The following is a 144,179-nucleotide window of genomic DNA, read 5'->3' as shown; positions in this document are numbered from 1 at the left end:
CTTACCCCTCTCGCACAGGCCCTTTCGTGTGAGAAACTTCCGCGAACCCCAGTAATACACGTACCCCACTCGCACAGGGCCAATCGCGTGTGAAACTTCCCGCGAAACCCAGTAATACACATACCCCACTCACACAGGACCAATCGCGTGTGAAACTTCCCGCGAACCCCAGTAATACACGTACCCCATTCGCACAGGGCCAATCGCGTGTAAAACTTCCCGCGAACCCCAGTAATACACATTCCCCACTCGCACAGGGCCAATCGCGTGTGGAACTTCCCACGAACCCCAGTAATACACGTACCCCACTCGCACAGGCCCTTTCGCGTGTGAAACTTCCCGCGAACCCCAGTAATACACTTACCCCACTCGCACAGGCCCTTTCGCGTGTGAAACTTCCCGCGAACCACCCCATTAATACACGTACCCCACTCGCACAGGGCCAATCGCGTGTGAAATTTCCCGCGAACCCCAGTAATACACGTACCCCACTCGCACAGGGCCAATCATGTGTGAAACTTCCCGCGAACCCCAGTAATACATGTACCCCACTCGCACAGGGCCAATCGCGTGTGAAACTTCCCGCGAACCCCAGTAATACTCGTACCCCACTCGCACAGGGCCAATCGGTTGTGAAACTTCCCGTGAACCCCAATAATACACGTACCCCACTTGCACAGGGCCATTCGCGTGTGAAACTTCCCACGCACCCCAGTCATACAAGTACCCCACTCGCACAGGGCCAATCGCGTGTGAAACTTCCCGCGAAGCCCAGTAATAAACATACCCCACTCGCACAGGGCCAATCGCGTGTGAAACTTCCCACAAACCCCAGTAATACACGTACCCCACTCGCACAGGGCCAATCGCGTGTGAAACTTCGCACGAACCCCATTAATACACGTACCCCACTCGCACAGGCCCTATCGCGTGTGAAACTTCCCGCGAACCCCAGTAATACACGTACCCCACTCTCACAGGGCCAATCGCGTGTGGAACTTCCCGCGAACCCCAGTAATACACGTACCCCACTCGCACAGGGCCAATCGCGTGTGAAACTTCCCGCGAAGCCCAGTAATAAACGTACCCCACTCGCACAGGGCCAATCGCGTGTGAAACTTCCCACAAACCCCAGTAATACACGTACCCCACTCGCACAGGGCCAATCGCGTGTGAAACTTCCCGCGAACCCCAGTAATACACGTACCCCACTCTCACAGGGCCAATCGCGTGTGGAACTTCCCGCGAACCCCAGTAATACACGTACCCCACTCACACAGGGCCAATCGCGTGTGAAACTTCCTGTGAACCCCATTAATACACGTACCCCACTCGCACAGGCCCTTTCGCGTGTGAAACTTCACGTGAACCCCAGTAATACACGTACCCCACTCGCACAGGGCCTATCGCGCGTGAAACTGCCCGCAAACCCCAGTAATACACGTACCCCACTCGCACAGGCCCTTTCACATGTGAAACTTCCTGCGAACCCCAGTAATACACGTATCCCACTCGCACAGGCTCTTTCGCATGTGAAACTTCCCGCGAACCCCAGTAATACACGTACCCCACTCGCAAAGGATCAATCGCGTATGAAACTTCCCGCGCACCCCAGTAATACACGTACCCCACTCGCACAGAGCCAATCGCGTGTGAAACTTCCCGCGAAACCCAGTAATACACGTACCCCACTTCCACAGGGCCAATCGCGTGTGAAACTTCCCACGAACCCCAGTAATACACGTACCTCACTCGCACAGAGCCAATCGTTTGTGAAACTTCTCGTGAACCCCAGTAATACACGTACCCCACTCGCACAGGGCCAATCGCGTGTGAAACTTCCCGCGAACCCCAGTAATACTCGTACCCCACTCGCACAGGGCCAATCGGTTGTGAAACTTCCCGTGAACCCCAATAATACACGTACCCCACTCGCACAGGGCCATTCGCGTGTGAAACTTCCCACGCACCCCAGTCATACAAGTACCCCACTCGCACAGGGCCAATCGCGTGTGAAACTTCCCGCGAAGCCCAGTAATAAACGTACCCCACTCGCACAGGGCCAATCGCGTGTGAAACTTCCCACAAACCCCAGTAATACACGTACCCCACTCGCACAGGGCCAATCGCGTGTGAAACTTCGCACGAACCCCATTAATACACGTACCCCACTCGCACAGGCCCTATCGCGTGTGAAACTTCCCGCGAACCCCAGTAATACACGTACCCCACTCACACAGGGCCAATCGCGTGTGGAACTTCCCACGAACCCCAGTAATACACGTACCCCACTCGCACAGGGCCAATCCCATGTAAAACTTCCCGCGAACCCCAGTAATACACATTCCCCACTCGCACAGGGCCAATCGCGTGTGAAACTTCCCGCGAACTCAGTAATACACGTACCCCACTCGCACAGGCCCTTTCGCGTGTGAAACTTCCCGCGAACCCCAGTAATACACTTACCCCACTCGCACAGGCCCTTTCGCGTGTGAAACTTCCCGCGAACCACCCCATTAATACACATACCCCACTCGCACAGGGCCAATCGCGTGTGAAATTTCCCGCGAACCCCAGTAATACACGTACCCCACTCGCACAGGGCCAATCATGTGTGAAACTTCCCGCGAACCCCAGTAATACATGTACCCCACTCGCACAGGGCCAATCGCGTGTGAAACTTCCCGCGAACCTCAGTAATACTCGTACCCCACTCGCACAGGGCCAATCGGTTGTGAAACTTCCCGTGAACCCCAATAATACACGTACCCCACTCGCACAGGGCCATTCCCGTGTGAAACTTCCCACGCACCCCAGTCATACAAGTACCCCACTCGCACAGGGCCAATCGCGTATGAAACTTCCCGCGAAGCCCAGTAATAAACGTACCCCACTCGCACAGGGCCAATCGCGTGTGAAACTTCCCACAAACCCCAGTAATACACGTACCCCACTCGCACAGGGCCAATCGCGTGTGAAACTTCGCACGAACCCCATTAATACACGTACCGCACTCGCACAGGCCCTATCGCGTGTGAAACTTCCCGCGAACCCCAGTAATACACGTACCCCACTCTCACAGGGCCAATCGCGTGTGGAACTTCCCGCGAACCCCAGTAATACACGTACCCCACTCGCACAGGGCCAATCCCATGTAAAACTTCCCGCGAACCCCAGTAATACACATTCCCCACTCGCACAGGGCCAATCGCGTGTGAAACTTCCCACGAACCCCAGTAATACACGTACCCCACTCGCACAGGGCCAATCGGGTGTGAAACTTCCCGCGAACCCCAGTAATACACTTACCCCACTCGCACAGGCCCTTTCGCGTGTGAAACTTCCCGCGAACCACCCCAGTAATAAACGTACCCCACTTGCACAGGGCCAATCGCGTGTGAAACTTCCCGCGAACCCCAGTAATACACGTACCCCACTCGCACAGGGCCAATCATGTGTGAAACTTCCCGCGAACCCCAGTAATACATGTATCCCACTCGCACAGGGCCAATCGCGTGTGAAACTTCCCACGAACCCCAGTAATACACGTACCCCACTTGCACAGGGCCAATCGCGTGTGAAACTTCCCGCAAACCCCAGTAATACACGTATCCCACTCGCAAAGGGCCAATTGCGTGTGAAACTTCCCACGAACCCCATTAATACACGTACCCCACTCGCACAGGCCCTATCGCGTGTGAAACTTCCCGCGAACCCCAGTAATACACGTACCCCACTCGCACAGGGCCAATCGCGTGTGAAACTTCCCGCGAAACCCAGTAATACACATACCCCACTCACACAGGACCAATCGCGTGTGAAACTTCCCGCGAACCCCAGTAATACACGTACCCCACTCGCACAGGGCCAATCGCGTGTAAAACTTCCCGCGAACCCCAGTAATACACATTCCCCACTCGCACAGGGCCAATCGCGTGTGAAACTTCCCACGAACCCCAGTAATACACGTACCCCACTCGCACAGGGCCAATCGGGTGTGAAACTTCCCGCGAACTCCAGTAATACATGTACCCCACTCGCACAGGGCCAATGGCGTGTGAAACTTCCCGCGAACCCCAGTAATACACGTACCCCACTCGCACAGGGCCATTCGCGTGTGAAACTTCCCACGCACCCCAGTCATACAAGTACCCCACTCGCACAGGGCCAATCGTGTGTGAAACTTCCCGCGAAGCCCAGTAATAAACGTACCCCACTCGCACAGGGCCAATCGCGTGTGAAACTTCCCACAAACCCCAGTAATACACGTACCCCACTCGCACAGGGCCAATCGCGTGTGAAACTTCCCGCGAACCCCAGTAATACTTACCCCACTCGCACAGGCCCTTTCGTGTGAGAAACTTCCGCGAACCCCAGTAATACACATTCCCCACTCGCACAGGGCCAATCGCGTGTGAAACTTCCCACGAACCCCAGTAATACACGTACCCCACTCGCACAGGGCCAATCGGGTGTGAAACTTCCCGCGAACCCCAGTAATACACTTACCCCACTCACACAGGCCCTTTCGTGTGAGAAACTTCCCGCGAACCCCAGTAATACACGTACCCCACTCGCACAGGGCCAATCGCGTGTGAAACTTCCCGCGAAACCCAGTAATACACATACCCCACTCACACAGGACCAATCCCATGTAAAACTTCCCGCGAACCCCAGTAATACACATTCCCCACTCGCACAGGACCAATCGCGTCTGAAACTTCCCACGAACCCCAGTAATACACGTACCCCACTCGCACAGGGCCAATCGCGTGTGAAACTTCCCGCGAACCCCAGTAATACACTTACCCCTCTCGCACAGGCCCTTTCGTGTGAGAAACTTCCGCGAACCCCAGTAATACACGTACCCCACTCGCACAGGGCCAATCGCGTGTGAAACTTCCCGCGAAACCCAGTAATACACGTACCCCACTCGCACAGGGCCAATCGCGTGTAAAACTTCCCGCGAACCCCAGTAATACACATTCCCCACTCGCACAGGGCCAATCGCGTGTGGAACTTCCCACAAACCCCAGTAATACACGTACCCCACTCGCACAGGCCCTTTCGCGTGTGAAACTTCCCGCGAACCCCAGTAATACACTTACCCCACTCGCACAGGCCCTTTCGCGTGTGAAACTTCCCGCGAACCACCCCATTAATACACGTACCCCACTCGCACAGGGCCAATCGCGTGTGAAATTTCCCGCGAACCCCAGTAATACACGTACCCCACTCGCACAGGGCCAATCATGTGTGAAACTTCCCGCGAACCCCAGTAATACATGTACCCCACTCGCACAGGGCCAATCGCGTGTGAAACTTCCCGCGAACCCCAGTAATACTCGTACCCCACTCGCACAGGGCCAATCGGTTGTGAAACTTCCCGTGAACCCCAATAATACACGTACCCCACTCGCACAGGGCCATTCGCGTGTGAAACTTCCCACGCACCCCAGTCATACAAGTACCCCACTCGCACAGGGCCAATCGCGTGTGAAACTTCCCGCGAAGCCCAGTAATAAACATACCCCACTCGCACAGGGCCAATCGCGTGTGAAACTTCCCACAAACCCCAGTAATACACGTACCCCACTCGCACAGGGCCAATCGCGTGTGAAACTTCGCACGAACCCCATTAATACACGTACCCCACTCGCACAGGCCCTATCGCGTGTGAAACTTCCCGCGAACCCCAGTAATACACGTACCCCACTCTCACAGGGCCAATCGCGTGTGGAACTTCCCGCGAACCCCAGTAATACACGTACCCCACTCGCACAGGGCCAATCGCGTGTGAAACTTCCCGCGAAGCCCAGTCATAAACGTACCCCACTCGCACAGGGCCAATCGCGTGTGAAACTTCCCACAAACCCCAGTAATACACGTACCCCACTCGCACAGGGCCAATCGCGTGTGAAACTTTGCACGAACCCCATTAATACACGTACCCCACTCGCACAGGCCCTATCGCGTGTGAAACTTCCCGCGAACCCCAGTAATACACGTACCCCACTCTCACAGGGCCAATCGCGTGTGGAACTTCCCGCGAACCCCAGTAATACACGTACCCCACTCACACAGGGCCAATCGCGTGTGAAACTTCCTGTGAACCCCATTAATACACGTACCCCACTCGCACAGGCCCTTTCGCGTGTGAAACTTCACGTGAACCCCAGTAATACACGTACCCCACTCGCACAGGGCCTATCGCGCGTGAAACTGCCCGCAAACCCCAGTAATACACGTACCCCACTCGCACAGGCCCTTTCACATGTGAAACTTCCTGCGAACCCCAGTAATACACGTATCCCACTCGCACAGGCTCTTTCGCATGTGAAACTTCCCGCGAACCCCAGTAATACACGTACCCCACTCGCAAAGGATCAATCGCGTATGAAACTTCCCGCGCACCCCAGTAATACACGTACCCCACTCGCACAGAGCCAATCGCGTGTGAAACTTCCCGCGAAACCCAGTAATACACGTACCCCACTTCCACAGGGCCAATCGCGTGTGAAACTTCCCACGAACCCCAGTAATACACGTACCTCACTCGCACAGAGCCAATCGTTTGTGAAACTTCTCGTGAACCCCAGTAATACACGTACCCCACTCGCACAGGGCCAATCGCGTGTGAAACTTCCCGCGAACCCCAGTAATACTCGTACCCCACTCGCACAGGGCCAATCGGTTGTGAAACTTCCCGTGAACCCCAATAATACACGTACCCCACTCGCACAGGGCCATTCGCGTGTGAAACTTCCCACGCACCCCAGTCATACAAGTACCCCACTCGCACAGGGCCAATCGCGTGTGAAACTTCCCGCGAAGCCCAGTAATAAACGTACCCCACTCGCACAGGGCCAATCGCGTGTGAAACTTCCCACAAACCCCAGTAATACACGTACCCCACTCGCACAGGGCCAATCGCGTGTGAAACTTCGCACGAACCCCATTAATACACGTACCCCACTCGCACAGGCCCTATCGCGTGTGAAACTTCCCGCGAACCCCAGTAATACACGTACCCCACTCACACAGGGCCAATCGCGTGTGGAACTTCCCACGAACCCCAGTAATACACGTACCCCACTCGCACAGGGCCAATCCCATGTAAAACTTCCCGCGAACCCCAGTAATACACATTCCCCACTCGCACAGGGCCAATCGCGTGTGAAACTTCCCGCGAACCCCAGTAATACACGTACCCCACTCGCACAGGCCCTTTCGCGTGTGAAACTTCCCGCGAACCCCAGTAATACACTTACCCCACTCGCACAGGCCCTTTCGCGTGTGAAACTTCCCGCGAACCACCCCATTAATACACATACCCCACTCGCACAGGGCCAATCGCGTGTGAAATTTCCCGCGAACCCCAGTAATACACGTACCCCACTCGCACAGGGCCAATCATGTGTGAAACTTCCCGCGAACCCCAGTAATACATGTACCCCACTCGCACAGGGCCAATCGCGTGTGAAACTTCCCGCGAACCTCAGTAATACTCGTACCCCACTCGCACAGGGCCAATCGGTTGTGAAACTTCCCGTGAACCCCAATAATACACGTACCCCACTCGCACAGGGCCATTCCCGTGTGAAACTTCCCACGCACCCCAGTCATACAAGTACCCCACTCGCACAGGGCCAATCGCGTATGAAACTTCCCGCGAAGCCCAGTAATAAACGTACCCCACTCGCACAGGGCCAATCGCGTGTGAAACTTCCCACAAACCCCAGTAATACACGTACCCCACTCGCACAGGGCCAATCGCGTGTGAAACTTCGCACGAACCCCATTAATACACGTACCGCACTCGCACAGGCCCTATCGCGTGTGAAACTTCCCGCGAACCCCAGTAATACACGTACCCCACTCTCACAGGGCCAATCGCGTGTGGAACTTCCCGCGAACCCCAGTAATACACGTACCCCACTCGCACAGGGCCAATCCCATGTAAAACTTCCCGCGAACCCCAGTAATACACATTCCCCACTCGCACAGGGCCAATCGCGTGTGAAACTTCCCACGAACCCCAGTAATACACGTACCCCACTCGCACAGGGCCAATCGGGTGTGAAACTTCCCGCGAACCCCAGTAATACACTTACCCCACTCGCACAGGCCCTTTCGCGTGTGAAACTTCCCGCGAACCACCCCAGTAATAAACGTACCCCACTTGCACAGGGCCAATCGCGTGTGAAACTTCCCGCGAACCCCAGTAATACACGTACCCCACTCGCACAGGGCCAATCATGTGTGAAACTTCCCGCGAACCCCAGTAATACATGTATCCCACTCGCACAGGGCCAATCGCGTGTGAAACTTCTCGCAAACCCCAGTAATACACGTACCCCACTCGCACAGGGCCAATCGCGTGTGAAACTTCCCGCGAACCCCAGTAATACACGTACCCCACTCGCACAGGGCCAATCGCGTGTGAAACTTCCCGCGAACCCCAGTAATACTCGTACCCCACTCGCACAGGGCCAATCGGTTGTGAAACTTCCCGTGAACCCCAATAATACACGTACCCCACTCGCACAGGGCCATTCGCGTGTGAAACTTCACGTGAACCCCAGTAATACACGTACCCCACTCGCACAGGGCCTATCGCGCGTGAAACTGCCCGCAAACCCCAGTAATACACGTACCCCACTCGCACAGGCCCTTTCACATGTGAAACTTCCTGCGAACCCCAGTAATACACGTATCCCACTCGCACAGGCTCTTTCGCATGTGAAACTTCCCGCGAACCCCAGTAATACACGTACCCCACTCGCAAAGGATCAATCGCGTATGAAACTTCCCGCGCACCCCAGTAATACACGTACCCCACTCCCACAGAGCCAATCGCGTGTGAAACTTCCCGCGAAACCCAGTAATACACGTACCCCACTTCCACAGGGCCAATCGCGTGTGAAACTTCCCACGAACCCCAGTAATACACGTACCTCACTCGCACAGAGCCAATCGTTTGTGAAACTTCTCGTGAACCCCAGTAATACACATACCCCACTCGCACAGGGCCAATCGCGTGTGAAACTTCCCGCGAACCCCAGTAATACTCGTACCCCACTCGCACAGGGCCAATCGGTTGTGAAACTTCCCGTGAACCCCAATAATACACGTACCCCACTCGCACAGGGCCATTCGCGTGTGAAACTTCCCACGCACCCCAGTCATACAAGTACCCCACTCGCACAGGGCCAATCGCGTGTGAAACTTCCCGCGAAGCCCAGTAATAAACGTACCCCACTCGCACAGGGCCAATCGCGTGTGAAACTTCCCACAAACCCCAGTAATACACGTACCCCACTCGCACAGGGCCAATCGCGTGTGAAACTTCGCACGAACCCCATTAATACACGTACCCCACTCGCACAGGCCCTATCGCGTGTGAAACTTCCCGCGAACCCCAGTAATACACGTACCCCACTCACACAGGGCCAATCGCGTGTGGAACTTCCCACGAACCCCAGTAATACACGTACCCCACTCGCACAGGGCCAATCCCATGTAAAACTTCCCGCGAACCCCAGTAATACACATTCCCCACTCGCACAGGGCCAATCGCGTGTGAAACTTCCCGCGAACCCCAGTAATACACGTACCCCACTCGCACAGGCCCTTTCGCGTGTGAAACTTCCCGCGAACCCCAGTAATACACTTACCCCACTCGCACAGGCCCTTTCGCGTGTGAAACTTCCCGCGAACCACCCCATTAATACACATACCCCACTCGCACAGGGCCAATCGCGTGTGAAATTTCCCGCGAACCCCAGTAATACACGTACCCCACTCGCACAGGGCCAATCATGTGTGAAACTTCCCGCGAACCCCAGTAATACATGTACCCCACTCGCACAGGGCCAATCGCGTGTGAAACTTCCCGCGAACCTCAGTAATACTCGTACCCCACTCGCACAGGGCCAATCGGTTTTGAAACTTCCCGTGAACCCCAATAATACACGTACCCCACTCGCACAGGGCCATTCCCGTGTGAAACTTCCCACGCACCCCAGTCATACAAGTACCCCACTCGCACAGGGCCAATCGCGTATGAAACTTCCCGCGAAGCCCAGTAATAAACGTACCCCACTCGCACAGGGCCAATCGCGTGTGAAACTTCCCACAAACCCCAGTAATACACGTACCCCACTCGCACAGGGCCAATCGCGTGTGAAACTTCGCACGAACCCCATTAATACACGTACCGCACTCGCACAGGCCCTATCGCGTGTGAAACTTCCCGCGAACCCCAGTAATACACGTACCCCACTCTCACAGGGCCAATCGCGTGTGGAACTTCCCGCGAACCCCAGTAATACACGTACCCCACTCGCACAGGGCCAATCCCATGTAAAACTTCCCGCGAACCCCAGTAATACACATTCCCCACTCGCACAGGGCCAATCGCGTGTGAAACTTCCCACGAACCCCAGTAATACACGTACCCCACTCGCACAGGGCCAATCGGGTGTGAAACTTCCCGCGAACCCCAGTAATACACTTACCCCACTCGCACAGGCCCTTTCGCGTGTGAAACTTCCCGCGAACCACCCCAGTAATAAACGTACCCCACTTGCACAGGGCCAATCGCGTGTGAAACTTCCCGCGAACCCCAGTAATACACGTACCCCACTCGCACAGGGCCAATCATGTGTGAAACTTCCCGCGAACCCCAGTAATACATGTATCCCACTCGCACAGGGCCAATCGTGTGTGAAACTTCTCGCAAACCCCAGTAATACACGTACCCCACTCGCACAGGGCCAATCGCGTGTGAAACTTCCCGCGAACCCCAGTAATACACGTACCCCACTCGCACAGGGCCAATCGCGTGTGAAACTTCCCGCGAACCCCAGTAATACTCGTACCCCACTCGCACAGGGCCAATCGGTTGTGAAACTTCCCGTGAACCCCAATAATACACGTACCCCACTCGCACAGGGCCATTCGTGTGTGAAACTTCCCACGCACCCCAGTCATACAAGTGCCCCACTCGCACAGGGCCAATCGCGTGTGAAACTTCCCGCGAAGCCCAGTAATAAACGTACCCCACTCGCACAGGGCCAATCGCGTGTGAAACTTCCCACAAACCCCAGTAATACACGTACCCCACTCGCACAGGGCCAATCGCGTGTGAAACTTCGCACGAACCCCATTAATACACGTACCCCACTCGCACAGGCCCTATCGCGTGTGAAACTTCCCGCGAACCCCAGTAATACACGTACCCCACTCACACAGGGCCAATCGCGTGTGGAACTTCCCGCGAACCCCAGTAATACACGTACCCCACTCGCACAGGGCCAATCCCATGTAAAACTTCCCGCGAACCCCAGTAATACACATTCCCCACTCGCACAGGGCCAATCGCGTGTGAAACTTCCCACGAACCCCAGTAATACACGTACCCCACTCGCACAGGGCCAATCGGGTGTGAAACTTCCCGCGAACCCCAGTAATACACTTACCCCACTCGCACAGGGCCAATCGCGTGTGAAACTTCCCGCGAACCCCAGTAATACTCGTACCCCACTCGCACAGGGCCAATCGGTTGTGAAACTTCCCGTGAACCCCAATAATACACGTACCCCACTCGCACAGGGCCATTCGCGTGTGAAACTTCCCACGCACCCCAGTCATACAAGTACCCCACTCGCACAGGGCCAATCGCGTGTGAAACTTCCCGCGAAGCCCAGTAATAAACGTACCCCACTCGCACAGGGCCAATCGCGTGTGAAACTTCCCACAAACCCCAGTAATACACGTACCCCACTCGCACAGGGCCAATCGCGTGTGAAACTTCGCACGAACCCCATTAATACACGTACCCCACTCGCACAGGCCCTATCGCGTGTGAAACTTCCCGCGAACCCCAGTAATACACGTACCACACTCACACAGGGCCAATCGCGTGTGGAACTTCCCACGAACCCCAGTAATACACGTACCCCACTCGCACAGGGCCAATCCCATGTAAAACTTCCCGCGAACCCCAGTAATACACATTCCCCACTCGCACAGGGCCAATCGCGTGTGAAACTTCCCGCGAACCCCAGTAATACACGTACCCCACTCGCACAGGCCCTTTCGCGTGTGAAACTTCCCGCGAACCCCAGTAATACACTTACCCCACTCGCACAGGCCCTTTCGCGTGTGAAACTTCCCGCGAACCACCCCATTAATACACGTACCCCACTCGCACAGGGCCAATCGCGTGTGAAATTTCCCGCGAACCCCAGTAATACACGTACCCCACTCGCACAGGGCCAATCATGTGTGAAACTTCCCGCGAACCCCAGTAATACATGTACCCCACTCGCACAGGGCCAATCGCGTGTGAAACTTCCCGCGAACCCCAGTAATACTCGTACCCCACTCGCACAGGGCCAATCGGTTGTGAAACTTCCCGTGAACCCCAATAATACACGTACCCCACTCGCACAGGGCCATTCGCGTGTGAAACTTCCCACGCACCCCAGTCATACAAGTACCCCACTCGCACAGGGCCAATCGCGTATGAAACTTCCCGCGAAGCCCAGTAATAAACGTACCCCACTCGCACAGGGCCAATCGCGTGTGAAACTTCGCACGAACCCCATTAATACACGTACCCCACTCGCACAGGCCCTATCGCGTGTGAAACTTCCCGCGAACCCCAGTAATACACGTACCCCACTCGCACAGGGCCAATCCCATGTAAAACTTCCCGCGAACCCCAGTAATACACATTCCCCACTCGCACAGGGCCAATCGCGTGTGAAACTTCCCACGAACCCCAGTAATACACGTACCCCACTCGCACAGGGCCAATCGGGTGTGAAACTTCCCGCGAACCCCAGTAATACACTTACCCCACTCGCACAGGCCCTTTCGCGTGTGAAACTTCCCGCGAACCACCCCAGTAATAAACGTACCCCACTTGCACAGGGCCAATCGCGTGTGAAACTTCTCGCAAACCCCAGTAATACACGTACCCCACTCGCACAGGGCCAATCGCGTGTGAAACTTCCCGCGAACCCCAGTAATACACGTACCCCACTCGCACAGGGCCAATCGCGTGTGAAACTTCCCGCGAACCCCAGTAATACTCGTACCCCACTCGCACAGGGCCAATCGGTTGTGAAACTTCCCGTGAACCCCAATAATACACGTACCCCACTCGCACAGGGCCATTCGTGTGTGAAACTTCCCACGCACCCCAGTCATACAAGTACCCCACTCGCACAGGGCCAATCGCGTGTGAAACTTCCCGCGAAGCCCAGTAATAAACGTACCCCACTCGCACAGGGCCAATCGCGTGTGAAACTTCCCACAAACCCCAGTAATACACGTACCCCACTCGCACAGGGCCAATCGCGTGTGAAACTTCGCACGAACCCCATTAATACACGTACCCCACTCGCACAGGCCCTATCGCGTGTGAAACTTCCCGCGAACCCCAGTAATACACGTACCCCACTCACACAGGGCCAATCGCGTGTGGAACTTCCCGCGAACCCCAGTAATACACGTACCCCACTCGCACAGGGCCAATCCCATGTAAAACTTCCCGCGAACCCCAGTAATACACATTCCCCACTCGCACAGGGCCAATCGCGTGTGAAACTTCCCACGAACCCCAGTAATACACGTACCCCACTCGCACAGGGCCAATCGGGTGTGAAACTTCCCGCGAACCCCAGTAATACACTTACCCCACTCGCACAGGCCCTTTCGCGTGTGAAACTTCCCGCGAACCACCCCAGTAATAAACGTACCCACTCGCACAGGGCCAATCGCGTGTGAAACTTCCCGCGAACCCCAGTAATACACGTACCCCTCTCGCACAGGGCCAATCACGTGTGAAACTTCCCGCGAACCCCAGTAATACACGTACCCCACTCGCACAGGGCCAATCCCGTGTGAAACTTCCTGCGCACCCTAGTAATACAGGTACCCCACTCGCACAGGGCCAATCATGCGTGAAACTTCCCGCGAACCCGAGTAATACACGTACCCCACTCGCACAGGGCCAATCGCGTGTGAAACTTCCCGCGAACCCCAGTAATACTCGTACCCCACTCGCACAGGGCCAATCGGTTGTGAAACTTCCCGTGAACCCCAATAATACACGTACCCCACTCGCACAGGGCCATTCGCGTGTGAAACTTCCCACGCACCCCAGTCATACAAGTACCCCACTCGCACAGGGCCAATCGCGTGTGAAACTTCCCGCGAAGCCCAGTAATAAACGTACCCCACTCGCACAGGGCCAATCGCGTGTGAAACTTCCCACAAACCCCAGTAATACACGTACCCCACTCGCACAGGGCCAATCGCGTGTGAAACTTCGCACGAACCCCATTAATACACGTACCCCACTCGCACAGGCCCTATCGCGTGTGAAACATCCCGCGAACCCCAGTAATACACGTACCCCACTCACACAGGGCCAATCGCGTGTGGAACTTCCCACGAACCCCAGTAATACACGTACCCCACTCGCACAGGGCCAATCCCATGTAAAACTTCCCGCGAACCCCAGTAATACACATTCCCCACTCGCACAGGGCCAATCGCGTGTGAAACTTCCCGCGAACCCCAGTAATACACGTACCCCACTCGCACAGGCCCTTTCGCGTGTGAAACTTCCCGCGAACCCCAGTAATACACTTACCCCACTCGCACAGGCCCTTTCGCGTGTGAAACTTCCCGCGAACCACCCCATTAATACACGTACCCCACTCGCACAGGGCCAATCGCGTGTGAAATTTCCCACGAACCCCAGTAATACACGTACCCCACTCGCACAGGGCCAATCATGTGTGAAACTTCCCGCGAACCCCAGTAATACATGTACCCCACTCGCACAGGGCCAATCGCGTGTGAAACTTCCCGCGAACCCCAGTAATACTCGTACCCCACTCGCACAGGGCCAATCGGTTGTGAAACTTCCCGTGAACCCCAATAATACACGTACCCCACTCGCACAGGGCCATTCGCGTGTGAAACTTCCCACGCACCCCAGTCATACAAGTACCCCACTCGCACAGGGCCAATCGCGTATGAAACTTCCCGCGAAGCCCAGTAATAAACGTACCCCACTCGCACAGGGCCAATCGCGTGTGAAACTTCCCACAAACCCCAGTAATACACGTACCCCACTCGCACAGGGCCAATCGCGTGTGAAACTTCGCACGAACCCCATTAATACACGTACCCCACTCGCACAGGCCCTATCGCGTGTGAAACTTCCCGCGAACCCCAGTAATACACGTACCCCACTCTCACAGGGCCAATCGCGTGTGGAACTTCCCGCGAACCCCAGTAATACACGTACCCCACTCGCACAGGGCCAATCGCGTGTGAAATTTCCCGCGAACCCCAGTAATACACGTACCCCACTCGCACAGGGCCAATCATGTGTGAAACTTCCCGCGAACCCCAGTAATACATGTACCCCACTCGCACAGGGCCAATCGCGTGTGAAACTTCCCGCGAACCCCAGTAATACTCGTACCCCACTCGCACAGGGCCAATCGGTTGTGAAACTTCCCGTGAACCCCAATAATACACGTACCCCACTCGCACAGGGCCATTCGCGTGTGAAACTTCCCACGCACCCCAGTCATACAAGTACCCCACTCGCACAGGGCCAATCGCGTATGAAACTTCCCGCGAAGCCCAGTAATAAACGTACCCCACTCGCACAGGGCCAATCGCGTGTGAAACTTCCCACAAACCCCAGTAATACACGTACCCCACTCGCACAGGGCCAATCGCGTGTGGAACTTCGCACGAACCCCATTAATACACGTACCCCACTCGCACAGGCCCTATCGCGTGTGAAACTTCCCGCGAACCCCAGTAATACACGTACCCCACTCTCACAGGGCCAATCGCGTGTGGAACTTCCCGCGAACCCCAGTAATACACGTACCCCACTCGCACAGGGCCAATCCCATGTAAAACTTCCCGCGAACCCCAGTAATACACATTCCCCACTCGCACAGGGCCAATCGCGTGAAACTTCCCACGAACCCCAGTAATACACGTACCCCACTCGCACAGGGCCAATCGGGTGTGAAACTTCCCGCGAACCCCAGTAATACACTTACCCCACTCGCACAGGCCCTTTCGCGTGTGAAACTTCCCGCGAACCACCCCAGTAATAAACGTACCCCACTTGCACAGGGCCAATCGCGTGTGAAACTTCTCGCAAACCCCAGTAATACACGTACCCCACTCGCACAGGGCCAATCGCGTGTGAAACTTCCCGCGAACCCCAGTAATACACGTACCCCACTCGCACAGGGCCAATCGCGTGTGAAACTTCCCGCGAACCCCAGTAATACTCGTACCCCACTCGCACAGGGCCAATCGGTTGTGAAACTTCCCGTGAACCCCAATAATACACGTACCCCACTCGCACAGGGCCATTCGTGTGTGAAACTTCCCACGCACCCCAGTCATACAAGTACCCCACTCGCACAGGGCCAATCGCGTGTGAAACTTCCCGCGAAGCCCAGTAATAAACGTACCCCACTCGCACAGGGCCAATCGCGTGTGAAACTTCCCACAAACCCCAGTAATACACGTACCCCACTCGCACAGGGCCAATCGCGTGTGAAACTTCGCACGAACCCCATTAATACACGTACCCCACTCGCACAGGCCCTATCGCGTGTGAAACTTCCCGCGAACCCCAGTAATACACGTACCCCACTCACACAGGGCCAATCGCGTGTGGAACTTCCCGCGAACCCCAGTAATACACGTACCCCACTCGCACAGGGCCAATCCCATGTAAAACTTCCCGCGAACCCCAGTAATACACATTCCCCACTCGCACAGGGCCAATCGCGTGTGAAACTTCCCACGAACCCCAGTAATACACGTACCCCACTCGCACAGGGCCAATCGGGTGTGAAACTTCCCGCGAACCCCAGTAATACACTTACCCCACTCGCACAGGCCCTTTCGCGTGTGAAACTTCCCGCGAACCACCCCAGTAATAAACGTACCCACTCGCACAGGGCCAATCGCGTGTGAAACTTCCCGCGAACCCCAGTAATACACGTACCCCTCTCGCACAGGGCCAATCACGTGTGAAACTTCCCGCGAACCCCAGTAATACACGTACCCCACTCGCACAGGGCCAATCCCGTGTGAAACTTCCTGCGCACCCTAGTAATACAGGTACCCCACTCGCACAGGGCCAATCATGCGTGAAACTTCCCGCGAACCCGAGTAATACACGTACCCCACTCGCACAGGCCCTTTCGCGTGTAAAACTTCCCGCAAACCCCAGTAATACACGTACCCCACTCGCACAGGCCCTTTCGCGTGTGAAACTTCCTGCGAACCCCAGTAATACACGTAACCCACTCGCACAGGGCCAATCGCGTGTGAAACTTCCCGCGAACCCCAGTAATACACGTTCCCCACTCGCACAGGGCCAATCGCGTGTGAAACTTCCCGCGAACCCCAGTAATACTCGTACCCCACTCGCACAGGGCCAATCGGTTGTGAAACTTCCCGTGAACCCCAATAATACACGTACCCCACTCGCACAGGGCCATTCGCGTGTGAAACTTCACACGCACCCCAGTCATACAAGTACCCCACTCGCACAGGGCCAATCGCGTGTGAAACTTCCCTCGAAGCCCAGTAATACACGTACCCCACTCGCACAGGGCCTATCGCGCCTGAAATTTCCCGCGAACCCCAGTAATACACGTACCCCACTCGCACAGGCCCTTTCACGTGTGAAACTTCCTGCGAACCCCAGTAATACACGTATCCCACTTGCACAGGCCCTTTCGCGTGTGAAACTTCCCGCGAACCCCAGTAATACATGTACCCCACTCGCACAGGGCCAATCGCGTGTAAAACTTCCCGCGAACCCCAGTAATACACATTCCCCACTCGCACAGGGCCAATCGCGTGTGAAACTTCCCACGAACCCCAGTAATACACGTACCCCACTCGCACAGGGCCAATCGGGTGTGAAACTTCCCGCGAACCCCAGTAATACACATACCCCACTCGCACAGGCCCTTTCGCGTGTGAAACTTCCCGCGAACCACCCCAGTAATAAACGTACCCCACTTGCACAGGGCCAATCGCGTGTGAAACTTCCCGCGAACCCCAGTAATACACGTACCCCACTCGCACAGGGCCAATCATGTGTGAAACTTCCCGCGAACCCCAGTAATACATGTATCCCACTCGCACAGGGCCAATCGCGTGTGAAACTTCTCGCAAACCCCAGTAATACACGTACCCCACTCGCACAGGGCCAATCGCGTGTGAAACTTCCGGCGAACCCCAGTAATACACGTACCCCACTCGCACAGGGCCAATCGCGTGTGAAACTTCCCGCGAACCCCAGTAATACTCGTACCCCACTCGCACAGGGCCAATCGGTTGTGAAACTTCCCGTGAACCCCAATAATACACGTACCCCACTCGCACAGGGCCATTCGCGTGTGAAACTTCACGTGAACCCCAGTAATACACGTACCCCACTCGCACAGGGCCTATCGCGCGTGAAACTGCCCGCAAACCCCAGTAATACACGTACCCCACTCGCACAGGCCCTTTCACATGTGAAACTTCCTGCGAACCCCAGTAATACACGGATCCCACTCGCACAGGCTCTTTCGCATGTGAAACTTCCCGCGAACCCCAGTAATACACGTACCCCACTCGCAAAGGATCAATCGCGTATGAAACTTCCCGCGCACCCCAGTAATACACGTACCCCACTCGCACAGAGCCAATCGCGTGTGAAACTTCCCGCGAAACCCAGTAATACACGTACCCCACTTCCACAGGGCCAATCGCGTGTGAAACTTCCCACGAACCCCAGTAATACACGTACCTCACTCGCACAGAGCCAATCGTTTGTGAAACTTCTCGTGAACCCCAGTAATACACATACCCCACTCGCACAGGGCCAATCGCGTGTGAAACTTCCCGCGAACCCCAGTAATACTCGTACCCCACTCGCACAGGGCCAATCGGTTGTGAAACTTCCCGTGAACCCCAATAATACACGTACCCCACTCGCACAGGGCCATTCGCGTGTGAAACTTCCCACGCACCCCAGTCATACAAGTACCCCACTCGCACAGGGCCAATCGCGTGTGAAACTTCCCGCGAAGCCCAGTAATAAACGTACCCCACTCGCACAGGGCCAATCGCGTGTGAAACTTCCCGCGAACCCCAGTAATACTCGTACCCCACTCGCACAGGGCCAATCGGGTGTGAAACTTCCCGCGAACCCCAGTAATACACTTACCCCACTCGCACAGGCCCTTTCGCGTGTGAAACTTCCCGCGAACCACCCCAGTAATAAACGTACCCCACTTGCACAGGGCCAATCGCGTGTGAAACTTCCCGCGAACCCCAGTAATACACGTACCCCACTCGCACAGGGCCAATCATGTGTGAAACTTCCCGCGAACCCCAGTAATACATGTATCCCACTCGCACAGGGCCAATCGCGTGTGAAACTTCTCGCAAACCCCAGTAATACACGTACCCCACTCGCACAGGGCCAATCGCGTGTGAAACTTCCCGCGAACCCCAGTAATACACGTACCCCACTCGCACAGGGCCAATCGCGTGTGAAACTTCCCGCGAACCCCAGTAATACTCGTACCCCACTCGCACAGGGCCAATCGGTTGTGAAACTTCCCGTGAACCCCAATAATACACGTACCCCACTCGCACAGGGCCATTCGCGTGTGAAACTTCACGTGAACCCCAGTAATACACGTACCCCACTCGCACAGGGCCTATCGCGCGTGAAACTGCCCGCAAACCCCAGTAATACACGTACCCCACTCGCACAGGCCCTTTCACATGTGAAACTTCCTGCGAACCCCAGTAATACACGGATCCCACTCGCACAGGCTCTTTCGCATGTGAAACTTCCCGCGAACCCCAGTAATACACGTACCCCACTCGCAAAGGATCAATCGCGTATGAAACTTCCCGCGCACCCCAGTAATACACGTACCCCACTCGCACAGAGCCAATCGCGTGTGAAACTTCCCGCGAAACCCAGTAATACACGTACCCCACTTCCACAGGGCCAATCGCGTGTGAAACTTCCCACGAACCCCAGTAATACACGTACCTCACTCGCACAGAGCCAATCGTTTGTGAAACTTCTCGTGAATCCCAGTAATACACATACCCCACTCGCACAGGGCCAATCGCGTGTGAAACTTCCCGCGAACCCCAGTAATACTCGTACACCACTCGCACAGGGCCAATCGGTTGTGAAACTTCCCGTGAACCCCAATAATACACGTACCCCACTCGCACAGGGCCATTCGCGTGTGAAACTTCCCACGCACCCCAGTCATACAAGTACCCCACTCGCACAGGGCCAATCGCGTGTGAAACTTCCCGCGAAGCCCAGTAATAAACGTACCCCACTCGCACAGGGCCAATCGCGTGTGAAACTTCCCACAAACCCCAGTAATACACGTACCCCACTCGCACAGGGCCAATCGCGTGTGAAACTTCGCACGAACCCCATTAATACACGTACCCCACTCGCACAGGCCCTATCGCGTGTGAAACTTCCCGCGAACCCCAGTAATACACGTACCCCACTCACACAGGGCCAATCGCGTGTGGAACTTCCCACGAACCCCAGTAATACACGTACCCCACTCGCACAGGGCCAATCCCATGTAAAACTTCCCGCGAACCCCAGTAATACACATTCCCCACTCGCACAGGGCCAATCGCGTGTGAAACTTCCCACGAACCCCAGTAATACACGTACCCCACTCGCACAGGCCCTTTCGCGTGTGAAACTTCCCGCGAACCCCAGTAATACACTTACCCCACTCGCACAGGCCCTTTCGCGTGTGAAACTTCCCGCGAACCACCCCATTAATACACATACCCCACTCGCACAGGGCCAATCGCGTGTGAAATTTCCCGCGAACCCCAGTAATACACGTACCCCACTCGCACAGGGCCAATCATGTGTGAAACTTCCCGCGAACCCCAGTAATACATGTACCCCACTCGCACAGGGCCAATCGCGTGTGAAACTTCCCGTGAACCTCAGTAATACTCGTACCCCACTCGCACAGGGCCAATCGGTTGTGAAACTTCCCGTGAACCCCAATAATACACGTACCCCACTCGCACAGGGCCATTCCCGTGTGAAACTTCCCACGCACCCCAGTCATACAAGTACCCCACTCGCACAGGGCCAATCGCGTATGAAACTTCCCGCGAAGCCCAGTAATAAACGTACCCCACTCGCACAGGGCCAATCGCGTGTGAAACTTCCCACAAACCCCAGTAATACACGTACCCCACTCGCACAGGGCCAATCGCGTGTGAAACTTCGCACGAACCCCATTAATACACGTACCGCACTCGCACAGGCCCTATCGCGTGTGAAACTTCCCGCGAACCCCAGTAATACACGTACCCCACTCTCACAGGGCCAATCGCGTGTGGAACTTCCCGCGAACCCCAGTAATACACGTACCCCACTCGCACAGGGCCAATCCCATGTAAAACTTCCCGCGAACCCCAGTAATACACATTCCCCACTCGCACAGGGCCAATCGCGTGTGAAACTTCCCACGAACCCCAGTAATACACGTACCCCACTCGCACAGGGCCAATCGGGTGTGAAACTTCCCGCGAACCCCAGTAATACACTTACCCCACTCGCACAGGCCCTTTCGCGTGTGAAACTTCCCGCGAACCACCCCAGTAATAAACGTACCCCACTTGCACAGGGCCAATCGCGTGTGAAACTTCCCGCGAACCCCAGTAATACACGTACCCCACTCGCACAGGGCCAATCATGTGTGAAACTTCCCGCGAACCCCAGTAATACATGTATCCCACTCGCACAGGGCCAATCGTGTGTGAAACTTCTCGCAAACCCCAGTAATACACGTACCCCACTCGCACAGGGCCAATCGCGTGTGAAACTTCCCGCGAACCCCAGTAATACACGTACCCCACTCGCACAGGGCCAATCGCGTGTGAAACTTCCCGCGAACCCCAGTAATACTCGTACCCCACTCGCACAGGGCCAATCGGTTGTGAAACTTCCCGTGAACCCCAATAATACACGTACCCCACTCGCACAGGGCCATTCGTGTGTGAAACTTCCCACGCACCCCAGTCATACAAGTGCCCCACTCGCACAGGGCCAATCGCGTGTGAAACTTCCCGCGAAGCCCAGTAATAAACGTACCCCACTCGCACAGGGCCAATCGCGTGTGAAACTTCCCACAAACCCCAGTAATACACGTACCCCACTCGCACAGGGCCAATCGCGTGTGAAACTTCGCACGAACCCCATTAATACACGTACCCCACTCGCACAGGCCCTATCGCGTGTGAAACTTCCCGCGAACCCCAGTAATACACGTACCCCACTCACACAGGGCCAATCGCGTGTGGAACTTCCCGCGAACCCCAGTAATACACGTACCCCACTCGCACAGGGCCAATCCCATGTAAAACTTCCCGCGAACCCCAGTAATACACATTCCCCACTCGCACAGGGCCAATCGCGTGTGAAACTTCCCACGAACCCCAGTAATACACGTACCCCACTCGCACAGGGCCAATCGGGTGTGAAACTTCCCGCGAACCCCAGTAATACACTTACCCCACTCGCACAGGGCCAATCGCGTGTGAAACTTCCCGCGAACCCCAGTAATACTCGTACCCCACTCGCACAGGGCCAATCGGTTGTGAAACTTCCCGTGAACCCCAATAATACACGTACCCCACTCGCACAGGGCCATTCGCGTGTGAAACTTCCCACGCACCCCAGTCATACAAGTACCCCACTCGCACAGGGCCAATCGCGTGTGAAACTTCCCGCGAAGCCCAGTAATAAACGTACCCCACTCGCACAGGGCCAATCGCGTGTGAAACTTCCCACAAACCCCAGTAATACACGTACCCCACTCGCACAGGGCCAATCGCGTGTGAAACTTCGCACGAACCCCATTAATACACGTACCCCACTCGCACAGGCCCTATCGCGTGTGAAACTTCCCGCGAACCCCAGTAATACACGTACCCCACTCACACAGGGCCAATCGCGTGTGGAACTTCCCACGAACCCCAGTAATACACGTACCCCACTCGCACAGGGCCAATCCCATGTAAAACTTCCCGCGAACCCCAGTAATACACATTCCCCACTCGCACAGGGCCAATCGCGTGTGAAACTTCCCGCGAACCCCAGTAATACACGTACCCCACTCGCACAGGCCCTTTCGCGTGTGAAACTTCCCGCGAACCCCAGTAATACACTTACCCCACTCGCACAGGCCCTTTCGCGTGTGAAACTTCCCGCGAACCACCCCATTAATACACGTACCCCACTCGCACAGGGCCAATCGCGTGTGAAATTTCCACGAACCCCAGTAATACACGTACCCCACTCGCACAGGGCCAATCATGTGTGAAACTTCCCGCGAACCCCAGTAATACATGTACCCCACTTGCACAGGGCCAATCGCGTGTGAAACTTCCCGCGAACCCCAGTAATACTCGTACCCCACTCGCACAGGGCCAATCGGTTGTGAAACTTCCCGTGAACCCCAATAATACACGTACCCCACTCGCACAGGGCCATTCGCGTGTGAAACTTCCCACGCACCCCAGTCATACAAGTACCCCACTCGCACAGGGCCAATCGCGTATGAAACTTCCCGCGAAGCCCAGTAATAAACGTACCCCACTCGCACAGGGCCAATCGCGTGTGAAACTTCCCACAAACCCCAGTAATACACGTACCCCACTCGCACAGGGCCAATCGCGTGTGAAACTTCGCACGAACCCCATTAATACACGTACCCCACTCGCACAGGCCCTATCGCGTGTGAAACTTCCCGCGAACCCCAGTAATACACGTACCCCACTCTCACAGGGCCAATCGCGTGTGGAACTTCCCGCGAACCCCAGTAATACACGTACCCCACTCGCACAGGGCCAATCCCATGTAAAACTTCCCGCGAACCCCAGTAATACACATTCCCCACTCGCACAGGGCCAATCGCGTGTGAAACTTCCCACGAACCCCAGTAATACACGTACCCCACTCGCACAGGGCCAATCGGGTGTGAAACTTCCCGCGAACCCCAGTAATACACTTACCCCACTCGCACAGGCCCTTTCGCGTGTGAAACTTCCCGCGAACCACCCCAGTAATAAACGTACCCCACTTGCACAGGGCCAATCGCGTGTGAAACTTCTCGCAAACCCCAGTAATACACGTACCCCACTCGCACAGGGCCAATCGCGTGTGAAACTTCCCGCGAACCCCAGTAATACACGTACCCCACTCGCACAGGGCCAATCGCGTGTGAAACTTCCCGCGAACCCCAGTAATACTCGTACCCCACTCGCACAGGGCCAATCGGTTGTGAAACTTCCCGTGAACCCCAATAATACACGTACCCCACTCGCACAGGGCCATTCGTGTGTGAAACTTCGAACGCACCCCAGTCATACAAGTACCCCACTCGCACAGGGCCAATCGCGTGTGAAACTTCCCGCGAAGCCCAGTAATAAATGTACCCCACTCGCACAGGGCCAATCGCGTGTGAAACTTCCCACAAACCCCAGTAATACACGTACCCCACTCGCACAGGGCCAATCGCGTGTGAAACTTCGCACGAACCCCATTAATACACGTACCCCACTCGCACAGGCCCTATCGCGTGTGAAACTTCCCGCGAACCCCAGTAATACACGTACCCCACTCACACAGGGCCAATCGCGTGTGGAACTTCCCGCGAACCCCAGTAATACACGTACCCCACTCGCACAGGGCCAATCCCATGTAAAACTTCCCGCGAACCCCAGTAATACACATTCCCCACTCGCACAGGGCCAATCGCGTGTGAAACTTCCCACGAACCCCAGTAATACACGTACCCCACTCGCACAGGGCCAATCGGGTGTGAAACTTCCCGCGAACCCCAGTAATACACTTACCCCACTCGCACAGGCCCTTTCGCGTGTGAAACTTCCCGCGAACCACCCCAGTAATAAACGTACCCACTCGCACAGGGCCAATCGCGTGTGAAACTTCCCGCGAACCCCAGTAATACACGTACCCCTCTCGCACAGGGCCAATCACGTGTGAAACTTCCCGCGAACCCCAGTAATACACGTACCCCACTCGCACAGGGCCAATCCCGTGTGAAACTTCCTGCGCACCCTAGTAATACAGGTACCCCACTCGCACAGGGCCAATCATGCGTGAAACTTCCCGCGAACCCGAGTAATACACGTACCCCACTCGCACAGGCCCTTTCGCGTGTAAAACTTCCCGCAAACCCCAGTAATACACGTACCCCACTCGCACAGGCCCTTTCGCGTGTGAAACTTCCTGCGAACCCCAGTAATACACGTAACCCACTCGCACAGGGCCAATCGCGTGTGAAACTTCCCGCGAACCCCAGTAATACACGTTCCCCACTCGCACAGGGCCAATCGCGTGTGAAACTTCCCGCGAACCCCAGTAATACTCGTACCCCACTCGCACAGGGCCAATCGGTTGTGAAACTTCCCGTGAACCCCAATAATACACGTACCCCACTCGCACAGGGCCATTCGCGTGTGAAACTTCCCACGCACCCCAGTCATACAAGTACCCCACTCGCACAGGGCCAATCGCGTGTGAAACTTCCCTCGAAGCCCAGTAATACACGTACCCCACTCGCACAGGGCCTATCGCGCCTGAAATTTCCCGCGAACCCCAGTAATACACGTACCCCACTCGCACAGGCCCTTTCACGTGTGAAACTTCCTGCGAACCCCAGTAATACACGTATCCCACTTGCACAGGCCCTTTCGCGTGTGAAAGTTCCCGCGAACCCCAGTAATACATGTACCCCACTCGCACAGGGCCAATCGCGTGTGAAACTTCTCGCAAACCCCAGTAATACACGTACCCCACTCGCACAGGGCCAATCGCGTGTGAAACTTCCCGCGAACCCCAGTAATACACGTACCCCACTCGCACAGGGCCAATCGCGTGTGAAACTTCCCGCGAACCCCAGTAATACTCGTACCCCACTCGCACAGGGCCAATCGGTTGTGAAACTTCCCGTGAACCCCAATAATACACGTACCCCACTCGCACAGGGCCATTCGCGTGTGAAACTTCCCACGCACCCCAGTCATACAAGTACCCCACTCGCACAGGGCCAATCGCGTGTGAAACTTCCCGCGAAGCCCAGTAATAAACGTACCCCACTCGCACAGGGCCAATCGCGTGTGAAACTTCCCACAAACCCCAGTAATACACGTACCCCACTCGCACAGGGCCAATCGCGTGTGAAACTTCGCACGAACCCCATTAATACACGTACCCCACTCGCACAGGCCCTATCGCGTGTGAAACTTCCCGCGAACCCCAGTAATACACGTACCCCACTCACACAGGGCCAATCGCGTGTGGAACTTCCCACGAACCCCAGTAATACACGTACCCCACTCGCACAGGGCCAATCCCATGTAAAACTTCCCGCGAACCCCAGTAATACACATTCCCCACTCGCACAGGGCCAATCGCGTGTGAAACTTCCCGCGAACCCCAGTAATACACGTACCCCACTCGCACAGGCCCTTTCGCGTGTGAAACTTCCCGCGAACCCCAGTAATACACTTACCCCACTCGCACAGGCCCTTTCGCGTGTGAAACTTCCCGCGAACCACCCCATTAATACACGTACCCCACTCGCACAGGGCCAATCGCGTGTGAAATTTCCCGCGACCCCCAGTAATACACGTACCCCACTCGCACAGGGCCAATCATGTGTGAAACTTCCCGCGAACCCCAGTAATACATGTACCCCACTCGCACAGGGCCAATCGCGTGTGAAACTTCCCGCGAACCCCAGTAATACTCGTACCCCACTCGCACAGGGCCAATCATGTGTGAAACTTCCCACGAACCCCAGTAATACATGTACCCCACTCGCACAGGGCCATTCGCGTGTGAAACTTCCCACGCACCCCAGTCATACAAGTACCCCACTCGCACAGGGCCAATCGCGTGTGAAACTTCCCTCGAAGCCCAGTAATACACGTACCCCACTCGCACAGGGCCTATCGCGCCTGAAATTTCCCGCGAACCCCAGTAATACACGTACCCCACTCGCACAGGCCCTTTCACGTGTGAAACTTCCTGCGAACCCCAGTAATACACGTATCCCACTTGCACAGGCCCTTTCGCGTGTGAAACTTCCCGCGAACCCCAGTAATACACGTACCCCACTCGCAAAGGGTCAATCGTGTATGAAACTTCCCGCGCACCCCAGTAATACACGTACCCCACTCGCACAGGGCCAATCGCGTGTGAAACTTCCCGCGAACCCCAGTAATACACGACCCCACTTCCACAGGGCCAATCGCGTGTGAAACTTCCCGTGAACCCCAGTAATACACGTACCCCACTCACACAGGGCCAATCGCGTGTGAAACTTCCTGCGAACCCCAGTAATACACGTACCCCACTCGCACAGGGCCAATTGCGTGTGAAACTTCCTGTGAACCCCATTAATACACGTACCCCACTCGCACAGGGCCAATCGCGTGTGAAACTTCCTGCGAACCCCAGTAATACTCGTACCCCACTCGCACAGGGCCAATCGGTTGTGAAACTTCCCGCGAACCCCAATAATACACGTACCCCACTCGCACAGGGCCATTCGCGTGTGAAATTTCCCACGCACCCAAGTCATATACAAGTACCCCACTCGCACAGGGCCAATCGCGTGTGAAACTTCCCGCGAAGCCCAGTAATAAACGTACCCCACTCGCACAGGGCCAATCGCGTGTGAAACTTCCCGCGAAGCCCAGTAATAAACGTACCCCACTCGCACAGGGCCAATCGCGTGTGAAACTTCCCACGAACCCCAGTAATACACGTACCCCACTTGCACAGGGCCAATCGCGTGTGAAACTTCCCGCAAACCCCAGTAATACACGTATCCCACTCGCAAAGGGCCAATTGCGTGTGAAACTTCCCACGAACCCCATTAATACACGTACCCCACTCGCACAGGCCCTATCGCGTGTGAAACTTCCCGCGAACCCCAGTAATACACGTACCCAACTCGCACAGGGCCAATCGCGTGTGAAACTTCCCGCGAAACCCAGTAATACACATACCCCACTCACACAGGACCAATCGCGTGTGAAACTTCCCGCGAACCCCAGTAATACACGTACCCCACTCGCACAGGGCCAATCGCGTGTAAAACTTCCCGCGAACCCCAGTAATACACATTCCCCACTCGCACAGGGCCAATCGCGTGTGAAACTTCCCACGAACCCCAGTAATACACGTACCCCACTCGCACAGGGCCAATCGGGTGTGAAACTTCCCGCGAACTCCAGTAATACACGTACCCCACTCGCACAGGGCCAATGGCGTGTGAAACTTCCCGCGAACCCCAGTAATACACGTACCCCACTCGCACAGGGCCATTCGCGTGTGAAACTTCCCACGCACCCCAGTCATACAAGTACCCCACTCGCACAGGGCCAATCGTGTGTGAAACTTCCCGCGAAGCCCAGTAATAAACGTACCCCACTCGCACAGGGCCAATCGCGTGTGAAACTTCCCACAAACCCCAGTAATACACGTACCCCACTCGCACAGGGCCAATCGCGTGTGAAACTTCCCGCGAACCCCAGTAATACTTACCCCACTCGCACAGGCCCTTTCGTGTGAGAAACTACCGCGAACCCCAGTAATACACATTCCCCACTCGCACAGGGCCAATCGCGTGTGAAACTTCCCACGAACCCCAGTAATACACGTACCCCACTCGCACAGGGCCAATCAGGTGTGAAACTTCCCGCGAACCCCAGTAATACACTTACCCCACTCACACAGGCCCTTTCGTGTGAGAAACTTCCCGCGAACCCCAGTAATACACGTACCCCACTCGCACAGGGCCAATCGCGTATGAAACTTCCCGCGAAACCCAGTAATACACATACCCCACTCACACAGGACCAATCCCATGTAAAACTTCCCGCGAACCCCAGTAATACACATTCCCCACTCGCACAGGACCAATCGCGTCTGAAACTTCCCACGAACCCCAGTAATACACGTACCCCACTCGCACAGGGCCAATCGCGTGTGAAACTTCCCGCGAACCCCAGTAATACACTTACCCCTCTCGCACAGGCCCTTTCGTGTGAGAAACTTCCGCGAACCCCAGTAATACACGTACCCCACTCGCACAGGGCCAATCGCGTGTGAAACTTCCCGCGAAACCCAGTAATACACATACCCCACTCACACAGGACCAATCGCGTGTGAAACTTCCCGCGAACCCCAGTAATACACGTACCCCACTCGCACAGGGCCAATCGCGTGTAAAACTTCCCGCGAACCCCAGTAATACACATTCCCCACTCGCACAGGGCCAATCGCGTGTGAAACTTCTCACGAACCCCAGTAATACACGTACCCCACTCGCACAGGGCCAATCGGGTGTGAAACCTCCCGCGAACTCCAGTAATACACGTACCCCACTCGCACAGGGCCAATCGCGTGTGAAACTTCCCGCGAACCCCAGTAATACACGTACCCCACTCGCACAGGGCCATTCGCGTGTGAAACTTCCCACGCACCCCAGTCATACAAGTACCCCACTCGCACAGGGCCAATCGTGTGTGAAACTTCCCGCGAAGCCCAGTAATAAACGTACCCCACTCGCACAGGGCCAATCGCGTGTGAAACTTCCCACAAACCCCAGTAATACACGTACCCCACTCGCACAGGGCCAATCGCGTGTGAAACTTCCCGCGAACCCCAGTAATACTTACCCCACTCGCACAGGCCCTTTCGTGTGAGAAACTTCCGCGAACCCCAGTAATACACGTACCGTAACTCGCACAGGGCCAATCGCGTGTGAAACTTCCCACGAAACCCAGTAATACACATACCCCACCGAAACAGGGCCAATCGCGTGTGAAACTTTCCGCGAACACCAGTAATACACGTACCCCACTCGCACAGGGCCAATCGCGTGTGAAACTTCCCGCGAACCCCAGTAATACACGTACCCCACTCGCACAGGGCCAATCGCGTGTGGAACTTCCCGCGAACCCCAGTAATACACGTACCCCACTCGCACAGGGCCAATCGGGTGTGAAACTTCCTGCGAACTCCAGTAATACACGTACCCCACTCGCACAGGGCCAATCGCGTGTGAAACTTCCCGCGAACCCCAGTAATACACGTACCCCACTCGCACAGGGCCATTCGCGTGTGAAACTTCCCACGCACCCCAGTCATACAAGTACCCCACTCGCACAGGGCCAATCGTGTGTGAAACTTCCCGCGAAGCCCAGTAATAAACGTACCCCACTCGCACAGGGCCAATCGCGTGTGAAACTTCCCGCGAACCCCAGTAATACACGTACCCCACTCGCACAGGGCCAATCGTGTGCGAAACTTCCCGCGAACCCCAGTAATACACTTACCCCACTCGCACAGGCCCTTTCGTGTGAGAAACTTCCGCGAACCCCAGTAATACACGTACCCCACTCGCACAGGGCCAATCGCGTGTGAAACTTCCCACGAAACCCAGTAATACACATACCCCACTGACACAGGGCCAATCGCGTGTGAAACTTTCCGCGAACACCAGTAATACACGTACCCCACTCGCACAGGGCCAATCGCGTGTGGAACTTCCCGCGAACCCCAGTAATACACGTACCCCACTCGCACAGGGCCAATCCCATGTAAAACTTCCCGCGAACCCCACTAATACACATTCCCCACTCGCACATGGCCAATCGCGTGTGAAACTTCCCACGAACCCCAGTAATACACGTACCCCACTCGCACAGGGCCAATCGGGTGTGAAACTTCCCGCGAACCCCAGTAATACACTTACCCCACTCGCACAGGCCCTTTCGCGTGTGAAACTTCCCGCGAACCACCCCCGTAATACACGTACCCCACTCGCACAGGGCCAATCGCGTGTGAAACTTCCCGCGAACCCCAGTAATACACGTACCCCACTCGCACAGGGCCAATCACGTGTGAAACTTCCCGCGAACCCCAGTAATACACGTACCCCACTCGCACAGGCCCTTTCGTGTGAGAAACTTCCGCGAACCCCAGTAATACACGTACCCCACTCGCACAGGGCCAATCGCGTGTGAAACTTCCCACGAAACCCAGTAATACACATACCCCACCGACACAGGGCCAATCGCGTGTGAAACTTTCCGCGAACACCAGTAATACACGTACCCCACTCGCACAGGGCCAATCGCGTGTGAAACTTCCCGCGAACCCCAGTAATACACGTACCCCACTCGCACAGGGCCAATCGCGTGTGGAACTTCCCGCGAACCCCAGTAATACACGTACCCCACTCGAACAGGGCCAATCCCATGTAAAACTTACCGCGAACCCCACTAATACACATTCCCCACTCGCACAGGGCCAATCGCGTGTGAAACTTCCCACGAACCCCAGTAATACACGTACCCCACTCGCACAGGGCCAATCGGGTGTGAAACTTCCCGCGAACCCCAGTAATACACTTACCCCACTCGCACAGGCCCTTTCGCGTGTGAAACTTCCCGCGAACCACCCCCGTAATACACGTACCCCACTCGCACAGGGCCAATCGCGTGTGAAACTTCCCGCGAACCCCAGTAATACACGTACCCCACTCGCACAGGGCCAATCACGTGTGAAACTTCCCGCGAACCCCAGTAATACACGTACCCCACTCGCACAGGGCCAATCCTGTGTGAAACTTCCTGCGCACCCTAGTAATACACGTACCCCACTCGCACAGGGCCAATCGTGCGTGAAACTTCCCGCGAACCCGAGTAATACACGTACCCCACTCGCACAGGCCCTTTCGCGTGTAAAACTTCCTGCAAACCCCAGTAATACACGTACCCCACTCGCACAGGCCCTTTTGCGTGTGAAACTTCCTGCGAACCCCAGTAATACACGTACCCCACTCGCACAGGGCCAATCGCGTGTGAAACTTCCCGCGAACCCCAGTAATACACGTACCCCACTCGCAAAGGGTCAATCGCGTATGAAACTTCCCGCGCACCCCAGTAATACACGTACCCCACTCGCACAGGGCCAATCGCGTGTTAAACTTCCCGCGAACCCCAGTAATACACGACCCCACTTCCACAGGGCCAATCGCGTGTGTAACTTCCCGTGAACCCCAGTAATACACGTACCCCACTCACACAGGGCCAATCGCGTGTGAAACTTCCTGCGAACCCCAGTAATACACGTACCCCACTCGCACAGGGCCAATCGCGTGTGAAACTTCCCGCGAACCCCAGTAATACTCGTACCCCACTGGCACAGGGCCAATCGGTTGTGAAACTTCCCGCGAACCCCAATAATACACGTACCCCACTCGCACAGGGCCATTCGCGTGTGAAACTTCCCACGCACCCCAGTCATACAAGTACCCCACTCGCACAGGGCCAATCACGTGTGAAACTTCCCGCGAAGCCCAGTAATAAACGTACCCCACTCGCACAGGGCCAATCGCGTGTGAAACTTCCCACGAACCCCAGTAATACACGTACCCCACTTGCACAGGGCCAATCACGTGTGAAACTTCCCGCAAACCCCAGTAATACATGTATCCCACTCGCAAAGGGCCAATTGCGTGTGAAACTTCCCGCGAAACCCAGTAATACACGTACCCCACTCGCACAGGGCCAATCGCGTGTGAAACTTCCCGCGAAACCCAGTAATACACGTACCCCACTCGCACAGGGCCAATCGCGTGTGAAACTTCCCGCGAAACCCAGTAATACACGTACCCCACTCGCACAGGGCCAATCGGGTGTGAAACTTCAAGCGAAACCCAGTAATACACATACCCCACTCGCACAGGGCCAATCGGGTGTGAAACTTCCCGCGAACTCCAGTAATACACGTACCCCACTCGCACAGGGCCAATCGCGTGTGAAACTTCCCGCGAACCCCAGTAATACTCGTACTCCACTCGCACAGGGCCAATCGGTTGTGAAACTTCCCGCGAACCCCAGTAATACACATACCCCACTCGCACAGGGCCAATCGCGTGTGAAACTTCCCGCGAAGCCCAGTAATAAACGTACCCCACTCGCACAGGGCCAATCGCGTGTGAAACTTCCCACAAACCCCAGTAATACACGTACCCCACTCGTACAGGGCCAATCGCGTGTGAAACTTCCCGTAAACCCCAGTAATACACGTATCCCACTCGCAAAGGGCCAATTGCGTGTGAAACTTCGCACGAACCCCATTAATACACGTACCCCACTCGCACAGGCCCTATCGCGTGTGAAACTTCCCGCGAACCCCAGTAATACACTTACCCCACTCGCACAGGCCCTTTCGTGTGAGAAACTTCCGCGAACCCCAGTAATACACGTACCCCACTCGCACAGGGCCAATCGCGTGTGAAACTTCCCACGAAACCCAGTAATACACATACCCCACTCACACAGGGCCAATCGCGTGTGAAACTTTCCGCGAACACCAGTAATACATGCACCCCACTCGCACAGGGCCAATCGCGTGTGAAACTTCCCGCGAACCCCAGTAATACACGTACCCCACTCGCACAGGGCCAATCGCGTGTGGAACTTCCCGCGAATCCCAGTAATACACGTACCCCACTCGCACAGGGCCAATCCCATGTAAAACTTCCCGCGAACCCCAGTAATACACATTCCCTACTCGCACAGGGCCAATCGCGTGTGAAACTTCCCGCGAACCCCAGTAATACACTTACCCCACTCGCACAGGCCCTTTCGCGTGTGAAACTTCCCGCGAACCACCCCAGTAATACACGTACCCCACTCGCACAGGGCCAATCGCGTGTGAAACTTCCCGCGAACCCCAGTAATACACGTACCCCACTCGCACAGGGCCAATCACGTGTGAAACTTCCCGTGAACCCCAGTAATACACGTACCCCACTCGCACAGGGCCAATCCCGTGTGAAACTTCCTGCGCACCCTAGTAATACACGTACCCCACTCGCACAGGGCCAATCGTGCGTGAAACTTCCCGCGAACCCGAGTAATACACGTACCCCACTCGCACAGGCCCTTTCGCGTGTAAAACTTCCCGCAAACCCCAGTAATACACGTACCCCACTCGCACAGGCCCTTTCGCGTGTGAAACTTCCTGCGAACCCCAGTAATACACGTACCCCACTCGCACAGGGCCAATCGCGTGTGAAACTTCCCGCGAACCCCAGTAATACACGTACCCCACTCGCACAGGGCCAATCGCGTGTGAAACTTCCCGTGAACCCCAGTAATACTCGTACCCCACTCGCACAGGGCCAATCGGTTGTGAAACTTCCCGCGAACCCCAATAATACACGTACCCCACTCGCACAGGGCCATTCGCGTGTGAAACTTCCCACGCACCCCAGTCATACAAGTACCCCACTCGCACAGGGCCAATCGCGTGTGAAACTTCCCGCAAAGCCCAGTAATACACGTACCCCACTCGCACAGGGCCTATCGCGCGTGAAACTTCCCGCGGACCCCAGTAATACACGTACCCCACTCGCACAGGCCCTTTCACGTGTGAAACTTCCTGCGAACCCCAGTAATACACGTATCCCACTTGCACAGGCCCTTTCGCGTGTGAAACTTCCCGCAAACCCCAGTAATAAACGTACCCCACTCGCAAAGGGTCAATCGCGTATGAAACTTCCCGCGAACCCCAGTAATACACGACCCCACTTCGACAGGGCCAATCGCGTGTGAAACTTCCCGTGAACCCCAGTAATACACGTACCCCACTCACACAGGGCCAATCGCGTGTGAAACTTCCTGCGAACCCCAGTAATACACGTACCCCACTCGCACAGGGCCAATTGCGTGTGAAACTTCCTTTGAACCCCATTAATACACGTACCCCACTCGCACAGGGCCAATCGCGTGTGAAACTTCCCGCGAACCCCAGTAATACTCGTACCCCACTCGCACCGGGCCAATCGGTTGTGAAACTTCCCGCGAACCCCAATAATACACGTACCCCACTCGCACAGGGCCCTTCGCGTGTGAAACTTCCCACGCACCCCAGTCATACAAGTACCCCACTCGCACAGGGCCAATCGCGTGTGAAACTTCCCGCGAAGCCCAGTAATAAACGTACCCCACTCGCACAGGGCCAATCGCGTGTGAAACTTCCCACGAACCCCAGTAATACACGTACCCCACTTGCACAGAGCCAATCGCGTGTGAAACTTCCCGCAAACCCCAGTAATACACGTATCCCACTCGCAAAGGACCAATTGCGTGTGAAACTTCCCACGAACCCCATTAATACACGTACCCCACTCGCACAGGCCCTATCGCGTGTGAAACTTCCCGCGAACCCCAGTAATACACGTACCCCACTCGCACAGGGCCAATCGCGTGTGAAACTTCCCGCGAAACCCAGTAATACACATACCCCACTCACACAGGGCCAATCGCGTGTGAAACTTCCCGCGAACCCCAGTAATACACGTACCCCACTCGCACAGGGCCAATCGCGTGTAAAACTTCCCGCGAACCCCAGTAATACACATTCCCCACTCGCACAGAGCCAATCGCGTGTGAAACTTCCCACGAACCCCAGTAATACACGTACCCCACTCGCACAGGGCCAATCGGGTGTGAAACTTCCCGCGAACTCCAGTAATACACGTACCCCACTCGCACAGGGCCAATCGCGTGTGAAACTTCCCGCGAACCCCAGTAATACACGTACCCCACTCGCACAGGGCCAATCGCGTGTGAAACTTCCCGCGAAACACAGTAATACACATACCCCACTCACACAGGGCCAATCGCGTGTGAAACTTCCCGCGAACCCCAGTGATACACTTACCCCACTCGCACAGGCCCTTTCGTGTGTGAAACTTCCCGCGAACCCCAGTAATACACGTACCCCACTTGCAAAGGGTCAATCGCGTATGAAACTTCCCGCGCACCCCAGTAATACACGTACCCCACTCGCACAGGGCCAATCGTGTGTGAAACTTCCCGCTAACCCCAGTAATACACGTACCCCACTTCCACAGGGCCAATCGCGTGTGAAACTTCCCGCGAACCCCAGTAATACACGTACCCCACTCACACAGGGCCAATCGCGTGTGAAACTTCCCGCGAACCCCAGTAATACACGTACCCCACTCGCACAGGGCCAATCGCGTGTGAAACATCCCGCTAACCCCAGTAATACACGTACCCCACTCGCACAGGGCCAATCGCCTGTAAAACTTCCTGTGAACCCCATTAATACATGTACCCCACTCGCACAGGCCCTTTCGCGTGTGAAACTTCACGTGAACCCCAGTAATACACGTACCCCACTCGCACAGGGCCAAGCGCATGTGAAACTTCCCGCGAACCCCAGTAATACACGTACCCCACTCGCACAGGGCCAATCGCGTGTGAAACTTCCCGCGAACCCCAGTAATACACGTACCCCACTTGCACAGGGCCAATCCCATGTTAAAGTTCCCACGAACCCTAGTAATACACATACCCCACTCGCACAGGGCCAATCGCGTGTGAAACTTCCCACGAACCCCAGCAATACACGTACCCCACTCGCACAGGGCCAATCGGGCGTGAAACTTCCCGTGAACCCCAGTAATACACGTACCCCATTCGCACAGGGCCTATCTCGCGTGAAACTTCCCGCAAACCCCAGTAATACACGTACCCCACTCGCACAGGCCCTTTCACATGTGAAACTTCCTGCGAACCCCAGTAATACAGGTATCCCACTCGCACAGGCCCTTTCGCATGTGAAACTTCCCGCGAACCCCAGTAATACACGTACCCCACTCGCAAAGGGTCAATCGCGTATGAAACTTCCAGCGCACCCCAGTAATACACGTACCCCACTCGCACAGAGCCAATCGCGTGTGAAACTTCCCGCGAAACCCAGTAATACACGTACCCCACTTCCACAGGGCCAATTGCGTGTGAAACTTCCCGCGAACCCCAGTAATACACGTACCCCACTTGCACAGGGCCAATCGCATGTGAAACTTCTCGCGAACCCCAGTAATACACGTACCCCACTCGCACAGGGCCAATCGCATGTGAAACTTCCTGTGAACCCCATTAATACACGTACCCCACTCGCGCAGGGCCAATCGCGTGTGAAATTTCACGTGAACCCCAGTAATACACGTACCCCACTCGCACAGGGCCTATCGCATGTGAAACTTTCCGCAAACCACAGTAATACATGTACCCCACTCGCACAGGCCCTTTCGTGCGTAAAACTTCCAGCGAACCCCAGTAATACACGTACCCCACTCGCACAGGGCCAATCGTGCGTGAAACTTCCCGCGAACCCGAATAATACACGTACCCCACTCGCACAGGCCCTTTCGCGTGTAAAACTTCCCGCAAACCCCAGTAATACACGTACCCCACTCGCACAGGCCCTTTCGCGTGTGAAACTTCCTGCGAACCCCAGTAATACATGTACCCCACTCGCACAGAGCCAATCGGTTGTGAAACTTCCCGCGAACCCCAATAATACACGTACCCCACTCGCACAGGGCCATTCGCGTGTGAAACTTCCCACGCACCCCAGTCATACAAGTACCCCACTCGCACAGGGCCAATCGCGTGTGAAACTTCCCGCGAAGCCCAGTAATACACGTACCCCACTCGCACAGGGCCTATCGCGCGTGAAACTTCCCGCGGACCCCAGTAATACACGTACCCCACTCGCACAGGCCCTTTCACGTGTGAAACTTCCTGCGAACCCCAGTAATACACGTATCCCACTTGCACAGGCCCTTTCGCGTGTGAAACGTCCCGCAAACCCCAGTAATAAACGTACCCCACTCGCAAAGGGTCAATCGCGTATGAAACTTCCCGCGAACCCCAGTAATACACGACCCCACTTCGACAGGGCCAATCGCGTGTGAAACTTCCCGTGAACCCCAGTAATACACGTACCCCACTCACACAGGGCCAATCGCGTGTGAAACTTCCTGCGAACCCCAGTAATACACGTACCCCACTCGCACAGGGCCAATTGCGTGTGAAACTTCCTTTGAACCCCATTAATACACGTACCCCACTCGCACAGGGCCAATCGGTTGTGAAACTTCCCGCGAACCCCAATAATACACGTACCCCACTCGCACAGGGCCCTTCGCGTGTGAAACTTCCCACGCGCCCCAGTCATACAAGTACCCCACTCGCACAGGGCCAATCGCGTGTGAAACTTCCCGCGAAGCCCAGTAATAAACGTACCCCACTCGCACAGGGCCAATCGCGTGTGAAACTTCCCACGAACCCCAGTAATACACGTACCCCACTTGCACAGAGCCAATCGCGTGTGAAACTTCCCGCAAACCCCAGTAATACACGTATCCCACTCGCAAAGGGCCAATTGCGTGTGAAACTTCCCACGAACCCCATTAATACACGTACCCCACTCGCACAGGCCCTATCGCGTGTGAAACTTCCCGCGAACCCCAGTAATACACGTACCCCACTCGCACAGGGCCAATCGCGTGTGAAACTTCCCGCGAAACCCAGTAATACACATACCCCACTCACACAGGGCCAATCGCGTGTGAAACTTCCCGCGAACCCCAGTAATACACGTACCCCACTCGCACAGGGCCAATCGCGTGTAAAACTTCCCGTGAACCCCAGTAATACACATTCCCCACTCGCACAGGGCCAATCGCGTGTGAAACTTCCCACGAACCCCAGTAATACACGTACCCCACTCGCACAGGGCCAATCGGGTGTGAAACTTCCCGCGAACTCCAGTAATACACGTACCCCACTCGCACAGGGCCAATCGCGTGTGAAACTTCCCGCGAACCCCAGTAATACACGTACCCCACTCGCACAGGGCCAATCGCGTGTGAAACTTCCCGCGAAACACAGTAATACACATACCCCACTCACACAGGGCCAATCGCGTGTGAAACTTCCCGCGAACCCCAGTGATACACTTACCCCACTCGCACAGGCCCTTTCGTGTGTGAAACTTCCCTCGAACCCCAGTAATACACGTACCCCACTTGCAAAGGGTCAATCGCGTATGAAACTTCCCGCGCACCCCAGTAATACACGTACCCCACTCGCACAGGGCCAATCGTGTGTGAAACTTCCCGCTAACCCCAGTAATACACGTACCCCACTTCCACAGGGCCAATCGCGTGTGAAACTTCCCGCGAACCCCAGTAATACACGTACCCCACTCACACAGGGCCAATCGCGTGTGAAACTTCCCGCGAACCCCAGTAATACACGTACCCCACTCGCACAGGGCCAATCGCGTGTGAAACATCCCGCTAACCCCAGTAATACACGTACCCCACTCGCACAGGGCCAATCGCCTGTGAAACTTCCTGTGAACCCCATTAATACATGTACCCCACTCGCACAGGCCCTTTCGCGTGTGAAACTTCACGTGAACCCCAGTAATACACGTACCCCACTCGCACAGGGCCAAGCGCATGTGAAACTTCCCGCGAACCCCAGTAATACACGTACCCCACTCGCACAGGGCCAATCGCGTGTGAAACTTCCCGCGAACCCCAGTAATACACGTACCCCACTCGCACAGGGCCAATCCCATGTTAAAGTTCCCACGAACCCTAGTAATACACATACCCCACTCGCACAGGGCCAATCGCGTGTGAAACTTCCGACGAACCCCAGCAATACACGTACCCCACTCGCACAGGGCCAATCGGGCGTGAAACTTCCCGTGAACCCCAGTAATACACGTACCCCACTCGCACAGGGCCTATCTCGCGTGAAACTTCCCGCAAACCCCAGTAATACACGTACCCCACTCGCACAGGCCCTTTCACATGTGAAACTTCCTGCGAACCCCAGTAATACACGTATCCCACTCGCACAGGCCCTTTCGCATGTGAAACTTCCCGCGAACCCCAGTAATACACGTACCCCACTCGCAAAGGGTCAATCGCGTATGAAACTTCCAGCGCACCCCAGTAATACACGTACCCCACTCGCACAGAGCCAATCGCGTGTGAAACTTCCCACGAAACCCAGTAATACACGTACCCCACTTCCACAGGGCCAATTGCGTGTGAAACTTCCCGCGAACCCCAGTAATACACGTACCCCACTTGCACAGGGCCAATCGCATGTGAAACTTCTCGCGAACCCCAGTAATACACGTACCCCACTCGCACAGGGCCAATCGCATGTGAAACTTCCTGTGAACCCCATTAATACACGTACCCCACTCGCGCAGGGCCAATCGCGTGTGAAATTTCACGTGAACCCCAGTAATACACGTACCCCACTTGCACAGGGCCTATCGCATGTGAAACTTTCCGCAAACCACAGTAATACATGTACCCCACTCGCACAGGCCCTTTCGTGCGTAAAACTTCCAGCGAACCCCAGTAATACACGTACCCCACTCGTACAGTCCCTTTCACGTGTGAAACTTCCCGCGAACCCCAGTAATACACGTACCCCACTCGCACAGGGCCAATCACGTGTGAAACTTCCCGCGCACCCCAGTAATACACGAACCCCACTCGCACAGGGCCAATCGCATGTGAAACTTCCCGCGAACCCCAGTAATACACGTACCCCACTCACACAGGGCCAATCGCGTGTGAAACTTCCTGTGAACCCCATTAATACACGTACCCGACTCGCACAGGCCCTTTCGCGTGTGAAACTTCACGTGAACCCCAGTAATACACGTACCCCACTCGCACAGGGCCTATCGCACGTGAAACTGCCCGCAAACCCCAGTAATACACGTACCCCACTCGCACAGGCCCTTTCACATGTGAAACTTCCTGCGAACCCCAGTAATACACGTATCCCACTCGCACAGGCCCTTTCGCATGTGAAACTTCCCGCGAACCCCAGTAATACACGTACCCCACTCGCAAAGGATCAATCGCGTATGAAACTTCCCGCGCACCCCAGTAATACACGTATCCCACTCGCACAGAGCCAATCGCGTGTGAAACTTCCCGCGAAACCCAGTAATACACGTACCCCACTTCCACAGGGCCAATCGCGTGTGAAACTTCCCACGAACCCCAGTAATACACGTACCTCACTCGCACAGAGCCAATCGTTTGTGAAACTTCTTGTGAACCCCAGTAATACACGTACCCCACTCGCACAGGGCCAATCGCGTGTGAAACTTCCCGTGAACCCCAGTAATACACGTACCTCACTCGCACAGAGCCAATCGTTTGTGAAACTTCTTGTGAACCCCAGTAATACACGTACCCCACTCGCACAGGGCCAATCACGTGTGAAACTTCCCACGCACCCCAGTAATACACGAACCCCACTCGCACATGGCCAATCGCATGTAAAACTTCCCACGAACCCCAGTAATACACGTACCCCACTCACACAGGGCCAATCGCGTGTGAAACTTCCTGTGAACCCCATTAATACACCTACCCCACTCGCACAGGCCCTTTCGCGTGTGAAACTTCACGTGAACCCCAGTAATACACGTACCCCACTCGCACAGGGCCAATCGCATGTGAAACTTCCCGCGAACCCCAGTAATACACGTACCCCACTCGCACAGGCCCTTTCGCATGTGAAACTTCCCGCGAACCCCAGTAATACACGTACCCCACTCGCACAGGGCCTATCACTTGTGAAACTTCCCGCGAACCCCAGTAATACACGTACCCCACTCGCACAGGGCCTATCGCGTGTGAAACTTTCCACAAACCACAGTAATACATGTACCCCACTCGCACAGGCCCTTTCGCGCGTAAAACTTCCAGCGAACCCCAGTAATACACGTACCCCACTCGTACAGTCCCTTTCATGTGTGAAACTTCCTGTGAACCCCATTAATACACGTACCCCACTCGCACAGGCCCTTTCGCGTGTGAAACTTCACGTGAACCCCAGTAATACACGTACCCCACTCGCACAGGGCCAATCGCATGTGAAACTTCCCGCGAACCCCAGTAATATACGTACCCCACTCGCACAGGGCCTATCACTTGTGAAACTTCCCGCGAACCCCAGTAATACACATACCCCACTCGCACAGGCCCTTTCGCGTGTGAAACTTCCCACGAACCTCAGTATTACACGTACTCCACTCGCACAGGCCCTTTCGCGTGTGAAACTTCCCGCGAACACCAGTAATAAACGTACCCCACTCGCACAGGGCCAATCGCGTGTGAAACTTCCCGCGAACCCCAGTAATACACGTACCCCACTCGCACAGGGCCAATCGCGTGTGAAACTTCCCGCGAACCCCAGTAATACACGTACCCCACTCGCACAGGGCCAATCCCGTGTAAAACTTCCCACGAACCCCAGTAATACACATACCCCACTCGCACAGGGCCAATCGCGTGTGAAACTTCCCACGAACCCCAGCAATACACGTACCCCACTCGCACAGGGCCAATTGGGCGTGAAACTTCCCGTGAACCCCAGTAATACACGTACCCACTCGCACAGGGCCTATCGCGCGTGAAACTTCTCGCAAACTCCAGTAATACAAGTACCCCACTCGCACAGGCCCTTTCACATGTGAAACATCCTGCGAACCCCAGTAATACACGTATCCCACTCGCACACGCCCTTTCGCATGTGAAACTTCCCGCGAACCCCAGTAATACACGTACCCCACTCGCAAAGGGTCAATCGCGTATGAAACTTCCCGCGAACCCCAGTAATACAAGTACCCCACTCGCACAGAGCCAATTGCGTGTGAAACTTCCCGCGAAACCCAGTAATACACGTACCCCACTTCCACAGGGCCAATCGCGTGTGAAACTTCCCGCAAACCCCAGTAATACACGTACCCCACTCGCACAGGCCCTTTCACATGTGAAACTTCCTGCGAACCCCAGTAATACACGTATCCTACTCGCACAGGCCCTTTCGCATGTGAAACTTCCCGCGAACCCCAGTAATACACGTACCCCACTCGCAAAGGGTCAATCGCGTATGAAACTTCCAGCGCACCCCAGTAATACACGTACCCCACTCGCACAGAGCCAATCGCGTGTGAAACTTCCCACGAACCCCAGCAATACACGTACCCCACTCGCACAGGGCCAATCGGGCGTGAAACTTCCCGTGAACCCCAGTAATACACGTACCCACTCGCACAGGGCCTATCGCGCGTGAAACTTCCCGCAAACTCCAGTAATACAAGTACCCCACTCGCACAGGCCCTTTCACATGTGAAACATCATGCGAACCCCAGTAATACACGTATCCCACTCGCACACGCCCTTTCGCATGTGAAACTTCCCGCGAACCCCAGTAATACACGTACCCCACTCGCAAAGGGTCAATCGCGTATGAAACTTCCCGCGAACCCCAGTAATACAAGTACCCCACTCGCACAGAGCCAATCGCGTGTGAAACTTCCCGCGAAACCCAGTAATACACGTACCCCACTTCCACAGGGCCAATCGCGTGTGAAACTTCCCGCAAACCCCAGTAATACACGTACCCCACTCGCACAGGCCCTTTCACATGTGAAACTTCCTGCGAACCCCAGTAATACACGTATCCCACTCGCACAGGCCCTTTCGCATGTGAAACTTCCCGCGAACCCCAGTAATACACGTACCCCACTCGCAAAGGGTCAATCGCGTATGAAACTTCCAGCGCACCCCAGTAATACACGTACCCCACTCGCACAGAGCCAATCGCGTGTGAAACTTCCCGCGAAACCCAGTAATACACGTACCCCACTTCCACAGGGCCAATTGCGTGTGAAACTTCCCGCGAACCCCAGTAATACACGTACCCCACTCGCACAGGGCCAATCGCGTGTGAAACTTCCCACAAACCCCAGTAATACACGTACCCCACTCGTACAGGGCCAATCGCGTGTGAAACTTCCCGCGAACCCCAGTAATACTTACCCCACTCGCACAGGCCCTTTCGTGTGAGAAACTTCCGCGAACCCCAGTAATACACGTACCCCACTCGCACAGGGCCAATCGCGTGTGAAACTTCCCACGAAACCCAGTAATACACATACCCCACCGACACAGGGCCAATCGCGTGTGAAACTTTCCGCGAACACCAGTAATACACGTACCCCACTCGCACAGGGCCAATCGCGTGTGAAACTTCCCGCGAACCTCAGTCATACAAGTACCCCACTCGCACAGGGCCAATCGTGTGTGAGACTTCCCGCGAAGCCCAGTAATAAACGTACCCCACTCGCACAGGGCCAATCGCGTGTGAAACTTCCCACAAACCCCAGTAATACACGTACCCCACTCGCACAGGGCCAATCGCGTGTGAAACTTCCCGCGAACCCCAGTAATACTTACCCCACTCGCACAGGCCCTTTCGTGTGAGAAACTTCCGCGAACCCCAGTAATACACGTACCCCACTCGCACAGGGCCAATCGTGTGTGAAACTTCCCACGAAACCCAGTAATACACATACCCCACCGACACAGGGCCAATCGCGTGTGAAACTTTCCGCGAACACCAGTAATACACGTACCCCACTCGCACAGGGCCAATCGCGTGTGAAACTTCCCGCGAACCCCAGTAATACACGTACCCCACTCGCACAGGGCCAATCGCGTGTGGAACTTCCCGCGAACCCCAGTAATACATGTACCCCACTCGCACAGGGCCAATCCCATGTAAAACTTCCCGCGAACCCCACTAATACACATTCCCCACTCGCACAGGGCCAATCGCGTGTGAAACTTCCCACGAACCCCAGTAATACACGTACCCCACTCGCACAGGGCCAATCGTGTGCGAAACTTCCCGCGAACCCCAGTAATACACTTACCCCACTCGCACAGGCCCTTTCGTGTGAGAAACTTCCGCGAACGCCAGTAATACACGTACCCCACTCGCACAGGGCCAATCGCGTGTGAAACTTCCCACGAAACCCAGTAATACACATACCCCACCGACACAGGGCCAATCGCGTGTGAAACTTTCCGCGAACACCAGTAATACACGTACCCCACTCGCACAGGGCCAATCGCGTGTGAAACTTCCCGCGAACCCCAGTAATACACGTACCCCACTCGCACAGGGCCAATCGCGTGTGGAACTTCCCGCGAACCCCAGTAATACACGTACCCCACTCGCACAGGGCCAATCCCATGTAAAACTTCCCGCGAACCCCAGTAATACACATTCCCCACTCGCACAGGGCCAATCGCGTGTGAAACTTCCCACGAACCCCAGTAATACACGTACCCCACTCGCACAGGGCCAATCGGGTGTGAAACTTCCCGCGAACCCCAGTAATACACTTACCCCACTCGCACAGGCCCTTTCGCGTGTGAAACTTCCCGCGAACCACATCCGTAATACACGTACCCCACTCGCACAGGGCCAATCGCGTGTGAAACTTCCCGCGAACCCCAGTAATACACGTACCCCACTCGCACAGGGCCAATCACGTGGGAAACTTCCCGCGAACCCCAGTAATACACGTACCCCACTCGCACAGGGCCAATCCTGTGTGAAACTTCCTGCGCACCCTAGTAATACACGTACCCCACTCGCACAGGGCCAATCGTGCGTGAAACTTCCCGCGAACCCGAGTAATACACGTACCCCACTCGCACAGGCCCTTTCGCGTGTAAAACTTCCTGCAAACCCCAGTAATACACGTACCCCACTCGCACAGGCCCTTTCGCGTGTGAAACTTCCTGCGAACCCCAGTAATACACGTACCCCACTCGCACAGGGCCAATCGCGTGTGAAACTTCCCGCGAACCCCAGTAATACACGTACCCCACTCACAAAGGGTCAATCGCGTATGAAACTTCCCGCGCACCCCAGTAATACACGTACCCCACTCGCACAGGGCCAATCGCGTGTTAAACTTCCCGCGAACCCCAGTAATACACGACCCCACTTCCACAGGGCCAATCGCGTGTGAAACTTCCCGTGAACCCCAGTAATACACGTACCCCACTCACACAGGGCCAATCGCGTGTGAAACTTCCTGCGAACCCCAGTAATACACGTACCCCACTCGCACAGGGCCAATCGCGTGTGAAACTTCCCGCGAACCCCAGTAATACTCGTACCCCACTCGCACAGGGCCAATCGGTTGTGAAACTTCCCACGAACCCCAGTAATACACGTACCCCACTTGCACAGGGCCAATCACGTGTGAAACTTCCCGCAAACCCCAGTAATACATGTATCCCACTCGCAAAGGGCCAATTGCGTGTGAAACTTCCCACGAACCCCATTAATACACGTACCCCACTCGCACAGGCCCTATCGCGTGTGAAACTTCCCGCGAACCCCAGTAATACACGTACCCCACACGCACAGGGCCAATCGCGTGTGAAACTTCCCGCGAAACCCAGTAATACACGTACCCCACTCGCACAGGGCCAATCGCGTGTGAAACTTCCCGCGAAACCCAGTAATACACGTACCCCACTCGCACAGGGCCAATCGGGTGTGAAACTTCACGCGAAACCCAGTAATACACATACCCCACTCGCACAGGGCCAATCGGGTGTGAAACTTCCCGCGAACTCCAGTAATACACGTACCCCACTCGCACAGGGCCGATCGCGTGTGAAACTTCCCGCGAACCCCAGTAATACTCGTACTCCACTCTCACAGGGCCAATCGGTTGTGAAACTTCCCGCGAACTCCAGTAATACACGTACCCCACTCGCACAGGGCCAATCGCGTGTGAAACTTCCCGCGAACCCCAGTAATACACGTACCTCACTCGCACAGGGCCAATCGCGTGTGAAACTTCCCGCGAAGCCCAGTAATAAACGTACCCCACTCGCACAGGGCCAATCGCGTGTGAAACTTCCCACAAACCCCAGTAATACACGTACCCCACTCGTACAGGGCCAATCGCGTGTGAAACTTCCCGCAAACCCCAGTAATACACGTATCCCACTCGCAAAGGGCCAATTGCGTGTGAAACTTCGCACGAACCCCATTAATACACGTACCCCACTCGCACAGGCCCTATCGCGTGTGAAACTTCCCGCGAACCCCAGTAATACACTTACCCCACTCGCACAGGCCCTTTCGTGTGAGAAACTTCCGCGAACCCCAGTAATACACGTACCCCACTCGCACAGGGCCAATCGCGTGTGAAACTTCCCACGAAACCCAGTAATACACATACCCCACTCACACAGGGCCAATCGCGTGTGAAACTTTCCGCGAACACCAGTAATACACGTACCCCACTCGCACAGGGCCAATCGCGTGTGAAACTTCCCGCGAACCCCAGTAATACACGTACCCCACTCGCACAGGGCCAATCGCGTGTGGAACTTCCCGCGAACCCCAGTAATACACGTACCCCACTCGCACAGGGCCAATCCCATGTAAAACTTCCCGCGAACCCCAGTAATACACATTCCCTACTCGCACAGGGCCAATCGCGTGTGAAACTTCCCGCGAACCCCAGTAATACACTTACCCCACTCGCACAGGCCCTTTCGCGTGTGAAACTTCCCGCGAACCACCCCAGTAATACACGTACCCCACTCGCACAGGGCCAATCGCGTGTGAAACTTCCCGCGAACCCCAGTAATACACGTACCCCACTCGCACAGGGCCAATCACGTGTGAAACTTCCCGTGAACCCCAGTAATACACGTACCCCACTCGCACAGGGCCAATCCCGTGTGAAACTTCCTGCGCACCCTAGTAATACACGTACCCCACTCGCACAGGGCCAATCGTGCGTGAAACTTCCAGCGAACCCGAGTAATACACGTACCCCACTCGCACAGGCCCTTTCGCGTGTAAAACTTCCCGCAAACCCCAGTAATACACGTACCCCACTCGCACAGGCCCTTTCGCGTGTGAAACTTCCTGCGAACCCCAGTAATACACGTACCCCACTCGCACAGGGCCAATCGCGTGTGAAACTTCCCGCGAACCCCAGTAATACACGTACCCCACTCGCACAGGGCCAATCGCGTGTGAAACTTCCCGCGAACCCCAGTAATACTCGTACCCCACTCGCACAGGGCCAATCGGTTGTGAAACTTCCCGCGAACCCCAATAATACACGTACCCCACTCGCACAGGGCCATTCGCGTGTGAAACTTCCCACGCACCCCAGTCATACAAGTACCCCACTCGCACAGGGCCAATCGCGTGTGAAACTTCCCGCGAAGCCCAGTAATACACGTACCCCACTCGCACAGGGCCTATCGCGCGTGAAACTTCCCGCGGACCCCAGTAATACACGTACCCCACTCGCACAGGCCCTTTCACGTGTGAAACTTCCTGCGAACCCCAGTAATACACGTATCCCACTTGCACAGGCCCTTTCGCGTGTGAAACTTCCCGCAAACCCCAGTAATAAACGTACCCCACTCGCAAAGGGTCAATCGCGTATGAAACTTCCCGCGCACCCCAGTAATACACGTACCCCACTCGCACAGGGCCAATCGTGTGTGAAACTTCCCGCGAACCCCAGTAATACACGACCCCACTTCGACAGGGCCAATCGCGTGTGAAACTTCCCGTGAACCCCAGTAATACACGTACCCCACTCACACAGGGCCAATCGCGTGTGAAACTTCCTGCGAACCCCAGTAATACACGTACCCCACTCGCACAGGGCCAATTGCGTGTGAAAATTCCTTTGAACCCCATTAATACACGTACCCCACTCGCACAGGGCCAATCGCGTGTGAAACTTCCCGCGAACCCCAGTAATACTCGTACCCCACTCGCACCGGGCCAATCGGTTGTGAAACTTCCCGCGAACCCCAATAATACACGTACCCCACTCGCACAGGGCCATTCGCGTGTGAAACTTCCCACGCACCCCAGTCATACAAGTACCCCACTCGCACAGGGCCAATCGCGTGTGAAACTTCCTGCGAAGCCCAGTAATAAACGTACCCCACTCGCACAGGGCCAATCGCGTGTGAAACTTCCCACGAACCCCAGTAATACACGTACCCCACTTGCACAGAGCCAATCGCGTGTGAAACTTCCCGCAAACCCCAGTAATACACGTATCCCACTCGCAAAGGGCCAATTGCGTGTGAAACTTCCCACGAACCCCATTAATACACGTACCCCACTCGCACAGGGCCAATCGCGTGTGAAACTTCCCGCGAAACCCAGTAATACACGTACCCCACTCACACAGGGCCAATCGCGTGTGAAACTTCCCGCGAACCCCAGTAATACACGTACCCCACTCGCACAGGGCCAATCGCGTGTAAAACTTCCCGCGAACCCCAGTAATACACATTCCCCACTCGCACAGGGCCAATCGCGTGTGAAACTTCCCACGAACCCCAGTAATACACGTACCCCACTCGCACAGGGCCAATCGGGTGTGAAACTTCCCGCGAACTCCAGTAATACACGTACCCCACTCGCACAGGGCCAATCGCGTGTGAAACTTCCCGCGAACCCCAGTAATACACGTACCCCACTCGCACAGGGCCAATCGCGTGTGAAACTTCCCGCGAAACCCAGTAATACACATACCCCACTCACACAGGGCCAATCGCGTGTGAAACTTCCCGCGAACCCCAGTGATACACTTACCCCACTCGCACAGGCCCTTTCGTGTGTGAAACTTCCCGCGAACCCCAGTAATACACGTACCCCACTTGCAAAGGGTCAATCGCGTATGAAACTTCCCGCGCACCCCAGTAATACACGTACCCCACTCGCACAGGGCCAATCGTGTGTGAAACTTCCCGCTAACCCCAGTAATACACGTACCCCACTTCCACAGGGCCAATCGCGTGTGAAACTTCCCGCGAACCCCAGTAATACACGTACCCCACTCACACAGGGCCAATCGCGTGTGAAACTTCCCACGAACCCCAGTAATACACGTACCCCACTCGCACAGGGCCAATCGCGTGTGAAACTTCCCGCTAACCCCAGTAATACACGTACCCCACTCGCACAGGGCCAATCGCCTGTGAAACTTCCTGTGAACCCCATTAATACATGTACCCCACTCGCACAGGCCCTTTCGCGTGTGAAACTTCACGTGAACCCCAGTAATACACGTACCCCACTCGCACAGGGCCAAGCGCATGTGAAACTTCCCGCGAACCCCAGTAATACACGTACCCCACTCGCACAGGGCCAATCGCGTGTGAAACTTCCCGCGAACCCCAGTAATACACGTACCCCACTCGCACAGGGCCAATCCCGTGTTAAAGTTCCCACGAACCCTAGTAATACACATACCCCACTCGCACAGGGCCAATCGCGTGTGAAACTTCCCACGAACCCCAGCAATACACGTACCCCACTCGCACAGGGCCAATCGGGCGTGAAACTTCCCGCAAACCCCAGTAATACACGTACCCCACTCGCACAGGCCCTTTCACATGTGAAACTTCCTGCGAACCCCAGTAATACACGTATCCCACTCGCACAGGCCCTTTCGCATGTGAAACTTCCCGCGAACCCCAGTAATACACGTACCCCACTCGCAAAGGGTCAATCGCGTATGAAACTTCCAGCGCACCCCAGTAATACACGTACCACACTCGCACAGAGCCAATCGCGTGTGAAACTTCCCGCGAAACCCAGTAATACATGTACCCCACTTCCACAGGGCCAATTGCGTGTGAAACTTCCCGCGAACCCCAGTAATACACGTACCCCACTTGCACAGGGCCAATCGCATGTGAAACTTCTCGCGAACCCCAGTAATACACGTACCCCACTCGCACAGGGCCAATCGCATGTGAAACTTCCTGTGAACCCCATTAATACACGTACCCCACTCGCGCAGGGCCAACCGCGTGTGAAATTTCACGTGAACCCCAGTAATACACGTACCCCACTCGCACAGGGCCTATCGCATGTGAAACTTTCCGCAAACCACAGTAATACATGTACCCCACTCGCACAGGCCCTTTCGTGCGTAAAACTTCCAGCGAACCCCAGTAATACACGTACCCCACTCGTACAGTCCCTTTCACGTGTGAAACTTCCCGCGAACCCCAGTAATACACGTACCCCACTCGCACAGGGCCAATCACGTGTGAAACTTCCCGCGCACCCCAGTAATACACGAACCCCACTCGCACAGGGCCAATCGCATGTGAAACTTCCCGCGAACCCCAGTAATACACGTACCCCACTCACACAGGGCCAATCGCGTGTGAAACTTCCTGTGAACCCCATTAATACACGTACCCCACTCGCACAGGCCCTTTCGCGTGTGAAACTTCACGTGAACCCCAGTAATACACGTACCCCACTCGCACAGGGCCTATCGCGCGTGAAACTGCCCGCAAACCCCAGTAATACACGTACCCCACTCGCACAGGCCCTTTCACATGTGAAACTTCCTGCGAACCCCAGTAATACACGTATCCCACTCGCACAGGCCCTTTCACATGTGAAACTTCCCGCGAACCCCAGTAATACACGTACCCCACTCGCAAAGGATCAATCGCGTATGAAACTTCCCGCGCACCCCAGTAATACACGTACCCCACTCGCACAGAGCCAATCGCGTGTGAAACTTCCCGCGAAACCCAGTAATACACGTACCCCACTTCCACAGGGCCAATCGCGTGTGAAACTTCCCACGAACCCCAGTAATACACGTACCTCACTCGCACAGAGCCAATCGTTTGTGAAACTTCTCGTGAACCCCAGTAATACACGTACCCCACTCGCACAGGGCCAATCGCGTGTGAAACTTCCCGCGAACCCCAGTAATACACGTACCTCACTCGCACAGAGCCAATCGTTTGTGAAACTTCTCGTGAACCCCAGTAATACACGTACCCCACTCGCACAGGGCCAATCACGTGTGAAACTTCCCACGCACCCCAGTAATACACGAACCCCACTCGCACAGGGCCAATCGCATGTAAAACTTCCCACGAACCCCAGTAATACACGTACCCCACTCACACAGGGCCAATCGCGTGTGAAACTTCCTGTGAACCCCATTAATACACCTACCCCACTCGCACAGGCCCTTTTGCGTGTGAAACTTCACGTGAACCCCAGTAATACACGTACCCCACTCGCACAGGACCAATCGCATGTGAAACTTCCCGCGAACCCCAGTAATACACGTACCCCACTCGCACAGGCCCTTTCGCATGTGAAACTTCCCGCGAACCCCAGTAATACACGTACCCCACTCGCACAGGGCCTATCACTTGTGAAACTTCCCGCGAACCCCAGTAATACACGTACCCCACTCGCACAGGGCCTATCGCGTGTGAAACTTTCCGCAAACCACAGTAATACATGTACCCCATTCGCACAGGCCCTTTCGCGCGTAAAACTTCCAGCGAACCCCAGTAATACACGTACCCCACTCGTACAGTCCCTTTCATGTGTGAAACTTCCCGCGAACCCCAGTAATACACGTACCCCACTCGCACAGGGCCAATCACGTGTGAAACTTCCCACGCACCCCAGTAATACACGAACCCCACTCGCACAGGGCCAATCGCATGTGAAACTTCCCACGAACCCCAGTAATACACGTACCCCACTCGCACAGGCCCTTTCGCGTGTGAAACTTCACGTGAACCCCAGTAATACACGTACCCCACTCGCACAGGGCCAATCGCATGTGAAACTTCCCGCGAACCCCAGTAATATACGTACCCCACTCGCACAGGGCCTATCACTTGTGAAACATCCCGCGAACCCCAGTAATACACATACCCCACTCGCACAGGCCCTTTCGCGTGTGAAACTTCCCACGAACCTCAGTATTACACGTACTCCACTCGCACAGGCCCTTTCGCGTGTGAAACTTCCCGCGAACACCAGTAATAAACGTACCCCACTCGCACAGGGCCAATCGCGTGTGAAACTTCCCGCGAACCCCAGTAATACACGTACCCCACTCGCACAGGGCCAATCGCGTGTGAAACTTCCCGCGAACCCCAGTAATACACGTACCCCACTCGCACAGGGCCAATCCCGTGTAAAACTTCCCACGAACCCCAGTAATACACATACCCCACTCGCACAGGGCCAATCGCGTGTGAAACTTCCCACGAACCCCAGCAATACACGTACCCCACTCGCACAGGGCCAATCGGGCGTGAAACTTCCCGTGAACCCCAGTAATACACGTACCCACTCGCACAGGGCCTATCGCGCGTGAAACTTCCCGCAAACTCCAGTAATACAAGTACCCCACTCGCACAGGCCCTTTCACATGTGAAACATCCTGCGAACCCCAGTAATACACGTATCCCACTCGCACACGCCCTTTCGCATGTGAAACTTCCCGCGAACCCCAGTAATACACGTACCCTACTCGCAAAGGGTCAATCGCGTATGAAACTTCCCGCGAACCCCAGTAATACAAGTACCCCACTCGCACAGAGCCAATCGCGTGTGAAACTTCCCGCGAAACCCAGTAATACACGTACCCCACTTCCACAGGGCCAATCGCGTGTGAAACTTCCCGCAAACCCCAGTAATACACGTACCCCACTCGCACAGGCCCTTTCACATGTGAAACTTCCTGCGAACCCCAGTAATACACGTATCCCACTCGCACAGGCCCTTTCGCATGTGAAACTTCCCGCGAACCCCAGTAATACACGTACCCCACTCGCAAAGGGTCAATCGCGTATGAAACTTCCAGCGCACCCCAGTAATACACGTACCCCACTCGCACAGAGCCAATCGCGTGTGAAACTTCCCGCGAAACCCAGTAATACACGTACCCCACTTCCACAGGGCCAATTGCGTGTGAAACTTCCCGCGAACCCCAGTAATACACGTACCCCACTTGCACAGGGCCAATCGCATGTGAAACTTCTCGCGAACCCCATTAATACACGTACCCCACTCGCGCAGGGCCAATCGCGTGTGAAATTTCACGTGAACCCCAGTAATACACGTACCCCACTCGCACAGGGCCTATCGCATGTGAAACTTTCCGCAAACCACAGTAATACATGTACCCCACTCGCACAGGCCCTTTCGTGCGTAAAACTTCCAGCGAACCCCAGTAATACACGTACCCCACTCGTACAGTCCCTTTCACGTGTGAAACTTCCCGCGAACCCCAGTAATACACGTACCCCACTCGCACAGGGCCAATCACGTGTGAAACTTCCCGCGCACCCCAGTAATACACGAACCCCACTCGCACAGGGCCAATCGCATGTGAAACTTCCCGCGAACCCCAGTAATACACGTACCCCACTCACACAGGGCCAATCGCGTGTGAAACTTCCTGTGAACCCCATTAATACACGTACCCCACTCGCACAGGCCCTTTCGCGTGTGAAACTTCACGTGAACCCCAGTAATACACGTACCCCACTCGCACAGGGCCTATCGCGCGTGAAACTGCCCGCAAACCCCAGTAATACACGTACCCCACTCGCACAGGCCCTATCACATGTGAAACTTCCTGCGAACCCCAGTAATACACGTATCCCACTCGCACAGGCCCTTTCGCATGTGAAACTTCCCGCGAACCCCAGTAATACACGTACCCCACTCGCAAAGGATCAATCGCGTATGAAACTTCCCGCGCACCCCAGTAATACACGTACCCCACTCGCACAGAGCCAATCGCGTGTGAAACTTCCCGCGAAACCCAGTAATACACGTACCCCACTTCCACAGGGCCAATCGCGTGTGAAACTTCCCACGAACCCCAGTAATACACGTACCTCACTCGCACAGAGCCAATCGTTTGTGAAACTTCTCGTGAACCCCAGTAATACACGTACCCCACTCGCACAGGGCCAATCGCGTGTGAAACTTCCCGCGAACCCCAGTAATACACGTACCTCACTCGCACAGAGCCAATCGTTTGTGAAACTTCTCGTGAACCCCAGTAATACACGTACCCCAATCGCACAGGGCCAATCACGTGTGAAACTTCCCACGCACCCCAGTAATACACGAACCCCACTCGCACAGGGCCAATCGCATGTAAAACTTCCCACGAACCCCAGTAATACACGTACCCCACTCACACAGGGCCAATCGCGTGTGAAACTTCCTGTGAACCCCATTAATACACCTACCCCACTCGCACAGGCCCTTTCGCGTGTGAAACTTCACGTGAACCCCAGTAATACACGTACCCCACTCGCACAGGGCCAATCGCATGTGAAACTTCACGCGAACCCCAGTAATACACGTACCCCACTCGCACAGGCCCTTTCGCATGTGAAACTTCCCGCGAACCCCAGTAATACACATACCCCACTCGCACAGGGCCTATCACTTGTGAAACTTCCCGCGAACCCCAGTAATACACGTACCCCACTCGCACAGGGCCTATCGCATGTGAAACTTTCCGCAAACCACAGTAATACATGTACCCCACTCGCACAGGCCCTTTCGCGCGTAAAACTTCCAGCGAACCCCAGTAATACACGTACCCCACTCGTACAGTCCCTTTCATGTGTGAAACTTCCCGCGAACCCCAGTAATACACGTACCCCACTCGCACAGGGCCAATCACGTGTGAAACTTCCCACGCACCCCAGTAATACACGAACCCCACTCGCACAGGGCCAATCGCATGTGAAACTTCCCACGAACCCCAGTAATACACGTACCCCACTCACACAGGGCCAATCGCGTGCGAAACTTCCTGTGAACCCCATTAATACACGTACCCCACTCGCACAGGCCCTTTCGCGTGTGAAACTTCACGTGAACCCCAGTAATACACGTACCCCGCTCGCACAGGGCCAATCGCATGTGAAACTTCCCGCGAACCCCAGTAATATACGTACCCCACTCGCACAGGGCCTATCACTTGTGAAACTTCCCGCGAACCCCAGTAATACACATACCCCACTCGCACAGGCCCTTTCGCGTGTGAAACTTCCCACGAACCTCAGTATTACACGTACTCCACTCGCACAGGCCCTTTCGCGTGTGAAACTTCCCGCGAACACCAGTAATAAACGTACCCCACTCGCACAGGGCCAATCGCGTGTGAAACTTCCCGCGAACCCCAGTAATACACATACCCCACTCGCACAGGGCCAATCGCGTGTGAAACTTCCCGCGAACCCCAGTAATACACGTACCCCACTCGCACAGGGCCAATCCCGTGTAAAACTTCCCACGAACCCCAGTAATACACATACCCCACTCGCACAGGGCCAATCGCGTGTGAAACTTCCCACGAACCCCAGCAATACACGTACCCCACTCGCACAGTGCCAATCGGGCGTGAAACTTCCCGTGAACCCCAGTAATACACGTACCCACTCGCACAGGGCCTATCGCGCGTGAAACTTCCCGCAAACTCCAGTAATACAAGTACCCCACTCGCACAGGCCCTTTCACATGTGAAACATCCTGCGAACCCCAGTAATACACGTATCCCACTCGCACACGCCCTTTCGCATGTGAAACTTCCCGCGAAGCCCAGTAATACACGTACCCCACTCGCAAAGGGTCAATCGCGTATGAAACTTCCCGCGAACCCCAGTAATACAAGTACCCCACTCGCACAGAGCCAATCGCGTGTGAAACTTCCCGCGAAACCCAGTAATACACGTACCCCACTTCCACAGGGCCAATCGCGTGTGAAACTTCCCGCGAACCCCAGTAATACACGTACCCCACTCGCACAGAGCCAATCGTGTGTGAAACTTCCCGCGAACCCCAGTAATACACATACCCCACTCGCACAGGGCCAATCGCATGTGAAACTTGTCGTGAACCCCAGTAATACACGTACCCCACTCGCACAGGGCCAATCGCGTGTGAAACTTCCTGTCAACCCCATTAATACACGTACCCCACTCGCGCAGGGCCAATCGCATGTGAAACTTCACGTGAACCCCAGTAATACACGTACCCCACTCGCACAGGGGCTATCGCGCATAAAACTTCCAGCGAACCCCAGTAATACACGTACCCCACTCGTACAGTCCCTTTCACGTGTGAAACTTCCCGCGAACCCCAGTAATACACGTACCCCACTCGCACAGGGCCAATCACGTGTGAAACTTCCCGCGCACCCCAGTAATACACGAACCCCACTCGCACAGGGCCAATTGCATGTGAAACTTCCCGCGAAACCCAGTAATACACGTACCCCACTCGCACAGGGCCAATCGCGTGTGAAACTTCCTGCGAACCCCAGTAATACACATACCCCACTCGCACAGGGCCAATCGCGTGTGAAACTTCCCGTGAACCCCAGTAATACACGTACCCCACTCGCACAGGGCCTATCGCGTGTGAAAATTCCCACGAACCCCAGTAATACAAGTACCCCACTCGCACAGGCCCTTTCGCGTGTGAAACTTCCCGCAAACCCCAGTAATACACGTACCCCACTCGCACAGGGCCAATCCCGTGTGAAACTTCCCGTGAACCCCAGTAATACTCGTACCCCACTCGCACAGGGCCCATCGGTTGTGAAACTTCCCGGGAACCCCAATAATACACGTACCCCACTCGCACAGGGCCATTCGCGTGTGAAACTTCCCACGTACCCCAGTCATACAAGTACCCCACTCGCACAGGGCCAATCGCGTGTGAAACTTTCCGCGAAGCCCAGTAATAAATGTACCCCACTCACACAGGGCCAATCGCGTGTGAAACTTCCCACGAACCCCAGTAATATACGTACCCCACTCGCTCAGGGCCAATCGCGTGTGAAACTTCCCGCAAACCCCAGTAATACACGTATCCCACTCGCAAAGGGCCAATTGCGTGTGAAACTTCCCACGAACCCCATTAATACACGTACCCCACTCGCACAGGCCCTATCGCGTGTGAAACTTCCCGCAAACCCCAGTAATACACGTACCCCACTCGCACAGGGCCAATCGCGTGTGAAACTTCCTGCGAAACCCAGTAATACACTACCCCACTCACACAGGGCCAATCGCGTGTGAAACTTCCCGCGAACCCCAGTAATACACGTACCCCACTCGCACAGGGCCAATCGCGTGTGAAACTTCCCGCGAACCCCAGTAATACATGTACCCCACTCGCAAAGGGCCAATCGCGTGTGAAACTTCCCGCGAACCCCAGTAATACACATACCCCATCTCGCACAGGGCCAATCCCATGTAAAATTTCCCGCGAACCCCAGTGATACACATTCCCCACTCGCACAGGGCCAATCGCGTGTGAAACTTCCCACGAACCCCAGTAATACACGTACCCCACTCGCACAGGGCCAATCGGGTGTGAAACTTCCCGCGAACCCCAGTAATACACGTACCCCACTCGCACAGGGCCTATCGCGCGTGAAACTTCCCGCGAACCCCAGTAATACATGTACCCCACTCGCACAGGCCCTTTCACGTGTGAAACTTCCTGCGAACCCCAGTAATACACGTATCCCACTTGCACAGGCCCTTTCGCGTGTGAAACTTCCCGCGAACCCCAGTAATACACGTACCCCACTCGCAAAGGGTCAATCGCGTATGAAACTTCCCGCGCACCCCAGTAATACACGTACCCCACTCGCACAGGGCCAATCGCATGTGAAACTTCCCGCGAACCCCAGTAATACACGACCCCACTTCCACAGGGCTAATCGCGTGTGAAACTTCCCGTGAACCCCAGTAATACACGTACCCCACTCACACAGGGCCAATCGCGTGTGAAACTTCCTGCGAACCCCAGTAATACACGTACCCCACTCGCACAGGGCCAATTGCGTGTGAAACTTCCTGTGAACCCCATTAATACACGTACCCCACTCGCACAGGCCCTTTCGCGTGTGAAACTTCACGTGAACCCCAGTAATACACGTACCCCACTCGCACAGGGCCAATCGCATGTGAAACTTCCCGCGAACCCCAGTAATACACGTACCCCACTCGCACAGGCCCTTTCGCATGTGAAACTTCCCGCGAACCCCAGTAATACACGTAGCCCACTCGCACAGGGCCTATCACTTGTGAAACTTCCCGCGAACCCCAGTAATACACATACCCCACTCGCACAGGCCCTTTCGCGTGTGAAACTTCCCGCGAACCTCAGTAATACACGTACCCCACTCGCACAGGCCCTTTTGCGTGTGAAACTTCCCGCGAACCCCAGTAATACACATACCCCACTCGTACAGTCCCTTTCACGTGTGAAACTTCCCGCGAAACCCAGTAATACACGTACCCCACTCGCACAGGGCCAATCACGTGTGAAACTTCCCGCGCACCCCAGTAATACACGAACCCCACTCGCACAGGGCCAATCGCATGTGAAACTTCCCGCGAAACCCAGTAATACACGTACCCCACTCGCACAGGGCCAATTGCGTGTGAAACTTCCTGTGAACCCCATTAATACACGTACCCCACTCGCACAGGCCCTTTCGCTTGTGAAACTTTACGTGAACCCCAGTAATACACGTACCCCACTCGCACACGGCCAATCGCATGTGAAACTTCCCGCGAAAGGGCCTGTGCGAGTGGGGTACATAAAACCATAAAACGCATAAAACTTCCAGCGAACCCCAGTAATACACGTACCCCACTCGTACAGTCCCTTTCACGTGTGAAACTTCCCGCGAACCCCAGTAATACGCGTACCCCACTCGCACAGGGCCAATCACGTGTGAAACTTCCCGCGCACCCCAGTAATACACGAACCCCACTCGCACAGGGCCAATCGCATGTGAAACTTCCCACGAAACCCAGTAATACACGTACCCCACTCGCACAGGGCCAATTGAGTGTGAAACTTCCTGTGAACCCCATTAATACACGTACCCAACTCGCACAGGCCCTTTTGCGTGTGAAACTTTACGTGAACCCCAGTAATACACGTACCCCACTCGCACACGGCCAATCGCATGTGAAACTTCCCGCGAACCCCAGTAATACACGTACCCCACTCGCACAGGCCCTTTCGCATGTGAAACTTCCCGCGAACCCCAGTAATACACGTAGCCCACTCGCACAGGGCCTATCACTTGTGAAACTTCCCGCGAACCCCAGTAATACACGTACCCCACTCGCACAGGCCCTTTCGCGTGTGAAACTTCCCGCGAACCCCAGTAATACACGTACCCCACTCGCACAGGCCCTATCGCGTGTGAAACTTCCCGCAAACCCCAGTAATACACGTACCCCACTCGCACAGGGCCAATCGCGTGTGAAACTTCCTGCGAAAACCAGTAATACACTACCCCACTCACACAGGGCCAATCGCGTGTGAAACTTCCCTCGAACCCCAGTAATACACGTACCCCACTCGCACAGGGCCAATCGCGTGTGAAACTTCCCGCGAACCCCAGTAATACATGTACCCCACTCGCAAAGGGCCAATCGCGTGTGAAACTTCCCGCGAACCCCAGTAATACACGTACCCCATCTCGCACAGGGCCAATCCCATGTAAAATTTCCCGCGAACCCCAGTGATACACATTCCCCACTCGCACAGGGCCAATCGCGTGTGAAACTTCCCACGAACCCCAGTAATACACGTACCCCACTCGCACAGGGCCAATCGGGTGTGAAACTTCCCGCGAACCCCAGTAATACACGTACCCCACTCGCACAGGGCCTATCGCGCGTGAAACTTCCCGCGAACCCCAGTAATACATGTACCCCACTCGCACAGGCCCTTTCACGTGTGAAACTTCCCGCGAACCCCAGTAATACACGTACCCCACACGCAAAGGGTCAATCGCGTATGAAACTTCCCGCGCACCCCAGTAATACATGTACCCCACTCGCACAGGCCCTTTCACGTGTGAAACTTCCTGCGAACCCCAGTAATACACGTATCCCACTTGCACAGGCCCTTTCGCGTGTGAAACTTCCCGCGAACCCCAGTAATACACGTACCCCACTGGCACAGGGCCAATCACGTGTGAAACTTCCCGCGCACCCCAGTAATACACGAACCCCACTCGCACAGGGCCAATCGCATGTGAAACTTCCCGCGAAACCCGGTAATACACGTACCCCACTCGCACAGGGCCAATCGCGTGTGAAACTTCCTGCGAACCCCAGTAATACACATACCCCACTCGCACAGGGCCAATCGCGTGTGAAACTTCCCGTGAACCCCAGTAATACACGTACCCCACTCGCACAGGGCCTATCGCGTGTGAAAATTCCCACGAACCCCAGTAATACAAGTACCCCACTCGCACAGGCCCTTTCGCGTGTGAAACTTCCCGCAAACCCCAGTAATACACGTACCCCACTCGCACAGGGCCAATCCCGTGTGAAACTTCCCGTGAACCCCAGTAATACTCGTACCCCACTCGCACAGGGCCCATCGGTTGTGAAACTTCCCGGGAACCCCAATAATACACGTACCCCACTCGCACAGGGCCATTCGCGTGTGAAACTTCCCACGTACCCCAGTCATACAAGTACCCCACTCGCACAGGGCCAATCGCGTGTGAAACTTTCCGCGAAGCCCAGTAATAAATGTACCCCACTCACACAGGGCCAATCGCGTGTGAAACTTCCCACGAACCCCAGTAATATACGTACCCCACTCGCTCAGGGCCAATCGCGTGTGAAACTTCCCGCAAACCCCAGTAATACACGTATCCCACTCGCAAAGGGCCAATTGCGTGTGAAACTTCCCACGAACCCCATTAATACACGTACCCCACTCGCACAGGCCCTATCGCGTGTGAAACTTCCCGCAAACCCCAGTAATACAAGTACCCCACTCGCACAGGGCCAATCGCGTGTGAAACTTCCTGCGAAACCCAGTAATACACTACCCCACTCACACAGGGCCAATCGCGTGTGAAACTTCCCGCGAACCCCAGTAATACACGTACCCCACTCGCACAGGGCCAATCGCGTGTGAAACTTCCCGCGAACCCCAGTAATACATGTACCCCACTCGCAAAGGGCCAATCGCGTGTGAAACTTCCCGCGAACCCCAGTAATACACATACCCCATCTCGCACAGGGCCAATCCCATGTAAAATTTCCCGCGAACCCCAGTGATACACATTCCCCACTCGCACAGGGCCAATCGCGTGTGAAACTTCCCACGAACCCCAGTAATACACGTACCCCACTCGCACAGGGCCAATCGGGTGTGAAACTTCCCGCGAACCCCAGTAATACACGTACCCCACTCGCACAGGGCCTATCGCGCGTGAAACTTCCCGCGAACCCCAGTAATACATGTACCCCACTCGCACAGGCCCTTTCACGTGTGAAACTTCCTGCGAACCCCAGTAATACACGTATCCCACTTGCACAGGCCCTTTCGCGTGTGAAACTTCCCGCGAACCCCAGTAATACACGTACCCCACTCGCAAAGGGTCAATCGCGTATGAAACTTCCCGCGCACCCCAGTAATACACGTACCCCACTCGCACAGGGCCAATCGCATGTGAAACTTCCCGCGAACCCCAGTAATACACGACCCCACTTCCACAGGGCTAATCGCGTGTGAAACTTCCCGTGAACCCCAGTAATACACGTACCCCACTCACACAGGGCCAATCGCGTGTGAAACTTCCTGCGAACCCCAGTAATACACGTACCCCACTCGCACAGGGCCAATTGCGTGTGAAACTTCCTGTGAACCCCATTAATACACGTACCCCACTCGCACAGGCCCTTTCGCGTGTGAAACTTCACGTGAACCCCAGTAATACACGTACCCCACTCGCACAGGGCCAATCGCATGTGAAACTTCCCGCGAACCCCAGTAATACACGTACCCCACTCGCACAGGCCCTTTCGCATGTGAAACTTCCCGCGAACCCCAGTAATACACGTAGCCCACTCGCACAGGGCCTATCACTTGTGAAACTTCCCGCGAACCCCAGTAATACACGTACCCCACTCGCACAGGCCCTTTCGCGTGTGAAACTTCCCGCGAACCTCAGTAATACACGTACCCCACTCGCACAGGCCCTTTTGCGTGTGAAACTTCCCGCGAACCCCAGTAATACACATACCCCACTCGTACAGTCCCTTTCACGTGTGAAACTTCCCGCGAAACCCAGTAATACACGTACCCCACTCGCACAGGGCCAATCACGTGTGAAACTTCCCGCGCACCCCAGTAATACACGAACCCCACTCGCACAGGGCCAATCGCATGTGAAACTTCCCGCGAAACCCGGTAATACACGTACCCCACTCGCACAGGGCCCATCGGTTGTGAAACTTCCCGGGAACCCCAATAATACACGTACCCCACTCGCACAGGGCCATTCGCGTGTGAAACTTCCCACGTACCCCAGTCATACAAGTACCCCACTCGCACAGGGCCAATCGCGTGTGAAACTTTCCGCGAAGCCCAGTAATAAATGTACCCCACTCACACAGGGCCAATCGCGTGTGAAACTTCCCACGAACCCCAGTAATATACGTACCCCACTCGCTCAGGGCCAATCGCGTGTGAAACTTCCCACGAACCCCAGTAATATACGTACCCCACTCGCTCAGGGCCAATCGCGTGTGAAACTTCCCGCAAACCCCAGTAATACACGTATCCCACTCGCAAAGGGCCAATTGCGTGTGAAACTTCCCACGAACCCCATTAATACACGTACCCCACTCGCACAGGCCCTATCGCGTGTGAAACTTCCCGCAAACCCCAGTAATACAAGTACCCCACTCGCACAGGGCCAATCGCGTGTGAAACTTCCTGCGAAACCCAGTAATACACTACCCCACTCACACAGGGCCAATCGCGTGTGAAACTTCCCGCGAACCCCAGTAATACACGTACCCCACTCGCACAGGGCCAATCGCGTGTGAAACTTCCCGCGAACCCCAGTAATACATGTACCCCACTCGCAAAGGGCCAATCGCGTGTGAAACTTCCCGCGAACCCCAGTAATACACATACCCCATCTCGCACAGGGCCAATCCCATGTAAAATTTCCCGCGAACCCCAGTGATACACATTCCCCACTCGCACAGGGCCAATCGCGTGTGAAACTTCCCACGAACCCCAGTAATACACGTACCCCACTCGCACAGGGCCAATCGGGTGTGAAACTTCCCGCGAACCCCAGTAATACACGTACCCCACTCGCACAGGGCCTATCGCGCGTGAAACTTCCCGCGAACCCCAGTAATACATGTACCCCACTCGCACAGGCCCTTTCACGTGTGAAACTTCCTGCGAACCCCAGTAATACACGTATCCCACTTGCACAGGCCCTTTCGCGTGTGAAACTTCCCGCGAACCCCAGTAATACACGTACCCCACTCGCAAAGGGTCAATCGCGTATGAAACTTCCCGCGCACCCCAGTAATACACGTACCCCACTCGCACAGGGCCAATCGCATGTGAAACTTCCCGCGAACCCCAGTAATACACGACCCCACTTCCACAGGGCTAATCGCGTGTGAAACTTCCCGTGAACCCCAGTAATACACGTACCCCACTCACACAGGGCCAATCGCGTGTGAAACTTCCTGCGAACCCCAGTAATACACGTACCCCACTCGCACAGGGCCAATTGCGTGTGAAACTTCCTGTGAACCCCATTAATACACGTACCCCACTCGCACAGGCCCTTTCGCGTGTGAAACTTCACGTGAACCCCAGTAATACACGTACCCCACTCGCACAGGGCCAATCGCATGTGAAACTTCCCGCGAACCCCAGTAATACACGTACCCCACTCGCACAGGCCCTTTCGCATGTGAAACTTCCCGCGAACCCCAGTAATACACGTAGCCCACTCGCACAGGGCCTATCACTTGTGAAACTTCCCGCGAACCCCAGTAATACACGTACCCCACTCGCACAGGCCCTTTCGCGTGTGAAACTTCCCGCGAACCTCAGTAATACACGTACCCCACTCGCACAGGCCCTTTTGCGTGTGAAACTTCCCGCGAACCCCAGTAATACACATACCCCACTCGTACAGTCCCTTTCACGTGTGAAACTTCCCGCGAAACCCAGTAATACACGTACCCCACTCGCACAGGGCCAATCACGTGTGAAACTTCCCGCGCACCCCAGTAATACACGAACCCCACTCGCACAGGGCCAATCGCATGTGAAACTTCCCGCGAAACCCAGTAATACACGTACCCCACTCGCACAGGGCCAATTGCGTGTGAAACTTCCTGTGAACCCCATTAATACACGTACCCCACTCGCACAGGCCCTTTCGCTTGTGAAACTTTACGTGAACCCCAGTAATACACGTACCCCACTCGCACACGGCCAATCGCATGTGAAACTTCCCGCGAAAGGGCCTGTGCGAGTGGGGTACATAAAACCATAAAACGCATAAAACTTCCAGCGAACCCCAGTAATACACGTACCCCACTCGTACAGTCCCTTTCACGTGTGAAACTTCCCGCGAACCCCAGTAATACGCGTACCCCACTCGCACAGGGCCAATCACGTGTGAAACTTCCCGCGCACCCCAGTAATACACGAACCCCACTCGCACAGGGCCAATCGCATGTGAAACTTCCCACGAAACCCAGTAATACACGTACCCCACTCGCACAGGGCCAATTGAGTGTGAAACTTCCTGTGAACCCCATTAATACACGTACCCAACTCGCACAGGCCCTTTTGCGTGTGAAACTTTACGTGAACCCCAGTAATACACGTACCCCACTCGCACACGGCCAATCGCATGTGAAACTTCCCGCGAACCCCAGTAATACACGTACCCCACTCGCACAGGCCCTTTCGCATGTGAAACTTCCCGCGAACCCCAGTAATACACGTAGCCCACTCGCACAGGGCCTATCACTTGTGAAACTTCCCGCGAACCCCAGTAATACACGTACCCCACTCGCACAGGCCCTTTCGCGTGTGAAACTTCCCGCGAACCTCAGTAATACACGTACCCCACTCGCACAGGCCCTATCGCGTGTGAAACTTCCCGCAAACCCCAGTAATACACGTACCCCACTCGCACAGGGCCAATCGCGTGTGAAACTTCCTGCGAAACCCAGTAATACACTACCCCACTCACACAGGGCCAATCGCGTGTGAAACTTCCCGCGAACCCCAGTAATACACGTACCCCACTCGCACAGGGCCAATCGCGTGTGAAACTTCCCGCGAACCCCAGTAATACATGTACCCCACTCGCAAAGGGCCAATCGCGTGTGAAACTTCCCGCGAACCCCAGTAATACACGTACCCCATCTCGCACAGGGCCAATCCCATGTAAAATTTCCCGCGAACCCCAGTGATACACATTCCCCACTCGCACAGGGCCAATCGCGTGTGAAACTTCCCACGAACCCCAGTAATACACGTACCCCACTCGCACAGGGCCAATCGGGTGTGAAACTTCCCGCGAACCCCAGTAATACACGTACCCCACTCGCACAGGGCCTATCGCGCGTGAAACTTCCCGCGAACCCCAGTAATACATGTACCCCACTCGCACAGGCCCTTTCACGTGTGAAACTTCCTGCGAACCCCAGTAATACACGTATCCCACTTGCACAGGCCCTTTCGCGTGTGAAACTTCCCGCGAACCCCAGTAATACACGTACCCCACTCGCAAAGGGTCAATCGCGTATGAAACTTCCCGCGCACCCCAGTAATACACGTACCCCACTCGCACAGGGCCAATCGCGTGTGAAACTTCCCGCGAACCCCAGTAATACACGACCCCACTTCCACAGGGCCAATCGCGTGTGAAACTTCCCGTGAACCCCAGTAATACACGTACCCCACTCACACAGGGCCAATCGCGTGTGAAACTTCCTGCGAACCCCAGTAATACACGTACCCCACTCGCACAGGGCCAATTGCGTGTGAAACTTCCTGTGAACCCCATTAATACACGTACCCCACTCGCACAGGCCCTTTCGCGTGTGAAACTTCACGTGAACCCCAGTAATACACGTACCCCACTCGCACAGGGCCAATCGCATGTGAAACTTCCCGCGAACCCCAGTAATACACGTACCCCACTCGCACAGGCCCTTTCGCATGTGAAACTTCCCGCGAACCCCAGTAATACACGTAGCCCACTCGCACAGGGCCTATCACTTGTGAAACTTCCCGCGAACCCCAGTAATACACGTACCCCACTCGCACAGGCCCTTTCGCGTGTGAAACTTCCCGCGAACCTCAGTAATACACGTACCCCACTCGCACAGGCCCTTTTGCGTGTGAAACTTCCCGCGAACCCCAGTAATACACATACCCCACTCGTACAGTCCCTTTCACGTGTGAAACTTCCCGCGAAACCCAGTAATACACGTACCCCACTCGCACAGGGCCAATCACGTGTGAAACTTCCCGCGCACCCCAGTAATACACGAACCCCACTCGCACAGGGCCAATCGCATGTGAAACTTCCCGCGAAACCCAGTAATACACGTACCCCACTCGCACAGGGCCAATTGCGTGTGAAACTTCCTGTGAACCCCATTAATACACGTACCCCACTCGCACAGGCCCTTTCGCGTGTGAAACTTTACGTGAACCCCAGTAATACACGTACCCCACTCGCACATGGCCAATCGCATGTGAAACTTCCCGCGAAAGGGCCTGTGCGAGTGGGGTACATAAAACCATAAAACGCATAAAACTTCCAGCGAACCCCAGTAATACACGTACCCCACTCGTACAGTCCCTTTCACGTGTGAAACTTCCCGCAAACCCCAGTAATACGCGTACCCCACTCGCACAGGGCCAATCACGTGTGAAACTTCCCGCGCACCCCAGTAATACACGAACCCCACTCGCACAGGGCCAATCGCATGTGAAACTTCCCACGAAACCCAGTAATACACGTACCCCACTCGCACAGGGCCAATTGAGTGTGAAACTTCCTGTGAACCCCATTAATACACGTACCCAACTAGCACACGCCCTTTCGCGTGTGAAACTTTACGTGAACCCCAGTAATACACGTAACCCACTCGCACACGGCCAATCGCATGTGAAACTTCCCGCGAACCCCAGTAATACACGTACCCCACTCGCACAGGCCCTTTCGCATGTGAAACTTCCCGCGAACCCCAGTAATACACGTAGCCCACTCGCACAGGGCCTATCACTTGTGAAACTTCCCGCGAACCCCAGTAATACACGTACCCCACTCGCACAGGCCCTTTCGCGTGTGAAACTTCCCGCGAACCTCAGTAATACACGTACCCCACTCATACAGGCCCTTTTGCGTATGAAACTTCCCGCGAACACCAGTAATACACGTACCCCACTCGCACAGGGCCAATCGCGTGTGAAACTTCCCGCGAACCCCAGTAATACACGTACCCCACTCGCACAGAGCCAATCACGTGTGAAACTTCCCGCGAAACCCAGTAATACACGTACCCCACTTCCACAGGGCCAATCGCGTGTGAAACTTCCCGCGAACCCCAGTAATACACGTACCCCACTCGCACAGAGCCAATCGTGTGTGAAACTTCCCGCGAACCCCAGTAATACACATACCCCACTCGCACAGGGCCAATCGCATGTGAAACTTGTCGTGAACCCCAGTAATACACGTACCCCACTCGCACAGGGCCAATCGCGTGTGAAACTTCCTGTGAACCCCATTAATACACGTGCCCCACTCGCGCAGGGCCAATCGCATGTGAAACTTATCGTGAACCCCAGTAATACACGTACCCCACTCGCACAGGGGCTATCGCGTGTGAAACTTTCCGCAAACCACAGTGATACATGTACCCCACTCGCACAGGCCCTTTCGCGCATAAAACTTCCAGCGAACCCCAGTAATACACGTACCCCACTCGTACAGTCCCTTTCACGTGTGAAACTTCCCGCGAACCCCAGTAATACACGTACCCCACTCGCACAGGGCCAATCACGTGTGAAACTTCCCGCGCACTCCAGTAATACACGAACCCCACTCGCACACGGCCAATCGCATGTGAAACTTCCCGCGAACCCCAGTAATACACGTACCCCACTCGCACAGGCCCTTTCGCATGTGAAACTTCCCGCGAACCCCAGTAATACACGTAGCCCACTCGCACAGGGCCTATCACTTGTGAAACTTCCCGCGAACCCCAGTAATACACGTACCCCACTCGCACAGGCCCTTTCGCGTGTGAAACTTCCCGCGAACCTCAGTAATACACGTACCCCACTCATACAGGCCCTTTTGCGTATGAAACTTCCCGCGAACACCAGTAATACACGTACCCCACTCGCACAGGGCCAATCGCGTGTGAAACTTCCCGCGAACCCCAGTAATACACGTACCCCACTCGCACAGAGCCAATCACGTGTGAAACTTCCCGCGAAACCCAGTAATACACGTACCCCACTTCCACAGGGCCAATCGCGTGTGAAACTTCCCGCGAACCCCAGTAATACACGTACCCCACTCGCACAGAGCCAATCGTGTGTGAAACTTCCCGCGAACCCCAGTAATACACATACCCCACTCGCACAGGGCCAATCGCATGTGAAACTTCCCACGAAACCCAGTAATACACGTACCCCACTCGCACAGGGCCAATTGAGTGTGAAACTTCCTGTGAACCCCATTAATACACGTACCCAACTCGCACAGGCCCTTTTGCGTGTGAAACTTTACGTGAACCCCAGTAATACACGTACCCCACTCGCACACGGCCAATCGCATGTGAAACTTCCCGCGAACCCCAGTAATACACGTACCCCACTCGCACAGGCCCTTTCGCATGTGAAACTTCCCGCGAACCCCAGTAATACACGTAGCCCACTCGCACAGGGCCTATCACTTGTGAAACTTCCCGCGAACCCCAGTAATACACGTACCCCACTCGCACAGGCCCTTTCGCGTGTGAAACTTCCCGCGAACCTCAGTAATACACGTACCCCACTCGCACAGGCCCTATCGCGTGTGAAACTTCCCGCAAACCCCAGTAATACACGTACCCCACTCGCACAGGGCCAATCGCGTGTGAAACTTCCTGCGAAACCCAGTAATACACTACCCCACTCACACAGGGCCAATCGCGTGTGAAACTTCCCGCGAACCCCAGTAATACACGTACCCCACTCGCACAGGGCCAATCGCGTGTGAAACTTCCCGCGAACCCCAGTAATACATGTACCCCACTCGCAAAGGGCCAATCGCGTGTGAAACTTCCCGCGAACCCCAGTAATACACGTACCCCATCTCGCACAGGGCCAATCCCATGTAAAATTTCCCGCGAACCCCAGTGATACACATTCCCCACTCGCACAGGGCCAATCGCGTGTGAAACTTCCCACGAACCCCAGTAATACACGTACCCCACTCGCACAGGGCCAATCGGGTGTGAAACTTCCCGCGAACCCCAGTAATACACGTACCCCACTCGCACAGGGCCTATCGCGCGTGAAACTTCCCGCGAACCCCAGTAATACATGTACCCCACTCGCACAGGCCCTTTCACGTGTGAAACTTCCTGCGAACCCCAGTAATACACGTATCCCACTTGCACAGGCCCTTTCGCGTGTGAAACTTCCCGCGAACCCCAGTAATACACGTACCCCACTCGCAAAGGGTCAATCGCGTATGAAACTTCCCGCGCACCCCAGTAATACACGTACCCCACTCGCACAGGGCCAATCGCGTGTGAAACTTCCCGCGAACCCCAGTAATACACGACCCCACTTCCACAGGGCCAATCGCGTGTGAAACTTCCCGTGAACCCCAGTAATACACGTACCCCACTCACACAGGGCCAATCGCGTGTGAAACTTCCTGCGAACCCCAGTAATACACGTACCCCACTCGCACAGGGCCAATTGCGTGTGAAACTTCCTGTGAACCCCATTAATACACGTACCCCACTCGCACAGGCCCTTTCGCGTGTGAAACTTCACGTGAACCCCAGTAATACACGTACCCCACTCGCACAGGGGCTATCGCGTGTGAAACTTTCCGCAAACCACAGTGATACATGTACCCCACTCGCACAGGCCCTTTCGCGCATAAAACTTCCAGCGAACCCCAGTAATACACGTACCCCACTCGTACAGTCCCTTTCACGTGTGAAACTTCCCGCGAACCCCAGTAATACACGTACCCCACTCGCACAGGGCCAATCACGTGTGAAACTTCCCGCGCACTCCAGTAATACACGAACCCCACTCGCACAGGGCCAATCGCATGTGAAACTTCCTGCGAACCCCAGTAATACACATACCCCACTCGCACAGGGCCAATCGCGTGTGAAACTTCCCGCGAACCCCAGTAATACACGTACCCCACTCGCACAGGGCCTATGGCGTGTGAAAATTCCCACGAACCCCAGTAATACAAGTACCCCACTCGCACAGGCCCTTTCGCGTGTGAAACTTCCCGCAAACCCCAGTAATACACGTACCCCACTCGCACAGGGCCAATCCCGTGTGAAACTTCCCGCGAACCCCAGTAATACTCGTACCCCACTCGCACAGGGCCCATCGGTTGTGAAACTTCCCGGGAACCCCAATAATACACGTACCCCACTCGCACAGGGCCATTCGCGTGTGAAACTTCCCACGTACCCCAGTCATACAAGTACCCCACTCGCACAGGGCCAATCGCGTGTCAAACTTCCCGCGAAGCCCAGTAATAAATGTACCCCACTCGCAAAGGGCCAATTGCGTGTGAAACTTTCCACGAACCCCATTAATACACGTACCCCACTCGCACAGGCCCTATCGCGTGTGAAACTTCCCGCGAACCCCAGTAATACACGTACCCCACTCGCACAGGGCCAATCGCGTGTGAAACTTCCTGCGAAAGCCAGTAATACACATACCCCACTCACACAGGGCCAATCGCGTGTGAAACTTCCCGCGAACCCCAGTAATACACGTACCCCACTCGCACAGGGCCAATCGCGTGTGAAACTTCCCGCGAACACCAGTAATACACGTACCCAACTCGCACAGAGCCAATCACGTGTGAAACTTCCCGCGAAACCCAGTAATACACGTACCCCACTTCCACAGGGCCAATCACGTGAGAAACTTCCCGCGAACCCCAGTAATACACGTACCCCACTCGCACAGAGCCAATCGTGTGTGAAACTTCCCGCGAACCCCAGTAATACACATACCCCATTCGCACCGGGCCAATCGCATGTGAAACTTGTCGTGAACCCCAGTAATACACGTACCCCACTCGCACAGGCCCTTTCGCGTGTGAAACTTCCCGCGAACACCAGTAATACACGTACCCCACTCGCACAGGGCCAATCGCGTGTGAAAAAACTTCCTGTGAACCCCAGTAATACACGTACCCCACTCGCACAGGCCCTTTCACGTGTGAAACTTTCCGCAAACCACAGTGATACATGTACCCCACTCGCACAGGCCCTTTCGCGTGTCAAACTTCCCGCGAACCCCAGTAATACACGTACCCCACTCGCAAAGGGTCAATCGCGTATGAAACTTCCCACGCACCCCAGTAATACACGTACCTCACTCGCACAGGGCCAATCGCGTGTGAAACTTCCCGCGAACCCCAGTAATACACGTACCCCACTTCCACAGGGCCAATCGCGTGTGAAACTTCCCGTGAACCCCAGTAATACACGTACCCCACTCACACAGGGCCAATCGCGTGTGAAACTTCCTGCGAACCCCAGTAATACACGTACCCCACTCGCACAGGGCCAATTGCGTGTGAAACTTCCTGTGAACCCCATTAATACACGTACCCCACTCGCACAGGCCCTTTCGCGTGTGAAACTTCACGTGAACCCCAGTAATACACGTACCCCACTCGCACAGGGCCAATCGCATGTGAAACGTCCCGCGAACCCCAGTAATACACGTACCCCACTCGCACAGGCCCTTTCGCATGTGAAACTTCCCGCGAACCCCAGTAATACACGTAGCCCACTCGCACAGGGCCTATCACTTGTGAAACTTCCCGCGAACCCCAGTAATACACGTACCCCACTCGCACAGGCCCTTTCGCGTGTGAAACTTCCCGCGAACCTCAGTAATACACGTACCCCACTCGCACAGGCCCTTTTGCGTGTGAAACTTCCCGCGTACACCAGTAATACACGTACCCCACTCGCACAGGGCCAATCGCGTGTGAAACTTCCCGCGAACCCCAGTAATACACGTACCCCACTCGCACAGGGCCAATCACGTGTGAAACTTCCCGCGAACCCCAGTAATACACGTACCCCACTCGCACAGGGCCAATCCCGTGTGAAACTTCCCACGAACCCCAGCAATACACGTACCCCACTCGCACAGGGCCAATCGGGCGTGAAACTTCCCGTGAACCCCAGTAATACACGTACCCCACTCGCACAGGGCCTATCGCGTGTGAAACTTCCCGCAAACCCCAGTAATACACGTACCCCACTCGCACAGGCCCTTTCACATGTGAAACTTCCTGCGAACCCCAGTAATACACGTATCCCACTCGCACAGGCCCTTTCGCATGTGAAACTTCCCGCGAACCCCAGTAATACACGTACCCCACTCGCAAAGGGTCAATCGCGTATGAAACTTCCCGCGCACCCCAGTAATACACGTACCCCACTCGCACAGAGCCAATCGCGTGTGAAACTTCCCGCGAACCCCAGTAATACACGTACCCCACTCGCACAGAGCCAATCGTGTATGAAACTTCCCACGAACCCCAGTAATACACATACCCCACTCGCACAGGGCCAATCGCATGTGAAACTTCTCGTGAACCCCAGTAATACACGTACCCCACTCGCACAGGGCCAATCGCGTGTGAAACTTCCTGTGAACCCCAGTAATACACGTACCCCACTCGCACAGGGCCTATCGCGTGTGAAACTTTCCGCAAACCACAGTAATACATGTACCCCACGCGCACAGGCCCTTTCGCGCGTAAAACTTCCAGCGAACCCCAGTAATACACGTACCCCACTCGTACAGTCCCTTTCACGTGTGAAACTTCCCGCGAACCCCAGTAATACACGTACCCCACTCGCACAGGGCCAATCACGTGTGAAACTTCCTGCGCACCCCAGTAATACACGAACCCCACTCGCACAGGGCCAATCGCGTGTGAAACTTCCTGTGAACCCCATTAATACACGTACCCCACTCACACAGGGCCAATCGCGTGTGAAACTTCCTGTGAACCCCGTTAATACACGTACCCCACTCGCACAGGCCCTTTCGCGTGTGAAACTTCACGTGAACCCCAGTAATACACGTACCCCACTCGCACAGGGCCTATCGCGCGTGGAACTTCCCGCAAACCCCAGTAATACACGTACCCCACTCGCACAGGCCCTTTCACATGTGAAACTTCCTGCGAACCCCAGTAATACACGTATCCCACTCGCACAGGCCCTTTCGCATGTGAAACTTCCCGCGAACCCCAGTAATACACGTACCCCACTCGCAAAGGGTCAATCGCGTATGAAACTTCCCGCGCACCCCAGTAATACACGTACCCCACTCGCACAGAGCCAATCGCGTGTGAAACTTCCCGCGAAACCCAGTAATACACGTACCCCACTTCCACAGGGCCAATCGCGTGTGAAACTTCCCGCCAACCCCAGTAATACACGTACCCCACTCGCACAGAGCCAATCGTGTGTGAAACTTCCGGCGAACCCCAGTAATACACATACCCCACTCGCACAGGGTCAATCGCATGTGAAACTTCTCGTGAACCCCAGTAATACACGTACCCCACTCGGACAGGGCCAATCGCGTGTGAAACTTCCTGTGAACCCCATTGATACACGTACCCCACTCGCGCAGGGCCAATCGCATGTGAAACTTTCCGCAAACCACAGTAATACATGTACCCCACTCGCACAGGCCCTTTCGCGCGTAAAACTTCCAGCGAATCTCAGTAATACACGTACCCCACTCGTACAGTCCCTTTCATGTGTGAAACTTCCCGCGAACCCCAGTAATACACGTACCCCACTCGCACAGGGCCAATCACGTGTGAAACTTCCCGCGCACCCCAGTAATACACAAACCCCACTCGCACAGGGCCAATCGCATGTGAAACTTCCTGCGAACCCCAGTAATACACGTACCCCACTCACACAGGGCCAATCGCGTGTGAAACTTCCTGTGAACCCCATTAATACACGTACCCCACTCGCACAGGCCCTTTCGTGTGTGAAACTTCACGTGAACCCCAGTAATAGACGTACCCCACTCGCACAGGGCCAATCGCATGTGAAACTTCCCGCGAACCCCAGTAATACATGTACCGCACTCGCACAGGCCCTTTCGCATGTGAAACTTCCCGTGAACCCCAGTAATACACGTACCCCACTCGCACAGGGCCAATCCCGTGTAAAACTTCCCACGAACCCCAGTAATACACAGACCCCACTCGCACAGGGCCAATCGCGTGTGAAACTTCCCACGAACCCCAGCAATACATGTACCCCACTCGCATAGGGCCAATCGTGCGTGAAACTTCCCGCGAACCCCAGTAATACACGTACCCCACTCGCACAGGCCCTTTCGCGTGTGAAACTTCCCGCGAACCCCAGTAATACACGTACCCCACTCGCACAGGCCCTTTTGCGTATGAAACTTCCCGCGAACACCAGTAATACACGTACCCCACTCGCACAGGGCCAATCGCGTGTGAAACTTCCAGCGAACCCCAGTAATACACGTACCCCACTCGCAAAGGGTCAATCGCGTATGAAACTTCCCACGAACCCCAGTAATACACGTACCCCACTCGCACAGATCCAATCGTGTGTGAAACTTCCCGCGAACCCCAGTAATACACATACCCCACTCGCACAGGGCCAATCGCATGTGAAACTTGTCGTGAACCCCAGTAATACACGTACCCCACTCGCACAGGGCCAATCGCGTGTGAAACTTCCTGTGAACCCCATTAATACACGTACCCCACTCGCGCAGGGCCAATCGCATGTGAAACTTCACGTGAACCCCAGTAATACACGTACCCCACTCGCACAGGGGCTATCGCGTGTGAAACTTTCCGCAAACCACAGTGATACATGTACCCCACTCGCACAGGCCCTTTCGCGCATAAAACTTCCAGCGAACCCCAGTAATACACGTACCCCACTCGTACAGTCCCTTTCACGTGTGAAACTTCCCGCGCACCCCAGTAATACACGAACCCCACTCGCACAGGGCCAATCGCATGTGAAACTTCCCGCGAAACCCAGTAATACACGTACCCCACTCGCACAGGGCCAATCGCGTGTGAAACTTCCTGCGAACCCCAGTAATACACATACCCCACTCGCACAGGGCCAATCGCGTGTGAAACTTCCCGTGAACCCCAGTAATACACGTACCCCACTCGCACAGGGCCTATCGCGTGTGAAAATTCCCACGAACCCCAGTAATACAAGTACCCCACTCGCACAGGCCCTTTCGCGTGTGAAACTTCCCGCAAACCCCAGTAATACACGTACCCCACTCGCACAGGGCCAATCCCGTGTGAAACTTCCCGCGAACCCCAGTAATACTCGTACCCCACTCGCACAGGGCCCATCGGTTGTGAAACTTCCCGGGAACCCCAATAATACATGTACCCCACTCGCACAGGGCCATTCGCGTGTGAAACTTCCCACGTACCCCAGTCATACAAGTACCCCACTCGCACAGGGCCAATCGCGTGTGAAACTTCCCGCAAACCCCAGTAATACACGTATCCCACTCGCAAAGGGCCAATTGCGTGTGAAACTTCCCACGAACCCCATTAATACACGTACCCCACTCGCACAGGCCCTATCGCGTGTGAAACTTCCCGCGAACCCCAGTAATACACGTACCCCACTCGCACAGGGCCAATCGCGTGTGAAACTTCCTGCGAAACCCAGTAATACACATACCCCACTCACACAGGGCCAATCGCGTGTGAAACTTCCCGCGAACCCCAGTAATGCACGTACCCCACTCGCACAGGGCCAATCGCGTGAGAAACTTCCCGCGAACACCAGTAATACACGTACCCCACTCGCACAGAGCCAATCACGTGTGAAACTTCCCGCGAAACCCAGTAATACACGTACCCCACTTCCACAGGGCCAATCGCGTGTGAAACTTCCCGCGAACCCCAGTAATACACGTACCCCACTCACACAGAGCCAATCGTGTGTGAAACTTCCCGCGAACCCCAGTAATACACATACCCCACTCGCACAGGGCCAATCGCATGTGAAACTTGTCGTGAACCCCAGTAATACACGTACCCCACTCGCACAGGGCCAATCGCGTGTGAAAATTCCTGTGAACCCCATTAATACACGTACCCCACTCGCGCAGGGCCAATCGCATGTGAAACTTCACGTGAACCCCAGTAATACACGTACCCCACTCGCACAGGCCCTTTCACGTGTGAAACTTTCCGCAAACCACAGTGATACATGTACCCCACTCGCACAGGCCCTTTCGCGTGTGAAACTTCCCGCGAACCCCAGTAATACACGTACCCCACTCGCAAAGGGTCAATCGCGTATGAAACTTCCCACGCACCCCAGTAATACACGTACCCCACTCGCACAGGGCCAATCGCGTGTGAAACTTCCCGCGAACCCCAGTAATACACGTACCCCACTTCCACAGGGCCAATCGCGTGTGAAACTTCCCGTGAACCCCAGTAATACACGTACCCCACTCACACAGGGCCAATCGCGTGTGAAACTTCCTGTGAACCCCATTAATACACGTACCCCACTTGCACAGGGCCAATCGCATGTGAAACTTCCCGTGAACCCCAGTAATACACGTACCCCACTCGCACAGATCCAATCGTGTGTGAAACTTCCCGCGAACCCCAGTAATACACATACCCCACTCGCACAGGGCCAATCGCATGTGAAACTTGTCGTGAACCCCAGTAATACACGTACCCCACTCGCACAGGGCCAATCGCGTGTGAAACTTCCTGTGAACCCCATTAATACACGTACCCCACTCGCGCAGGGCCAATCGCATGTGAAACTTCACGTGAACCCCAGTAATACACGTACCCCACTCGCACAGGGGCTATCGCGTGTGAAACTTTCCGCAAACCACAGTGATACATGTACCCCACTCGCACAGGCCCTTTCGCGCATAAAACTTCCAGCGAACCCCAGTAATACACGTACCCCACTCGTACAGTCCCTTTCACGTGTGAAACTTCCCGCGCACCCCAGTAATACACGAACCCCACTCGCACAGGGCCAATCGCATGTGAAACTTCCCGCGAAACCCAGTAATACACGTACCCCACTCGCACAGGGCCAATCGCGTGTGAAACTTCCTGCGAACCCCAGTAATACACATACCCCACTCGCACAGGGCCAATCGCGTGTGAAACTTCCCGTGAACCCCAGTAATACACGTACCCCACTCGCACAGGGCCTATCGCGTGTGAAAATTCCCACGAACCCCAGTAATACAAGTACCCCACTCGCACAGGCCCTTTCGCGTGTGAAACTTCCCGCAAACCCCAGTAATACACGTACCCCACTCGCACAGGGCCAATCCCGTGTGAAACTTCCCGCGAACCCCAGTAATACTCGTACCCCACTCGCACAGGGCCCATCGGTTGTGAAACTTCCCGGGAACCCCAATAATACACGTACCCCACTCGCACAGGGCCATTCGCGTGTGAAACTTCCCACGTACCCCAGTCATACAAGTACCCCACTCGCACAGGGCCAATCGCGTGTGAAACTTCCCGCAAACCCCAGTAATACACGTATCCCACTCGCAAAGGGCCAATTGCGTGTGAAACTTCCCACGAACCCCATTAATACACGTACCCCACTCGCACAGGCCCTATCGCGTGTGAAACTTCCCGCGAACCCCAGTAATACACGTACCCCACTCGCACAGGGCCAATCGCGTGTGAAACTTCCTGCGAAACCCAGTAATACACATACCCCACTCACACAGGGCCAATCGCGTGTGAAACTTCCCGCGAACCCCAGTAATGCACGTACCCCACTCGCACAGGGCCAATCGCGTGAGAAACTTCCCGCGAACACCAGTAATACACGTACCCCACTCGCACAGAGCCAATCACGTGTGAAACTTCCCGCGAAACCCAGTAATACACGTACCCCACTTCCACAGGGCCAATCGCGTGTGAAACTTCCCGCGAACCCCAGTAATACACGTACCCCACTCACACAGAGCCAATCGTGTGTGAAACTTCCCGCGAACCCCAGTAATACACATACCCCACTCGCACAGGGCCAATCGCATGTGAAACTTGTCGTGAACCCCAGTAATACACGTACCCCACTCGCACAGGGCCAATCGCGTGTGAAAATTCCTGTGAACCCCATTAATACACGTACCCCACTCGCGCAGGGCCAATCGCATGTGAAACTTCACGTGAACCCCAGTAATACACGTACCCCACTCGCACAGGCCCTTTCACGTGTGAAACTTTCCGCAAACCACAGTGATACATGTACCCCACTCGCACAGGCCCTTTCGCGTGTGAAACTTCCCGCGAACCCCAGTAATACACGTACCCCACTCGCAAAGGGTCAATCGCGTATGAAACTTCCCACGCACCCCAGTAATACACGTACCCCACTCGCACAGGGCCAATCGCGTGTGAAACTTCCCGCGAACCCCAGTAATACACGTACCCCACTTCCACAGGGCCAATCGCGTGTGAAACTTCCCGTGAACCCCAGTAATACACGTACCCCACTCACACAGGGCCAATCGCGTGTGAAACTTCCTGTGAACCCCATTAATACACGTACCCCACTCGCACAGGGCCAATCGCATGTGAAACTTCCCGTGAACCCCAGTAATACACGTACCCCACTCGCACAGGGCCTATCGCGCGTGAAACTTCCCGTGAACCCCAGTAATACACGTACCCCACTCACACAGGGCCAATCGCGTGTGAAACTTCCTGCGAACCCCAGTAATACACGTACCCCACTCGCACAGGGCCAATTGCGTTTGAAACTTCCTGTGAACCCCATTAATACACGTACCCCACTCGCACAGGGCCAATCGCATGTGAAACTTCCCGTGAACCCCAGTAATACACGTACCCCACTCGCACAGGGCCTATCGCGCGTGAAACTTCCCGCAAACCCCAGTAATACACGTACCCCACTCACACAGGGCCAATCGCGTGTGAAACTTCCTGCGAACCCCAGTAATACACGTACCCCACTCGCACAGGGCCAATTGCGTGTGAAACTTCCTGTGAACCCCATTAATACACGTACCCCACTCGCACAGGCCCTTTCGCGTGTGAAACTTCACGTGAACCCCAGTAATACACGTACCCCACTCCCACAGGGCCAATCGCATGTGAAACTTCCCGCGAACCCCAGTAATACACGTACCCCACTCGCACAGGCCCTTTCGCATGTGAAACTTCCCGCGAACCCCAGTAATACACGTAGCCCACTCGCACAGGGCCTATCACTTGTGAAACTTCCCGCGAACCCCAGTAATACACGTACCCCACTCGCACAGGCCCTTTCACGTGTGAAACTTCCCGCGAACCTCAGTAATACACGTACCCCACTCGCACAGGCCCTTTTGCGTGTGAAACTTCCCGCGAACACCAGTAATACACGTACCCCACTCGCACAGGGCCAATCGCGTGTGAAACTTCCCGCGAACCCCAGTAATACACGTACCCCACTCGCACAGGGCCAATCGCGTGTGAAACTTCCCGCGAACCCCAGTAATACACGTACCCCACTCGCACAGGGCCAATTGCGTGTGAAACTTCCTGTGAACCCCATTAATACACGTACCCCACTCGCACAGGGCCAATCGCATGTGAAACTTCCCGTGAACCCCAGTAATACACGTACCCCACTCGCACAGGGCCTATCGCGCGTGAAACTTCCCGCAAACCCCAGTAATACACGTACCCCACTCACACAGGGCCAATCGCGTGTGAAACTTCCTGCGAACCCCAGTAATACACGTACCCCACTCGCACAGGGCCAATTGCGTGTGAAACTTCCTGTGAACCCCATTAATACACGTACCCCACTCGCACAGGCCCTTTCGCGTGTGAAACTTCACGTGAACCCCAGTAATACACGTACCCCACTCCCACAGGGCCAATCACATGTGAAACTTCCCGCGAACCCCAGTAATACACGTACCCCACTCGCACAGGCCCTTTCGATTGTGAAACTTCCCGCGAACCCCAGTAATACACGTAGCCCACTCGCACAGGGCCTATCACTTGTGAAACTTCCCGCGAACCCCAGTAATACACGTACCCCACTCGCACAGGCCCTTTCGCGTGTGAAACTTCCCGCGAACCTCAGTAATACACGTACCCCACTCGCACAGGCCCTTTTGCGTGTGAAACTTCCCGCGAACACCAGTAATACACGTACCCCACTCGCACAGGGCCAATCGCGTGTGAAACTTCCCGCGAACCCCAGTAATACACGTACCCCACTCGCACAGGGCCAATCGCGTGTGAAACTTCCCGCGAACCCCAGTAATACACGTACCCCACTCGCACAGGGCCAATCCCGTGTTAAACTTCCCACGAACCCTCGTAATACACATACCCCACTCGCACAGGGCCAATCGCGTGTGAAACTTCCCACGAACCCCAGCAATACACGTACCCCACTCGCACAGGGCCAATCGGGCGTGAAACTTCCCGTGAACCCCAGTAATACACGTACCCCACTCGCACAGGGCCTATCGCGCGTGAAACTTCCCGCAAACCCCAGTAATACACGTACCCCACTCGCACAGGCCCTTTCACATGTGAAACTTCCTGCGAACCCCAGTAATACACGTATCCCACTCGCACAGGCCCTTTCGCATGTGAAACTTCCCGTGAACCCCAGTAATACACGTACCCCACTCGCAAAGGGTCAATCGCGTATGAAACTTCCCGCGCACCCCAGTAATACACGTACCCCACTCGCACAGAGCCAATCGCGTGTGAAACTTCCCGCGAACCCCAGTAATACACGTACCCCACTCGCACAGAGCCAATCGTGTGTGAAACTTCCCGCGAACCCCAGTAATACACATACCCCACTCGCACAGGGCCAATCGCATGTGAAACTTCTCGTGTACCCCAGTAATACACTTACCCCACTCGCACAGGGCCAATCGCGTGTGAAACTTCCTGTGAACCCCATTAATACACGTACCCCACTCGTGCAGGGCCAATCGCGTGTGAAACTTCACGTGAACCCCAGTAATACACGTACCCCACTCGCACAGGGCCTATCGCGTGTGAAACTTTCCGCATACCACAGTAATACATGTACCCCACGCGCACAGGCCCTTTCGCGCGTAAAACTTCCAGCGAACCCCAGTAATACAAGTACCCCACTCGTACAGTCCCTTTCACGTGTGAAACTTCCCGCGAACCCCAGTAATACATGTACCCCACTCGCACAGGGCCAATCACGTGTGAAACTTCCTGCGCACCCCAGTAATACACGAACCCCACTCGCACAGGGCCAATCGCGTGTGAAACTTCCTTTGAACCCCATTAATACACGTACCCCACTCACACAGGGCCAATCGCGTGTGAAACTTCCTGTGAACCCCGTTAATACACGTACCCCTCTCGCACAGGCCCTTTCGCGTGTGAAACTTCACGTGAACCCCAGTAATACACGTACCCCACTCGCACAGGGCCTATCGCGCGTGAAACTTCCCGCAAACCCCAGTAATACACGTACCCCACTCGCACAGGCCCTTTCACATGTGAAACTTCCTGCGAACCCCAGTAATACACGTATCCCACTCGCACAGGCCCTTTCGCATGTGAAACTTCCCGCGAACCCCAGTAATACACGTTCCCCACTCGCAAAGGGTCAATCGCGTATGAAACTTCCCGCGCACCCCAGTAATACACGTACCCCACTCGCACAGAGCCAATCGCGTGTGAAACTTCCCGCGAAACCCAGTAATACACGTACCCCACTTCCACAGGGTCAATCGCGTGTGAAACTTCCCGCGAACCCCAGTAATACACGTACCCCACTCGCACAGAGCCAATCGTGTGTGAAACTTCCCGCGAACCCCAGTAATACACATACCCCACTCGCACAGGGCCAATCGCATGTGAAACTTCTCGTGAACCCCAGTAATACACGTACCCCACTCGCACAGGGCCAATCGCGTGTGAAACTTCCTGTGAACCCCATTAATACACGTACCCCACTCGCGCAGGGCCAATCGCATGTGAAACTTCACGTGAACCCCAGTAATACACGTACCCCACTCGCACAGGGCCTATCGCGTGTGAAACTTTCCGCAAACCACAGTAATACATGTACCCCACTCGCACAGGCCCTTTCGCGCGTAAAACTTCCAGCGAATCTCAGTAATACACGTACCCCACTCGTACAGTCCCTTTCATGTGTGAAACTTCCCGCGAACCCCAGTAATACACGTACCCCACTCGCACAGGGCCAATCACGTGTGAAACTTCCCGCGCACCCCAGTAATACACAAACCCCACTCGCACAGGGCCAATCGCATGTGAAACTTCCTGCGAACCCCAGTAATACACGTACCCCACTCACACAGGGCAAATCGCGTGTGAAACCTCCTGTGAACCCCATTAATACACGTACCCCACTCGCACAGGCCCTTTCGTGTGTGAAACTTCACGTGAACCCCAGTAATACACGTACCCCACTCGCACAGGGCCAATCGCATGTGAAACTTCCCGCGAACCCCAGTAATACACGTACCCGACTCGCACAGGCCATTTCGCATGTGAAACTTCCAGCGAACCCCAGTAATACACGTACCCCACTCGCACAGGGCCAATCCCGTGTAAAACTTCCCACGAACCCCAGTAATACACATACCCCACTCGCACAGGGCCAATCGCGTGTGAAACTTCCCACGAACCCCAGCAATACATGTACCCCACTCGCACAGGGCCAATCGGGCGTGAAACTTCACGTGAACCCCAGTAATACACGTACCCCACTCGCACAGGGCCTATCGCGCGTGAAACTTCCCGCAAACCCCAGTAATACACGTACCCCACTCGCACAGGCCCTTTCACATGTGAAACTTCCTGCGACCCCCAGTAATACACGTATCCCACTCGCACAGGCCCTTTCGCATGTGAAACTTCCTGCGAACCCCAGTAATACACGTACCCCACTCTCAAAGGGTCAATCGCGTATGAAACTTCCCGCGCACCCCAGTAATACACGTACCCCACTCGCACAGAGCCAATCGCGTGTGAAACTTCCCGCGAAACCCAGTAATACACGTACCCCACTTCCACAGGGCCAATCGTGTGTGAAACTTCTCGCGAACCCCAGTAATACACATACCCCACTCGCACAGGGCCAATCGCATGTGAAACTTCTCGTGAACCCCAGTAATACACGTACCTCACTCGCACAGGGCCAATCGCGTGTGAAACTTCCTGTGAACCCCATTAATACACGTACCCCACTCACGCAGGGCCAATCGCGTGTGAAACTTCACGTGAACCCCAGTAATACACGTACCCCACTCGCACAGGGACTATCGCGTGTGAAACTTTCCACAAACCACAGTAATACATGTACCCCACTCGCACAGGCCCTTTTGCGCGTAAAACTTCCAGCGAACCCCAGTAATACACGTACCCCACTCGTACAGTCCCTTTCACGTGTGAAACTTCCCGCGAACCCCAGTAATACACGTACCCCACTCGCACAGAGCCAATCGTGTGTGAAACTTCCCGCGAACCCCAGTAATACACATACCCCACTCGCACAGGGCCAATCGCATGTGAAACTTCTCGTGAACCCCAGTAATACACGTACCCCACTCGCACAGGGCCAATCGCGTGTGAAACTTCCTGTGAACCCCATTAATACACGTAACCCACTCGCGCAGGGTCAATCGCGTGTGAAACTTTCCGCAAACCACAGTGATACATGTACCCGACTCGCACAGGCCCTTTCGCGCGTAAAACTTCCAGCGAACCCCAGTAATACACGTACCCCACTCGTACAGGCCCTTTCGCGTGTGAAACTTCACGTGAACCCCAGTAATACACGTACCCCACTCGCACAGGGCCTATCGCGCGTGAAACTTCCCGCAAACCCCAGTAATACACGTACCCCACTCGCACAGGCCCTTTCACATGTGAAACTTCCTGCGAACCCCAGTAATACACGTATCCCACTCGCACAGGCCCTTTCGCATGTGAAACTTCCCGCGAACCCCAGTAATACACGTTCCCCACTCGCAAAGGGTCAATCGCGTATGAAACTTCCCGCGCACCCCAGTAATACACGTACCCCACTCGCACAGAGCCAATCGCGTGTGAAACTTCCCGCGAAACCCAGTAATACACGTACCCCACTTCCACAGGGTCAATCGCGTGTGAAACTTCCCGCGAACCCCAGTAATACACGTACCCCACTCGCACAGAGCCAATCGTGTGTGAAACTTCCCGCGAACCCCAGTAATACACATACCCCACTCGCACAGGGCCAATCGCATGTGAAACTTCTCGTGAACCCCAGTAATACACGTACCCCACTCGCACAGGGCCAATCGCGTGTGAAACTTCCTGTGAACCCCATTAATACACGTACCCCACTCGCGCAGGGCCAATCGCATGTGAAACTTCACGTGAACCCCAGTAATACACGTACCCCACTCGCACAGGGCCTATCGCGTGTGAAACTTTCCGCAAACCACAGTAATACATGTACCCCACTCGCACAGGCCCTTTCGCGCGTAAAACTTCCAGCGAATCTCAGTAATACACGTACCCCACTCGTACAGTCCCTTTCATGTGTGAAACTTCCCGCGAACCCCAGTAATACACGTACCCCACTCGCACAGGGCCAATCACGTGTGAAACTTCCCGCGCACCCCAGTAATACACAAACCCCACTCGCACAGGGCCAATCGCATGTGAAACTTCCTGCGAACCCCAGTAATACACGTACCCCACTCACACAGGGCAAATCGCGTGTGAAACCTCCTGTGAACCCCATTAATACACGTACCCCACTCGCACAGGCCCTTTCGTGTGTGAAACTTCACGTGAACCCCAGTAATACACGTACCCCACTCGCACAGGGCCAATCGCATGTGAAACTTCCCGCGAACCCCAGTAATACACGTACCCGACTCGCACAGGCCATTTCGCATGTGAAACTTCCAGCGAACCCCAGTAATACACGTACCCCACTCGCACAGGGCCAATCCCGTGTAAAACTTCCCACGAACCCCAGTAATACACATACCCCACTCGCACAGGGCCAATCGCGTGTGAAACTTCCCACGAACCCCAGCAATACATGTACCCCACTCGCACAGGGCCAATCGGGCGTGAAACTTCACGTGAACCCCAGTAATACACGTACCCCACTCGCACAGGGCCTATCGCGCGTGAAACTTCCCGCAAACCCCAGTAATACACGTACCCCACTCGCACAGGCCCTTTCACATGTGAAACTTCCTGCGACCCCCAGTAATACACGTATCCCACTCGCACAGGCCCTTTCGCATGTGAAACTTCCTGCGAACCCCAGTAATACACGTACCCCACTCTCAAAGGGTCAATCGCGTATGAAACTTCCCGCGCACCCCAGTAATACACGTACCCCACTCGCACAGAGCCAATCGCGTGTGAAACTTCCCGCGAAACCCAGTAATACACGTACCCCACTTCCACAGGGCCAATCGTGTGTGAAACTTCTCGCGAACCCCAGTAATACACATACCCCACTCGCACAGGGCCAATCGCATGTGAAACTTCTCGTGAACCCCAGTAATACACGTACCTCACTCGCACAGGGCCAATCGCGTGTGAAACTTCCTGTGAACCCCATTAATACACGTACCCCACTCACGCAGGGCCAATCGCGTGTGAAACTTCACGTGAACCCCAGTAATACACGTACCCCACTCGCACAGGGACTATCGCGTGTGAAACTTTCCACAAACCACAGTAATACATGTACCCCACTCGCACAGGCCCTTTTGCGCGTAAAACTTCCAGCGAACCCCAGTAATACACGTACCCCACTCGTACAGTCCCTTTCACGTGTGAAACTTCCCGCGAACCCCAGTAATACACGTACCCCACTCGCACAGAGCCAATCGTGTGTGAAACTTCCCGCGAACCCCAGTAATACACATACCCCACTCGCACAGGGCCAATCGCATGTGAAACTTCTCGTGAACCCCAGTAATACACGTACCCCACTCGCACAGGGCCAATCGCGTGTGAAACTTCCTGTGAACCCCATTAATACACGTAACCCACTCGCGCAGGGTCAATCGCGTGTGAAACTTTCCGCAAACCACAGTGATACATGTACCCGACTCGCACAGGCCCTTTCGCGCGTAAAACTTCCAGCGAACCCCAGTAATACACGTACCCCACTCGTACAGTCCCTTTCACGTGTGAAACTTCCCGCGAACCCCAGTAATACACATACCCCACTCGCACAGGGCCAATCACGTGTGAAACTTCCCGCGAACCCCAGTAATACACGTACCCCACTCGCACAGGCCCTTTCGCGTGTGAAACTTCATGTGAACCCCAGTAATACACGTACCCCACTCGCACAGGGCCAATCGCATGTGAAACTTCCCGCGAACCCCAGTAATACACGTACCCCACTCGCACAGGCCCTTTCGCATGTGAAACTTCCCGCGAACCCCAGTAATACACGTACCCCACTCGCACAGGGCCTATCACTTGTGAAACTTCCCGCGAACCCCAGTAAAACACGTACCCCACTCGCACAGGCCCTTTCGCGTGTGAAACTTCCCGCGAACCTCAGTAATACACGTACCCCACTCGCACAGGCCCTTTCGCGTGTGAAACTTCCCGCGAACACCAGTAATACACGTACCCCACTCGCACAGGGCCAATCGCGTGTGAAACTTCCTGCGGACCCCAGTAATACACGTACCCCACTCGCACAGGGCCAATCGCGTGTGAAACTTCCCACGAACCCCAGTAATACACGTACCCCACTCGCACAGGGCCAATCCCGTGTAAAACTTCCCACGAACCCCAGTAATACACATACCCCACTCGCACAGGGCCAATCGCGTGTGAAATTTCCCACGAACCCCAGCAATACATGTACCCCACTCGCACAGGGCCAATCGGGCGTGAAACTTCCCGTGAACCCCAGTAATACACGTAACTACCCCACTCGCACAGGGCCTATCGCACGTGAAACTTCCCGCAAACCCCAGTAATACACGTACCCCACTCGCACAGGCCCTTTCACATGTGAAACTTCCTGCGAACCCCAGTAATACACGTATCCCACTCGCACAGGACCTTTCGCATGTGAAACTTCCTGTGAACCCCAGTAATACACGTACCCCACTCTCAAAGGGTCAATCGCGTATGAAACTTCCCGCGCACCACAGTAATACACGTACCCCACTCGCACAGAGCCAATCGCGTGTGAAACTTCCCGCGAAACCCAGTAATACACGTACCCCACTTCCACAGGGCCAATCGTGTGTGAAACTTCTCGCGAACCCCAGTAATACACATACCCCACTCGCACAGGGCCAATCGCATGTGAAACTTCTCGTGAACTCCAGTAATACACGTTCCCCACTCGCACAGGGCCAATCTCGTGTGAAACTTCCTGTGAACCCCATTAATACACGTACCCCACTCGTGCAGGGCCAATCGCGTGTGAAACTTCACGTGAACCCCAGTAATACACGTACCCCACTCGCACAGGGACTATCGCGTGTGAAACTTTCCACAAACCACAGTAATACATGTACCCCTTTCGCACAGGCCCTTTTGCGCGTAAAACTTCCAGCGAACCCCAGTAATACACGTACCCCACTCGTACAGTCCCTTTCACGTGTGAAACTTCCCGCGAACACCAGTAATACACGTACCCCACTCGCACAGAGCCAATCGTGTGTGAAACTTCCCGCGAACCCCAGTAATACACATACCCCACTCGCACAGGGCCAATCGCATGTGAAACTTCTCGTGAACCCCAGTAATACACGTACCCCACTCGCACAGGGCCAATCGCGTGTGAAACTTCCTGTGAACCCCATTAATACACGTACCCCACTCGCGCAGGGTCAATCGCGTGTGAAACTTTCCGCAAACCACAGTGATACATGTACCCGACTCGCACAGGCCCTTTCGCGCGTAAAACTTCCAGCGAACCCCAGTAATACACGTACCCCACTCGTACAGTCCCTTTCACGTGTGAAACTTCCCGCGAACCCCAGTAATACACGTACCCCACTCGCACAGGGCCAATCACGTGTGAAACTTCCCGCGAACCCCAGTAATACACGTACCCCACTCGCACAGGCCCTTTCGCGTGTGAAACTTCATGTGAACCCCAGTAATACACGTACCCCACTCGCACAGGGCCAATCGCATGTGAAACTTCCCGCGAACCCCAGTAATACACGTACCCCACTCGCACAGGCCCTTTCGCATGTGAAACTTCACGCGAACCCCAGTAATACACGTACCCCACTCGCACAGGGCCTATCACTTGTGAAACTTCGCGCGAACCCCAGTAAAACACGTACCCCACTCGCACAGGCCCTTTCGCGTGTGAAACTTCCCGCGAACCTCAGTAATACACGTACCCCACTCGCACAGGCCCTTTCGCGTGAGAAACTTCCCGCGAACACCAGTAATACACGTACCCCACTCGCACAGGGCCAATCGCGTGTGAAACTTCCCGCGGACCCCAGTAATACACGTACCCCACTCGCACAGGGCCAATCGCGTGTGAAACTTCCCACGAACCCCAGTAATACACGTACCCCACTCGCACAGGGCCAATCCCATGTAAAACTTCCCACGAACCCCAGTAATACACATACCCCACTCGCACAGGGCCAATCGCGTGTGAAATTTCCCACGAACCCCAGCAATACATGTACCCCACTCGCACAGGGCCAATCGGGCGTGAAACTTCCCGTGAACCCCAGTAATACACGTACCCCACTCGCACAGGGCCTATCGCACGTGAAACTTCCCGCAAACCCCAGTAATACACGTACCCCACTCGCACAGGCCCTTTCACATGTGAAACTTCCTGCGAACCCCAGTAATACACGTATCCCACTCGCACAGGCCCTTTCGCATGTGAAACTTCCTGCGAACCCCAGTAATATACGTACCCCACTCTCAAAGGGTCAATCGCGTATGAAACTTCCCGCGCACCACAGTAATACACGTACCCCACTCGCACAGAGCCAATCGCGTGTGAAACTTCCCGCGAAACCCAGTAATACACGTACCCCACTTCCACAGGGCCAATCGTGTGTGAAACTTCTCGCGAACCCCAGTAATACACATACCCCACTCGCACAGGGCCAATCGCATGTGAAACTTCTCGTGAACCCCAGTAATACACGTACCCCACTCGCACAGGGCCAATCTCGTGTGAAACTTCCTGTGAACCCCATTAATACACGTACCCCACTCGTGCAGGGCCAATCGCCTGTGAAACTTCACGTGAACCCCAGTAATACACGTACCCCACTCGCACAGGGACTATCGCGTGTGAAACTTTCCACAAACCACAGTAATACATGTACCCCTTTCGCACAGGCCCTTTCGCGCGTAAAACTTCCAGCGAACCCCAGTAATACACTGTAAAGACTGGTAGGGGGTGATCTGTACTTCCGCTCTCTATATGGTAGAGGGGAGGCACAGAGGACCCCAGCCTAGATTCTCTATTCGGTAGCTATGGTCGAGCAATCAAGGCCTAACTTCTCAGGAGGTGATGCAGACTGGTTCTTAAGTACAGTGTAGTCCCCAAGCCCCCACAAAGGAATGTCCACACACTGTATTGGTTAGAACACAGTCTTTATATAATCAATATTCAAGGTTATGTACACTTATCATAATAACTCACTTTGTACTTAGGAAAATTAACAATGGCAAATATATACAATTCTAAAGTGGTACCACCCTTTGTATTAGATCTCATTAAAGTGCATCAACAATACTGTAACAATGTCACTCAGATCAATAGAGTGAAACCAGCAATAGAGAGAGGAGAGAAAATAAGATGGTTGAGCAATAGGCAGAATACTGGCCCCTACCACTAGACACAGTTCTGTGTGGAGATCCCCCCACCTGGGCAACCTGTAAAATAAAGATATAGCACAAGCCCAGTCCATATATTGTTCTGCAAGTCTTATTCCCTCCTATAATGTTTTTACCCCCCCAATGTACCTGGTGGAGTCGAGTTCTTTGAAGAGGCGTCGACAGATCCTTCTGGAGCGACCCCCTTTCAAGCGGGAGTCACGGATCGTCGAGAGGCGTCGAGAAGCGTCGAGGAACTCGGCGTTCAGCGGCGGGGAATTGACGGCCCTTCTTGAATGCCTTCCCTTCCAAGCGGGAGACACGGGGCGTCGAACGTCCGTCGAGGAACTCGGCGTTCGGCGTCGGGGAATCGACGGCCCTTCTTGAATGTCTTCCCTTTCAAGCGGGAGACACGGGGCGTCGAACGTCCGACAACAAACAGGGTAGAACGGCATCGATGAGGCGGCAGCTTTGATCCAAGCGGTGCTCGTCGACGACGGAGCGTTGGCGTCCTGCAAGGCAGAGGCGTGCGGGGCACCTCGATGACAATTGTTCTGGACCGCAAAGATTGTGAAGACGGGGGCCCAGCAAGGGCGTCGAGTCGTTCGAGTCTTTGTGGTCTTCGGGTGGCGGGAAACCCACCGGCAGGTTTCTCCTCGGTGCGTTGGTCGTCCTCGACTTTCTCCGGCAGGATAAAGCGGTCGACGGTGCGGACGAGGGAGTCCTTCGATTCAAATGTTCTTAGGCAAGGAGCGGACGGCTCCGGTCGTCGGCGGCATGGCGTCAAGTAGTTTCCACGGCTGGGCAACACAACTTCGACGGGCCTCCAGCGGTTACACAGACCTGCGAACCCTGGTCGACGGCAATGGACTTCGACGGCGGCGATGTCCGGGTGCTTCACTTCGATCTCCTCGGCGGTCCCGTCTCGGGTCGGCAGCCTTTCGAGGGTCTGACTTCCAGGGCGCTTCGGCGAAGATGTAGCGGTGCTCGATGATCCCTCGGAGCACGGGAAGAGGGCGCCTTACCAGGTCCTCTCTCGCGTCAGTCCTCGACGAATTCGGCAGCTTTCAGATCGGTCGAAGCAAGTGCAACAGCAAGTCTTCTTCTTCCAGCTGGGCGTCGAGGATCAGCAGTTCCAGTTACTCTTAGAGTGGAGACTCAGCTTCTGAACGCTTCTGAACAATTACTAGCGGTGAGAGGTCCCCAGATATACTATTCTGTCTCTCATCCACACTGCTGGCACACACTCAGCAGCCAATCATACAGAAGGGCATTCATGCAGTCAGTCAGCCAATCAGGCACACAGTGCATTCAGGCCACACTCCTCCCTTTCAGACACTCACAACAAGGAATGTGGATTGGGACAAGTACCCAGCCATTCAACACTACACACTGCATTCAGGCCAGTTTCGGGCAGGGCTGTCTCAGTCTTTGTCTCTCATGCCAGAAACCAGACAACCACAACAAGGAGTGTATATTGGTCACACACTCCATTCACCCAGGTCCCACCCACAGGAGGTACCCACAACATACAGTCACTGGGAAGGCTCCAGTCAGTCTAGCTGGGCCTTCACAACAACACCATATATGGAACTTCCACCCAACAGCCAGTCAGGGGGAAGGGACAGAGTCAGGGCTTCCCAGGACTTTGGGAAAACAAGGTAACAGGCAATAGAAAGCAAGAGGCCACAGGGGCCATCTTGTTTCCTACCAGGAATCAACTGATCCCAATGGCAGGGCCTGGGTATCCCGAAATGGAGGACACCCAGAAAACCTGTCAAATTCAGCATGGAGCTGCCACCAGCCCATACCCTGCTCTGTGGGCCACCCACAGGTGCCCAAAAACATACACTAGGGGCACAGGGTTGTACCCCTACCCATGGGTGCCATAAGGGTATCCCATGGGTCTGTTCACCAAACCAAAAGAGAGAGCTGCACTGCAGGAGTCCCACATGGACTCCTGGCCAGAAAACATGACAGAACACACGATAAAAAGCAGTAAAGGACAAAGATTCAGAGGCCCTGTCCCTCTGATGCATTTCCAGCATCACAGTCGCCCCCCCCAGACTGAGGTGGAGGATGTCTAATCTCCCACGGGATAGACACCCTCATCCAGACGGTCAACATACCTTCTGGAAAGGCCATCTGCATTATCGTGACTCTTCCCTGGTCTGTGCTCTATGGTGAAGTCTAGCCCTTGCAGGCTAATGGACCACCTGAGCAATTTCGGATTCTCACCCTTTATCTGCATAAGCCACTTCAGGGGCTTATGATCTGTTTGAACCTTGAAGGTAGACCCCGTAAGGTAGGGCCTAAAACGCCTAAGGCTCCAAACTATGCTAAAACACTCCTTTTCAACAGTAGCCCACCTAAGTTCTCTATCCTTGAGTTGCCTACTGATGAATATGATAGGATGTTCTCTCCCTTTGTCATCTAACTGGGACAAGACAGCTCCAATTCCGGTGTCGCAGGCATCCGTCTGGACGATAAAGGGTCGGCTGTAGTCAGGCGCACACAACACAGGTGCCCTACACAGACTTTCTTTCAAGCCATCAAAGGCCCTCTGACAGTCTTTGGTCCAATTAACCTTCCTAGGCTGTTTGGGTGAAGTTAGAGCTGTCAGGGGTGCAGCTATGGTTCCATAGTCTGCCATGAAATTGCGATAGTACCCAGTGAGGCCCAAAAAGGCTCTCACCTGGGTTTGAGTAGTGGGAGTCTCCCAGTTCTGTACATCCTGTACTTTACTGGCGAGAGGTTGGATTTGACCCCCTCCTACCTCATGACCAAGATAGGTAACTTTCCCCTGAGTTATCTGGCACTTGGTGGCCTTGATAGTGAGGTTAGCCCTTTTCAAGGCCTGCAACACCTTATCCAGATGTGTCAAATGCTCTTCCCAGGTGGAACTGTAGACGGCAATGTCGTCTAAGTAAGCCACACAAAAGGCTTCCAGCCCACTGAGCGCATGGTTGACCAATCTCTGGAAGGTGGCAGGGGCATTCTTCAACCCAAAAGGCATGACCCTAAACTGGTAGAGTCCCTCAGGTGTTGAGAAGGCCGTCTTTTCCTTGGCATGGTCCGTCAGAGCTATTTGCCAATAGCCTGAGGTAAGGTCAAAGGTGCTCACAAATTTGGCAGCACCTATGGTGTCCACGAGCTCATCAGCCCTGGTCAATGGGTGCGCGTCAGTTTTGGTGACGGCATTGACTCCTCGGTAGTCCACACAGAACCTCCAATCCTTGGTACCCGCCTGGGAACTTGCCTTGGGGACAAGGACCACTGGACTGGACCAGGGACTGGTTGAGGGTTCAATAACACCCAGATCCAACATCTTGGCGACCTCTGCCTGGATGTGGTTCTTGACGGTATCTGACATACGGTAGCACCTGCTTTTGACAGGCACACTGTCACCAGTGTCAATTTCATGCCTACACCACGGTGTAAGGCCTGGCGTCAGTGAAAACAGAGAGGCATACTGTTGGAGCAAAGCCCTGCAGGCCCTCTGTTGCTCTGTTGTCAAATCCGGAGAGAGATGTACTCCCTCCACTGAGCCATCCTGAGGGTTGCTGTGCAGCAAATCAGGAAGGGGCTCACTCTCATCCTCTTCTTGCCCTGAAGCTAGCAAGAGACATGAGACTTCTGCTCGCCGGTGGAAAGGCTTGAGCCTGTTGACATGGAATACCTGAGGGGCTACCCCAGAGGCTCCCATGTCAACCAGATAATTGACTTCGCCCATCTTGGAGATGATCCTGAAGGGTCCAGTCCACTTGTCTGCCAAAGCTCTAGGCTTGGTAGGCTCCATCACAAGGATTTCCTGTCCCGGAGTCCAATCCACTTGCGAGGCTTTAAGGTCATGCCAGTACTTATTCAATTCCTGGCTGGCCTTGAGATTTGCTGTTGCCTGACCCATCATCTGCGTCATCCTCCGTCTGAGGCCTAACACATAGTCCCCCACTTGCTTGGCGGGACCTGGAGGGGTGGCTTCCAAGCCTTCTCTGATCAAGGCGAGGGGCCCCCTCACGGGATGTCCAAAGAGTAACTCAAAGGGGCTGAAACCAACACCCTCTTGAGGTACCTCTCTGTAAGCAAACAGCAGGCATGGCAGGAGGAGATCCCATTTCCTCCTTAGGGGTTCTTCCAAAGCCCCTAGCATGCCCTTGAGAGTTTTATTAAATCTCTCAACCAGACCATTGGTCTGGGGGTGGTAAGAGGTGGAGAACTTGTAGGTTACCCCGCACTCTTTCCACATGGTTTTCATGTAACTAGACATGAAGTTGGATCCTCTGTCAGAGACAACCTCCTTGGGGAATCCAACACGGTTGAAAATGCCCAGGAGAGCCCTGGCAACCACCTTGGCAGTAACAGTCCGAAGGGGTATTGCCTCAGGGTACCTGGTGGCATGATCTACCAAGACCAGGATGAACCGATGTCCACCTGAAGTGGGAGGGTCAAGGGGACCGACGATGTCGATGCCCACCCTCTCAAATGGTGTGCCAACCACTGGCAATGGTTGCAGTGGGGCAACGACACTGCCTCCAGTCTTGCCAGACAACTGACAAGTTGGGCAGGTCCTGCAGTGGGACTCCACCTCTACTCCCATCCGTGGCCAGTAGAAATGGGCAGAGAGCCTCTGCTTAGTCTTCTTGATCCCAAGATGACCAGCCAAGGGCACCTCATGCGCCAACTGCAGTAGGAAGGGCCTGTAAACCTGGGGTACCACCAACCTCTTGAGGGCACCAGGTTTAGGCTTAGTGGGCTCACTAACAAGGAGCTCACCCTCCCAATAAATCCGGAATGTCCTAGGCACTTCTCCTTGTGCCTGGGACAGGGCCTGTTTCCTCAGTCCCTCGAGAGAGTGGCACTCTCTCTGTCCCTTACAGAAGTCTGCCCGGGAGGGTCCCCCTTCAGCTAACAAGCATTGAAGGTCGGGATGATCCTCCGGGTTGAGAACCTCTCCCACAGGAGAGTCTTCTGTCTCTTCTCCCACAGGAGTTGAGTTTGGGTTTTCCACTGGACCCAGCCCGTCCGGAGCATGGACCCCAATGGGTGCTGTCAGAACAGCAGGAAGAGAAGGTGTTCCCTCCACAGAGGTGGCCTTCTTGGTCTTCCTTCTTCTTGCCTTAGGCCTCGCCTTTGGCTCGGGTACCTGACTCACAGCCAGACCCAGTGTCACCTGTGACCTAGTGACTGCAGCGGCAGTCATGGGAAGACCATCCGAGATCAACCCCAACTCTACTAGATCATTTCCTAACAGAATGTTAGCAGGGACATGGTCCTGAACCAGGACAGGAAGCTTTGCTGTCTTGTCTCCAATCATGAGTGTGACTAAGGCTACAGGCGATAATTTGGGAGGCCCACCAGCTAACCTGGTGGTTCTCAGAGGAGCACCTACATAGTCCTCTGGCTTGAGCAGGGTCCTGTCCACCACTCTCATGCTTGCCCCAGTGTCTCTCAAACCAGTAGAAGGCTGGCCATTCAAGAGGCTTCAGAATACAGTCATATCCAGTTTGAGGCACTCTGCTTAACAAACACTTAGCCCAATCTCTTTTATCAACATCATGAATCGCACAAGCCATTTCAAACGCTTCAATCCATTGGAGGATATCTGAACCCTCCACAAATACACCAACCAAATCTTTCATAAACTTGGTGGCTGGGGACCTGACACTCTCACTGGTTTTAGCTGAAGTCTCCACTCTAGCTTTCTCTAGCTGGATTCTCTGACATTCAGTGTCCTGGCTCTTGAGTTCAAGGTCCTTATTTCTGAGTTCAAGATCCCTATTCTTGAGCTCCACTTGTTGAGCCAACTCCTCTTTCCTAGGTTCAGCATCTATTTCCAACTTGCGGTATTCAAAGGCCAATTTCATCCTTAATAACTCAAGCTCCAAGGAATTGCTGGGGTTTGGAACAGAGGCAGCAGGTATGGCGGCATTCCCAGAAACAGATTCAGCAGAAACCCCAGGGGCAGAGTCCTCATTGGTTGCATTCCCCCCCTCATCAATAGTTTCACCATCGTTCTGGTAGTCCACCAGGGCAGCTATCAGCTCAGCCCTAGACTTATCCACAAAGTCTAACTCCCTGGCTTCACAAGCACTCTGGAGAGCCTCCAAGCTCATCCGAGTCAATTTGCCATTTGCAATAGACTCCATTGTTTGTAATGCACTTATCTTGTACACAACTAAACCTTAATTTAATAAAGTGCAGATATTTTGTAAGTGGCACGGTTATACACTGATTCTTAAAACCATAAGCATCCCACCGCTGCCACCAGCTGTAAAGAACTGGTAGGGGGTGATCTGTACTTCCGCTCTCTATATGGTAGAGGGGAGGCACAGAGGACCCCAGCCTAGATTCTCTATTCGGTAGCTATGGTCGAGCAATCAAGGCCTAACTTCTCAGGAGGTGATGCAGGCTGGTTCTTAAGTACAGTGTAGTCCCCAAGCCCCCACAAAGGAATGTCCACACACTGTATTGGTTAGAACACAGTCTTTATATAATCAATATTCAAGGTTATGTACACTTATCATAATAACTCACTTTGTACTTAGGAAAATCAACAATGGCAAATATATACAATTCTAAAGTGGTACCACCCTTTGTATTAGATCTCATTAAAGTGCATCAACAATACTGTAACAATGTCACACAGATCAATAGAGTGAAACCAGCAATAGAGAGAGGAGAGAAAATAAGATGGTTGAGCAATAGGCAGAATACTGGCCCCTACCACTAGACACAGTTCTGTGTGGAGATCCCCCCACCTGGGCAACCTGTAAAATAAAGATATAGCACAAGCCCAGTCCATATATTGTTCTGCAAGTCTTATTCCCTCCTATAATGTTTTTACCCCCCCAATGTACCTGGTGGAGACGAGTTCTTCGAAGAGGCGTCGACAGATCCTTCTGGAGCGACCCCCTTTCAAGCGGGAGTCACGGATCGTCGAGAGGCGTCGAGAAGCGTCGAGGAACTCGGCGTTCGGCGGTGGGGAATCGACGGCCCTTCTTGAATGCCTTCCCTTTCAAGCAGGAGACACGGGGCGTCGAACGTCCGTCGAGGAACTCGGCGTTCGGCGTCGGGGAATCGACGGCCCTTCTTGAATGCCTTCCCTTTCAAGCGGGAGACACGGGGCGTCGAACGTCCGACAACAAACAGGGTAGAACGGCGTCGATGAGGCGGCAGCTTCGATCCAAGCGGTGCTCGTCGACGACGGAGCGTTGGCGTCCTGCAAGGCAGAGGCGTGCAGGGCACCTCAATGACAATTGTTCTGGACCGCAAAGATTGTGGAGACGGGGGCCCAGCAAGGGCGTCGAGTCGTTCGAGTCCTTGTGGTCTTCGAGTGGCGGGAAACCCACCGGCAGGTTTCTCCTCTGCGCGTTGGTCGTCCTCGACTTTCTCCGGCAGGATAAAGCCGTCGACGGTGCGGACGAGGGAGTTCTTCGATTCAAATGTTCTTAGGCAAGGAGCGGACGGCTCCGGTCGTCGGCGGCACGGCGTCAAGTGGTTTCTACGGCTGGGCAACACAACTTCGACGGGCCTCCAGCGGTTACACAGACCTGCGAACCCTGGTCGACGGCAATGGACTTCGACGGCGGCGATGTCCGGGTGCTTCACTTCGATCTCCTCGGCGGTCCCGTCTCGGGTCGGCAGCCTTTCGAGGGTCTGACTTCCAGGGCGCTTCGGCTAAGATGTAGCGGTGCTCGATGATCCCTCGGAGCACGGGAAGAGGGCGCCTTACCAGGTCCTCTCTCGGGTCAGTCCTCGACGAATTCGGCAGCTTTCAGGTCGGTCGGAGCAAGTGCAACAGCAAGTCTTCTTCTTCCAGCTGGGCGTCGAGGATCAGCAGTTCCAGTTACTCTTAGAGTGGAGACTCAGCTTCTGAACGCTTCTGAACAATTACTAGTGGTGAGAGGTCCCCAGATATACTATTCTGTCTCTCATCCACACTGCTGGCACACACTCAGCAGCCAATCATACAGAAGGGCATTCATGCAGTCAGTCAGCCAATCAGGCACACAGTGCATTCAGGCCACACTCCTCCCTTTCAGACACTCACAACAAGGAATGTGGATTGGGACAAGTACCCAGCCATTCAACACTACGCACTGCATTCAGGCCAGTTTCGGGCAGGGCTGTCTCAGTCTTTGTCTCTCATGCCAGAAACCAGACAACCACAACAAGGAGTGTATATTGGTCACACACTCCATTCACCCAGGTCCCACCCACAGGAGGTACCCACAACATACAGTCACTGGGAAGGCTCCAGTCAGTCTAGCTGGGCCTTCACAACAACACCATATATGGAACTTCCACCCAACAGCCAGTCAGGGGGAAGGGACAGAGTCAGGGCTTCCCAGGACTTTGGGAACACAAGGTAACAGGCAATAAAAAGCAAGAGGCCACAGGGGCCATCTTGTTTCCTATCAGGAATCAACTGATCCCAATGGCAGGGCCTGGGTATCCCAAAATGGAGGACACCCAGAGCACCTGTCAAATTCAGCATGGAGCTGCCACCAGCCCATACCCTGCTCTGTGGGCCACCCACAGGTGCCCAAAAACATACACTAGGGGCACAGGGTTGTACCCCTACCCATGGGTGCCATAAGGGTATCCCATGGGTCTGTTCACCAAACCAAAAGAGAGAGCTGCACTGCCAGGAGTCCCACATGGACTCCTGGGCAGAAAACATGACAGAACACATGATAAAAAGCAGTAAAGGACAAGGATTCAGAGGCCCTGTCCCTCTGATGCATTTCCAGCATCACACACGACACTCGCCATCCTCTTCTCATAAGAAGAGTAAAAAATGATGTCTCAGATCCTTGTCTTCCTCGTCTTCCTCTCCCGAAAAAGTTTAGTTTCCACTCAACTCCGGTGGAATTAGAAAACTTCTGTTTGACAATCCTTCATGTTTTCCAGAGGCAAGCTCCTCTGAGTGAGTGCACCTCTGAAGGAGTTTGAGAAAAGAAGCCACCCCTAGGCGTCCAACAAGACCAGTAGGGAGTCTCGTGTGTCTTCTTCTTGTGTGCCTCAAGGCCCGGGAAGAGAGACTTCCTCGACACACTTGAAAGAGCCTGTGTCTGGCCCCTCGAAGCATTCATCTTCGTTATTGAAGCCTTCTTCGAAGGTATCGAAGCAATTATGTTCATCACCTGAACCTTCGAGGCATCTAATCCCTCTACAGCCTTCGAAGCATACTAAATTGTCGGCTCATTCACCGACTGCTTAGAGGAAGTCGTCAAAGCCTTTGATGCCTTTGACAACTTCAACTTCATCCGAGCATTCAGTCCTCTCAAAGACTGTTAAACGTATGGCTGATATGTCAAAGTGTTTCAAACCCATTCCTTGACCTGATTTCTTCAGGAAAATGGGATAAATCTTTGAGGAAGATGAAGAGGAAGATCAGCCCCCTTTTGGGTATGAATATGGGACACCAAATGTTCCAGAAGAGTTGATCTCTGAAGAATCCACGATGAAAAATCTTGTTGAAACTCTAAAGGAGACCAGTAGCTGGGAAACATCAGTCCTGAGGTCTTCACCAAGCTTATGGCAGTGGTGGCAGCAAGTCTAAGGAGGGAAGGGATTAACATCTAGCCTTACCTAGGCGACTGGTTTTTCAGGGCTGTTTCTCCGTAACAGTCTCTGAATCATCTTGGTCACACCTGCCACTTCCTCCATGAGCTGGGCTTCTCCCTGAACTTCAAGAAGTCCCACTTGACACCTTCACAGAAGCTTCGATTCATTGGAGCAGTTCTGGATTCAGCTTCGGGAAAAGCTCTGCTACCCGAGTTAAGGGCTCAACATCTCTTGCAGATAGTCCAAAAATTCCAGAGTGCCCAACGTCTTCCGGCCTACGACTTCCTAAGGTGGCTCAGCCTCATGGCATGCTGCATTTATCTGGTGCCAGAAGCCCATCTGAGAATGTGATCCCTTCAATGGACTCTCAGATCCCAGTGGTCTCCATTCTCTGGCAGTTTCTCCAGGTCCCGATAAAGGTCGCCCAGGATCTCCTATGATGGGACAGCCGAGAAAATTGGATGAGAGGAGTTCCCTTTTGGCAACCATGGCCGGAGACGACTGTTGTGACAGACGCCTCCTTCACAGGATGGGGAGTCCATATGAGAGATCTTTTAAAAAGCAGACACTGGTCTCAGTTGGAGTCCAGACTCGATATCAACCTTTTGGAACTGAGGGCAATCAGACTAGCTCTGATGTCCGTCCTGCCCTCAATACGGGGGAAGAGTGTCCTGATAATGACAGACAACACAGTGGTCATGCAGTACCTCAAAAAGAGAGGGGGTGTAGGGTCATTGCCCCTGTGGAGAGTGGCAATGCAGATCTGGTTCTGGGCACTGAAGGAAGGAATAACTTCTGTCTGTTCATCTAGCCAGAGAAAATAACACAGCGGCGGATGCTCTGAGCACGCAGAACACGATCTCCCACGATTGGGAACTAGCTCAGGAAGTCCTTCTGGTGATCTTTGCTCTTTGGGGAACCCCTCAAGTGTATCTGTTCGCAACCAGTGCAAAGCAGAAGTGCAAGCTGTTCTGCTCCAGGGGATTTCCCCAAAGAGCAGCTCTAGGGGACGCGTTCATGGTGGACTGGGATTTTCCACTACTGTACGCGTTTCTGCCAGTCCCCATCATTCCTCATGTCATCAGGAAGTTGAGGAAAAACAATGATCCTTATTTCTCCAGATTGGTCCAGGAGAACGTGGTACCCGAACCTTCAGGAAATTACCATCTGCCCTCCAATTTGTCTTCCCCAAAGAGAGGACCTACTCTTGCAAGAGGGAGGTTGCATTCTTCACCCAGAGATCAGGACTCTCAATCTTCACACTTTGTGTCTGAAAGGGTAAGATGTAAGGATTGGGACCTTCCGGGAGACATGATGGAAGGCTTGCTTTCTGCACAGAGACCAGCAACTAAATCCCTGTACTGCTGTCGTTGGAATACGTTTTGCAGCTGGTGCAGGGAAAAGAAACTAGATCCTTTCACGTGTAAACTTCCCCATGTTCTCTCTTTCTTGCTCCATCTGACCCATTCTGGGTTGCAAGTGGCCACGGTGAAGGGCTACTTAGCAGCACTATCAATCTTCAAAAGATCTCCAGATGAGGGGTCATACTTCAAAGTGCTGATTGTGGTACAGCTTCTGAAGGGCTTAACCCCTCCCTTCATCGTGCCATCATGGGATTTAAATATTGTATTAAGAAGTCTTATGGGAGCTTGTTTTGAGCCCTTACATTCGTGTCCCCTGAGGATGCTCACTATGAAAACGGCCTTTCTAGTAGCTCTCATGTCTGCCTGTAGGGTAAGTGAGCTACAGGCCTTATCTTCCAAAACAACTGTTTACGTCCTTTTCCAAGGATAAAGTAATTTTAAGAGTTAGGTCATCTTTCCGAAAGTTGTGTCAGAGTTTCATTTAGCACAACATATTGTACTGCCATCTTTTTGCCCTCCACCTCATCCATCTAAAGAGGAGGAGAGACTACATAGTCTAGCGTTGAAAATGGCAATAAGCTACTACATTACAAGGACTGCAAGTATTCAGCCAAGATTATCAGCTTTTGATCGGTTATGCTGGCCAAAGATTAGGCATGGCAGTCACAAAACAAACAATCTCTAGATGGATTGTAATGTGCATAACAGAGTGTTAGTCGTTAACAGGCAAAGATTTGTCCATAGGTTTGAGTGTGCATTCCACTAGAGGGGTGGCTGCTTCTTGAGCTCTGGAAAGAGGTGTGCCGGTGCAAGACATTTGTAGAGTGGCAACCTGGTTGTCCATTCACACTTTCCTTACATATGTCTGTGTAGATTCTTTTTCAGGAGAGGAAGCCAAATTTTGCCAAGGTTGTCCTCCATAATATTAACAAATAAAAAAATTCTTGACACCCACCGCCTAACTCAAACTGCTTTGGGGGTCTATCAAAGATGAGGAATACGTGGGAGGACCAAATCCATTCAAAGAACAAGTTACTTGCCCGTGGTAACGTTCTTTCAACTGGATGTTCCTCCCACGTATTCCTCATCACTAACCCATCCATCCCCTCTTGCCTGCCTAGAATTTATATGTCTTACACCTTCTTTTCTCGCAACGTCAAGATTGTCTCCTCCTATGACACAGCATGCAAGTTAAAGGAGGGAAAAAACAAAGAACTGAGGTAACGGTCATCGCGCGTGCTTCATATACCAGCATCAGTGTCATGAGGGACGCTAGGGAGGCTATCGAGGACCAAGACTCGACACTGTAAGATGCTCGACCCTATGAAAAAGAAAATCCAAAACAAGCTGCAAGAAGACTTGAATATATTAAAAATTAGGAATACATGGGAGGAACATCCAGTCGAAAGCACGTTACCACGGATAAGTAACTTGTTCGCCTATGCATCGTAACATGTTTGGGATTTCTGATTTTATTCTGTACAGGCTCATATGTAATCTGAGTTTTTTACCTATTGTGAAGATACTGGTGGGGGGTGCCTGTACTTCCGCTCTCTATATGGTAGAGGAGAGGCACAGAGGACCCCAGCCAAGATTCTCAATTGGTAGCAATGGACAAGCAATCAAGGCCTAGCTTCTCGGGAGGTGATGCAGGCTGGTTCTTAAGTACAGTCTAGTCCCCGAACCCTCACAAAGGAATGTCCACACAATGTATTACTGAAAACACAGTCTTTATATAATTAATATTCAAAGGTATGTACATGATCACAATAACGCACTTTGTACTCGGAAGTCAACAATGATAAATATATACAATTCTAAAGTGGTACCACCAATGTTATCAAATCTCATTAAAGTGCATCAACTGTACGGTTGAAATGTCACACAGATCAATAACGAGGAAACCAGCAATAGAGATAGGAAGGAACGCAAGATGGTTGAAACAATAGGCAGATTTCTGACCCCTATCACTAGGCACAGTTCTGTGTGGAGATCCCCCCCACCCGGGCAACCTGTAAATAAAGATATATAGCACAAGCCCAGTCCATATATTGTTCAATAGTCTTATTTCCTCCTATTAAGGTTTTACCCCCCCAATGTACCTGGTGGAGTAGAGTTCTTCGAAGACGCGTCGAAGGATCCTTCTTGAGTGACTCCCTTTAAAGCAGGAGCCACGGATCGTCGAGAGGTATCGAGGAACTCGGCGTTCGGCGTCGGGGAATCGACGGCCCTTCTTGAGTGCCCTCCCTTTAAGGCAGGAGTCGCAGGTCATCGAACGTCCGACGGAGAACAGGTTGAACTACGGCGGTGAAGTGGCAGCTTCGTTCCTAGTGGTGCTCGTCGACGGTGGAGCGTTGGCGTAATGCAAGGAAGAGGCGTGCGGGGCACCTCGGTGACGATAGTTCTGGACTGCAAAGAGAGGATGAAGACTGTGGCCCAGCAAGGGCGTCGAGTCGTCGGCGTCTCTGTGGTCTTTCAGGTGGCGGGAAACCCACCGGCGGATGCTCCTCGGCGCGTTGACTGTCGGGCCTTCTCCAGCAGGATAAAGCGGGCGACGATGCAGACGAGAGCGTCCGATGATCAAAGGAAGTTCTTGGGCAAACGGGAGCACGGCGACGCCGGTCGGCGACGGCGGTCGTCGACAGTGGTGGACAACAGTCCGGGTGCCGCTCTTAGGGATTCCGCGGCAGTCCCCGTCTCCGGTCGGCAGCCTGCCGTAGGCCTGTCTACCAGGGAGCGTTGGCAAAGAGCAGCTGTGCACGATAGTCCCTCGTAGCTCGGGAAGAGGGCGCCTTACCAGGTCCTCTCTGGGTCAGTGCTTGGAGACACAGCAGCTTTCAGTTTGTGAAGGAGAGCAACAGCAATTCTTCTCTTCCAGCAGGGCTTCAAGGTCAAGCTTCAGTTACTCCAGTTACTCGTCGTAGTGGACTTCAGCTTCTGAACAATTTCCAGTGGTGAGAGGTCCCCAGATATACTATTCTGTCTCCCATCCACACTGCTAGGTCACACTCAGCAGCCAATCATCCAGAAGGGCATTCATGCAGTCAGTCAGCCAATCAGGCACGCAGTGCATTCAGGCCATCCTTCTCCTGCTGAGACACTCACAACAAGGAATGTGGATTGGGAAAAGTACCCAACCATTCAACACTACACACTGCATTCAGGCCAGTTTCGGGCAGGGCTGTCTCAGTCTTTGTCTCTCATACCAGAAACCAGACAACCACAACAAGAAGTGCATATTGGTCACACACTCCATTCACCCAAGTCCCACCCACAGGAGGTACCCACAACATACAGTCACTGGGAAGGCTCCAGCTAGTCTGGCGGGCCTTCACAACAACACCATATATGGCACTTCCACCCAACAGCCAGTCAGGGGAAAGGGACAGAGTCAGGGCTTCCCAGGACTTTGTGAAAACAAGGTAATAGAAAGCAAGAGGCCACAGGGGCCATTTTGTTTTCCATCATGAATCAACTGATCCCAATGGCAGGGCCGGGGTATCCCAAAATGGAGGATACTCCGCGCACCTGTCAAATTCAGCATGGAGCTGCCACCAGCCCATACCCTGCTCTGCGGGCCACCCACAGGTGCCCAAAAACATTCACTAGGGGCACAGGGTTGTACCCCCCACCCATGGGTGCCATAAGGATATCCCACGGGTCCGTTCACCAAACCAAAAGAGAGAGCTGCACTGCCAGGAGTCCCACATGAACCCCTGCACGGAAAACATGACAGAACACACGATAAAAAGCAGTAAAGGACAAGGATACGGAGGCCCTGTCCCTCCGATGCATTTCCAGCATCACAGTCGCCCCCCAAGACTGAGGTTGAGGGTGCCTAATCTCCCACGGGATAGACACCCTCATCCAGAGGTATTACCCAAATTGGTCGTTTACAATTGTTCGAATGAACAATTGACCGAATTTAAAGGGTCACAATTGACCTTTTCACAATTGACCGAAATATATATATATATATATATATATATATATATATATATATATATATATATATATATATATATATATATATATATATATATATATATGGGTTTTGGGGGGTTTGGCGTTGGGTGGGGAGTTGTGGGGGGTTTCCCCACACATATATGGTACAATTGACCTTCACAATTCGGTCAATTGTGAAAAGGTCAATTGTCATTCGAGCAGTTGTAAAACGATCAATTCGTATACAACCCATCCAGACGGTCAACATACCTTCTGGAAAGGCCATCTGCATTATCGTGACTCTTCCCTGGTCTGTGCTCTATGGTGAAGTCTAGCCCTTGCAGGCTAATGGATCAGCTGAGCAGTTTCGGGTTCTCACCCTTCATCTGCATAAGCCACTTCAGGGGCTTATGATTTGTTTGGACCTTGAAGGTAGACCCCGTAAGGTAGGGCCTAAAACGCCTAAGGCTAAGGCTCCAAACTGTACTAAAACATTCCTTTTCAACAGTAGCCCACCTAGTTCTCTACCCTTGAGTTGTCTACTGATGAATATGATAGGATGTTCTCTCCCTTTGTCATCTAACTGGGACAAGACAGCTCCAATTCCGGTGTCGCAGGCATCCGTCTGGATGATAAAGGGTCGGCTGTAGTCAGGCGCACACAACACAGGTGCCTTACACAGACTTTCTTTCAAGCTATCAAAGGCCCTCTGAAAGTCTTCAGTCCAATGAACCTTCCTAAGTTGTTTTGGTGAAGTCAGAGCTGTCAGTGGTGCAGCTATGGTTCCATAGTCCACCATGAAATTGCGATAATACCCAGTGAGGCCCAAAAAGGCACTCAACTGGGTTTGAGTAGTGGGAGTCTCCAGTCCTGTACATCCTGTACCTTACTGGGGAGAGGTTGGATTTGATCCCCTCCTACCTCATGACCAAGATATGTGACTTTCCCCTGAGCTATCTGGCACTTGGTGGCCTTGATAGTGAGGTTAGCCCTTTTCAAGGCCTGCAACACCTTACCCAGATGTGTCAAGTGCTCTTCCCAAGTGGAACTGTAGACGGCAATGTCATCTAAGTAAGCCACACAAAAGGCTTCCAGCCCACTGAGAGCATGATTGATCAATCTCTGGAAGGTGGCAGGGGCATTCTTCAACTCAAAAGGCATGACCCTAAACTGGTAGAGTCCCTCTGGTGTTGAGAACCGCGTCTTTTCCTTGGTATGGTCCATCAGAGCTATTTGCCAATAGCCTGAGGTGAGATCAAAGGTGGTCACCAATTTGGCAGCACCTATGGTGTCCACAAGCTCATCAACCCTGGGGCAATGGGTGTGCGTCAGTTTTGGTGACGGCATTGACTCCTCGGTAGTCCACACAGAACCTCCAAACCTTGGTACCTGCCTGGGAACTTGCCTTGGGGACAAGGACCATGGGACTGGACCAGGGACTGGTTGAGGGTTCAATAACACCCAGATCCAACATCTTGGCGACCTCAACCTGGATGTGGTTCTTAACCGCATCTGACATTCGGTAGCTCCTGCTCTTGACAGGCACACTGTCACCAGTATCAATCTCGTGCTTACACCACGGTGTAAGGCCTGGAGTCAGCAAAAACAGAGAGGCATACTGCTGGAGCAAAGCCCTGCAGGCCCTCTGCTGCTCTGTTGTCAAATCTGGAGAGAGCTGCACTCCCTCCACTGAGCCATCCTGACGGTTGCCATATAGCAAATCAGGAAGGGGCTCACTCTCATCCTCTTCTTGATCTGAAGCCAGCAAGAGACATGAGACTTCGGCCTGCCTGTGGAAAGCCTTGAGCCTATTAACATGGAATACCTGAGGGGCTACCCCTGGGATTCCCATGTCAACCAGATAATTGACCTCCCCCATCTTGGAGATTATCCTGAAGGGTCCAGGCCATTTATCTGCCAATGCCCGAGGCTTGGTAGGCTCCATCACGAGGACCTCCTGTCCCAGAGTCCAATCCACTTGCGATGCTTTAAGGTCATGCCAGTATTTGTTCAATTCCTGTCTGGCCTTGAGATTCGCTGTTGCCTGACCCATCATCTGTGTCATCCTCTGTCTGATGCCTAACACATAGTCCCCCACTTGCTTGGTGGGACCTGGAGGGGTGGCTTCCAAACCTTCTCTGATCAAGGCAAGGGGCCCCCTCATGGGATGTCCAAAGAGTAACTCAAAGGGGCTGAAACCAACACCCTCTTGAGGTACCTCTATTTATGCAAACAGCAGGCATGGCAGAAGGAGATCCCATTTCCTCCGTAGGGGCTCTTCCAAAGCACCTATCATGCCCTTGAGAGTTTTATTAAATCTCTCAACCAGACCATGGTCTGGGGGTGGTAAGAGGTGGAGAACTTATAGGTTACTCTGCACTTTTCCACATGGTCTTCATGTAACTAGACATGAAGTTGGATCCTCGATCAGAGACAACCTCCTTGGGGAATCCAACACGGGTGAAAATGCCCAGAAGAGCCCTGGAAACCACCTTGGCAGTTACAGTCCGAAGGGGTATAGCCTCAGGGTACCTGGTGGCATGATCTACCAAAACCAGGATGAACCGATGTCCACCTGACGTGGGAGGGTCCAGGGGACCGACAATGTTGATGCCCATCCTCTCAAATGGTGTGCCAACCACTGGCAATGGCTGCAGTGGGGCAATGACACTGCCTCCAGTCTTGCCAGACAACTGACAAGTTGGGCAGGTCCTGCAGTGGGACTCCACTTCTACTCCCATCCGAGGCCAATAGAAATGGGCAGAGAGCCTCTGCTTAGTCTTCTTGGTACCAAGATGACCAGCCAAGGGCACCTCATGCGCCAACTGCATTAGGAAGGGCCTGTAAACCTGGGGTACCACCAACCTCTTGAGGGCACCAGGTTCAGGCTTAGTGGGCTCACTAACAAGGAGCTCACCCTCCCAATAAATCCAGAGTGTCCTAGGCACTTCTCCTTGTGCCTGGGACAGGGCATGTTTCCTCAGACCCTCGAGAGAGTGGCACTCTCTCTGTCCTTTACAGAAGTCTGCCCGGGAGGGTCCCCCTTCAGCTAACAAGCATTGAAGATCGGGATGATCCTCCGGGTTGAGAACCTCTCCCACAGGAGAGTCTTCTGGCTCTTCTCCCACAGGAGTTGAGACGGGGTTTACCACTGGACCCAGCCCGCCCGGAGCATGGATCCCAATGGGTGCTGTAGGAACAGCAGGAAGAGAAGGAGCTCCCTCCACAGAGGTGGCCTTCTTGTTCTTCCTTCGTCTTGCCTTAGGCCGCGCCTTTGGCTCGGGTACCTGACTCGCAGCCAGACCCGGGGTCACCTGTGACATAGTGACCGCAGCAGCAGTCATGGGAAGACCATCCAAGATCAATCCCAACTCGACTAGATCATTACCTAACAGAATGTTAGCAGGGACATTGTCCTGAACCAGGACAGGAAGCTTTGCTGTCTTGTCTCCAATTACGAGTGTGACTAAGGCTACAGGCGATAATTTGGGAGGCCCACCAGCTAACCTGGTGGTTCTCAGAGGAGCACCTACATAGTCCTCTGGCTTGAGCAGGGTCCTGTCCACCACTGTCATGCTTGCCCCAGTGTCTCTCAAACCAGTAGAAGGCTGGCCATTCAGGAGGACACTTCTCAAAAATCTATGGGTGTTCTGTGGGATAGTCTCCAGTACTTCCGCGTACTGGTCCCAGGCCCCAAGGGTCACTAAGGAAATCTCTACAGGAGCACCAAATGTGATTCCTGTAGAGGAGGGGAGGACAGTGGCCTCCACCTCAGACATGGGGTAAGGGTAGGTCAGGCTGATAGCTTGAACTCCAAGTGCCTTACCTTTACACTTGGAGTCACCCCTTTTGTGATCCAGAGCCCCTCAATCCCACCAAGTGCCGGGAGTGCGGGGTACGGTACTGGAACCACTGGGAGCCTGCTTTGCAGCAGGTGGACCACTACTCTTATTCCCACCCACAGATGACTTATCCCCACTAGATTTTCTGGTCGTCGGAGAGGAGGGTTTAGGTTTACCCGACTGTGACTGCTTTTGGGACTCCTCAGCTTTCTGAGAGGCCCCCTTTTCTTTGTCCTTGTCCTTCCCACTGGAGTCCTTAGGGGACACCCGGTGGGAGACCCACTTGTCAGCCAGCCTAGCCAGCTTAAAGGGAACCAAAATGTTCTGGTCAGCAACATACTGACGCAGCTCCGGTGAACAGGCTTCAGAAAAATGCTCAAAAAACAACAGGTGGGACAATTCAACAAAAGTTTACACCTTGTAACCATCAATCCACCCCATCATATTCATGTGCGCAGCACTCACCTAGTCAACCCAATACACATTCTCTGTTTTCTTAAAATCCCTGAACCTTTTAAGGTATTGGGTAGGGGTCTTGCCAACCTTGGCAATCAAAGCAGATTTCATACACTCATACTGACCCTGTTCTTCCACACTCAGCTTCAGAATACAGTAATACCCAGTCTGAGGCACTCTGCTTAACAAACACTTAGCCCAATCTCTTTTGTCAACATCATGAATTGCACAAGCCATTTCAAACGCTTCAATCCATTGGAGGATATCAGAACCCTCCACAAACACACCAACCAAATCTTTCATAAATGTTGTTGCTGGGGACCTGACGCTCTCACTGGGTTTCGCTGAAGTCTCCACTCTGGCTTTCTCTAGCTGGATTCTCTGACATTCAGTGTCCTTGTCTTTGCGTTCAAGATCCCTATTCTTGAGTTCAACTTGTTGAGCCAACTCCTCCTTCTTAAGCTCAGCATCTATTTCCAACTTGCGATATTCAAAGGCCAATTTCATCCTTAATAACTCAAGCTCCAAGGAAGTGCTGGGGTTCGGAACAGAGGCAGCAGGAATGGTGGCATTCCCAGAAACAGATTCAGAAGAAACCCCAGGGGCAGAGTCCTCATTGGTTGCATTCCCCCCCCTCGTCAAGAGTTTCACCATCGGTCTGGTAGTCCACCAGGGCAGCTATCAGCTCAGCCCTAGACTTATCCACAAAGTCTAACTCCCTGGCTTCACAAGCACTCTAGAGAGCCTCTAAGCTCATCCTAGTCAATTTACCATTTGCAATAGACTCCATTGCTTGTAATGCAGTTATTTTGTACACAACCAAACCTTAATTTAATAAAGTGCAGATATTTTGTAAGTGGCACGGTTATACAATGATTCTTAAAACCATAAGCATCCCACCCCTGCCACCAGTGTGAAGATACTGGTGGGGGGTGCCTGTACTTCCGCTCTCTATATGGTAGAGGAGAGGCACAGAGGACCCCAGCCAAGATTCTCAATTGGTAGCAATGGACGAGCAATCAAGGCCTAGCTTCTCGGGAGGTGATGCAGGCTTGTTCTTAAGTACAGTGCAGTCCCCGAACCCCCACAAAGGAATGTCCACACACTGAATTACTGAAAATACAGTCTTTATATAATTAATATTCAAAGGTATGTACACGATCACAATAACGCACTTTGTACTCGGAAGTCAACAATGATAAATATATACAATTCTAAAGTGGTACCACCAATGTTATCAAATCTCATTAAAGTGCATCAACTGTACGGTTAAAATGTCACACAGATCAATAACGAGGAAACCAGCAATAGAGATAGGAAGGAACGCAAGATGGTTGAAACAATAGGCAGATTTCTGACCCCTACCACTAGGCACAGTTCTGTGTGGAGATCCCCCCACCTGGGCAACCTGTAAATAAAGATATATAGCACAAGCCCAGTCCATATATTGTTCAATAGTCTTATTTCCTCCTATTAAGGTTTTACCCCCCCCATGTACCTGGTGGAGTAGAGTTCTTCGAAGACGCGTCAATGGATCCTTCTTGAAAGACTCCTTTAAAGCAGGAGCCACGGATCGCCGAGAGGCGTCGAGGAACTCAGCGTTCAGCGTCGGGGAATCGACGGCCCTTCTTGAGTGCCCTCCCTTTAAGGCAGGAGTCACAGGTCGTCGAACGTCCGACGGAGAACAGGTTGAACTACGGCGGTGAAGTGGCAGCTTCGTTCCTAGCGGTGCTCGTCGACGGCGGAGCGTTGGTGTACTGCAAGGAAGAGGCGTGCGGGGCACCTCGGTGACGATAGTTCTGGACCGCAAAGAGAGGATGAAGAACTGTGGCCCAGCAAGGGCGTTGAGTCGTCGGCGTCTCTGTGGTCTTTCAGGTGGCGGGAAACCCACCGGCGGATGCTCCTCGGCACATCGACGGTCGGGCCTTCTCCAGCGGGATAAAGCGGGCGACGATGCAGAGGAGAGCGTCCGATGATCAAAGGAAGTTCTTAGGCAAACGGGAGTACGGCGGCTCCAGTCGGCGACGGCGGTCGTCGACAGTGGCGGACAACAGTCCGGGTGCTTTTCTTAGGGATTCCGCGGCAGTCCCCGTCTCCGGTCGGCAGCCTGTTGTAGGCCTGTCTACCAGGGAGCGTTGGCAAAGAGCAGCTGTGCACGATAGTCCCTCGTAGCTCGGGAAGAGGGCGCCTTGCCAGGTCCTCTCTGGGTCAGTCCTTGGAGACACAGCAGCTTTCATATTGTGAAGGAGAGCAACAGCAATTCTCTTCCAGCAGGGCTTCAAGGTCAAGCTTCAGTTACTCCAGTTACTCGTCGTAGTGGACTTCAGCTTCTGAACAATTTCCAGTGGTGAGAGGTCCCCAGATATACTATTCTGTCTCCCATCCACACTGCTAGGTCACACTCAGCAGCCAATCATCCAGAAGGGCATTCATGCAGTCAGTCAGCCAATCAGGCACGCAGCGCATTCAGGCCATCCTTCTCCCGCTCAGACACTCACAACAAGGAATGTGGATTGGGACAAGTACCCAGCCATTCAACACTACACACTGCATTCAGGCCAGTTTCGGGCAGGGCTGTCTCAGTCTTTGTCTCTCATACCAGAAACCAGACAACCACAACAAGAAGTGCATATTGGTCACACACTCCATTCACCCAGGTCCCACCCACAGGAGGTACCCACAACATACAGTCACTGGGAAGGCTCCAGTTAGTCTGGCCGGGCCTTCACAACAACACCATATATGGCACTTCCACCCAACAGCCAGTCAGGAGGAAGGGACAGAGTCAGGGATTCCCAGGACTTTGGGAAAACAAGGTAATAGGTAATAGAAAGCAAGAGGCCACAGGGGCAATTTTTGTTTTCCATCAGGAATCAACTGATCCCAATGGCAGGGCCGGGGTATCCCAAAATGGAGGATACTCCACGCACCTGTCAAATTCAGCATGGAGCTGCCACCAGCCCATACCCTGCTCTGCGGGCCACCCAGAGGTGCTCAAAAACATACACTAGGGGCACAGGGTTGTACCCCCCACCCATGGGTGCCATAAGGGTATCCCCCGGGTCCGTTCACCAAACCAAAAGAGAGAGAGCTGCATCGCCAGGATTCCCACATGAACTCCTGCGCGGAAAACACGACAGAACGCACAATAAAAAGCAGTAAAGGACAAGGATACGGAGGCTCTGTCCCTCCGATGCATTTCCAGCATCACACCTATCTGTTGGGAACCCGTGAATTTTCCCTGCATGTCTTTGCTTTTTTATGACCGTTAATGGCGCTTGTTGTTCTGTGGAGGCATTTCCTGTTTTTAATTGTATGCTGCTTTTTAATCCCTTCAATCATTTCGATTTATAATGGAATTTATATTGGAGTGAACCTTTTTCATCTCTGTATGTTATTGTGTTGCTGCGAGTATTTTTTTATGTGATGTTTAATGGATTCTTTGATAATCCAAATAAACCTCCCACAATCCCACATCCTCTGCTGATCTTTTGAGAATTTATCGACCACTTTCATCTTCAACAGATTTCTTGAACAATTTTGTGGCTGCTCTGGCACCACTTTTACGCATGTATTCACTCCTGATAATTCCAGGAGACCTTAAGGTTTGGCTTGATGATCTGAATAATGCTGATTCTAAGGTTACTTAGATTCCATGGTTGATTTAGGCTTTCAGCAGCAAATGCGCAATCCAACACATGTTGCAGGGCATACATTGCATTGTGTATTTGATCAATCAAGTTTGTTTTGGGTCAGATCTCCATTTTTCTTGCCTTGGACAGATCATGCAGGAATTCCTTTCAAAATAGATGTGGATAATGTTATTATAGTAGTCCATCTCAAATGAAAGCTTAGATTGTGCATAAATGGGATAGCATGACGATGGAACGCCTTGGACCATTGTTTTCTTTAAAAAAATGTATTGGCATTAATAACACTATTCACTCCCCACCCACCACAACCAAACCCCCCATAACCTCACCACCCTACCCCCTACCAACTGTGCATATAACATATTTCACATCAGAACAGAGCCTCGATTTTACTTCAGTCAGTTTCCAACCTTTTAAGCATCAATATGAGCAATTCCCAATGTCCGCAAATTCCCAGGACAATAAATAGTATTATATTCTTTTTGCAAAAAGTTCAACACAAAATTCCAGTCATTGGCGAAGTTAGCATTATCTCCTTGCATTGAGTGAGTAATCGATTCCAAGGCCACAAAGTTCCATACCTTAGAAAACCATTCATTTATCTGAGGTGGATCCTTCGATTTCTATTTTTGAGGTATCACCAATAGGGCCGCCAGTTGCAATATAACATAAGATTTATGAATTTGTTTAGGTCTATGTTGAAAGTCCTGTTCAAGCATCACCAGCAAAAATGACTTTAAAGACCTGGGTTCTCGTAGAGCAAACATTTGAACCATACACTTTTTTATCTCTTTCCAATAGTTCACCAACCCTGGACAATTTCACCAAATGGTTATCCAGTCCCCCACCATTCTACACCCTCTCCAGCATACATCGGAAGCAGTACCCTTATCTGTATCGATCTGGCCAGTTTAGGCATTACCAACCATAATGTGTCCCACTCTTCCTCGGACACTTGCTGTCCCAGTGTAAGATGCCAACATTGTATGTAGCCGAATGGTGTCTTGAGAGTGACATCAGCCAATATTTTGTGAACATTCGAAAGAAGAACTTTACTTCCTGGATTTGAAGTCACAAATTTTCCAAAAGGCTTGAACTGTCTAGTTGCTGCATCCTTCAGCGGTGGGGATAGGATCCAATGTCTAACTTGGAAGTATTGAAATCCACTTGTTTCGCAGAGGGTGAAATCATGTTTGCATTGAATAAAAGATTTCAGATCATTCCCCTGAAACATGTCTCTCACTCTCCTACAGCCTGCTCGTTTCCAGTCGACGAAAGCGTTCAGCTCTAAGCCTTGAGTGAATTGCGGATTATCAAATAAAGGGGTGAAAGGGGAAGGATATGGTGTCAAATGATATTTCTTAACAGATATATCCCAGATTTCTTCGGCCAAGTTTGTAATTTTACTTGCATGTAAATTAGGAGGGTGGTCTTGTCTGGGCAGCCACAGTTTACCTCCTATCTGTGAGCATCCTAGCGCCTTCTCCATCGGTTCCCATCTCTTCCCTGAGTCCTCCATAGACCAGTCCTTGAAAACTCTTATTTGAGTGGCTTGGTAATACTGCAAGATATCTAGGAGACCCAACCCCCCCCTTCTGAGTAGAAATCATTAATGTACGTAGGGCCGTATAGGAATTTTATTGTTCCATATGGATGCAGAAATTGCCTTATGTGTTGTCTTGAAGAACGTGTGGGAAACACGGTCCAGTAGTTCTTGTAACATATATAACGCTTTGGGCAGTGCAGCCATTTTTACCGAATTAATTCTACCCAGCCAAGAGATAGTTAGGGGATCCCATCTAGATAATTGGGTTTTACTTCCTTTTAGCAAAGTGCGATAGTTAGCTTCATATAGCCCACCTAGTGTAGGAGTTGTACACACCCTTAACAATTTAATTCCTGCTTGGGCCTAGCCAAATTGTGTCTGCAACCTTAACACCTGAGCTTCCGTAGGATGTAGAGATAAATTTAGAATTTTCAGAATTAGATTAATTTATTTTTAAACACGCTACCTTTCCAAACTTCATAAATTCTCTGGTCGCAGCTTGTGGGGTATTTACTGGGTTCAACGCAAGCAGAAGCATATTGTCTGAGTAAACATGATTTTACGTGGGATTCCCCCAAAGTTTACTCTGCGGATAGCATCTGTCTGTCTGACCCTGACATGCAATGGTTCCATAGGAAGAGCATACAATAACGGAGAGAGAGGGCATCCTTGTTTGGTCGCCCGCTAGAGTGGAAAAGGAGGGTATAAGTGAACATTTATCAATAATCTCGCAATTGGCTGTTTGTAATAACCTTAATTTTATCAATGAATTTTGGGACAAACCCCATCCTTTACGAGAGGAGAAAGAGGAACGACCACTCAACATGGTCAAAAGCTTTCTCTACATCTATAGATAGCAGAACTGATGGGATCTTACTCTTCTCTATTTTCTATAAAATATGGCACGTTCTCCTGACAGTATCATGTGTCTGTCGCAGTTTGATGAAACCGGATTAATCGAATGTATTAATTTTGGAAAAAAGATCCTCCAGACTATTAGCTAATACCTTTGTATACATTTTTGCATCTAAATTTCTCAAAACAATTGGGGGATAGGACCCACAGCTGCACAGGTCTTTACCTGGTTTTGGAATTAACACTATTTTTGCCTCCCCCATTGTAGGGGTGATCGTGCCGGAGTGTGCAATTAAATTGTACAGCTGGGTCAATTCAGTATCTAGTTCATTCCGGTACATTTTATAAAACAGTGACGGATATCCATCTGTGCCAGATTTATTTAAAGGGAGATCCCTGGTAACCCTGAGAACTTCCTCTTGAATGAAATCCAGGTCTAGCCGCTCTAACTCGGGTGAACTCACAGTAGGTAAGGTGACCGTCTGAAGATAATCTAGCTGGGAATCCAAATCTGGAAGCTCCGACCGATAAATATCGGAGTAAAAGGAATGAAACTGGGCAATGATGTGCAGGGTTTTCGTGAGTATGTCTCTGGAAGGAAGCCGAATATGTTGTATAACCTGTGATGCCACGTGATGATGGAGTTGAGTAGCTAGGAGTCGATCCGACTTATAGGCTTTAATGTAATATTTGTGTCTAAGGGTAAGCCGAGATTTCTCTGCTTTTCTGGTTTGGTACCTGCTTGCTGCCGCTCTATATGCCTTTTGTGTAGATGGACCAGTGTCTGTTTCAAATTTTTTCATCACCAGTGTGAGTTCCTCTTCTAATTCCATTTTAAGAGCGGCTTTCTGCTTGCATTTTGCGGCATCCTCAGCAATGAAGGTACCATGCAGGGTTGCTTTAAAGGCATCCCATAATACATTAAAGGTAATCTCATCTGTCTGGTTCTGCTCAAAATAACCATTAACTTGCCTTGTCATTTTATCCCCAATAACGTGATCTTGGAGTAATTCAGAAAGAAATCTCCAAGCCCATAGACGTTGGTTTTCTTTGAGTATTTGTAAATCAATGGTAATTGGTGCATGGTCCGATATCATATTTGTATGGGTCACTATCTGCGTGACACTAGACACTAGCAAAACGGAGACCCAGGCATAATCAATGCGTGAAAACGAGTGGTGTACATGTGAATTAAATGTGTAACCGTTGTCCTTCCCACTGAGAGTTATCCACACATCTACTAGTGAAAGTCGTTAAAATGTTTGTTTTAAATTTACCGATGGTGGGGCTTGGCCATATCTTGCTGTTATACTACGATCCCTAGCTGGGTCCCACGCCAAATTGAAATCCCCCAAAAGCAGTATATGACCATGCATAAAGGATTTCAAAGGTTCCAAAGTCGTTTTTAAAAACCTTACTAGCCTGTATTGGGGGCATATACCGTTGCTACTGTCAGGGTAGTGGAGCCCAGCTCCAGGACCGTAAAAATATATCTACCCTCTGTATGTCTTTTGGTGTGCAAAATCTTGACCTGAGTGCCCCCTGTGATTGCTATGAGTGCTCCTGCTACCTTCCCTTCAGCATGTTGGATATTAGGGTATTGTCGCAAACAAAGCTTATGTCTGTCCAATCGACGAATATGAGTTTCTTGAAGCACCACCAAGTCTGGTTGGTGACGCCTCAAAAGAGCTTCTAATTTCCTGCATTTTAGTGGCGTATTGAGCCCCCTAATGTTCATCGATAAACACTTGAATTACATATTATGTATCCACAAACCCTGATGGTTGCTGGGTCTGTTACATGTTCACTTAAACATTTTAAACCAAACCATGCACAGCGGTTTCCCCTCCTCCTTTCCCCCACTCCCAATTTCTCCAAACTATACCACCCAACTTCCCCCACATTCCCCCCAAAAGTCCCCTGGGGTGACCCACAGTACCTACTGTATCCCAGAGAACTAGCCTCCGGCTGTGAGACACCAACTAGCCCAGGGCAAAAGAGTGGGGGATATCCTAGCACCCCCATCTGCATCCAAACAGATGTATTCCAAGATGTTATGCTCTGTTTATTGTAAGCTGTGTTGATGTGTTCAGCATATTCCCTCCATGTTCAAAGCTGTGACTTTAAATTATCCATTATGTAGATGATTGTGGGGTTGGACCTCTAAGGTGGGTCCGCCACTCTTCTTTTTTCAAGTCCTTCTACTTCAGTCTGCGGTGCTCCGGAAAGGACCATTCCCCTGTCTTGGACTGTTTGAACTGTTTAGTGGATTGAAGAGAAGTGACCTCAGCCCTTGCTGTTGACCCAGAGGCTTTCTCCTCCTCCATTTGGAACACTGCCATTCACGCTTCTCTTGAGGTGACTCTATGTTGTTTGCCTTCTAAGAAAAAAAAATCCCAAACGGAAAGGGTCACCTATAGCAGATGCCTCGTGTTTGAAAGGCTTTGGCCACTACATGCATGTCGCTCCATTTTAGTATAGTTACCTGGGAGAGGTCTTGATATAGCTGAATTTCTACCCCATTATACTTTATCAGAGCAGCAGTTCTGGTTGTGCGCAGTGTCTGCTCTTTCTGCGAGTATGATGCACATGCCACCAACACGTCACAGGGGCGAGCACCAGGTTCCAACCTCTTTGGTCCTGTCCTGCGGACTCGATCTATTGGAATGTCAATGCCTTCCTTGGCTGCCATCAAGTCCAAAGAATCTGTGTAATAGCCGCTCTTAAATCTGAGTCAATGATCGTTTCTGGAATATTTTTAATGCGGATGTTGGAGTGCCTAGATTAGTTCTCTAAATCTTCACATTGAATTTCTAAGTTGTGTGTCAACCTTGAGAGTTCTTCCATGGTAACATCCACTTGTCTACTGTCTCCACTAGCTCCTGGATTGCACGCTCATTCGCAGCAACAAACTTGTGATGCTGGAAATGCATCGGAGGGACAGGGCCTCCGTATCCTTGTCATTTTCTACTTTTTATCGTGTGTTGTGTCGTGTTTTCCGTGCAGGAGTTCATGTGGGACTCCTGGCGGTGCAGCTCTCTCTCTTTTGGTTTGGTGAACGGACCCGTGGGATACCCTTATGGCACCCATGGGTGGGGGTACAACCCTGTGCCCCTAGTGTATGTTATGGGGAACATGTGGGTGGCCCGCAGAGCAGGGTATGGGCTGGTGGCAGCTCCATGCTGAATTTGACAGGTGCACAGAGTATCCTCCATTTTGGGATACCCAGGCCCTGCCATTGGGATCAGTTGATTACTGATGGAAAACAAAATGGCCCCTGTGGCCTCTTGCTTCCTATTACCTATTATCTTGTTTTCCCAAAGTCCTGGGAAGCCCTGACTCTGTCCCTTCCCCCTGACTGGCTGTTGGGTGGAAGTGCCATATATGGTGTTGTTGTGAAGGCCCGGCCAGACTAGCTGGAGCCTTCCCAGTGATGTATGTTGTGGGTACCTCCTGTGGGTGGGATCCGGGTGAATAGAGTGTCTGACGAATATGCATTCTGTGTTGTGGATGTCTAGTATCTGGTGGTTGACACAATGACTGAGACAGCCCTGCCCGAAACCCGTATGAATGCAGTTGGGAGTGTTGAATGGCTCGGTACTTGTCCCAATACACATAACTTGTTGTGAGTGTCTGGAGAGAAGTGAATGGCCTGAATATCTCGTGTGCCCGATTGGCTGCCTGCCTGCATGAATGCCCTTAGTCGTGATTGGATGCTTGAGTGTGACCCAGCGGAATGAATGGGAGATCAACAACATATCTGGGGACCTCTCACTGCTAGGAATCGTGTTCAGAAGCTGAAGTCCACTACGACGAGTAACTGGAGTAACTGAAGCTTGACCTTGAAGCCCCGCTGGACGAGAAGAAGTGCTGTTGCTCTCCTTCACAATCTGAAAGCTGCTGTGTCTCCAAGGACTGACCCAGAGAGGACCTGATAAGGCGCCCTCTTCCCAAGCTACGAGGGACCATCGTGCACCAGCTGATCTTTGCCAAAGCTCCCTGGTAGACAGACCTTCGACAGGCTGCCGACCCGAGACGGGGACTGCCGCGGAATCCCAAAGAGAAGCACCCGGACTGTTGTCCGCCACTGTCGACGACCGCTGTCGCCGACCGGAGCCGCTGTGCTCCCGTTTGCCTAAGAACTTCATTTGATCATTGGATGCTCTCGTCTGCATCGTCGCCCGACCATCGACGTGCCGAGGAGCATCCGCCGGTGGATTTCCCGCCACCTAAAGACCACAGAGACGCCGACGACTCGACGCCCTTGCTGGGCCACAGTTCTTCATCCTCTCTTTGCGGTCCAGAACTATCGTCACGGAGGTGCCCCGCACGCCTCTTCCTTGCAGGACGCCAACGCTCCGTCGTCGACGAGCACCGCTAGGAACGAAGCTGCCACTTCACCGCCGTAGTTGAACCTGTTCTCAGTCGGACGTTCGACGACCTGTGACTCCTGCCTTAAAGGGAGGGCACTCAAGAAGGGTTGTTGCTTCCCCGACACCGAACGCCGAGTTCCTCGACGCCTCTCGACGATCCGTGGCTCCTGCTTTAAAGGGAGTCACTCAAAAAGGATCGGTCGACGCATCTTCGGAGAACTCTACTCCACCAGGTACATTGGGGGGGTAAAAAGTTTAAAAGGAGGAAATAAGAATATTGAACAATACATGGACTGGGCTTGTGCTATATATCTTTATTTACAGGTTGCCCAGGTGGGGGGATCTCCACACAGAGCTGTGTCTAGGTAATGGGGCCAGCATTCTGCCTATTGTTTCAACCATCTTACGTTCCTGCCTATCTCTATTGCTGGTGCCCTCGTTATTGATCTGTGTGACATTTTAACCATACAGTTGATGCACTTTAATGAGATTCGATAACCTTGGTGGTACCACTTTAGAATTGTATATATTTATCATAGTTGACTTCCGAGTACAAAGTGCATTATTGTGTTCGTGTACATACCTTTTAATATTAATGATATAAAGACTGTGTTTTCAGTAATACAGTGTGTGTACATTCCTTTGTTGGGGTTCGGGGACTACACTGTACTTAAGAACCAGCCTGCATCACCTCCTGAGAAGCTAGGCCTTGATTGCTCGTCCATTGCTACCGTAATAGAGAATCTTGGCTGGGGTCTTCTGTGCCTCTCCTCTACTATATAGAGAGCAGAAGTACAGACACCCCCTACCAGTCTTTACACTGGTGGCAGCGGTGGGATGCTTATGGTTTTAAGAATCAGTGTATAACCGTGCCACTTACAAACTATCTGCACTTTATTAAATTAAGGTTTGGTTGTTTACAAAATAACTGCATTACAAGCAATGGAGTCTATTGCAAATGGTAAATTGACTAGGATGAGCTTAGAGGCTCTCCAGAGTGCTTGCGAAGCCAGGGAGTTAGACTTTGTGGATAAGTCTAGGGCTGAGCTGATAGCTGCCCTGGTGGACTACCAGACCGATGGTGAAACTCTTGATGAGGGGGGGAATGCAACCAATGAGGACTCTGCCCCTGGGGTTTCTTCTGAATCTGTTTCTGGGAATGCCACCATTCCTGCTGCCTCTGTTCCGAACCCCATTAATTCCTTGGAGCTTGAGTTATTAAGGATGAAATTGGCCTTTGAATAGCGCAAGTTGGAAATAGAAGCTGAGCTTAAGAAAGAGGAGCTGGCACAGCAAGTGGAACACAAGAATAGGGATCTTGAACTCAAAGACAAGGACACTGAATGTCAGAGAATCCAGCTAGAGAAAGCTAGAGCGGAGACTTCAGCTAAACCCGTTGAGAGTGTCAGGTCCCCAGCAACTAAATTTATGAAAGATTTGCTTGGTGTGTTTGTGGAGGGTTCTGATATCCTCCAATGGATTGAAGCGTTTGAGATGGCTTGTGCAATTCATGATGTTGACAAAAGAGATTGGGCTAAGTGTTTGTTAAGCAGAGTGCCTCAGACTGGGTATGACTGTATTCTGAAGCTGAGTGTGGAAGAAAGGGGTCAGTATGAGTGTATGAAATCTGCTTTGATTGTCAAGTTTGGCAAGACACCTACCCAATATCTTAAAAGATTCAGGGATTTTAAGAAAAGAGAGAATGTGTCTTGGGTTGACTGGGTGAGTGCTGTGCACACAAATATGATGGGGTGGATTGATGGTTACAAGGTGAAAACTTTTGTTGAATTGTCCCACCTGTTGTTTTTTGAGCATTTTTCTGAAGCCTGTTCACCGGAGCTGCGTCAGTATTTTACTGACCAGAACATTTTGGATCCCTTTAACCTGGCTCAGCTGGCTGACAAGTGGGTCTCCCACCGGGTGTCCCCTAAGGACTCCAGTGGGAAGGACAAGGACAAAGAAAAGGGGGCCTCTCAGAAAGCTGAGGAGTCCCAAAAGCAGTCACAGTCGGGTGAACCTAAACCCTCCTCTCCGAAGACCCAAAAATCTAGTGGGGATAAGTCATCTGTGGGTGGGAATAAGAGTAGTGGTCCACCTGCTGCAAAGCAGGCTCCCAGTGGTTCCAGTACCGTACCCCGCACTCCCGGCACTTGTTGGAATTGTGGGGCTCTGGATCACAAAAGGGGTGACTCCAAGTGTAAAGGTAAGGCACTTGGAGTACAGGCTGTCAGCCTGACCTACCCTTACGCCATGTCTGAGGTGGAGGCCACTGTCCTCCCCTCCTCTACAGGGATCACATTTGGTGCTCCCGTAGAGATTTCCTTAGTGTCCCTTGGGGCCTGGGACCAGTACGCGGAAGTACTGGTGACTATCGCACAGAACACCCGTAGATTTTTGAGAAGTGTCCTCCTGAATGGCCAGCCTTCTACTGGTTTGAGAAACACTGGGGCAAGGATGACAGTGGTGGACATGACCCTGCTCAAGCCAGAGGACTATGTAGGTGCTCCTCTGAGAACCACCAGGTTAGCTGGTGGGCCTCCCAAATTATCGCCTGTAGCCCGAGTCACACTCGTAATTGGAGACAAGACAGCAAAGCTTCCTGTCCTGGTTCAGGACAATGTCCCTGCTAACATTCTGTTAGGTAACGATCTAGTGGAGTTGGGATTGATCTTGGATGGTCTTCCCATGACTGCGGCTGCGGTCACTAGGTCACAGGTGACCCCGGGTCTGGCTGTGAATCAGGTACCCGAGCCAAAGGCGCGGCCTAAGGCAAGACGAAGGAAGAGCAAGAAGGCCACCTCTGTGGAGGGAGCTCCTTCTCTTCCTGCTGTTCCTGCAGCACCCATTGGGATCCATGCTCCGGATGGGCTGGGTCCAGTGGTAAACCCCGTCTCAACTCCTGTGGGAGAAGAGCCAGAAGACTCTCCTGTGGGAGAGGTTCCCAACCCGGAGGATCATCCCGATCTTCAATGCTTGTTAGCTGAAGGGGGACCCTCCCGGGCAGACTTCTGTAAAGAACAGAGAGAGTGTCACTCTCGAGGTCTGAGGAAACAGGCCCTGTCCCAGGCACAAGGAGAAGTGCCTAGGACATTCCGGATTTATTGGGATGGTGAGCTCCTTATTAGTGAGCCCACTAAGCCTGAACCTGGTGCCCTCAAGAGCTTGGTGGTACCCCAGGTTTACAGGCCCTTCCTACTGCAGTTGGCGCATGAGGTGCTCTTGGCTGGTCATCTTGGTACCAAGAAGACTAAGCAGAGGCTCTCTGCCCATTTCTACTGGCCTCGGATGGGAGTAGAAGTGGAGTCCCACTGCAGGACCTGCCCAGCTTGTCAGTTGTCTGGCAAGACTGGAGTCAGTGTCGTTGACCCCCTGCAGCTATTCCCAGTGGTTGGAACACCATTTGAGAGGGTAGGCATCGACATTGTCGGTCCCCTTGACCCTCCCACATCAGGTGGACATCGGTTCATCCTGGTTTTGGTAGATCATGCCACCAAGTACCCTGAGGCTATACCCCTTCGGACTGTAACGGCGAAGGTGGTTGCAAGTGCTCTCCGGGGCATTTTCACCCATGTTGGATTCCCCAAGGAGGTTGTCTCTGACAGAGGATCCAACTTCATGTCTAGTTACATGAAGACCATGTGGAAAGAGTGCGGAGTAACCTAGAAGTTCTCCACCTCTTACCACCCGCAGACCAATGGTCTGGTTGATAGATTTAATAAAACTCTCAAGGGCATGATAGGTGCTTTGGAAGAGCCCCTAAGGAGGAAATGGGATCTCCTCCAGCCATGCCTGCTGTTTGCTTACAGAGAGAGGTACCTCAAGAGGGTGTTGGTTTCAGCCCCTTTGAGTTACTCTTTGGACATCCCGTGAGGGGGCCCCTTGCTTTGATCAGAGAAGGTTGGGAAGCCACCCCTCCAGGTCCCACCAAGCCAGTGGGGGACTATGTGTTAGGCCTCAGACGGAGGATGACACAGATGATGGGTCAAGCAACAGCGAATCTCAAGGCCAGCCAGGAATTGAACAAATACTGGCATGACCTTAAAGCATCGCAAGTGGATTGGACTCCGGGACAGGAGGTCCTCGTGATGGAGCCTACCAAGCCTCGGGCATTGGTAGATAAATGGACTGGACCCTTCAGGATAATCTCCAAGATGGGCGAGGTCAATTATCTGGTTGACATGGGAATCCCAGGGGTAGCCACCCAGGTATTCCATGTTAATAGGCTCAAGCCTTTCCACAGGCGAGCCGAAGTCTCATGTCTCTTGCTGGCTTCAGAGCAAGAAGAGGATGAGAGTGAGCCCCTTCCTAATTTGCTGCATAGCAACCCTCAGGATGGCTCAGTGGAGGGAGTGCAGCTCTCTCCAGATTTGACAACAGAGCAGCAGAGGGCCTGCAGGACTTTGCTCCAGCAGTATACCTCTCTGTTTTCGCTGATGCCAGGTCTTACACCGTGGTGTAAGCATGAGATTGACACTGGTGATAGCGTGCCTGTCAAGAGCAGGAGCTACCGAATGTCAGATACGGTTAAGAACCACATCCAGGCTGAGGTCGCCAAGATGTTGGATCTGGGTGTTATTGAACCCTCAACCAGTCCCTGGTCCAGTCCCGTGGTCCTTGTCCCTAAGGCAAGTTCCCAGGCAGGTACCAAGGATTGGAGGTTCTGTGTGGACTACCGAGGAGTCAATGCCGTCACCAAAACTGACGTGCACCCATTGCCCAGGTCTGATGAGCTCGTGGACACCATAGGTGCTGCCAAATTTGTGAGCACCTTTGACCTCACCTCAGGTTATTGGCAAATAGCTCTGACGGACCATGCCAAGGAAAAGACGGCGTTCTCAACACCAGAGGGACTCTACCAGTTTAGGGTCATGCCTTTTGGGTTGAAGAATGCCCCTGCCACCTTCCAGAGATTGGTCAATCATGCTCTCAGTGGGCTGGAAGCCTTTTGTGTGGCTTATTTAGACGACATTGCCGTCTACAGTCCCACTTGGGAAGAGCACTTGACACATCTGGGTAGGGTGTTGCAGGCCTTGAAAAGGGCTAACCTCACTATCAAGGCCACCAAGTGCCAGATAGCTCAGGGGAAAGTCACGTATCTTGGTCATGAGGTAGGAGGGGGTCAAATCCAACCTCTCCCCAGTAAGGTACACGATGTACAGGACTGGTAGACTCCCACTACTCAAACCCAGGTGAGAGCCTTTTGAGGCCTCACTGGGTATTATCGCAATTTCATGGCGGACTATGGAACCATAGCTGCACCACTGACAGCTCTGACTTCACCCAAACAACCTAGGAGGGTTAATTGGACTTAAGACTGTCAGAGGGCCTTTGATGGCTTGAAAGAAAGTCTGTGTAGGGCACCTGTGTTGTGTGCGCCTGACTACAGCCGACCCTTTATCGTCCAGACGGATGCCTGCGACACCGGAATTGGAGCTGTCTTGTCCCAGTTAGATGACAAAGGGAGAGAAAATCCTATCATATTCATCATTAGACAACTCAAGGGTAGAGAACTTAGGTGGGCTACTGTTGAAACGGAATGTTTTAGTATAGTTTGGAGCCTTAGGCGTTTTAAGCCTTACCTTACGGGGTCTACCTTCAAGGTCCAAACAGATTATAAGACCCTGAAGTTGCTTATGCAGATGAAGGGTGAGAATCCGAAACTGCTCAGGTGGTCCATTAGCCTGCAAGGGCTAGACTTCACCATAGAGCACAGACCAGGGAAGAGTCACGATAATGCAGATGGCCTTTCCAGAAGGTATGTTGACCGTCTGGATGAGGGTGTCTATCCCGTGGGAGATTAGGCACCCTCCACCTCAGTCTGGGGGGGCGACTGTGATGCTGGAAATGCATCGGAGGGACAGGGCCTCCGTATTCTTGTCCTTTACTGCTTTTTATCATGTGTTCTGTCGTGTTTTCCGCACAGGAGTTCATGTGAGACTCCTGGCGGTGCAGCTCTCTCTCTTTTGGTTTGGTGAACGGACCCGTGGGATACCCTTATGGCACCCATGGGTGGGGGGTACAACCCTGTGCCCCTAGTGTATGTTTTTGGGCACCTGTGGGTGGCCCGCAGAGCAGGGTATGGGCTGGTGGCAGCTCCATGCTGAATTTGACAGGTGCACGGAGTATCCTCCATTTTGGGATACCCCGGCCCTGCCATTGGGATCAGTTGATTCCTGATGAAAAACAAAATGGCCCCTGTGGCCTCTTGCTTTCTATTACCTATTACCTTGTTTTCCAAAAGTCCTGGGAAGCCCTGACTCTGTCCCTTCCCCCTGACTGGCTGTTGGGTGGAAGTGCCATATATGGTGTTGTTGTGAAGGCCCGGCCAGACTAGCTGGAGCCTTACCAGTGATGTATGTTGTGGGTACCTCCTGTGGGTGGGACTTGGGTGAATGGAGTGTGTGACCAATATGCACTTCTTGTTGTGGTTGTCTGGTTTCTGGTATGAGAGACAAAGACTGAGACAGCCCTGCCCGAAACTGGCCTGAATGCAGTGTGTAGTGTTGAATGGTTGGGTACTTGTCCCAATCCACATTCCTTGTTGTGAGTGTCTCAGCAGGAGAAGGATGGCCTGAATGCACTGCGTGCCTGATTGGCTGACTGACTGCATGAATGCCCTTCTGGATGATTGGCTGCTGAGTGTGACCTAGCAGTGTGGATGGGAGACAGAATAGTATATCTGGAGACCTCTCACATAGAGTGTGTGACGAATATGCATTCTGTGTTGTGGATGTCAAGTATCTGGTGGTTGACACAATGACTGAGACAGCCCTGCCCGAAACCGGTATGAATGCCATGGGAGCGTTGAATGGCTTGGTACTTGTCCCAATACACATAACCTGTTGTGAGTGTCTGGAGAGAAGTGAATGGCCTGAACACCTCGTGTGCCTGATTGGCTGCTTGCCTGCATGAATGCCCTTAGTCCAGGGTCGGACTGGGACTAGAAATCGGCCCGGACACCCAAATAAAAGTGGCCCACACCTCGCCCCAAAAGGTGGCCCACCCCTCGCCTCAAAAAAGTGGCCCACCTCTCGCTCCCAAAAAGTGGCCCTCAAACCATCATCCGTGAATGGCGTCAATTCACAACTTTACAGAAAATGCTACTTATAGAGGGTTCATGTGTCTGTTACATTACAACACAACTCATAAAATAACATAGCTTTGCATACAGTTCTGTGACAGGGCCACAGCTCCCTGAGCCTCCATCCAGGGCCATAACAAAAGAAGACCCAGGGCTACAGCCTCCCCAGATACCCCACCCACCAGCAACGCGCCCGCTCATGGGAACTCCCCGAGCTCACCCAATCAGGCCCCATCAACAAACCTTGCACGCAAAGTGCCCCCGCCAGCCAGTTCCTCAAAGCCATCCTCTGAGACCCAATAGCTCAATTGGAGTTGCAAACCGCTACTGGTACAATAAAAATGTCTTAACCAGGTCATCCCAGCGCCACTTGACCCATAGGCATTCTGTGTGACCTGCTATGAAGTCCTGTCAAAAACAAACACTGGCAAAGCCAACAGCACTGACCTGTGCACAAGCGGCATTTCTCAGGCACTGCTATTATATGCCCAAGTACTCGCTCGCACCATTTTGCACCTGCTGCCATCAATGGGCAGGTAATACCACTACAACCGCGCCTGGCAAGTGCCTTGGCCATGCCTACACAAAAGCCCAAACTGTTGGCATTGCCAATGTCTTACACTTGCATACAGAATGCGGCCCAGGACTACTCCCATCCTTCAAAAGGCCTTTGAACATTTCACTCAAATCCAAGACTTGTTACTTTACTGGCTGAAACCCTTATGAATGCGATTGGCAACCGCATAAAACAACTTTACAAATTCAAAGAAGCAACACCCCGTGGGCCACAGGAAAGGGAGAACCCTCCTGCCCCCTAGGTCACAGAATCCGACCACATCTCCTTCAGAATATCACAAGGACAGAAGCTTTGCCTTTAAAATGACTATATTTGTCAATGGGGTCTGAGTAAGTATTTTTGTCCGATCCAACCACTTTATTCTCATGTTATCTTTTCACTGCTAGCACGTCCCAAGGCACCAATGGTAGCAACCACTGGCACCCAATGACCAACTTGGTGTCCCGTCATTTCCCCCCCATCACCTCCACTGTACAACGATCCATGCCACCTGCCTTTTGCCACAACTGCTGCACCCACCCTACCTCTGCACGTTCTCCAAACAAGCGCGTCACCCCACACAACGCTCGTATAAATCTACAATAAACAAATACAGCGAGGGATTTTCAGCACACACAGCTGCACTTACTCCAGTGATACCAGGGTGACTACAAGCTGCATTCCCTCTATTGATAGTGAGTGGCTCACAACTGCACTCACTACAGTGGCACCCGAGTGACACACAGCTGCACTCACTCCAATGATACCAGAGTGACTCACAGCTGCATTCAGTCCATTAATACCCAAGTAACAAACAGCTGCACTCACTCGATTGATTCACAGCTGTACTCACTTCAGTGATACCTGAATTGCTCAGATCTGCACTCACCACAGTGGTACCCGAGTAACACACAGGTACACTCACTACAATGATACCAAAGTGACTAATAGCTGCATCCACACCATGATACAGGGGCGATTCACAGGCGCATTTACTCAGAGCGCTCAGGTTTTCCGTAGTCATGCGTGAGAAGGCAGTCCAGACCTGTTTTTACCTGGAATTCTGGGGATTGAAGTTTTCCATCTTTGAAATCAGAAATAAAAAACGAAAAGTTCCAGAACTCAATGGGGAAAAAATGGGACTGGATGGATAACTGCAAACTCACTGGCTGACTGAAGTCACAGCTGATCAAACCACTAAAACAGAAGTAACCCACAAATACTCACACTAGTGCCCCCTCCCTCACCTTCCACAGTAGTGCCAGAGTGCCTCAGAGCTGTGCTCACTCGTCCCAGTGATTCTGAGGGGACTCGAAGCTTCCCACACTCTGCAGTGATTTACAGGAGCTAGGAATATACCAGCGGACCCCCGCCTTGAAGGCAGGCATCAGCTGAAGGCTGACTACTACCCCAGTGCTGCTCCAAGTTGGTTTGGTCAAAGTATGCAAAGAAGCTGCCTGTAAATTCAGCTCAAGCCACACTAGCACTCACCCTAGCGTCAGTTCCTTACAAAAATAAAAAGCACCTCTAAAAAATAATAAACAAACACACACACAATTTTCCTGCTCCGGTCTCCTCGACTCTTTGGAAGGCGGAGGGCATTGTTATTTGAGGCCCTTACCTTCTCCTGGCCGGTAGCCTACATTTCCAGGAAAGAAGCAGGCCCAGGAACAGCAGCTGAGGCCCCCAGCCCAGCCCAGGCAGGCATCAGCTGAAGGCTGACTCTCTGCACATGGGAAGGAGCGAGGCCAGACCCTGGGCTCCTGGGTCCAGGATCCCTGGGCTGAAGGCTCGACCAGCGCTCCATCAAGCGAGATGTAGCGGGCCCAGCTGGGAAGCCTTGGATCCTGGTCCACCACGCAGCTCACTGCTGCAACTTGTGGCGGGCACTGGAGGCGGTCGCGGAGAGCAGAGTCTGTGTAATATAAAACACTGGGAGGGAGCAGGCCAGGCTGAGGCAGCCCCGCCCAGCCCTGCTGCTCCCTCCCAGTGTTTTATAACACTGACTGCTGCTGGCGCCAGGGTGTCGCGAGCCGTGGCAGTTGGCCGCCGGCCTGCCGCATTTATCAAAGAAAGGTAACACTTCAGTGTTACCTTTCTCTGCATCTGCGGTGGGCCGGCTGCGGCGGGCGCGGGGCTGCAATTGCAAAGGATCTGTAAGTTACTTACTTACAGATCCTTTGCAACTTGCATCTGTGCGGCAAGGCAGAGGCCCTGGGGGTTGGTTCCTGAAGTGTGAAGCCCATGCATGGGCCGAAACCGGCCCGCGTGGGCTTCAGGAACCGGCCCCCAGGTCTCTCGCCATGAGTTTACATCGGCCATGGGCCGAATGGCCGACGCCCCAATCCGACCCTGCCTTAGTCGTGATTGGATGCTTGAGTGTGACCCAGCGGAATGAATGGGAGATCAACAGTATATCTGGGGACCTCTCACTGCTAGGAATCATGTTCAGAAGCTGAAGTCCACTACAACGAGTAACTGGAGTAACTGAAGCTTGACCTTGAAGCCCTGCTGGACTAGAAGAAGTGCTGTTGCTCTCCTTCACAATCTGAAAGCTGCTGTGTCTCCAAGGACTGACCCAGAGAGGACCTGGTAAGGCGCCCTCTTCCCGAGCTACGAGGGACCATCGTGCACCAGCTGATCTTTGCCAAGCTCCCTGGTAGACAGGCCTTCGACAGACTGCCGACCCGAGACGGGGACTGCCGCAGAATCCCAAAGAGAAGCACCCGGACTGTTGTCCGCCACTGTTGACGACCGCTGTCGCCAACTGGAGCCGGCGTGCTCCCGTTTGCCTAAGAACTTCATTTGATCATCGGACGCTCTCGTCTGCATCGTCGCCCGCTTTATCCCGCTAGAGAAGGCCCGACCGTCGACGCGCCGAGGAGCATCCGCCGGTGGGTTTCCTGCCACCTAAAGACCACAGAGACGCCAACGACTCGACGCCCTTGCTGGGCCACAGTTCTTCATCCTCTCTTTGCGGTCCAGAACTATCATCACCGAGGTGCCCCGCACGCCTCTTCCTTGCAGGACGCCAACGCTCCGTCGTCGACGAGCACCGCTAGCAACGAAGCTGCCACTTCATCGCCGTAGTTCAACCTGTTCTCCGTCGGACGTTCCACGACCCGTGACTCCTGCCACTCAAGAAGGGCCGTCGATTCCCCGACACCAAAGGCTGAGTTCCTCGACGCCTCTCGACGATCCGTGGCTCCTGCTTTAAAGGGAGTCACTCAAGAAGGATCGGTCGACGCATCTTCGGAGAACTCTACTCCACCAGGTACATTGGGGGGGTAAAACCTTAATAGGAGGAAATAAGACTATTGAACAATACATGGACTGGGCTTGTGCTATATATCTTTATTTACAGGTTGCCCAGGTGGGGGGATCTCCACACAGAGCTGTGTCTAGGTAACGGGGCCAGCATTCTGCCTATTGTTTCAACCATCTTACGTTCCTGCCTATCTCTATTGCTGGTGCCCTCGTTATTGATCTGTGTGACATTTTAACCGTACAGTTGATGCACTTTAATGAGATTCGATAACCTTGGTGGTACCACTTTAGAATTGTATATATTTATCATTGTTGACTTCTGAGTACAAAGTGCGTTATTGTGATCGTGTACATACCTTTGAATATTAATTATATAAAGACTGTGTTTTCAGTAATACAGTGTGTGGACATTCCTTTGTGGGGGTTCGGGGACTACACTGTACTTAAGAACCAGTCTGCATCACCTCCTGAGAAGCTAGGCCTTGATTGCTCGTCCATTGATACCGTAATAGAGAATCTTGGCTGGGGTCTTCTGTGCCTCTCCTCTACCATATAGAGAGCAGAAGTACAGACACCCCCTACCAGTCTTTACAACGCTCCTCCAATGAGGACATTTCTTTGCTGAACCCTGCGAGTGAGTGCCTAATTTACGAAGTGAATGTAGTGAACTTCGACTAGAAAGATGCTGCAAATTTATCTTGAAAATCTTGAAAGCTCTTGGCAAACTCCTCAGTTGAAGCAGCCATTTGAGAGTCTATTTTATGCAATGCCAGTGAAGGTTGCAAATTGGGTGGGGTAGGAGGGGTGGGTGTATCCGGGTGTCTGGCCCAGAGTTTTTCCAATGGATCAGATGGTTTTTGGTGAGGCTGCGACTGCCCAGTTGGGGTTTGTTTCGTCCGGCCTCTTGGCATGTTCTTAGAGTCATGAATCAAACTGACATTACCAAGATCGAACAGCTAACCTTCCTTGGTACCGGTGTATAGTTTAATGAACAATGTGCTCATTCCACTTTTTGTACACAAACAATATACACCAGTGTTCTTGATTGCCCAAATCTTAAGGACATCACCAGCCACTGGGCTTAACAAAGTACCTTGTAGAGGAGTAATAGCTGACTGCAGAGGAAGGGTTGCACACCTTGAGCACTCCTGGCCACCACCATCACACAATGTCCAGACCTTATCTGAAGTTACAATTGGGAAACTCTTTAGTTTGATAGCACTGGAAACTTAAGAATGTAGAGTTGGGGAGGCCCCATGTTAGCTTGAAACACCCTCCGCTGGTCTTCAATTATGATTGTCCCTGTATAACATCTACTTTCCTTCTGTCCCATGCAGTACTAAAAAGGAATGTTATATGTTATTTCCTGGGTTTTGTTGCCTGCTTTGATGTGGAGGTTCCATCCAACCATGGACGTCTTACTGCTCCGCTGCTGTAAAAGTGGAACTGCCCTTCCAGACCCCTCCAGGACTCAGCATACAATTGTAGTGTCCCTAAGACTCTCACAAACCTCCCAGCAACATAAACATCACCTGGGAGCCCACCTTAAGCTTTTGACTGCCCCACAGGGGAGCCGACATCCAGCCCTTGGTATATCGGGGTACCAGAGACACTGACCAGGTTTACCTCACCAGTTGTCACGCCCTTTCACCGTGCCACTTCAATTCTGGGGTCAGTGTGCCGACCTGGAGCTTCACAAAGTGCCTAAGCACATGATAGGGGCTTCCTGCCAGCTGCTAGGGGATGTTCAGTGCTGTCAAATTATAATTTATTTGAAGGCCATGCTTATTCATGTAAAGAGTGCCTGCACGCACGTCTTCTTCATGCGGTGGCCATCTTGGAATCGCTGTGTGGAGCAGGTCGTAGATCCCCACCCCATCAAACTGAATACAGGAAACATGCCAGGCTGATCAATGGTTCCAGCATTGCAAAAATATGAATTATAGTGCTTTTTAAAGACAAAACATACATATAGGGTGACATATATTTTTGGGGTCAGAATAACCCACGAAGTAAAGGGTGTCTCAGGTAATACACGCAGATCATGAATATGTAAAAATGTAGTCTGAAAACTGGACAGAAAATGAGTTATATATAAAAGAGATTGGTTCGCCGTTTGGTAGCGGAACAGAACATTCAGGCTGAACAGGCTCAGATAGATTCTAAGATGGATGCCAAAAAACAAAATGGCTTCGGGACCATGTGTCGGAAGGGCGGACTCATTTTGATCTGGAATATTCTTTGGCAGCAGTTCACTGTAGACAAGCATGTCTGGTATTGTATATTTAGAATTTCTTGGCAGGAAAAGTATGGTATAGCCTGCCAAGTGAACTTGGCAGGTCTCAACAATCAGATATGGGACTGCTTTTAGCAGACATCTAAGGATTTATAATGACGTCCGGCTGAGTCTCACGCAAACATATTAGATTATGTGTCAGTCAAACCATGCTTGACAAAATGAAATGGTGGGGGCTTGGTGATTGACAAGCAAGCCAGCCAATTGGAGACTAGGAGGGCTTATATGCTAATTAAGAGAGTCAATTGGAAATGTATCCTGAATTTGCATGAATTATTGCATCAGCCTGAAAAGGCCTATATAGGCAAGCTAATTGTAGGAGCTCACTGTGCCTTCCAGCCTGTCTTCTGAACCTGTATCAAAGATGATGTTGATGCTGCATCCGGACGTCCATTTCCAGCCTCTATATTTGTACTGTCTCGAGTGCCTGAGTCCACAGATGTCAAAGGTGGGGGTACAGAGGGTCCCCCTTTACACTTGGCGACCAGCGAAGGGACCCTGAATATTTTCCAGGGGCAAGAATCCAGAAGCCCATGCTGGCAGAGATGGGATGATTTCTGGGGAGAGTGGCGGGGTAAGTTAATGAATCTGCAGTGTGCCCCCATCTTGCAAGAAGAGGTCTCCCCATGATTGTCAGCATGAAGGATGGATGGCGCACTTTGACATCTGTGCAGTATGGTATATATTTATGAGGGACAGAGATAGAGGGGGAATATACAAATGTATTATTAAGGGGTTTGTGGTAACGAACAAAATAATCAGTGGTCTTTAAAAAAGTAATCAGAAACGTAATCAGTGATCTGTAAACAAAGTCATCAGAAAGTAATCAGTGGTTTAAAAAAGTAATGGGGTAGTTTAAGATAAGTAATGTGGTAATAGTAAGAAGTAATGGGGGCTGTTAAGAATAAATATAGAAGTGTTGATTGAGTAATGTATGACGAGGAACGTCAAGATGAGGAGCATCTATATATAAGCCCAGAGTCCTACGCTCAAGGAGCATCTAGAAGGAGTTATTCCAAAACCCAAGGGGTTGTTAGGTGGCACACAGACAAAGTCTGTGAGAGGGAATAACTCAAACGCCTATCAGTTTATTTTAGGGGCACGAGATAGCAGTGAAAAGCGCTGAGGAGATACATGTTGATGTCGACTAGTCTGTCTGTCTGTCTGTCTATGTGTCTGTTTTGCAGTTAAAAGTGTCAAGGAGCGACAATGAGTGTTTAAAATTGAGATAAATATCAAGAAAGGTGATTTGCACCAATTCAAAAGTAAGGCAGGGATCAGTGAAAAAAATAGGTAGGAGCAAAACCATTAATGAGCGCGCTCATGTGCATTATTTGAGATGTTATGGAGAAGAAATCATACTGCTGGTAGAAGAATCGACAAAAAATAAATCCAAAAGTGTGGCTATTTTGCACCGTTGCAGCGGGCAGGCGTCGGTAGCCAGAGGATTAATTTTGATATTCCTACATAGTTGACTGCTTTAAGATTCTAAATTGCTTTATACAGTAAAGATCCGCACAGGGGTTAATGTAAAAGAACAGCACATAAGATTGGACATGGGAGAGAAATTGATATTTTAACAGGGAATTTAGGGGTCTTAAAAAAAATTAAGGAAAAACCCGACATTGGGTTCTTTCTCCCCAGCTCAAACCGAAGAGAATAAGATGTATTACACATTTTTAAAGTAAAATTTCACAGAGGTATGACCAGTTGTTTTTATGCAATGTTTGTAATTGGCAGAAAGCCAGCACCGACACACGCCATGAAATATGTTCAAATCTGCGCTGCTTTAAGCAGCTAGAATGCCTGTTCAAGGTTCAAGCAATAACAGTTGGCAGATTGATCTATGGTTGAAACAGAACAGCAAAAGTTCTGTGAGTTAATGTAGCTGAGTCAGCTTGTGCAGGAGAAGCAGCAATATGCTGTTAACAAATGTTTTCAGCAAGGCTATGGGTGAAATTGGAAACCATTTGTATGAGCATTCACATTGAAAATAGGGAAAGATACATAAAATATTATGAAGAAATGATTGAAACTAGTAGTCATTATTAGGGATAGAGCCATTATGTGTAATAAAATGTGCAAAGAACATGTTCAGAGATTTATTTGTGCCACTTTGGAAAATGTGTTGTTTTGGTACCGGGTGTAAGTGGCCCGGGGTGTGCACGGACTCATATGGAAATATAGATTTGAACCAGAACACATTAAGTTAATTTTGGTTTATTTTAGGTTTTTAAGGTACACATGTGTAGTGTTTATGTTTCTTAGGGGGGACGCTCGGGGGTCAAAATGATTGATACCCGCTGAGTAAAATGACAAATAAGTAGGTTTTGAAAAACAGGATTTTTTCATACCATTAGTGTGTGGTTATGGAAACCAGATGTTGGTAGAAGCACTGGATTGAATTGACATGTTGTGAGGTAATTTAACCCCCGTTCATTGAATATGTGAGAGCTGAGGGGCCCTGTTTAGTGACTGTTTAGGGGAACATGAGTCATTTTCTATTGTAAGGGGGTGGTGATGGATGCTTCATTGTTGAGAACACACAAAGAGCACCCTCTATGTTGGGAAGATAGCCCTCCTTTGTTGAGGAGAGATGGGGCATTTAGAAAGAGCATAGGTCCTAGAGCATGCATGGGCCAATTGTACAAATGAGAAGGAGAGAGGAAAGATATTTGTTGAAGAAGTCTTCAGTGTGTCATGAAGGATAAGGACAGATTTCCAAATGGAAGCACACAAGAGTGTTGGAGGAAATTAGAATGGTGCAAATATTGGTAATTGGGACTAGGGAAAAGCCATGGGATATGTATTGTAATACAATGTACAGCAATGGGGTGTTATACATGCAGGTTTAGGCATGTGCACCAAGATTAGAGCACATTGGAGGGGTGCCAAGAAGGGGAACAATGTTTCCCTCACCATACAGTATATCTATGCAATATAGGGGCATTTGGAGAAGAAAAGGAAAATCATGTGTCCAGGATCACAAACATTGAAAAAGGTGTCGCTGAGAGTAAAAATGTAATTATGAGTGCAAATTACAGTAAAAAGTAAAGAATTGGGTTTGGAATCTCCGTTGCAATGGCGCTGGATATGGAAGTTGCCAAGTGGTATCGTTGTACCCAGGTTTGACTTTCCAATGACTTTTTAGACACATTTGAGTGATTAAAATTGGTCGGATTTATTGGTGCATTGGTCATATCACAAGCCCCAGGTGGACAGACAGACTTGTTTACAGTTGCATGTTGGGTATATGCCATTTGCATGTCATGAACTGCCAACACGTGTTTCGACCTAGGATCTTTCTCAAGGTGTGTGAGAGCGGACCCGGGTGGTCCTACATGTGAGTTGCTGAGTAGCCTCTAAATCCCTGTGGGGCTTGTTGTTCTCGTTGTGGACTCACAGTGATCGTTTGGAACCTTAATACCAGGCTGCAGGAGTAAATACAACCGATCGAGAGAGACCAGATCAGCGCAAGGGTCCATTCTTCCGACAAGCTCCTACCACACACAGTACAGTAAAAAGTAGGTTAATGTATTAGTGGATGATATTGAAATGAGCAGAGTGAATATTTATAGGGAATAGCAAGAATAAATAAGATAAAAACACCTTTTGTGGCGAGAATATTGGAAATGCATGTAAAAATGCAAACATGTATATTTAGAATGAGGAAGAAATTGGCAATGAGGGGAAGCGCTGAGGCTAAGGTCACACACAAAACGAGTAAGTGGCATGATGTATTTAAAACAGTTGCATTGTGAAAAACATTATGTTAAAAAAGTATTTTTTGAAGAAGCACACATCCTGATGGTCTGGCTTCTAAGAATAAGGAGGGCATTATTTAGGGGTTTTGCAGGGGTTGTTTAAATGAAAATGTATTTATGAATAAGGTATAACCACGTTGGGCATTGACAAAGGGAAGGTTTGACACATGTGATGAAGTGATTTATTGGGGAAAAATAGAGATGATCAAGAATAGAATCTCTGTTATGATATTTTTACAAAAAGAGGGTGAGGGACACACACGCATACACACATTCATACACACACATAAATGCACATACATGCATACACACATGCATGCACACACATACATGCATATGCATACATGCATGCACATGTGCATGCACACACACAAACATGTACATACATACACACATTCATACACATGCATGCACATACATACATGCATACACACATGCATACTTGCATACACACATACATGCATACACACATGCATGCACATACACACATACATACACATGTGTATGCATACATGTGAATGCACACACACATCCATGCACATATACACATGTACATGAGAGGGCATGCATGCACACATTATGTTTTATTTGAAGTGGAATATAAGAGTAACTGGTCTTTTGAAGGAAATTAATAAAAGAGGATGAAGATCCAATTGCTTATATTCAGGAGCACTGAATTCTTGTAGCATGTAGGCGGGGGTGAAAACAGTGACAGTATTTTACCACATTTTATGTCAGGAATTGTTTGGGCAGGTACAGAGGCACTTGGGAAGCAAGTGGGAAGGGAAGTGAAATAGTAACCTGAGGTACAGTTGACTATAGTGCAATCACTGTTGGCTGTTGTAGGAGAAGAATAAAAAGAAAAATGATGCTAGGAAATTTTGAGGAAGCTGTAAAGACTGGTAGGGGGTGTCTGTACTTCCGCTCTCTATATGGTAGAGGAGAGGCACAGAGGACCCCAGCCAAGATTCTCTATTATTGGTAACGTAGTCGAGCAATCAAGGCCTAGCTTCTCAGGAGGTGATGCAGGCTGGTTCTTAAGTACAGTGTAGTCCCCGAACCCCTACAAAGGAATGTACACACACTGTACTACTGAAAACAAAGTCTTTATATAATTAATATTCGAAGGTATGTACACGATCACAATAATGCACTTTGTACTCGGAAATCAACAATGATAAATATTTACAATTCTAAAGTGGTACCACCAATGTTATCAAATCTCATTAAAGTGCATCAACTATACGGTTAAAATGTCACATAGATCAATAATGAGGAAACCAGCAATAGAGATAGGAAGGAACGCAAGTTGGTTCAAACAATAGGCAGATTTCTGACCCCTACCCTTAGGCACAGTTCTGTGTGGAGATCCCCCCACCTGGGCAACCTGTAAAATAAAGATATATAAATAACCCAAGAATTCATAGAAGAGCATTGTCTACTAGACCAGGCACAAGTTGGCTTCAGACCTATGAGAGGAACAGAATCGGCTCTCCTCTCGGCTCTCCTCTCAATATGGGACGACCTAAAAACAAACGCAGACTCAGACAACAGCACCGCCCTGATTCTCCTTGATCTGTCTGCAGCCTTCGACACTCTCAACCACGCCATCCTCATGAAGAGACTAGAAGGACTTGGGATAACAGACACTGCCCTACTATGGATCAAATCCTTCCTAACAAACAGAACAGAAACAATATGGATGAAACCTTGTAAATCCAAACCCAGAGTCTCCACGTGCGAAGTACCACAAGGATCATCCTTCTCCCCGCTTCTATTCAACATCTACATGTGCCTATTAATCAAATTCATCAAAAAACAAGGCCTCACATGCTACAACTACGCCGATGATACTCAAATAATCTTCAACATGCAAGACACCCGAGAAGAAAACACCACACTAGAGAATTGCCTTCGTGACATATTCAACTGGATGAACCTCAACCATCTCAAAATCAACCCAGCCAAAACAGAGATAATGATTGTTTCAAAAAAGGGAGGAGACATCAACTACATCCCCTGGCCAAGAGAGCTCGGCACCACACCAGAACCATCATCAACTGTAAAAAACCTAGGGGTCCCGATGGATAACAATCTCACTCTGGAGCCAAAAGTAAACTTGGTAATCAAGAAATGTTTCTTCCTCCTGCGAGCAGCAAAAAGGATCCTACCGTTCCTGTTGTTCGCCAACAAAACATTTACCATCATCGCTCTGATCATGTCCAGAGTAGACTATGCCAATAGCCTATACCTGGGCATGCCCAAACGACTTCTAAAAAAACTGCAACGCAAACAAAATGCAGCAGCCAGACTCCTCCTCAAGCTACCCAGAAGAGAACACATCACACCTGCGCTAGAAATACTACACTGGCTACCACTGAAACAACTAATAAAGTTCAAGGCCATGTGCATCACGCACAGAGCAATACACAAACAAGGCGCAGAATTCCTAAGCGACAAAATACGCCTACATCAACCGACAAGAACACTAAGATCAAGCACCGACATACGCCTGGAACCAAAACCCTACAACAGAAAAAAACTCGGAGGATCGTCTTTCTCACACCAGGTACCCAAAACCTGGAATGACCTACCTAAGAATATACGGAATACAACAAACCACCTAGCATTCAGGAAACTCCTCAGATCATGGCTCTTCAAAGTGTAACCACAACGGAGACGCACTAGAATGCCCAGACATTAAAACAATGATGAAAATAACTCCAACCTCGACCACTCTCAAATTCGACAAACACTCAAACCAAAGAACCAACCACTCGACAGAGCATAAGACATCATGGAAAATAGCCACAAAGGTAGGCTGCAGAGACTGACCACATACCTAGACCCAGACGAAAGCCCTCAAGTGACTCTCCCACTCCTACGTACTGGACGAACATATCCAGACCGGCAGACGCACCTAGATAGACGTTAGCCTGCGTCACATCTGGATAGGATTGATTGAAGATAACATGCCCGCGCCTAGAAAAAATGTGAATGCTAGCATGGGCCACACTTAGAGTTGTGAACACCAGCCTGCGTGGCGTTCGGATGGAGTGGTGAATGTTGGCATGCCCACACCTGGATGGAGTCCTAAACATTGGCTTGCGCCGCGTCTAGATGGGAATGTGAGGGCCAGCAAGTACCACACTCTGACAGAACTGTGAATGTTAGCATGGTAAAGGTCAGGTAACCCACTAACAAATATAAGCTCAAACTCTGCATACTTATCTCACTCAAAAAACTCACACAACCATCTCACGCACAACAAGCCACACGCACTTCACAACACTGCAACAACACATAAGCCGGAACAACAGCACACGCGGACTGACTCCGATCCGATACCCGCACCAAAGCTCAGCACCCGATCTATACTGAGTTGAAGCTGCCAACAGAACACCACTCCCCTCACTATCCTACTCCCTTCTTCACCCTACTAACCCATCCCGCCTTTATCATTTACAGATCCGCCTGAGCGCCTGGGGACCAATTCCGTTGGTGACGGTGCGCGGTACAAATACCTCTAACATTTTACATTTTAACATATATAGCACAAGCCCAGTCCATATATTGTTCACTAGTCTTATTTCTTCCTATTAAGGTTTTACCCCCCCCCAATGTACCTGGTGGAGTAGAGTTCTTCAAAGACGCGTCGAAGGATCCTTCTTGAGTGACTCCCTTTAAAGCAGGAGCCACGGATCGTCGAGAGGTGTCGAGGAACTCGGCGTTCGGCGTCGGGGAATCGACGGCCCTTCTTGAGTGCCCTCCCTTTAAGGCAGGAATCACGGGTCGTCGAACGTCCGACGGAGAACAGGTTGAACTACGGCGGTGAAGTGGCAGCTTCGTTCCTAGCAGTGCTTGTCGACAACAGAGTGTTGCCGTCCTGCAAGGAAGAGGCGTGCAGGGCACTTCGGTGACGATAGTTCTGGACCGCAAAGAGAGGATGAAGAACTGTGGCCCAACAAGGGCGTCGAGTTGTCGGCGTCTGTGGTCTTTAGGTGGCGGGAAACCCACCGGCGGATGCTCTTCGGCACATTGACGGTCGGGCCTTCTCCAGCGGGATCAAGCGAGCGACGATGCAGACGAGAGCGTCCGATGATCAATTGAAGTTCTTAGGCAAACGGGAGCACGGCGGCTCCGGTCGGCGACGGCAGTCGTCGACAGTGGCGGACAATAGTCCGGGTGCTTCTCTTTGAGATTCCGCGGCAGTCTCCGTCTCGGGTCGGCAGCCTGTCGAAGGTCTGTCTACCAGGGACCTTTGGCAAAGATCAGCTGGTGCACGACGGTCCCTCGTAGCTCGGGAAGAGGGCGCCTTACCAGGTCCTCTCTGGGTCAGTCCTTGGAGACACAGCAGCTTTCAGATTGTGAAGGAGAGCAACAACAATTCTTCTCGTCCAGCAGGGCTTCAAGGTCAAGCTTCAGTTACTCCAGTTACTCGTCGTAGTGGACTTCAGCTTCTGAACAACTTCCAGTGGTGAGAGGTCCCCAGATATACTATTCTGTCTCTCATCCACACTGCTAGGTCACACTCAGCAGCCAATCATCCAGAAGGGCATTCATGCAGTCAGTCAGCCAATCAGGCCCGCAGTGCATTCAGGCCATCCTTCTCCCGCTCACCCTCACAACAAGGAATGTGGATTGGGACAAGTACCCAGCCATTCAACACTACACACTGCATTCAGGCCAGTTTCGGGCAGGGCTGTCTCAGTCTTTGGGCCTCATTACACGTTGTGCGCTAAAAATCAGAAATTACCGGCATGGCGCTCTTAACGTGTCCGCCCTCGCAAGAGGGCGCTAATAGCGTACCATTACGAGTACGCGGACACGAGCATAGCGCTATGCCGGTAATGACCCTACCGCCATGCCGCTAAAGTCCTCAAAAAGTCTCTTACCGGCTTCGACGAAAGTGCAGATAGCACCTCCGCCCTCATGCTGCATGCAACTAGCGGTCACCGCTATTAGCGGTGACCGTTAAATTGCGGAACCGCAAACAGCGTCATCGCACAGGAACGGGAAAGAGCACGGCGGCCATCTTTAAAAACACAATCCATTGCAATCCTCTTCCCCCTTGGCCTGTTCTGAGTAGTTTGCAGTAGGAAATCCACAGGGACACCCTCGACATGCCTAAGGCAGTATAAAAAAACACCGACCGGCAGCGGAAGGAAACATTTACCACAGAGGAGCTATTAATGCTCACCCAGACCCTAGCTGACAATGCCGCCGTGGTCTTTGCCAGAGACATGCGCGGGAGACACTCATCAAAAAGAAGGCAATCTGGGCCGAGGTCGCTTTGAAAGTCATTGCTGTGGGCACCACCACCCGCAATGTGCGTGAGTGCAGAAAGAGGTGGGATGACCTCAGACGCCAGGTGAGAAGCATCCTTGCAGAAAACCACAACATTGCCACAGCAGGTGGATCTGGTTCGCCCATAAAACTGAAAGAATGGGAGGAGACCTGCGCCAACCTCATTGGAGTGGAATCCATAGAGGGAGTCGGGACGATGGAGCATGGCGTGGCAACCACTTCACATGGAGGTGAGTGTACACATGAAAGCATGTAATGTGAATCTACTGGTCCCCCCAAATGTGAGCCCAGAATCACCTCATGGATGGCCAATCAGCCACACATGCATCCAACCCTGGCCATGTCAGTGTCCGACCCAAACACACACACATGCACACATCACCAGAGACAAGTGCCACACACAACCATGCATGGATGAGCCACTGAACTGACACATCACCTGCATCCTTTACATTGAAGTCCAAATGCCCACAACTGCATTATTGATGTATACTGCATTAAGTACATAGAACCGTAACCAATGCCACCCCCCTTCTTGTCCCCGACAGGTGCACATACAGACAGTAAGGATGCTGGCAATGCATCTCAGGCACCCCCTGCGCATAAGAAAACAAGGGCACAGGACACAAGGACACCCCCACAACATCAAGGGGCAAAGGTAGAAGGGTCCAGATGCAGAGTGTGAAACATCGGTGGAGTGCCACTGCCAAGACACAAGTTGCCACACCACCAACAACTGCCCCACCTCCGGAGGTTAACCCACCACCACCGATCCCAGCCACGGAGGGCCCACGCTCAGCTGCAGCTAGTTCCGCAGGAGAGGCGGCAGCCACTGCACCACTATCAGATGTGGAGGATACAACCAATTTCCACATGGAGATGCACACTCCAACCCCCCCTGGAACCTCTGAGCCATCACCACAGCAGACACCTGGGTCTAATGTCACTGGCGATGACAACATGGGAGCTTTTAGTAGCCCCCCGGTGGCTTCATCAGTTGACCTGGTTGCATCACAGGGCACAGCAGGAAATAACTGTGCTGGTTGGGCAGCATGTGGAGGAGGCTGCCCGTCTCAGGGCGGAGATTACGGAGACAGCAAGGCACTCCAGGGAGGGGATGGAGGCCTGTACAGACAGGCTGTGTGGGGAGATTATCCGAGTTAGGGAGGTCCTCACACGGATAGCGGATGTAATGGACTGCCACTTCCCACCACCACCACCAGGACAGTCAGCCACTTCCTCATCCGCCAGTTCGAGGCAGACAAGCCCCCTCCGCCGCTCCTCACGCACCACCAGGCGCACGTCTAGGCAGCCTCCCAATGCTGGTGTTGGCAATGGCCAATAGGGAGTGCATGGTCAAGCTTCCGCGTGCATGGCTGGACGGAAACATTGTGGCAGACACATGAGGAACT

Source organism: Ambystoma mexicanum, chromosome 6p, assembly GCF_040938575.1.
Source record: "Ambystoma mexicanum isolate Mex_15411 chromosome 6p, UKY_AmexF1_1, whole genome shotgun sequence".
In the NCBI taxonomy this organism is placed as follows: Eukaryota; Metazoa; Chordata; class Amphibia; order Caudata; family Ambystomatidae; genus Ambystoma; species Ambystoma mexicanum.
The sequence above is the reverse complement of the archived record's forward strand: the minus strand, read 5'-3'. Positions refer to the sequence as shown.